The following is a 144,179-nucleotide window of genomic DNA, read 5'->3' on the forward strand; positions in this document are numbered from 1 at the left end:
TAATCTCGCGTAGCCAGACCTACGTACCATGAACCTTGACAAACGTCTGGCTATGCGCGATTATACTCGTAGCAAACATCTGTGCTGTTCAAGTATTTTGTGAAATACCACTATTATACTATTTTCTATCAAAAGGTTTGACATCTGCTGGAAAGTACGTCAGTATTTTCAAAAACACAGAAATAAGAGCCAGACAACACACACACAAAATAGAAATGACAAAATACTACATAATCCAATGCATCCAACCGGAGTGCAACTGTAGCAGTAAAGTGCAACAGCAATATACAATGTACAGGTGATTAAACTGGGTACAAAATATAAAAAACTTGTATATTTTGTACCTAGTTTAACCACCTGTACATTGTATATCGCTGTTGCACTTTACTGTTACATTTGCACTCTGGTTGGATGCCAAACTTCTTTTCGTTGTACTGTACTTGTGCTGTATAATGACAATACATTTGAATCTAAAAATGAATTACAGCAACATGTAGCTGAAATATTGTCCATCTGTGCGAACACAAAGGAGTCAGGTCTTGCTGCTGAACGCGTCTGTTGAACCTGTTGAATTCCTAAGTGTCTTGATCGAATAGAACAATTTGAACAAAATAGTTTTGGGCCACATTTAAAATGTTTCCTCCCATACAACACGTTTTGGTTCTGAGAAAGGTTGTTATGAAATCTAATTAAATTAAATGTGTCTAATGTTTCATGAAACAGAAAATATATGAGACCAGGAAACAATGTCAACTGTCCAGTGTCTTTGCATGTTGCCATTTGTTAAATTATAATTGCTTATTTTATTTTTAGCTCAATCAAAAAGGGGCTGTGCTGTAAATAAACTCAACGAGAAGACAGTATACCTGATGAGATATCCCCGAATTTCAACTTTCATATTCACTTTATTTTGTAGTTACATTATGTATACATTTTATACTATACTATGCTGTACACTCTGATTCACAAAGCCTTATTCCTAAAAATCCAATTTGTCCTTGTTTTTATCCAGCATTAAATAAACCATTATTTTGAGCATCTCTCCTTCACTGAACATCCATTTTGATGGTATAATATTGGGACAGGATTTCAATTGCCTTCGAAAAACTGGTTATTTTCGCTCTTCAGGGTAAGCCTGTTGTGAATCAAGTTATAGAGTTTTTCATAATTGACTAATGGACGTTTTATATATAAGATAAATTGTAGGGATATTTTTAATTGTTTTTAAGGTTATTTTTTTTGTCTCTGATCAACAGTCATTGTGTCGGGACAGTGGGCTAGTGTTGGTCTTTTTTCTTTAGCTTGTTATTAATCTAACATGGTACAACATGGAGGCCCATAAAGACCTCAAGCCAAAACTGACAGTTTGTTCCTCCTTTCATTCATTATTGATGTGAAATCCATATTGCACTGTAGTCAACAGAAGAAAAAAACACTAACTTTAGCATTTGTGACTGTGTGTATTTAAACAAAGTGCATAATGTTAGGTTTGTATGACAATTTAAAGGCCAGAAATGGGTTATGTTTGAAAAATCCTTTCTCATTTAGACCGCGGGACACTTTCTCTCGATCTCTTTGAGAAGGATACTTCATTTTTGTATTACTTAATCTTAATTTTATTTTTTAATCAAATTTGAATAAAAAGGGTTGATGTTGATGGACTTGTCGTTTCTGAAAACAAGGTAGAAACTGCTGCATGTTGAAAGACAAACTGCAGCCTTGACATTTAATAAGAAACCTACGAAGATGTAAGTAAAGAGGGAAGAAGGGAGGTTGCTAACTAGGCTACATGCACAAAGTACACAGTAACTCTGGGATATGTAATTTTGAGCTGTACTATCCACCCAAGAATAACTCACAGCTATTTTTAAAAGAACTGCCCAGATGTCAGGTTTGTAACGTCTTCTCTCTTGAGGCATGTATTGTATACTCAAAGGATAAAAGCTTCTACGGTATATAGCACCAAGGGTCAGCTCTTGTAATCATGGTAATGGCATGATTTCTGATTCATTTATTTTTGGATTTTTGTGTGAGGTGCAATCTTTTTTGGTAGCACTCAGTCACAGCTTATATATATGTTGAGTTTTTCTATATACTGTAATGCTATCAAATGTACCTTTATGTTTATAGCCAAGTTACCCTAAATTGTTCTTTATATTGTAATGCTATCAAATGTGCATTTATGTTTATAGTCAAGTTACCCTAAGTTGTTCTACTATGCTATCAAATGTGCCTTTATGTTTATAGCCAAGTTACCCTAAGTTGTTCTAGTATAATGCTATCAAATGTGCGTCTATTTTTATAATAACCTCTCAAAGGCCATGTTGTTTTTATGTACTGCTTTATTTCTAATTATTTCCATTTATAATACGACCCCACACACACACGCGCGCGTCCCGTGTCCATTGTTATGATTGGTAGTTGGCAGCGCCATATAAAGTCGTACCCAAACACAAAGACGGCAAAAGGCACCAGAGCCTGGAGATGAGAGGCCCTGGCTAGTCTGCTGGCAGATGTACACGACTCTATTAATATTTCAACAACCACACCACTCAATGCAACCCCCACCCCGCGGCATTCAACCATAACCTGTTGACATGGAACACTTTCCTCCAAAACTCGACATGATCCGTTTCTCATGAAAATCTTCCAAACACTGATTTGCTTTTGTCATTTCACTTAAAAAATGTTTTTACGACGGCTGTCTGTGTCTGAAATGTAAAATCACTAAATGATTCCAGTTTGCTGCTGCCCTCGTGTGGACATTTCAAGTAATGCCAGGGGACACACAGGAGAGGTGACAGTCACTGGTGATTATTATGACTTTGATTTAATATGATCTCCTCATAAAGCCAAGGTATTTGACCATAATATAATGTTGACTAATAAATCAATACATAAACTACTGTAAAATGTATTTACTATTGAAGATATTAGCATGGAGTATAGAAAGAAAATCACCGGATATTAAGATATTCACCAGAGTAAAAAAGCAAACATCAAAGATGTTGGCAGAACAGCCCAAAAGCAGGTGTAACCCTGTAGTGGCTGAAATGTGAGCCTCAACTAAGCTATTGGCACCAGGGTCAGTTTCCCTGCGCCTTTGTCAACAAGGTGCTAAATAATTCTGGAAAATACTACCCCTTCACTCTCACTCTTCCGACCACAGGGAGGTACGGAGGCATACGTCCAACAACCCTGAGGCCCGCGCGCCAGCTTCATCAAACATCTAACGAAGAGCTAACATCAAAGGATGTCATTCGACCTTCAGTAACCTCAAGCGGGAGGCCTGACGTGGACAACTCTTTCTTAAAGTGTTGCTATAGAGTATAGACTATGTACGTCAATCTGGCTCTTGCGTTTGTCGCCGACAAAGAAAAGGGAGCCCTCGATCAATTTGAATGAAGAGAAATGCAGGATAGGTAACAGAACACCTTAAGGGTGTCGTTAAACTTTTATGAGCATCTGCTTGGAATTCTCAAAGAAGACGGTTACCTTAAGAGAGTGACGGACACAGTGGAACATGTAAGGACTGACGATGTCTTGGGAGAAGCAGAGCATACAACCATAGAATAATGGTAAGTGGTTTAGGTGATCCAGCCTAAATACCTCATTCTAAATGCTATGGATGTCTGTTGGTGAAAGTGAGACTTAATAAATCATCTTCATTGTAATGTTACAAGACCGTGCACTGGGCTTTCGAATTTTACACAATTCAAACAATATAGTTCCTACAGTATATATGAGGGGCGACAGTGGATCAGGAGGTAGAGTGGTCATCTCATCCGGTAGTTGGAAGGTTCCCGGTTCGATTCCCACTCCTCCCGTGCAGTGTGTTGAAGTGTCCTTTGAGCAAGACACTTAACCCCTAATTGCTCCCGATGTGCTGGTTGGCACCTTGCATGGTCGCCTCCGCCATCGGTGTGTGAATGTGAGTGAAAATGTGAGGAACAAAAGAAAAATTAAAGTGCTTTGGATAAAAGCGATATATAAATGCAGCCATTTTACCTACCGATATCTCTGGTGTTTTTTGTCTCCTCCACCAAGATACAGTGAGCCATGCCTTGGTGCCTCTTCGGGGTCCTCCTGGCTCTCTACGTCTGTCCTACAGCCTGCCTGGTAACAACCTCTTGTCCTCCAGGCTGCTGCTGTCCAGGCGTGGGAATGCTGGTCCTCTGCGAGTCCCTGGGCCTCCGATCGCTCCCCCGCGCCGTCCCCCTCGGCACCTCCGCTCTGTCCGTGGCCAGGAACCAGCTTTGCAACATAGATCACCTGCTTCGGCCGTTCTCTGGCCTGCAGGAGCTGAGCCTCAGCCATAACCAGCTGGTCCGTTTCCCCCGCGGTCTGCCCCCCAGCCTGGAGACGCTGCAACTGCAAGAGAACCGCATCGCCTACATCACCTACGGCGCCCTGCGGCATTTAGGGAACCTCACGCGCCTGGATCTGGAGGACAACCGTATCCGCGTGATCCCGCCTGGAGCCCTGCTGGGACTTGGGAGGCTGGAGGTCTTGACGTTGAAGGGCAACAGGCTGACAAGCCTGCCTCTGAATCTGCCGTCCTCCCTGACTCACTTGGACGTTTCAGCCAACTGCATCTCCGCCCTCGACCTGCCCTCCCTGACCGCACTGGTCAACCTGCAGGTTCTGAAGGTCAACAGTAACTGTCTGCGCTCGGTCCCGGAGAGGGCCTTCGACGGCCTGACGCGACTCCGCTCCGTGGAGCTGGCGAACAACCTGTGGGCGTGCGAGTGCGACATCCTGTACCTGTACCGCTGGCTACTGAGCGGCAGGCTCAAGATGGCCACCGATCTGGTGTGCGCCGAGCCGGTTCACCTCGCTCACCGCCTGCTGCTCAATCTATCCGTCGCAGCCATCTGTCCCCGGGGCCTGAAGCCAAACGAGAGAGTCCACCGACTCGGCTACACCTCGGCCCCGGAGAGACGGTCGGACGCCGCCGCCGCAGAGACCACGGCACCTGGTTTCTATCACCCGTTTGGAAATACAAGGGATTCGGGAAGTCTGGCTGAGATTTCCTCACAGTCTAAGAAAGCGGTCACCACCGTCGAACCCCCATTTCCTGCTCACGGCGATGTTCCCCGAGACCCTGCCCCTATGACTCGTATACTGCCTGAACACTATTCCTTGGAGGATTTCAGCTATGAGGAATGTTTGTCCCTGAGTGAAACGCCATCACCGAGTCCACCCCAGGTCACGACCACCGTGTCCATCCCCAAGGAGGAGCCAACGGGCCTAGACAACACCACGGGACTGTACCCTCAGAGTAATTTAACCTCTATTGGAGGAACGGAGGTAAATAAGGCCGGCACGCTGCAGACACCGGAACCGGGCCTGTTCCACCAACAGGGCTCCTCAGCAGTCATCGCCCTGTTGGCTGTGCTGTGTGTGATGGTAGTCTTCCTCATGCTGGCTGTGCTCCTAGTACTGAAGATGATCCTTGGTCAACAGAGGGTGGCACCACTTGAATGATCCTCAAGATAACAGAATACGATAAAAGAAAAAGAAAAAAACACTTCTGGATTTATTTTTGAGGTAATGCATTTATTTCTCAATAAGTAACGAGACACGCACATGTTTCTTATATTCTCAGTTTTGTGTTCTTGTCATTTGTTGTAATAGAATTGTATTTGTTCCGAGTAAATATTCCCACAGGGACCACGAGTTCCCAACTGTAATGCCAAAATAAAATAAAACATAACAAATAAACCTCTAATTACATTTTCCTGATTGAAAACCTCAGTGGTTTTCAGTGTAGATAAGCACTAGTACAATAAGATAAATGTTCAAATCCATTATCTGGAACGGTCTTGAACTATCAAATTATAACGGACATCATTTTTTAAACTGACATCGGTAATTAAATATAACAACATTTATTGATCCTTAACACGAAAGGGAAATGTTCCATTTAGTAACACTTAGCAGTTACTTTTCTGTGAAATTGGGATACCTAGGCTTCAAATGAATGCCCCCCACAACCACTGTACAAGAATCTTATCAACTGTCTATGCACTATGATACTATGGGTTCTTGTACTTTGTCCACCCGAGATCCAAACTGAGTGAATATAATCTTGCCTCTGGGCCAGGAACCAATCACACGAGGACCCAAAAGAAAGAAGCCTGTGACCCGTTTTGGGTCCAGGCCATTCGTTTAAGAAAAACTCTGGGTGTTGTTTATGAGCGGCAGGGGTGGGACTGAGAGACCCGATATTCCTGTAATGGCAACCCAATTTCCCACCTAAAAGGTATCCTTAGAACGCTAGTGTTAAGATGAACAATAAATAAGCCTGATGCTAGTTGCTGGATTTAACACTCTCCTCCTTCTTGTCCGCCTGTTTGAGTCTGTAGTCAGACAGCGCTGCTTTTATGGCATCTTCTGCGAGCACTAAAAGAAAGAGAGAGAGAGGGTTAAGTTGGATAAAACAACAAGTTGAAAACGGGTTTGGGATTTGAATTCGTTTATTTTGAGCTAACAATACATCAGTCAAGCCCCTTTCACACACGCACTGGACTCCTTAAGGACTTAACTACACATTAAACGGAGGGGCGGTATGTGCAAATGTTCAAATTATTAATTGCAGAGTTTACCCTCCCAGCACCCAAGTCCTGAACACTTGGTCATCGTTCACAGAATTCAGTAGTAGGCTAGTGAGTGGACATGTTGAACCATGTTCTGTGTGTAAACGATGTTGCGTACAGCTGGCCTTTTCACACTGATCGTTTTACGTTTGAGTTGTGGATAAAATATATATCCGTGTTATCTTCACTCTCTCCAATTTCATTCCCGATCAAGGACAAGACACACAATGAATGAAATTCATTCAATGAAATGATGAATTGAAAATGGGGGACCCTGATGTAAACAAGACGAAAGTCTTTCTCTGGTCTGCATCCCCTTAACAATTGTATGTATTGAGATGTACAGTACTGTACCCATTCTGCAATCTGTTAATAAACTTTTCAATCAATCAATCAATCAGGCATTTGTCTCATCAAGATGTGAGCGAGTTTGCGCTCCAAAAAGTGACAGTGTAGAGGTGGAGAGAGCGAGACTGCATTAAAGTCGTACATTTATATTAAATGTGCTTCAGTGTTTTAGCCAGTATGAAATTATTATTAAGTGGTGATAATTTGTTAAATACGTCAGCTTTTGCTCAATAATGCTTTGAAATGGGAGACGTTTTAAATATCAAGTCCAAGATTATGCTGGTCAGTATAAGAAACGTTGTTCGTCATCCAAAAACATTTACATTAACAGTTTGAGTAATACAAACCTTTTGGATTGATTTTAAACAACTTATGTACAGTTTCAGGGTGTAAAATCCTGTTTTTTTGCAATGTATGGAACACTGCTTATTTCACTCTGTACGGAATACCATTGACCCTTATTTAATTTAACTTCAAACCTTTATTTTAACTAGAAAAAAAGTTGAGGTTGCAACAATGTCAAGTTTACATGCCAGTTAAACTAATGTTTACAATGACGATCTTGGTATGGTATGGTTTATTTCTTAATCCCAGAGGGGAAACATGGTTTGCCACCAGAGCGAATACACATAAACATGAAAGAAACAGTTACATGATACACAACTACAGGATACACAAAACAATAGGAGAGCCTCTCAACACAGTGCTATCGTTGTTCGTTAAAAAATGTAACCGCAGCAGGAACAAAGGACCTTCTCAATGGCTCAGTAGAGCATTGAGGCATCAACAATCTATCACTAAATGAGCTTCACAGAGCATCGAAAATACTGAATAGTCGGTGGCCTTCAAAAGAGAAAATGGTGTTCAGTTTAGTCCTGGTTTGCTTGGCTATGATGATCTCCAGGGAATCAGGAGGAAGGCCAATCTCTGAGCCAGCCTTTTTAATGATTTTATTTATACGTTTTGTCAGAAACCGTGATGCTGCCCCCCCAGCAGAGAACAGCATTAAACAGGACACTAGCCAGGATACCTTGATAGAATTACATAGAGAAGTGACCTGCTGATGTCAAAGGATCGAAGTTTCCTCAAATGAAAGAGCCGAGACTGGGCGTTTTTGAACACAGAATCTGTGTTCTGCTTCCAGTCCAGCTTACCGTCCACTGGTGAACGCCAAGATATCTATTGGACTAGACTATTTCAACTACTATTTCAACTATCTTCCGTACACAGGCGGAGTAGGTACTTTTCCCACTTAGCCCATCACCTAAACCAAGCAGAGTAAATTAATATGTGTGAACGCGTCTGCCACGGAGAATCTGCTGCCGTGTGATACGTGTGGTAACTCCAGGCGATTATGCACCCGATTCTCCGGCCATCGTCCAGAGTTCATGTCTACATAGTACATACAATATAAATATAGAGTGATTTGGGGCTTCAGTCTACATAAAATATAGAGTGATTTGGGGCTTCAGTCTCTCTCTATACAATAGAGTGATGTGTTGCATTGTAAACCTACTGGAGCAATGAAGCTTAACTGGAGGAAGGCAGAGTTCTTTGGCAATGTCTGTGTTCTTGATCTTTAGAGCTTCATCGACCTGCATGATAAAACAGAATAAATACAAACCCAACACTCCCTCCCAAGAAATAGCACCACATGTCAAATAATGGGCTCCATCGGCTTGTAAAATGTCGAATCTGCGACGCAGTCTAACGGACAAATCTAAACAAATCATCATCAGACTGAAACAAAACATTTATACTATGTACAATACCAAGCATTGGCTCTTTTGCCAAGAGGCCGCTGTTTGACAGCATTACAGATTAAACGTTTAAACTGGGATTTCCAACTTACTGATTTCCCCTTCACCCACTCGGTCACTAGAGAACTAGAGGCAATAGCTGAGCCACAACCAAATGTCTTGAATCTTGCATCCACAATCTTTCCATTTTCATCCACTTGGATCTGTAATAGACAGGAACACAGTTGTATTTGCAAAATGCTAGACTTTAAAATGATGACGTGAAAAGGAGCTACCATAGTTGTTGTGGACTGGTATACCTGAAGTTTCATAACATCACCACAGGCTGGCGCACCCACTAATCCTGTCCCCACATTCTTGTTATTCCTGTCTAGGGATCCCACATTTCTTGGGTTCTCATAGTGGTCCACCACCTTAAAAAGGATACGAAAACACAGTGGGTGTCAGGTTAAGTAGGCTAACATGATGTCATATGTTGTGTATGTCATAAATGTCACTATGAATTAATTGAAAATGGGGGACCCTGATGTAAACAAGACAAACGTCTTTCTCTGGTCTGCATCCCCTTAACAATTGTGTGTATTGAGCCGTACTGCATTGTACCCATTCTGCAATCTGTTAAATAAAGTTTTCATTCATTCAACAATGGAGGAAAATGGAGGACCCTTATGTAAACAAGACGAAAGTAAAAAAAATGTATTCTGGTCTGCATCCTCTTAGCAGTTGTTTGTATTGAGCCGTACTGTATTGTACCCATTCTGCAATCTGTTCATAAAGTTTTCAATCAATCAAACATTTCACATGGCTAATATAAACAAAACAAGGCGGAGCGCAGTCACCCATGTGCAACTCAGAATCTAAACTAACGTTAGCTCGTCAGGTTCACATCGTGTGAAAAACATCGTGATAACGACACAAAATTACCTTTTTGTGATATGGACAAATGGTTTTCAGCTCCGGGGTAAATAACCTTCTACCAAACAACAGGATCAGAGGAGACGCACACTTCTGCATGGAGAACGTCGCCATGTTCAGACCTCAGACAGACGATATTTGACGGGAAGTGAAACCACTGACTTAAAACGAGTGACATCTGTAGTTCTCGCAGAACTACAACTGTCGCAAAACCTGTTGTCCTAGTTCCTCGAAAACGCGTTTCTAATTTATTTTTCTCATATAATAAGTATTCTCATAAGTATTTTCCAAATACAAAAATACTGACATCAGAAGTATATTGTTACAAATTACAAGATGATTTTGCAAAATACAAATACACATGAATGAATGAATGAATGAATGAATGAATGAATGAATGAATGAATGAATGAATGAATGAATGAAAACTTTATTTAACAGATTGCAGAATGGGTACAATACAGTACAGCTCAATACAATAAGGGGATGCAGACCAGAGAAAGACTTTCGTCTTGTTTACATCAGGGTCCCCCATTTTCAATTCATAGTGAACATAAAAGTAATTGTCCAGCCACGTTGGAACTTTAAATCGGTAGGGGGTGCTGGGGGGTCGCCAGATGATAATTTTTTATTTTATTTTTTATTTTATTTTTTCGGTCAGGCCACTGAACTTAGAAGCAGGCCAGGCCAGTGTTTCTAGTTGCACCAGCGCAATAGTTAGATAACCTAGGTGGGGAACAACCAGGAGATCACTGCAACTCACACAAGTTGGAGAACTATCTCTCTCTCTCTCTCTCTTGCTCTCACACACACACAAAGGGAGCCGCATGTGATTGGTGGAGGCAGGATCCTTACAAAAAACTGTTAATCATTAGGCTTGTTCGAGATGGGATAGGCGGACGCAGATCTGCGCAGGTTTTACTACGGCCTCGCCAAGCGTGTTGCATGACGGTTAGAATGTTGTCCGATTTGCTCTGAAAATCTGACGAGGCGAGGCGCGGAACTCCCGCGGGAGCGAGCCGCGCGCAGCATTCAGAGCGAGGCTCCACAGTACCTCTCAGCCGGCTGCTCCCGGCTGGGAAGCGACTTGCTACGGTCGCGCAAAGCGCCTATTGGCTCAGAAAAGTTGTCAGTCACCAGCCATGTGACAGCCAGGGAGTTATGAGACGTTTGATTGATTGAAAACTTTATTATGTTATGCGTTATCAACTTATCATCATCATGATAAACTTCAAGCTGTCAGACACACACACACACACACACACACACACACATGTGTTGTGTGTGCGTGCGGCCAGGAGCGCGCAACAAGATGGTATACATTATGGTATATGAATAGTATATTCCACTGTAGCAGTATATGGTGTGCTGTACATTTGAATCTGATCTAATTTTGCACACGGCCATCGCATTATAATGAGCTGGACAGGTGTGTAATGTGTGTGTGGTGACGTGAAAGCGTATCTGCCGCGCGAGACTAGGCGAGAGGCTCTCGTGAAATCGGCAGTGTCCGCCCTCTTAACTCCTCCCCCGGCTTCACTCGGCTACTCTCGTCTACTAGTCGAGGCAAACCGAAATCCATCTTGAACAAGCCTATTGACACATGCTAGCCTGTAATAATCCCCCCCAGAAAAATGTACTTTGCATTTGATATATTGCAAATATATGCCATCACACACACTGGCATTTAAAGGGTTAGAATTATAAAATGAATATGTGGTGTTATGATCAGGGCTGAAGTTGAATAAAATATTGTATTTATCAATTACAAAAAACTGAAAATCCATAAAAATCTGTGTTGTTGCTAATCATACATATGCTAGCCTGTTTTTTAACAATAATTTGTGATGCCATCACAAACACTGGCATTTAAAGGGTACAAATAAAAAAAAATGCTGCACCAGAATGCAGGAAATTAAGTCTTTGTAACAACCCCCTGCTTAAAAAGTGGCCTGACTGGGGCTATATTTCCTGGCCTGAATGATTTCCCCAGTCCGGCCCTGGTTAAAAGCCTCCAATGCTTATTAGTGTGTGTGCGTTTGAACGTTTGCATGTTTCAACCATACATTTCCGTTTAAATTTTTTATTTTTTTTACCTCCTATAATAGTGGGGGTCGCGGCTCTCTGACACCGTTTTTTTTGGGTCGCGGCCTGAAAAGTTTGGGAACCCCTGGTCTAGCCTGTACCCCCCAGACATGTTGCTGTCCCCGTCAAAACAGTATCCTATCAGCCTCTCATGGGCAGGTCGAGGCGTAAAAGTATTTTATACACAAAAACAGCGTCTCGGCTGTTGTGTCTGGGCCGGGCATTGTAAAAACCCCAAAAGAAGTTCTGAGCTTCCAAGTTGTCATCAGCGAACTGTATATTACACGAGAATTGTTCTTTTCCATTGAGTGACATCAGTGGTTCCGTCAGCGCTCAAGCCAAAGAATGGGCTTTTGGATGTTTTGCCTCTAATTTGTCACTGAATATCATGGGCAAACAGCTGTAAGATTTCGTTTTGGATGTTGTTGGACATCCAGTTGTCTCTCTTTTGGAGCCAATTCTTCAACTCGGGATCAGACTCGTGCGCACTATATCCATCATGAGCTGCCATAACACCCCATCCCTATTTGCATCACCCCTCAGTGGAAGCTCCTGGCGCCCGGGGGGGGGGTATAGGGGAACAGACTCAGTTAACTCTTCAATACCTGATGCTGAGGCTGAACCTGTCGTCTCTGTCTCTCTCTGACGTTTATCAGATTTAGTGGGACTGTCACTGGGACCGGCGGGACGTTTAGAAAATAAATCTGATATTTTTCTTTTCTGCAAGTGAGACATTCTGTGCTAGCAAAGTCTGACTACTAGCTAAAATCGACTGACTGCGCAAGCACTGTATCACAGTAGCTTAGTGGTTCGTGGCGCGTGGGAAGGGCGGGAGACGGGAGGTGAATACAATTAGTTGTTTCACCTGTCATTCAATCAGTATTTTACAGTCTGTCATCACTTGAAAATCTACTCGGTTTTACACGTATGATTAATGAATGAATGAAAACTTTATTTAACAGATTGGAGAATGGCTACAATACAGTACGGCTTAATACACACAATATTAAAATGGTGAAGTGCTTTGAGCAGGATAAACTTATAATATACAGTGTTACAGTTATACAGTTACAGTATATACAAATATATAAATACTGTCGTAAAAAAAAAACATAAAAAAATATATATATATATTATTATTTTTTGCAATAACTGAGGGGGGGGGGGGGCTGCAGCACCCCCGCACCCCCCCTTCCAACGTGCCTGTAATTGTCCATTGAAATCAATATTGAGGATAAACGTTGCACATTTTAACACACAAGCACACAAGAGCGATAATAGAAAATTACTTAAACATGAATTCATTCCAAAAAATACACTATAAATCATTTTAAAAATGACAACAAGCAACATATTCCTCACTTGGGGAATCCAAGCTATAGATCTAATCGTCACACATTTCGTGTGTGTGTGTGTGTGTGTGTGTGTGTGTGTGTGTGTGTGTGTGTGTGTGTGTGTGTGTGTGTGTGTGTGTGTGTGTGTGTGTGTGTGTGTGTGTGTGTGTGTGTGTGTGTGTGTGTGTAGGTGTTATGAAAACATAATGTGTGTCCGAATTGATTATGACATTGCAGTGACCCTTGACCTCCAGGCCATTGACGGCATCATCCAGTGAGTTCATCAAGTCTCTCCATGTTCTTCATCCCATCCAGAGTCACAATCTCCTTCTAGAAGGTGTCCACCTCCTTATTCACATTCTGGAGCATTTGAGCAGCTAACTCTGACACCCTGAGGCTGGAGGAGGGACATTTAGCGAGCAGCCACTATCCCAGCAGTTGACCCAGCAGTCCGTTTCTTTCGTTTATTGAGAAATCAGGTGGGCTAAGAGGGAGATCGATTAGGGAACAGCACAATATTGATGTAACTAAGAGATTTGCTTCATTTTATTTCTAATGCATAGATATATCAACTACATTACAAGGTTCACTCTAGCGTCTCCATGTTGTAAACTGGTGACAGAGAGCCAATTACCGGAGTTTCCCGGCCAACTATGCAGGGTTGGCTGAGGCAGGGCAGCAAACTTGTGTTGTATCCCCTTGTGCGTTCTGACGTTTATCCTCAATATTGATTTCAATTGACAAATGGTGGAAATGAATTCAAATGAAATACTTGTCATTGACCGATTTGAGAATTCAGGTGTGAAGTTTCATGCAAATCGGATCAGAACGGTAGGAGTTATGGTGGATACAGCCACACACACACACACACACACACACACACACACACACACACACACACACACACACACACACACACACACACACACACACACACACACACACACACACACACACACACACACACACACACACACACACACACACACACACACACACACACACACACACACACACACGGACAGGAGCAATTGCAATACCTTCATCGCAGCGGCTCTGTACATGCGGGTGTAACCATTTCTGCCAGGAGGCCCTCTTGAAATTCCAGAATGGAAGTCGGCATCACTGTGACTGAAAGATAAGAGCAATTTCTATAGGCTGGTGGTGGGTGAAAACCTACCAGTGTGCCTGTCTATGTCCTGGACTACACTACTGCTCCTGTACCTCTTCAGCTAACCCTAACCCAGTGTGCCTGGTGTAGATGATGGGTTGTATAGTGTCATTGTCGTTGAGCATCCTGATGGCCTGGGGATAGAAGCTCCTTCTGAGTCTCTCTGTACTGTCCATGAGACTCCGGTATCACTTGCCTGACCGCAGCAGTTCAAAGAGGCAGTTGTTTGGGTGACTAGAGTCTTTGATTATTCTCTTAGCCTTGCCCCCGCAACGCTTGTTGTAAATGTCCTGGAGAGTGGGAAGCCCACCAACAATTGTGCGTTCGGCTGAACGGGCCACTCTCTGTAGTCTGCTACGGTCTTGTGCGGTGCTATTCCCAAACCAGGAGGTGATGTTACGAGTCAGGATGCTCTCTATTGTGCATGAGTAGAAGTTCTTGAGGATCTTCTGACTCACTTTGAACTTCCGTAGGCGCCTAAGGAAGTAGAGGCGTTGTCGTGCCTTCTTCATCACTACACTGTCAATGTGTGTGGTCCATGTCAAGTCCTCGGATATGTGGGCTCCGAGGTACTTAAAATTGTACACTCCAATTGTCCAGAAAATATTATGGAAATATCATCAATGATACATTTTTGAAAATACCAAGCAACTTTTTTGCAAGGGTTGGAATAGAGGTGGTGGGGCGACAGTGGCTCAAGGAGGTAGAGCCGTCATCTGGTAATCAGAAGGTTCCCGGTTCTGTTCCGGCTCCTGCCGGCAGCGCGTCGAAGTGTCCTTGAGCAAGACAAAACCCCTAACTGCCCCCAATGGTTGCCTCTGCCGTCGGTGTGTGAATGTGTGAGTGAATGTGAGGCACAAGTTGCTACATGAATGCAGTCCATTTACCATTTAGAGGCCTTATACAGAATGCTAGTGTAGTTCTCTTTCTTCCAGTATGGCTGCCTGTAGCCATTGGTAACGACTTTCAAAAGAAAATGTCTAATTTCTGTGTAGGTAAAACATTGGAAAAGCACAATATTACTGTTCTACTGTGACCTGTTTACAAGATCCAGTAAGACACCAAATTATTATGTTTTTATCGATTTAGTATACAGTATTTCTCAATGAACAAATGTTTTTTATTTTCCCTTTTTTTAACATAAAACTAGACAAACAATACAGTAACAGTAAAAATCTATGATAAATCACAGGACAATGACAGAAATAATAATAACAATAATGACAGTCCAGTAATTAAATCAAAATAAATGTAGATTAAAAGACATAAAAATAATAAATACAATACAATACATGTGCTCTTGCTCGCTCTTCCTCACTCTTTCCTTCCCCTTCCCTCCCCCTCCACCCCCCCCCCAGGACCCCCTCTTGGACTATACATCCACTATTCCATTTAACATCAGAAATTACAAGTTCATATGCTTTATTATTATGCTTTGTGTCCTTTATCTTCTCCACCACAGCTAACCAGATTGCTATGCTGGCTTCATTAACACCAAAAATTTGTGCGGTAGATATCTCTAGATAAATCACATCGAGATAGGTAAGAACCCATACCTTCCGGCACATTTTATCCGGTTGAATCCAGCGTGACGCTATCAACTTTTTGGCAGCCGTAAGACCGGACAAAATTAGTCTCTTTACCTGTACAGAGGTTGATAACTGAGAAACATCATTCAACAACAATACAGAAGGCAGTATAGGTATGGTCAGAGATAAAAATTCTGATAATTGAGTGGTTACTTTTTCCCAGAATATCTTAACAGGAGGGCATTCCCAATACATATACATAAATGTACCAAGAGAACCGTTTAAACACAAGGAGCATCGAGGGTCTTGTCTGAGCCCCATTAGGTGCAAACGTCTAGGAGTCAGGTAAATCATATGAACAAAATTAAGATTAATCTGTTGGTGATCCGGGTTGCGTGATGATAGCCGAACGTTTGCCCAGACTTCATCCCAATCAAAATCTACTTCCAAGTTTGGGATATCCTTCCTCCAAACCATATACAGTATTTCTCATATATATTATCAACATATAGCAACTGCTGTTTTGAACATAGCAACCGTTGTCTCCTCCATCATTGTCATGTACAAAACAATGTTTGCTATGTGTCGTGTATGTTGTCTATTTACACAACTACATAATACAAGAATCACGGAGATGTTGCGTTGAACCCATGGCTTTATTGACATCTCCCAACCCGGCAGTACATTTATATGACCTGTGCGTAACGTAAGCATGCATGACCAGAGGGGCGTATGTAGACTAACGTTAAGTAGTTCCTGTACTAACTCCATACATTACACATCCTCCCCCTTTAGCTTAACGGTAGGCCTATATATAATAACAAAAAATAAACAAAATAACTATGATATTATGTTTTCAAACATGTCTGAATACACAACAACATGGCCTTTAGGCTACAGATCAAGTCTCTGAGGCGGTTTACGCTGCCTCTCTGGGTAGCGCCTCACTGGCTCGCTTGAGAGCGGGGAACCAGGCTGTGGAGACATCGCAGGTGGTGAGGTATCAGCAGTGTTCGAATTATGAGGGGGCCAATGGGGGCTCAGCCCCCATAGCTATAGTCTGAGCCCCCATAGTCAAGACCCCCTGTGGGGGTCTCTCAAAAGATTTATATAATTTTTTTTTTTTTTACGAATTAGTATTATTTATGTTACCTAAATAAATTGTTAATAGATTATATTTTTCTTTTCAGTTTTTAAAACTTTGACCAGTCAGCTGGTTCTTTTAGCGTTTATCGCTTTTTCTGGTCAAGCACGACCGACAGAAACAGGTTGAATAGGATATAGATTGGGGGGAAAGACACTCTGAGAAAATACGGCGAGTCCGGGAGTCTAACTCGTGTACCCCAGATCCGTGACGCGCACGGTTGTCCCCGACGCCGCAATAGCGTCGAGATACGCGGTGAGCTACTGGAGCTCCCCTCTTTTCAGTTTTTAAAAGAACCGAGTAATTAATGTTGTGGAATAGGCTGCATTTCACCTCCAAGCCGCTATGCGTCACCCATAAGTTTAACGCTATTGCAACCTAGTGAAGAAGAAGCAGCAAGCAGCTGATGTAAACAGAAGGCTGCAGGTCCGTGTCCTGCAACTGAAAACATAAACACTAAACAGTACGCCACATGCCGCCAAAAAAAGAAAAAAAAAAGGCTCAACCCGCCGCACGGCTGTACAAAGCTGGACAGCTTTGGTTTTATAAAAAGGCCAAAGACTGACGCTGTTAGTGTAGCAGCTAGCAGCGCTACTGTCACTGAAGTTGACACTGCTAGTGCTAGTACTAGTGTTAGCTGGGCCCCGTTCCCCGTACCTGGATAACTGAGTTAGCCGGATAACTTTCGGTCAAGTCTGACTTAAGCCGGACCTTCCCATTCCCCGAAGCTCGATTGTCTAAATCACCATGACAACAGATCAAAAAGTTTGAGCCTGGTCGAGAGCAGGGTTAAGTTCAAGTTAGCCGGATGAACCATGGCCACGCCCCCGCAAAGAAGTGACAGCTCGTTTCCTGAAATTATTCTCACAGTCTAGGATCTGCATTATACCATTCTGAATTACGTTTCCGTGCTTCGTTTTCCTAGAGGGGGCTTTTGAAATGTATAATAATAGAACTAAATGCTGATAATAAATCATATTGAGCCTATATATTTACTTTGTCCTAAATAAAATAATGCACGTCATATACGGCGCTCGGAGTCGCGATACACGCTGCATGTGGTTATTTTAATAACGGCTCATTGCAAATGTGAATCCCGCGGGGATATTTTTAATGAATGAAACCTATCGGCCGTTTGGCTCTGATTAGTTTCATATATTAATCTCCGCTGTAGATTTGCTTAACGGAGCGCCGGATTGTGTTTCATTCAAGCATAAAATTGAAGTGTCTATGCGGGGATTGTGGTTTTTGTGTGATATTGTAACTGGGATTAAAATGTCTGATGAGATGCGCTGTTTGACGGATTTGAGAAATTGAATGAGCCGTTGACGTCACATTAATGCATTTGAGAATAAAGAGATAAAACTTCATTTTTTTGGTAAGAAAAATATTCTAAACACGGGTCTCTCGTCCATTAATGCATAAACAATGAGTATATCACGTCTGGCACAGTGGTGCAGCAGCTAGTGCTGAATCCTGGCAACCGGGCGACCGGTGTTCGAAACCCCGTGTTTCCAATATAATTTTTTTGGAATATAATATTAATGATTATACGCAAAAGTAGCCTAGTTTTAAGTTAAAATATTATAAATCTACATGCATTGAGGATGTCATTCTTTATATAGCTCTCAACGTGCACCAAATTGAATTATTCCTACATTGCAAAAAGAAGGAAAAGACTAGGAGAAGTGGGATTCGAACCCAGGCCGCCTGTGTGAAAGTCAAAAGCAGAAACCATTAGACCACAGTGTAGATAAGTAAAAGATCCACCATACATCAATCAATGGGTAAGAGAGCCGTATCCTTATTCTGCATAACAGTTTAACTAATTATTTTCGCTAGCAAGATCTCATTTGATTATCCATTCCATAAACCTACTGCCAGCAGGCAAGTTTAAAGAAATATAATCTGATTGATTGGGGTAATGAGGGACTTAAAATTAGCCTATAGATAACGCATTTAACTTGTCGGCGAGGCGATTGAGCCGTACTGCAACCTGTTAATAAAGTTTTAAATCAATTAATCAATCAATGCCGTTAGAAAATCAGGATCTCTGCTATCGATACCTGATGGCTTTTCAACTGAAGCGGCCGCGCGCACTTATCCTGGGTCTCAAGTCTGGTTTGAGTTAACGAGACTGAATCCACCTTCGAGGAACAGGAAAATCCCGGCTTCAAACATCGGGTTAACTGAATCTGGATAATGGGACTCTTGATCGACTTAGTTGAACCAGGTACGGGGAATAGGGCCCTGCTGCTCCTGTGCGCAGTGCACCTGTTATTGTTACCACGCCGGTTGCCACTGCCAGACCCGAGTCTCCACCACTAGACCTGGACTGCGCTGCTACTCAACCACCACAATTCTGGGGTCCGAGTCAGTGGAACTTTTGGAAAAATAAATATGGCTGGTTATTTGCCAAGGAGGGATGCATTGGCTGCCTTCCATGTAAAAACGCCAAAATATTGTTAAATAAATCATTTGGAGCCCATTTGGCAGAGCAGTGGATGAATGGGACTGTGACTAGCTCTCAGAGCAAGAAGTTGAGGAAGACAATATAGTCGTCACTCGCTTTGGATAAAAGAGGTCAGTGGTTTGAATCCCGGCTCTTCCAGTCTGCATGTCGGTGACATGCTGCAGTAGTTACTTTTCTTGTTGTTCTAAGAAGATGCTGCTACTATTTTTCATACAGTTCTTGATTACCTGTGCACATTTGTTTATAACATTATTTATTTTGATTTATACAAGTGTTTATTTTATGTTCATTTTATTATCAGATGATAATGTTACTTACTGTATCCTGATAAATGCTGCTGTTGTGCCATACAACTATTTATTTTCCATTAGATTATTTTGTTAGTTTTTGATTTATAAGTGCAGAGACAAATAAATGTTAATTCAAGTTCATAAATTTGGTCTCATTTTTCAAATTAAATTGTTGTATTTTTTCAGATGCAAAATGCAAATAAGTAAATATGGCATTATATATCAGAGGTGAGTAAGAAAATGAACAAATATTGATGGTTAAGAATGAGCCTGAATAATGACATCACACAATAGTCTAATGATTAGAAATGTTGTGTGATGTCATTATTACTTAGTATTAGACTAATCCTAATGAGATATTCCTCTAAATATGACTTCGAAAACAGCCACAATTCCAGGAAAAAAAATAGTAAAAAAAAAAATTCAGGGGGCCCCCATAGCTCTCAGGTGATCATTCGAACCCTGGGTATCAGCACTAGAGCTCTCAGTTTCGGACGGAGCTGCGGTGGGTGGTGCTGAGTAAACTGGATTGTCTGAGCAAACTGGATTGTCTATTTCCTCCTCAGGTGAGTCCAGGCCAGGTGACACACTGTTCTGTACCTGAGTGTCCAGGATTTGGTCAACATGACGTCTCCATAAATCATCTCCCATGTCCACAGTATACATCAGTGGTCCATCACGTGAAGTGATTGTTCCGGTGTTCCACTTGTCCTTCCGATAATCACGAGCGAGAACCGTCTGTCCTACTTTGAAGCTCCTTAATAATAATAATAATAATGGATTGGATTTATATAGCGCTCTTCTCTGACTCAGAGCGCTTCACAGAGTCCATTATTCGTTCATACACAGTCATACCGGTGGTGGTAAGCTACAATTGCAGCCAGAGCTGCCCTGAGGCAGACTCACGGAAGCGTGGTGAATAATCAACGCCTACGGCCCCTCCGACCACCACCAACCTTCATTCACATGCATACGAGGCATGTCTTGCCCAAGGACACAAGGGCAATGGGATGGACATGGGCTTGAGCGGGATTCGAACCACCAACCCTTCGATCATTGGACACCCCGCTCTACCCCTGAGCCACTCCCCCCCTCCTTGTTGGTTTGTCGTTAAGATGTTTGAACTGTTTGTCCTCCACATCACGTCGCACATCTGGTTTGAGAAGGTCCATGTGAGATCTTAGGTTTCTTTTGAGAAACAGCATAGCTGGCGTCTGGTTGGTAGTGATTGTGTGTGGCATTGCGATATGCAAAGAGGAATTTGTCGATTTTGTGCTGGATCGGTAGATCTTCATTATCCATCGCTTTGATTGCTTTCTTGAATGTCTGCACAAATCTTTCTGCTAAGCCATTTGTGGCTGGATGGTATGGTGCAGATGTGAAGTGCTTGATTCCATTTTTCTTTACAAACATCTGAAATTCATCCGAAACGAACTGGCGTCCATTATCTGTGCATATCTGTTGTGCTAAACCATTCCTGGCGAACACAGTCCTCAGCACAGAAATGGTCTTCTCAGATGTAGTTGACTTAATTTTTATCACTTCCGGCCATTTTGAATGCGCATCTACAGCGATCAAGAACATTGAGTCTTTGAATGGTCCTGCGAAATCAAGGTGTACTCCAGGGGCGTTTTTAGGGTTAGAAAACATTGGGGGCTTCAGTTAATTCAAAGTTAACAGGACCAAATCATCAGTTTCTTATTTATTTATTTAACCTTTATTTAGCCAGATAAAACATTGATCTGGTCCAAGAAGCCCCAACAGGAGTACAAATATACATATATACACACATACATATATATATAATATATATACATATACTGTACATACATACACACATATACACCAATAACTAAATAAAAACACAGTTAAGAATCATACACATAAGCAAATAAACAAACAAACAAACAAACATATGCACAGCCTATGTACAAAAGAAATAAACAGTTCATCTCTAGTCTTTACAGTTTTCTTAAATTGCATAAACACTCAAATCAAAAGTATTACACAATTATCAAAACCTTACACTCAAGGAGCAAAATATAGGCCCAGATTTACACCCCTACAATGTCAGCCTCACACTTTTTGCAAAACAATACACACAGTGATTTGCAAAACACTAAACACACTTGCATTACATTAGACACAGAATGTCAAATTACCACACATATGAGCCAATTGGTTAAACCAGTGCTTCTCAAACTTTTTCTGTCAGGCCCCCCTTTGGCGGGCCAAAATATTTTGGGCCCCCCCCCCCCCCCTCGCCCCAACAAAATAGTCATGAAATGGGCCATGTTTAAATTTATTGAAATAACACCAATATCGTGACCTTTCAAATTGTGCAACCACTTTACAACTGCGCAATTGTGCAACAACATAACAATACAGTCCAATACACACTCAAAGACTGTGCTTTTTAAAAAATAGAGACATCTTGTAACATTGCAATACAATTCAAGGACACTGCTTTAAAAGAAAAGAGATAGAAAACTTTGTGAAAAACGTGTGAAAGAACTTTGCAATTTGTGCAAAAAAGAGAAAATGTAAGTAAATTATGTGAGTCATCACAGCATTAGTGGCTGCAATGAGCCTGTTTTGCACTGCACATATTTTCAAAACGAGGTTGCAGGCTTGATACTGCCACTCTCAAGTCATGCTCAATGTTGAGCTTAGACCTGTGCTTTGTCTTCAGTGAAGCAACAGCTGAAAATCCAATCTCACAGAGATAGGATGTGGCGAAGGGAAGAAGGATGCCCACAGCCCTCTGCCCTATGAGTGGATGCTCCCTCTCCACACCAAGCCAGAATTCACTCAGTGTCTGAGCGTCCATTGCGCGTTTGGCGAGACCCCCTTGATGTGCGCCTGTAGCCCCCTCCTTTTCCCTGCCATGGCCTGCGCACCGTCAGAGCAAAAGCCCACACAGTTCTCCCATTTCAGTCCATGTTCTGTCAGGTAACTGTCAATAATTTTGAAGAGCTCATCAGCTGTCGCTCTGTTTTTGACATATTTGCAAAACAGCAGATCTTCACTCAGGGGGCTTTCACACTCAGCCTTTTGTATCGAATCACCGTCCCGGAGCACGGGGGCAGTGTTCTCACTCACCCCTTTTGGGGTGCGAGACGGCGCTGAATCGTTTCACCCCCCGCTGAACGGGATCAGCTGGCAGAGGTGGTCTCAGGGTCGGTCCCGGGAGAACGGGGGGTGTGGCTTTGCGAGCTTGTACCTTTTCACGGGCGTGGCGCCTGGTGCTGACATAACGTCATAAATTTTGTTTGCCATTGCTATGTCTATACATTGTTCGAATGCATTTATTTCTATTAGACCAGTGGTGCCCAACCAGTCGGCCGTGGTCGACCAGTAGATCGCTCAAAACGCTCAAAAGCGGACTCTACAACACCATCCATTCGTGATAAAATGGGGTGGGTTATATTGACAAGGCTTGACAACAGAGGTTCAAATATAACTTCATATTTATTGGCAATTTGTTCATTTTATATCAACATCCAGAGTCCGCAGTCGTGTTAAGACATTCCCGTTTACATTTTCGGTCGACCAGTAGATCAATGACATTCAATATAATCGATGCGAGCAATGTTACTAGTATGTTGCATGTAGTAACGTTAGCGTTAGCCGTTAGCTTAGCGTTATTGTTAACCCTGCAAAACGATCAAAAGCGGACTCTACAACAGAGTTCCATTCGTGAGAAAAGGGGGGTGGGTTATATTGACAAGGCTTGACAACAGAGGTTCAAATATAACTTCATATTTATTAGTTATTTGTTTCTTTATATCAACATCCATTCTCCAGTCTCCGTGTTAACACACTTCCTGTGTTTACATTTCGAGCGTGACATCATCGACTACGGCAAGCTTACAAGCTCAAAACGCAAACCGTAAACAAAACACAGAGCGCACCCAGACTGAAGTGTGTACACAAACTAGAGGGGGGAGAGGGGGGGGGGGGGAGTTCGAATCAGATCTCGGAACGGGCAGAACGGAACGAAATAGAAACGAATAGGGTGAGTGAGAAAAGGCCCTCAGTGACTGGGAATTTACAAAGCGAACATAGGAAATAAGCAAACAGTCTTTATTGCTGTTAAGGCAACACGCATGTCATCCTCAAGGCTCAACTTGGCCCTATATTTTGTTTTCAGAGCTGTCATGGATGAAAAGCCAGCTTCACACAGATACTGTATGTGGTGCTGAATGATATCAACACCTTAAAGGGGAGATGAAGCAGTGAACAATGTGATCCTAGTTTGTTTGTTGTGTACCTTATGTAAGACAGGGTTCTATAATCAAATGTGAAATATATATCTTATTTGTCTGAAATATCAAATATAATATCCCTGTTTTCAACATGGGCGCCGCCATTTTGTTGCTGACGTCATGGCTGACGTCATGGGGCTGGTTTGGTGTATACACTGCTGGTTTGCTGCCTATAGTGAATGGGTCAGTCAGTAAATAAAATGTTGCCTACAAAACAACGGGACCGCGGTGGTTCTGTTTGTATTGCTCCTGGCTGTTCAAACTAATTTTACCATGTGAAAGAGAGGAAAGTTGGTTAATTTCCACAAACTGTGTAGCCAGCTACCGTTAGCTTGCCGAGGCTATTAGCACACCGACAAGCTGTGTAGCCAGCTACTGTTAGCTTGCCGAGGCTATTAGCACACCGACAAGCTGTGTAGCCAGCTACCGTTAGCTTGCCGAGGCTATTAGCACACCGACAAGCTGTGTAGCCAGCTACCGTTAGCTTGCCGAGGCTATTAGCACACCGACAAGCTGTGTAGCCAGCTACCGTTAGCTTGCCGAGGCTATTAGCACACCGACAAGCTGTGTAGCCAGCAGGCTGAATGCTCCGCGATGCTGATTGAAGTGGATCTAGGTAGCCAGCAGGCTGAATGCTCCGCGACGCTGAACTGCCTGGGCCGGTCTGTCTGTCGAAGACCGAGGGAACCGCGTCCGGCTTCAGCTGATTAGTGGTCTTCTGGACAAACATCCCACCCCAACAACATAATCCGAGGCAATGAAGTGTTCGCTGCAGATCCTCCTTCCCTGTCCAACAGGCTGGTCGCGCCGCCTGAGTGCAGCCAGCCTGAGCCAACGTGCCAACAACACTGTTTTTTTCACTGGTAGTTTGTGGAAATTAACCAACTTTCCTCTCTCTCACATGGTAAAATTAGTTTGAACAGCCAGGAGCAATACAAACAGAACCACCGCGGTCCCGTTGTTTTGTAGGCAACATTTTATTTACTGACTGACCCATTCACTATAGGCAGCTAACCAGCAGTGTATACACCAAACCAGCCCCATGACGTCAGCAACAAAATGGCCGCGCCCATAATGATAAATGCTTCAAAAATGTACATAACAAATAGTTTTTTCTTAGAAACTGCTTATTTTCATAACGTGATTTTTTCTGTGGCTTATCTAAATACTAATGTGATGCTATGAATATGTATTTATCGCTATGCTTCATCTCCACTTTAACTGCTGCATCATGAGATACTTGGTACTCAGCACCACACTCTGAAACTAGCTCTCCAGGTGGTATCAGATGAGATTTCAAAGAGTTCTTCCAAGAGTTTGGATGGAGATGTGTCAGGAAGCTTTGTCTCAATGTTGTCTGTAAAGTTTTTTTTTATCCAGAGTAACTTGGTGATCCTTTTCTGTGTTTTATTAAATAATGATTTTCAGATTTTGAGAAATGGTATTGTCATGGAGAACAGTGCAGCTGCAACAGATAGCACTTTAGTGACAATTTTCTGTAATCCAAAAAAAAAATAAATAAAAAAAGTTTTAGCAGGGTTCGATCAGAACTAAATCGACAGAGAAAAAACCCATTTTAAAGCACATATTCCCCATGCACATGCGCAGATTGCCCACGGAGTCTGCTCGACGCGAGATGACGCACAAATGAATGTGGACTGTTCCATCAGAGGGGCGAGCTTGATGCGCATAAAAGTCTATTCGATCTTGTCTCTAGCACCCCCATAGCCATATCTGCAACCACTTACATCACGGCTCTCATCCACATTCATTCATATGCTCCCCCCGCTATCTCCTTCCTGATTTCAGAATCCCGGAAGTGTTGCGGTGGTCTATAAAGAACATACGGTTATCCTATAACCATAGTTATATGAGTATAGCGAGCGCTCTGCTCTCTTGAAACTATCCCTTTATCCAATCTAATAATGAATAATTTTTCTCCACATGTACACACCCATCCGCCTGGCCACACCCACATCTGCTCCTCTACATAAGCGGGGTCGTGGCCACACTAACAGCTCCTTCCCAAGTCTTTCACCACCGAAGGCGAAGACCACGGGGTCCTCAGTGAGTCAGAGCAGAGCGCTCGCTATACTCATATAACTATGGTTATAGGATAACCGTATGGTATATTATCGTATAGCTTACGCTCTTCTCTCTTGGAACACAGGAGCTGAGCAGAGCGGAAGCTTGACAGATGTACCCGCTGAGGCCCCCCACAACCATCAGAACCGGGGAGGACCCGAGCCCCCGGACCCCCCTAGAGGGGGACGGGAGGGAATCGGATCAGACTGTGCGAAGAGGGTTTAGCACCTCAAACGCACAGGGTGAGCAGATCGTGGGACTTACCTTCACACAGAAGGACTCGCAACCACTCAGGCACGCATCCCACATGCCACTAGGGAACGAACGGGAAGAAAATCACCCCCGTCACAGCCCCCAACATCATGGGGTCAAAGGCCAAGAACCCAACCCCGTGGCAAGGCCGTAGCAGCGGAGTGCGGAGGAGGACCCAGCCCCAGGAACAGCCTGAGGGCCAGGACCCCCCCCCCCCCCCCCAAAAGAAATTAAAATAAAAAGGGGGCCCGGTGAGGCCAACGATGCCGTAGCATCGAGACCCCACCAGACGGTCACTGGTGACACCACCCCCCACATCGCCAGCGTATCGGACAGGGCCCAATCCAAGAGCAGGCCCTTCCCCCCTACGGCAGGGTTAGAAATTAACGGGGGCTTGGGGCTAAATGCACTCGAAAATTCACCAAATGCCCTCGAAAATCAGTTAAGGGGGGTAAGAAAAGCCCCAGACAGTTTACTAATTATATATATAATTATATGCTCTACAGTGCAAGCATTTCACTCGTATTTGCCCCTAATAATATGTGTGTGTGCGAACTGGAAAAATCATTTACTCGCAGTGTGCGAGTGAAGATTACAAGCTCCGCTGTTAATAGTTCAGAAACTACAAGTCCCACATTCCACAAGGCGCATAAACGTCCAATCACAGTAGAGTTTCCTGCGGTGACGCGGCTGGTTTCACGAGAGAAATGAAACGATAAACACAGTACGCGCTGGAACCGGCATAGGCAAGTTATACATTCAGAATCAGACAATGCTAAAGATTCAGCCAGCCATGAAGCCCATTCATTTTTATTTTGAGCAAAAGAGAGACGAGGAGAAAGAGGAATCCGGCGAGGCAGCTAATGTTACTGAGGCGGATAATGTTAGCGAAGTTAGCACACGCACATACACGCACACTGTGGGCCAGCCAGTGACTTTGGTGGTGTGACGGGTGTGTGCTATTGCACAGATGTGTGTCCCGTTCCCGTTTGCACACGCACATGCACACACACGCTGCGCACATAGTAAGCCATCACTGGGAACGCTCAATCTGTGTCTATCTGTGTGTGTGTGTCTCGCTCTCTCTCCATCTCTCTCTCCTGAACCTATTTCATTCAAAAGGAAGACATTGATGGACAGTAGCTATATGTATAAATTATAGCTCAGTTGTAGCTGTAACAGAATAATTGTATTAACTATTAATTAACTATTATTCAATAGCGTTTAAATTATAATGAATTAAATAATTGTATAAAGAATTTTCCATGTTCTGTCATCTAATAATATATTCCATTGCCTTTCCTATCTGTATCAAAGTCAAAATGTTGGTATCGTGACAAGACTTACAACATACAAAAGCAGCTTGACAACCGATATCCTTTGCGTCTAGTAGGCATGGGCCAATTTGTGATTTTGGTGGTATGTGCTATTTGCACAGATGTTTAGCCCTTAGTATGCACACGCACAGTATAATATGCATGTATAGTTTGTTAATAAACTCTGTGTTACTTGAAAAATGTTTACTGTGCTCCTAAATGTCTTTGTGTGCTCCTAAATTTTTATTTAGATTTTATTTATTTAAATTTTATTTAGGAGCACATGTGCTCCTTGGGAAAAAGGTTAGCGTAGAGCCCTATATATGGAGACATTAACATTACGTTATCAAACATAGGGACGAAGACTGTAAAAAAAAGTGTCAACAATGTTTTATAATCTTTATGTTAATTTTCATCGTAAAAATTCGGTGCCCCCGAAATACAAAAAAAAGCCCCCGAAAATCAATTAAAGAGGGCAAAGCCCTGAATAATTTTTTTTAAATTTCTAACCCTGCCCTACGGCACGCCACCCTGAAGCACTCCACAGAGGCTACACCCCCACAGTACTGTGGGGCCAGTCGGCGCACCGGGGAGACAACCCCCAAGAGGTTGATCCCTCAATCCAGGCAACAGGCCCAAAGAGCATAACTCGACCTGTGCCCGGAGCACTGCGGACTAGACAGGCGCCTAAGGGGTCTACTGTGAAACAGCACCCCGGCGGAAGGGGCGTTCGGTATGCTGTGCACCATGTCTCAACCTCCACAAACCCGACCCCTTAGGGCCCGCGTCCACTTGGCGCATATTTCTGACCGCACGCATCTGTTTTCAATGTATTCCAATGGGGAGGGAGCGCATGCGGCCGCATGCGGCCGCCTCTAGGAAGTGCGCTGCCGTCGGCTTCTTTTCTCAGCTTTTTTGTTGAAACTTTCTGAACTTTCAGAGCGATGCGCTGGGCTCATTTTCAGACAACCAATCACAGCCATTCATCTACCACTCTGTTTGTAACCTGACACCGGAGCTGCCTGCCTGTCTGGCTGTCTCCCACAGACCATTGAGATTCGCGACAAAACTAATAATAATAACTACACGAATACACTACTAAAAAGCTAATAAAAAGCAAAGGGCGAACTGTGGTGTCAGGCAATAACTATATATATAATTAATATACAATAAAGTTATTCAAATATGCTATAATATGTGCAAAACCGCGGCATGGCTGTAGATTTCTTTCTGTCATCTACAAGATGCGCTGCAAGCCAGCGCTGCCGGCGCACTCCCAGCATGTTTCACGGAGAAATATGCGCTAGGTGGACGCGGGCCCTTAGAGAGGTCGAGGTCCAAGAGAAGGCTGACATGATTGGCAGACGTCATGAAAGGTGCGGGGGCACACTCGCGGGCAGACGGGGTCAAGCCCGGCCTCAACCCGAGAGTCGACTCTGCTACCAACACACCGGGGAATCAACCACCCCCCTATGTTAACCCCCCAAGAAAAAACTCAGAAACACAACTGCGAGGGGCGGCTAGGTGGCGCAGTGGGAAAGGCGCTCGCCACCAACGCAGGAGATGCTGGGTTCGAGCCCAGCTCTCGGCGTTGCTACCAGCTTGGCTGGTCGTTCATACTAATACAATTGGCAGTATTAGGGGGTGGGAAGCTGGTGGGTGGGGATTGGACGTTGTGGACAGCGACTCCTACAGGTCGGTTGGTGAATGAATGAATGAATGAATGAATGAATGAATGAATGAATTTATTCACACACACACACACGATACATTACATGTAAATATCCTCATGTGATACAACAACGTCGCAATTGTGTGCATGTGCCAGGTCTCCCAAGAAGCTATTTAAAGCTTTTGGAGGGAGCCTGAACACAAATATAGACAGAATATAAACAACAAAACAATAAACAAAAACAAAACAAAACATACAACGTGGGTAGGTTTACACACCTACCTACTAACTGACATATAACATAGATACATAATACAGACAATTTATATACCTAAGTTATCATTTTAATTAGAGATATGATTTAAGCAGTGATTTCAGTGATTTTTTAAATGTTTTAAAGGATTTAGACATTTTCAGATTCTCGTCAAGCTTGTTCCAGATCTATGCTTAGGCTAGCACATTTGAGCCTTCTCCTCTTGCCAAATATAAGATGCCTATTTCTTGTGTTATGGATGTGCAGTGGTTGGCAGACTGGGACAAGCTCAGACAGTCTGTGATTCATGTTGTTAACAACTTGATACATAATTGATGCATTTTGATGAATGTTAAATTCAGCGAGCCTCAGGAGACCAAAGCGATGGAACAGAGGTTGTGAGGGCGCTTTATACCCGGACCATGACACTACTCGTAGTATTTTCTTTTGTAAGCTTTCAAGTTTCTTGAGATGGCCGGGGTAAGTGTTGCACCATAAGACATTACAGTAATTAATGAGGGGTTCATACAAGGTTTTATATAGAGTGAGAAGGGCAGGCAAGGGAAGAAATTGAGTGACTCATCGATGACGAGCCCAAGGAATTTTGTGGACACCACTCTTGACAGCTCCTTTCGATTTATTTCGACTGCCTGCGCAGTAGAATCAGAAAGCGACAAGGGCGGCGTGTCCCTCCCACGCAGACCCTCGCCGCTGAGAGATCACGCTGTGCAGGTGAAAAGATGCGACGGCTGCCTCCTCGAGTACCGGAGGGGACACGTGATGCAAGGCTTCGTCCACATTGCAGCCGGCTTGTGGGAGGCATGGCCTAACAACGTTCGAGACAGGGGAGGGTAGAATTGGACAATACGAAATTGGGGACGGGAGAAAAATATAAAAATGGGGAGAAAAAGCAGATAAAAGAAAAAAAACACAACACAACTGCGCGTATACAGGCAGTACAAGTGTTTCAGTTTTCAAAAGGGGTTAACCCAGGCCAACAGGTCAACGAGAACGAGTTCGGACCTGGGCCCGGCGGACCGGGACGTACACAGGGATGCCAGAGGGGTTCAATAGAAACCTCCTCGACAGCCCCCTCCCAGCCCTGCCCAGCAGGGGAAGGGAGGGGTGAAAACGAATGGAGAAGGACCAGTCCCCTTAGCACAGCGCAAGGTACAACACAATATGGACCAAGCACACACTGTGAAGGACAACTCGTAGTGACATCACATACCTATGACACACACATCCATAACATCAATCCCTGCAACACCCACGCCGACCCGGCATTTTCCCCCCGGAAAAGCAGAAAGTCCTTCAGGGTACCAGAACAGCAGATTTGCGCGCCGGCGGACAACGGGTTAACTGACCTGGTCCGGCGCAACCAGAACCAGTCCTGTGTCCTAGTCACGCCGCCATCCCCAGTCCTAAGAGGGGGGTAGGTACACGTGTCGATCCAAAACATCACAGAGAGCGCCACCAAGACGGTCAGAACATGAATGCACCGTACCCGGTGGCCCACCCCATGAGCGTGAGGCCCCTCCGCCAATGCTTTGATCTACTCCGTCATCTCCCCCCAGAGAGTCGTCGAGACTAACCTAGTACACTGGTGCTCGGAAGAGATAAAATCTCCATCCCAGTTGCTCGTATAAAAAACGCTGTTTCTATAAATGAGCAACCAAGGCGCGCCAGCCCATGGCGTGGTTCCACACCGAAAGCACCCAGGGCCAGCGCTATGTACATGTCGAGACCCAAAAAACACATCAATGGTAATTCTAATAAGAAACCAGACAACGTTCCCTCCATGCCGCCTGGGTCGAGCGGTAGGAAGCCGGCGAAAAAGACACAGATATGGGTCCCATATGACGCGTCCGAGGGAAAAAACCCTGTCAACACCGCTCTGTATAAAAGAGGGAATTACAGGGAACCCCCAGAGAGACCTCCCACGTGAGTAATAATTGAAAAGATATATGTAAATGTCACCAGAACCCCAATGGAAAGTACCCCAGTCTACAGCTAGGAGGTGCAAGTGCACGGGTGTACTTTCCCAAAGAGCTCAGCTGATCATCCCATACCAGATTTCCCCAAGACCACAAGACAAGGAGAGAATGTTTGAGATACAATAGGTAACACTTTATTACAAAATATGATAGCACATGAATTCATAAGTTTATTTAAATAGCAATTTACTAGACTAACTAAAATACCATGCCCTTAGGCCTAGGGTAGTTAAGAATGGAGACGCTCCCTGCACTATAGGTCAACCCCCCCCAGCTGTTATTCCCGCCCACCTACTTGCCCTGCCCCTAAAACACTACACACGTGAAGGAAGGTGCTGCACTGCACACAGGTCTGGACACTATCACACTATTCGTCCAAAGTATCACCACACACTTTCTCAATGTAGCATCCTGAATATTCTTCTATTATTCAGAAGTGCTAACGTAACCTTCTACTTCCCCTTTGTGCACAAAGACATCATTGATATTCTCACGAACAATGATGCAAGTTTCTCCTTCCTCTTCCGGCCGAAATATGGATTATAAACGGCAGTACTGGATTCTATTCTACAACCCTTTTCCCTGTGGAGCTAGTAGGCGGTACCAGCAGGGGGCGCGGTGGCAAGCAGAGAGCGTACGAGAGCGACGGAGAAGGAAGCAAGCCAACTGAGACGGAAGTGCGAGGAACCAGCCTCTTCGACAGTGAACTTGGACCGGAGCAGTCATGTCTGGAGAGCCCCGTATTGAACAGGAGTATATTACGGGTTATCCTATGAATGTACGCGTAGTGGAGCCTTGCATGTTTCTCCCTGAATATCCCTAGTGATATACCACGAGTTATCCTAGAATACGAACGGTATAGCCGAGTTGGGCTTAAGTTAAAGTTATTTCCTCTAGTGAGGCGTCCCGCCAGCGTGGCGCGAAGAGGAACGGTGTTTAGGAGCACCCTGCGTTATGATATATCTCGTCTAGCAGAAGGGCTGTTTGGGACCCAGAGTTTAGCTGCAGTGTGAGTGAGGCAAGCTAGATGCGTGTGTCGTCCCAGCACCAGCCCTACAACCAGTCTGCTCCGGCTGCCTGCAACCAGTCTGCTACGCCAGCCTACGACCAGACCTGCACCTGGCTGCCTGCAGTACACAGGAGTTATTCCCGACCAGCAGAGGTTGTCATCGGCCAGCACACGCTCTCCGCCAGCACTGCCTCTCTGCTCCAGCCCCGCCTGCTAGTATCCCCACCGAGAGCGTTCAACGCCATCTTGCCTTCCGGACAACAGTGACGTGGCCAGGCGGCCATTTCGGATGAGTACAAATGGGCATTGATGCTCCAGAGCTATTATACAGTATACAGTGTGGTGCAGCCTGCGGTCGAAGTTAACGTTGCTACTACCGTTCAATAGGGGAACCCCAAACAATATATGCCGGCATTAAGATAGGACTTTTGTTTGGTATTTTGTGGGCCCACTTGTTGCTTTCTTTCCTTTTCTTTGAGTGTGATAACATGTGTGCTTAATAATATTTTCCCATCCAATTAACCCTTTCCCTGTGGGGAAGTTACAGACCTGGTGTAGTATAGATAACGCCTTTTGGAGGTACTATTCCTTCCGTATAATTAAAGCCTTTTTGAAGGTATTATCCAGGGTGAAGACCCAGACGTGGGCGATGAGTCAAATACATTAAAGTATATTATCCCTGATATTAACCCCGAGGTGGGTGTATAATATACGTGTTTATGAGGTATGGAGTTACCAACGAAACTATAGTGGGACTTCAGTCCAATTGGTCACTAGGAGTAAGCCATTGTACTGACAGTATAAATAACATTAAAGTATTGGATGGGAGCTCTGTGTGTGTGTCGATACATGAGCCATTGAACAACTATTTTGGTGTGGGTAACGTTGACATATTTAACTCCTTTCTATTCCACCTTTCCCTTTTCATTGTAAGGTTTCTAGGGTCCGTAAGGGAGGGTACTGCTTGCGGGGGGACCCAGGGTATTTATTTACAATTCAGTCACCAGGTGTGGGAGGATCTCAGGAGCAATTGGGGAAGTGGGGAGCGTGTTGGGGAGTACTGCTGGCCGCCCTGCTGCAGGGAAGGAAGACCAGAGTACCAGACCAGGTTGGTAAATCCCGGGCCCCATCCACTCACACTACCAGCCTCCAGTCGACGCTCCAGGCCCAAAGACGAGGGTGCAGTCAGACGGAGCTCTACTGTGTCCAGCTACCTTGTGACTGTCAGCAGCCGTTCCCACGAAGCAGGGATAATCCACCCTGCTACATCAACTTCACGGCAAAAGCCTGGGCGTATATCACACTATTTATCCCAGGGAGGCACGGCACAGAATGATGAATAGTAATATTAAAATAATGAACACTGAATATAATATATATATAAAAGATAAGGGGGCTGTAGGGTAGTGGGGGATGTTGAACACTAAGGGTTATGCCATAGGCCAGAATGCTCCTCTCCACATCCTAGCCTATACGTTTGGGCAGTAGCAGCGTTGGGTTACAAACATACAAAAAGATAGTTAAGACCGGGGCCCGAAGGTGAGGACCGGGAGGTCTCCCTCCCCTCCCGCTCTCGCAGCCCCTCATGCCTTCGGGCTAAAAAACGGTCTGTCTGCAATGGGGATTTAGTGTACTCCAAGCGAGGGCGTATCGTAATGTCCTCCCACCTGCAAGGCAGAGCACAATCAGACAAAAGCCATGTCCCACGGGCGTGGGTTTAGAGTCACAATGCACACTTTCAATAGTATTCTCGATACACAAGAGAGAGGCAGTTTCACAGAGGGAGAAGCATCCAGGATACTGCGTTCCAATCTTCCACAGTTTACTTAGTTACTTGAATTAATGCCGTCCTTATAATCCACAGCTCGACACAGTTAATATCATTCACGATTCCAAATCACAGTTAGTTTGTTTCTCCACTGACCGCTCTGGAACCAGTTTGCTTGTCAGGCGCGCATTCTGATATGTTTGTATTCCTTTTACTCATGGCGTGCAGCGTTGCAATAATGTATCTCTTGGTTGAGGCTCCACTCGTTCAACAGCGCGGTGAACACAGCAGTAGGCAGCAGGAAAGGTTTCCACTGGGAAAAAGCACAAAGAAAGAGTTGCGCGTCCCAGTATTCCCGCAGCTCGGCGTCCTCCGGTGTCAACCTCCCGACTCTCATTCTGCTGCTGTCAAGAACGCATTTCCCCTTTGATCTCCCGGGGCTTCATGGCACCGCCCCTACACGCCCGCCAGCCAATCCGCTGCTCCCTCCAGCGGCACACACCTGCAATGTAAGAGAGGGAACTCCCATGGGTAGATCCCACGCTCAATGAATACACACACCTGCTACCGCTCTGCACTTGCCTGATATCAATTACTCCAGCGCATATCACCACATCAGTAGGATGGCTCCTCTCCTCCCACGGGAACACCATGGACTTCATCTGACAAGGGAAGAATGGACAGCATAGCACGGCACGGCTATAGGAAATTACCATAACTACATATATTGCATATGCACTTGCCTGACACACACAGACACACACACACCCCCACCCGTGACATAAACATTGAGCCACGTGACCAAAAGCTCAACACATATGCAAATAGAGAGCAGAGCAGAAAACGAACAGTTTCCAACGCACCGCATCACCCAATCTTGACAATGACAGTGGTCCACAATATGGAGCCTGAAAGAACTCACGGAAGTCTCATGACCAATAGAAACGCGCCCAGTGACGTATTCTATGGCCGGGGAAATTCCGTGACCCACCTGTCCAAATATGGCGTGGGACCAGGGAACTCCCCCCCCCCCCTTTCCCCTCCCTGTGACGCGCTGACCCCACAGCGTGACAGGAAGACCGAAAAACAGGAGGTCCAACCCCCTGGCCAATCAGTAAAAAGGGGGGAGGGGTTTATCAGTTCACCCTCCATGACCCCGGATACGATGAAAACAACAAGCAGCGCATGATACCAGTTATCTAGCATGCTACATGAAAAAGCGTATATCCTCTAGGATAAGCTTAACAGTTGCACCCCAGCCAAAGACGATAAACTCGTTTGTGTAGGCTTTAGGCTCATGTGCGAACACACCACCAGTGTTTTCATACTTTACCAAGTAAAGAAAAGAAAAAAACAGACGTTAAAGAGAGGGTCCAAAGACCTCGGTACAAGCTACATATGTGATTACTTCTGCAGGCTAACACTCTAACCTAGTTGTGGACTCGATGCCATGTTTCCTAAACGTAACAGAATACACACAACCCCCTCAGATAAAAAGGTAAAGTTCACTCTTACTACTGCAAGAAGAACACGTCTCTTCATGATGAGAGAAGACAAGTCTTCCGACCGAGTGCTAGCCACAGGCCTTGCTAAGCACACATATATAGCGACCAGAAAACAATTTTCAAAGAAAATTTTCCTACTCCCTAAGCAAACACACAACCCCACAGCTAGGTGAGGGTTATACATCGTATCCCCAATATATAGTGAATAAACACATGTTTTGTAACAAAAAACAGTCCCTCACCAGGAGGGACTTTTTTATTTAATAACAAAAATCATATGTTGGGGGGGGGGGGGGGGGGGGGGAGGTAAACAGGGGAGTCACTAGCGGCGTCTGCCGCGTGCAGAGCGCTGTTTTCCCCACGGGGAGCTGGCCCGGAGGAACGGTTCTGGGGAGCCTGGTCACGTCGATCCCTACCGTTCCCTCCGGGCGTGGAGCGACAGCGGTCGAGGCACTCCCTCCACTCCTGGCCTTCTTCGCCGAAGGCCCAGCAGCGGCGGCGGTGGTGGCGGAGGCAACGGTCGCGGTCCTCTGCCGGCGTTGCTTCTTCCGGACATCACCGGTGGCATCGGGTTGGGGGAAATGAGGTTGAAGCACGGAGCGCTCCTCCTCCATCTCCCTGCAGGCTGCCGTCATCTGCTGCATGGCCAACCCGAATAATCCAGCATCGGAGAGGAGGGCCGTGAGGAGCGGAATCCTCCTCTGTTCCAGCACCCACGCCTGCTCCAGCCAAAGGTGGCGCTGGACGAGAGTGGCCAGGGCGCGCTCCTTCCCGGCGGCTATCGCCTGCAGCTGGGAAAGGTGCAGGATGGCTCCAGCCGCCTGAGCGTGAAGGTACCGTTGCTGGTCATCCAATACCGACCGGCCCGCCATCAGCCCCGACATGTAGCGCGCCAGCTGCGCGATGTTGGAAGTCGCAGACAGGCTCTGAGGGTCCTTTCTCACTCACCAATCGGGGTCAAATCAGCACCCCCGGGGACGGGGGGGAGTGTTCTCACTCAGACGGACACACCCCTTTTGGATGCGAAGCGGCGCTGATTCGGAATACCCCCCGCTGAACCTGGGACGGTTGAAATAGGTGGTTTCGGGTGCGGGCCAGTGGGAGCGGGGGGCGTGACACACACAACGTCGTTACTGTAATATGCTTTCATGCTTGCTTGAATTTTGGGCAGATAAAACCACACAGCAACAACTGGACAATACCCACAAAAACGATATTTATGGGCAATTTGAGAGTTCAGACCTCAACCAAAAACAAGCATTGTGGAGCCTCACAGCTCAGTGGATGAAAACATGAAGCCACATTACAAATGCACAGCACTTCCCTGGCTCGCATTAGGCCTGGCAATTTTGTTTGCCATGCTGTCTATACATTGGTTTCTTGTTCGAATGCATTTATTTCTATTAGACCAGTGGTGCCCAACCAGTCAGCCGTGGTCGACCAGTAGATCAATAACATGCAATGTAATTGCCACGAGCGATGGGATAATGTGCTGAACAGGCTAAGCTAACTAGCGTTAGCCGTTAGCTTAGCGTTTAGCTGCTAGCCACAATGCTATACTGTTATACTGGCATATTCCATTCACCTTAGCATGTAAGCTAACAAAACGGCGCCGATTAGACTAAACACCGCTTTTGGTGTTCAATTGTGTTGATGTTAGTTTTGTTTCATCAACAAATGAGAGGCTGAACACACAGTGAATGTATCCGTTTTGTTTATTGCACGTTCTTTGCTGAAAAATAAGTGCTACAGTGCCAGTGGCTATACTAGACTAGTACTAGGCTAAGCTAACTAGCGTTAGCCGTTAGCTTAGCGTTAGCCCTGGGAAACGCTCAAAAGCAAACTCTACAACACCATCCATTCGTGATAAAATGGGGTGGGTTATATTGACAAGGCTTGACAACAGAGGTTCAAATATAACTTCATATTTATTGGTTATTTGTTCATTTTATATCAGCATCCAGTCTCCACTGTGTCTCTCAGTCTCTTCCTGTTTATATTTTCGAGCGTGACATCATCGCCTACGGCAAGCTTGCAAGCTCAAAACGCAAACCGTAAACAAAACCCAGAGCACACCAAGACTGAGTGTGTACACAAACTAGAGGGGGGAGAGGGAGTTCGCATCAGATCTCGGAACGGACTAGAACGGAATGGAACCGAATGGTTGAGTAAGAAAGGCCCCTGGGTCGTGGCTGTTATGGTGATGTTATTACCCCACCTGCTGGTAATATGTAGGAACTGCCATCTAGGTCTGGAGACGACCGGATGGTACGTCATCATATGGCGCGGACTGGTGTGTGTCTGAGCGCGAGCTAGAGGCAAGCAGTTGGAATGTATTACTGAGAGCATAACGATAAAATAATCTAAAGTAATCTAGCGGCTACGTGGCGTAGTGGGCAAGGCGCTCGCCACGAATGCGGAGACGCTGGGCTCGCCTGTTCGAGCCCAGCGCTCCACATTGCTTTCAGTTTAGCTGGTCGTTCATACTAATACACATTGGCCGTATTAGGGGGTGGGAAACTGATGGGTGGGGATCGGGCGTTGTGGACAGCGACTCCTACAGGTCGGTTGGTGCGCCTGCGCAGTAGAATCAGGAAGTGTCGGGGGCAGCGTGAGCCTCCCACGCGTTACTCCTCGCCACTGAGAGATCGAGCTGCGCAGGTGAAAAGATGCGACTGCTGTTACCTCAAGTACCGGAGGGGACTTGTGCTATGTATGACTTAGTCCACATTGCAGCCGGCTTGTGGGAGGCAAGAAACAGCGTTCGTGACAGGGGAGGGTTGAATTGGATGATACGAAATTGGGATGGGAGAAAATATAGAAAATGGGAGAAAAAGTGGATAAAAAAAAACAATAAAGTAATCTATTGAAACATGGTGATCAGAAGTGGTCTAGCCTAACACGCTAGAAAGTAAAGCAATTATGGCTGCTTTCGGAAATATCCCCGCTCCGGAGGGCATGCAGATGTCAGGAGATTCTTGCAAAAACTGGGAAATATTCCGAGCAGAGTTTGAGGACTTTTCTCTAGCAACAGGTCTGACGGAGAAATCCGCGGAGATACAAGCCGCCACGCTGAGAAGAATAATGGGCAGTGAGTGTCGGCATATTTACATGCACAATCTTACACTGACTGTTGACCAGAAAAAGGATCCAGCTACCATTCTGGATGCTTTGGAGGACTATTTTAAGCCCGCGAAAAACGTTATATACGAGAGGTACATTTTCGGCTGCTGCAAGCAGGAGACAGACGAGCCGATTGACGGTTTCATCACCCGGCTGCGAGAGAGAGCGGCTACGTGCGAGTACCGTGGGCTACGGGATGAGATGCTACGGGACCGGCTCATATTGGGCATTTCAAGTGAAGGAACCAGACGCAGGTTGCTCCGGGAACAGGACTTGACATTGCCAGTAGCTGTGGAAATATGTCGCCTGGCTGAGGTGACTGAGAAACGTCTGAGGACGATAGACGGAATACAAATGGACACAATAAATGCAACGGACAAGCAGCGGCGATACAGAGCTCAGGAGAGCTCCACAACGAGACATGAGGTGACAAATTTGCTCATTGACTGTAAATACTGTGGTATTAATCACAAGAGAGGCAGAGATCAGTGCCCAGCATATGGCAAAGCATGCAGGTCCTGTGGTGTTGCAAATCATTTTGCAAAAGTATGCCAGGCAGGGGGCAAAATGAGTAGAGTAAAAAAAAAGTGCATATCGTAGAGGATACACCACGAGGAGCAGAGGGCTCAGACAACGAAGAACTGATCTATACTGCTGAATGCATTAGCACAGTACAGTCCCAGGGCCTCAAATGGTTTGCAATGCTGCGACTGAATGGCATAAAACAAGCATGTCAGTTGGATTCGGGAACTACATGCAATGTCATGGGCAGGACAGTAAAGGAGAGACTATCGCCAAATACCCCTTTGCGGCCAAGCACTACAGAACTAAAGCTGTACTCAGGGCAGCTGATGCGATCGCTGGGGCGATATCACACAGACTGTGTCATCAAAGGAGTTAAGCACAGCCTTGTGTTTGAAGTGGTGGAGACTGAACAAAATCCACTGCTTTCTGGTTCTACATGTGTGCGTTTAGGGCTCATGACTGTCACTATTCCTGCAGAGCTCAACAAAGTTGATCAGTGCCTTAAGGGACCCTTAACCAAAGAGCAACTACTACGTTCATATGCTGATGTTTTCAACGACCCGGTGGAGTCAGTGCCGGGAGAAGTGCACTTTGAATTGGACCCGAGTGTGACCCCAGTTCAATGTGCACCGAGAAATGTGCCAGTGGCATTAAGGGCACGGGTGAAAACACAGCTGGAGAAATATGAGAGCGACAGACATATTGCTTGTGTCACTGAGCCGACACCCTGGATAAGCAACATGGTCGTGGTCAACAGAAAAGAAAAGATTCGACCATGCATTGACCCAAAGTTCCTCAATCAGGCACTGAAGAGATCACACTACCTCATGCCGACATTGGAGGACGTGCTCTACAAATTGCCCAAGGTGCGCATATTCACCCTGGTGGATGCCAGGGAGGCATTTCTCCAATGCAAGCTGGATGATGAGAGCAGCTGGAAAACTACGTTCTGGACACCTTGGGGTAGAATGAGGTGGCTGAAACTCCCCTTCGGGGTGTCTGTGGCTCCAGAAGTTTACCAGCGTAAGCAACACGAGCTGCTCGGAGACCTCAGCGGCGTCGAGCCAATCGCCGACGATATCCTCGTCGTCGGATGTGGGGACTCTGATATCGAGGCAGAGCGTGACCACGACAGTAAGCTGCTCGCACTGATGGAACGGTGCAGAAAGGTAAAACTCAGGCTCAGCATACCAAAGCTACAGTTCAAACTGAAGGCGGTTCAGTTTCATGGACACATACTGTCCTCACAGGGTCTGAGAATAGACCCAGAAAAGACCAGAGCAGTCCTGGACATGCCAACACCCACCGACGCCAAGGCTGTTCAGCGTTTCATCGGTTTTGTGACTTACCTGGCTAAGTTCCTGCCACGGCTGTCTGAGGTGTGTGAGCCACTTCGCTGTCTCCTAGACAAGGACAGTGTGTGGCACTGGCTGCCTAAGCACGACCAAGCTGTACAGGAAATAAATCGCTTGGTGTCCACCACACCTGTATTAAAATACTATGACATCACCAAACCAGTCACAGTGCAGAGTGACGCCAGCAAGAACGGCTTGGGGTGCTGCATAACGCAGGCGGGACAACCAGTGGCGTTTGCCTCACGTGCACTTACACCAACCGAGCAGAACTACGCTCAAATTGAGAAAGAATGTTTGAGCATTGTTTTTGCATGCCAACAATTCCACCACTACCTGTACGGTAGGGAGACAATCACAGCGGAAACAGATCATAAGCCATTGATCTCAATCTTCAAAAAGCCGCTGCTCTGTGCCCCAAAGCGGCTTCAAAGTATGTTGATGCAGCTCCAAAATTACAACCTGGAAGTCACTTAGGGGGCTTTCCCACTCACTGCTCTGTGTCGAATCAGAGCCGGCTCGCATCAGAAAAGGGTGTGTCTGTCTGAGTGAGAACGCTGTCCCCCGTCCCCGCCCCCCGCTGATTCGTCCCCGGGGGCGCTGAACCTGGACCGCTGAAATAGGTGGTCTCAGGTGCGCGCTGAGTGGGGGCGGTTAGGCCTGGCAGTTTTGTTTGCCATTGCTATGTCTATACATTGTTCAATGCATTTATTTCTATAGACCAGTGGTGCCCAACCAGTCGGCCGTGGTCGACCAGTAGATCAATGACATGCAATATAATTGCCACAAGCGATGGGATAATGTTAGCTTCTGAACAGGCTAGCTAACTAGCGTTTAGCCGTTAGCCATTGCTGTATACTATACTTTCTTGTTCGAATGCATTTATTTCTATTAGACCAGTGGTGCCCAACCAGTCGGCCGTGGTCGACCAGTAGATCGTTAAAACGCTCAAAAGCGGACTCTACAACACCATCCATTCGTGATAAAATGGGGTGGGTTATTATTGACAAGGCTTGACAACAGAGGTTCAAATATAACTTCATATTTATTGGCAATTTGTTCATTTTATATCAACATCCAGAGTCCGCAGTCGTGTTAAGACATTCCCGTTTACATTACATTTTCGGTCGACCAGTAGATCAATGACATTCAATATAATCGATGCGAGCAATGTTACTAGTATGTTGCATGTAGTAACGTTAGCGTTAGCCGTTAGCTTAGCGTTATTGTTAACCCTGCAAAACGATCAAAAGCGGACTCTACAACAGAGTTCCATTCGTGAGAAAAGGGGGAGGTTCAAATATAACTTCATATTTATTAGTTATTTGTTTCTTTATATCAAAATCCATTCTCCAGTCTCCGTGTTCTGTGTTTACATTTCGAGCGTGACATCATCGACTACGGCAAGCTTACAAGCTCAAAACGCAAACCGTAAACAAAACCCAGAGCGCACCCAGACTGAAGTGTGTACACAAACTAGAGGGGGGAGAGGGGGGGGGGGGAGTTCGGCATGGAACTCGGAATGAGGACGGCACGGAGCTGATTTCGACCCCGATGTTGAGTGAGAAAGCCCCCTTACAAGCCGGGGCCAGAGATGTATATCAGTGACACTCTAAGCAGAGCAACAACACAGGACAGGGGGTCAGATATGACACACACACAGCACACAGTGTGCGCCATAGAGGGAGAGCAGGCCGCGTTTATGCACGTTGACCAGGCACAACACCTCAGCGTTACTGACCACAGGTTCCGCCAGATCCTGCAGTACACAGAGGTTGATGAGAACCTATGGGACTTGAAGTCGATCGTGCTGCGGGGGTGGCCGGATACGAAGGAGGACGCATTTCTGAGTGTGAGGGACTATTGGTCCTTCCGTGATGAGATCAACATGCAGAATGGAGTGCTCTACAGGGGGCAATGTGTTATCATACCTAGGGCACTGAGGTTGGAAATGCTGGGCAGAATTCATGCAAGCCACATTGGTGGGGAGGCGTGCTACAGGCAGGCTAGGGACACGCTATTCTGGCCAAATATGAGAGGGGAAATCAAGGACCACGTGTCCAACTGCCCAGCCTGCAATGAATATGCACGAGCACAGCAAAAGGAGTCAATGATGTCTCACATGGCAGACAGTGAGCATGGACCTCTTTTCCTATGCAGGGAAAGACTTTTTGATTATGGTCGATCATTATTCTGATTTCTGGGAGGTTGAGCCACTCCCAGACGTGTCAGCTGACACAATCGTCACTCGTTGCAAAGTCCAGTTTGCTCGTCATGGCCAACCAGACTGTGTGATTTCAGACAATGGGGGGTGCTTTGACTCTGCTAGGTTCGAGATGTTCGCAAACAAATGGGGGTTCACCCATATCACTTCCTCCCCCCACCACCCGCAGGCGAACGGGAAAGTGGAATCGGCAGTCAAGATAGCGAAAGCCTTATGCAAGAGGGCCAAGCTAGATGGCACAGATGTATGGATGGCTATACTGCAGTGGCGCAACACGGCCACTGAGGGGATGGGCAGCAGCCCGGCGCAACGCCTCATGTCACGCAGGCTGAAGTCTTCGCTTCCGGTAGCGCCTAGTCTGCTGCAGCCCTGTGTGACAGTTGGTGTCACTGAGAGACTCAGGCTGAAAAAAGGTGTGGCTAAATTACACTATGACAGGGCAGCCAGGGACCTCCCTGACTTGAACATTGGGGACCAAGTCAGAATGCGTCTGTTGCCTGGCGATCGTACAGGGCGGTGGCGGCTCGGCTCTTGTCTGAAGAGAGTCGCACCACGATCATTCCTCGTTGACGTTGAAGGGACTCTCTACAGGCGTAACAGAGTGGACCTCCGGATGGCAGAACGGGCAGCACAGAGGCGGGAGGGAGTTTCAACTCCTCAGGATGAGACACTTGAGCAGAATCTGCCCATGACTGTGCAGAAGGCATCACTGAGGCTGGGGAGGAGAGACTGATAGACTGTGGGGGGGGGGCAGACAGGTGAGCCTCACAGCCCACAAACTCACCACTCACCTGCAGCACCGTCAAGCACCGAGAGGCCCGCTGCCCGACTGCGTAGCGGCCGTTGGTCGCAACCACCTGTGAGACTCAATCTGTAGGCCGCAGGCTTCACCGACCCAAGGCTGAAGGCCTATGGACTTTTGGGACTTACTGTTATGTTAAAAAAAATCATTGTCATTATGTTGATGTTAAGGAGAAGGAAGGAAAGGAGGAGTCGTTACGATACTGTTACTCTATCTGTTATATTACCAGCTGTTACATTACTGGCTGTTGAGGTGTAATAATTAAGTTCTTTCATTCGATTAAGGTCGTTCAGGTTATTGTGTTTGTTAACTTAACCATTTATAAGAAGGGAGATGTTATGGTGATGTTATTACCCCTCCTGCTGGTAATATGTAGGAACTGTCATCTCGGTCTGGAGACCATAGATATCTATCTATGCTGGAGACGACCGGATGGCTACGTCATCACATACGGCCCGGACTGGGGTGTCTGAGCGCAAGCTAGAGGCTGGCAGTTGTATGTATATCTGAGAGCATAATAATAAAGTAATCTATTGAAACAGCTACAACAACACACAGTGACTGCATGTAGTCACTGTGTGTTGATGTTGTAGCCACCTCCTCAGAGGCAGGAATACTACGCTCCCCCTTAAGCTCCAGGAGAGGGGAGAGGCTGAAAACCCGCAGTTCTTGCCCGACTGATGGGAGCCGAATCCCCGGATCCGATTTGTCTGATGAATACCCCCAGTACATGACAACACGGAGGTCCCGAATGCATGGAAGTATTGATTGCGCCGTAACAAATCATTAAAAAAAGATACCGTTAACGTTAGGTTATGACTATAACCAAGTTCTGTTAGTATAGCGACGCTCGGCATCGCTCTCTGCACTATCTCGCATATGTGCACGCGCACTGAATAAAGACCACAATGTACCTTTAATCCCAATATTCGTCTGACCACACCCCTATCAGCTTACCCATATAAGCAGGGGTGGGGCCACCCACTCGCCTCCTTCCCAAGCTTTCGCCACAAGGCGAGGTCAAAGGCTGCAGCGGCGTCGGATGCCGAGCGTCGCTATACTAACAGAACTTGGTTATAGTCATAACCTAACGTTCTGTATCGTATCGCTCTCGCTCGGCATCGCTCTCTGCACAAGGGAGGCCGAGCGAGAGCCAACGGCCGACAAATACACCCCGCTGACAGCCCCCCACAAACCATCAGAACAGGGAGGGCCGAGCCCCCCCGACCCACCCTAATGGCGGGCACCCCCCCTATTAGGGGCTTCACGGGAGGGCGACGGACCCGACCGTGCGAAGAGGCACTCAAGCAACTCAACGCACAGGGTGAGCAGACCGTGGCTTGACCCCACGACTACACACACGCACAACCCGCATGCCACCCGGGAACGAACGGAGGAACAACCTCGTTACTGCCCCCAGAATCACGGGGTCAAGGGCAAACCCAACCCCGTGGCAAGGCCGTAGCAGCGGAGCACGAAGGAAGACCCAGACCCACCAAAAGGACTGGACTCCCTAGAATGGGGGCCCGGAGAAGTCCATGATGCCAGCATCAAGACCCCACCAGGTGGGCACGTAGTGCCCCGCCCCCCACATCGCCAGCGTATTCGGACAAAGGCCCCTCAGTTACTGCACCTGGTATTCCCAGGCGGAATCCCATCCAAGTACTAACCAGGCCAGAACCTGCTTAGCTCCGAGATCGGACGAGATCGGGCGTGTTCAGGTTGGTATGGCCGTAAGCCGAGCGGGCCCTGTCCCCCCAATAGTACACCGCCTGGCACACTGACCCTGCAGAACAGGCAGTCAGCATGGCCGTAAGCACACAAAAAAGGTTAACCAACGGAAGCAGGCAGCGCACCGGGGAAAAACCAGGCAACAGGCTGTTAACCCTAGCCTGGAGACTGCGGACGAGACAGGCGCCAGAGGGGACAGCTGAACACAGCCGCCCCGGCGGAAGGAGCGTAAGCTGGCGGTGTTGCATGACCAAGCCTCCATTTAAAAAAACCCACCCAGAGGGGTCGAGGCAGAGAAGGCTGACATGATTGGCAGACGTCATGAACGTGCAGGGGCACCCTCAAACGGTGAACCCGGGAGTTGACACTGCTCCAACACACCAGGGAATCAACCACCTCGGTGTTACCCAATGCGGTGGTTGTTCCTATAACCCCTCAAGAAAAAAACTCCAAAACACACCTGCGGGTATACACCGGCTATACCGCAGTACAAGTGTTTCAGTTTTCAAAAAAGGGTTAACCCAGGCCTACGGGTCGACGAAACATTACTTCGGACCGGGCCTGGCGGTACGGGAAGCACAGGGTCACCAGAGGAGGTCAAAAACCACCCCCACAGGCCCCTCTTCGCCATGCGTGAGAGAGGAGCGAAAAAGAATGGAGAACCAGCCCCTAAGCACACCGTACTTGGTATTCCCAGGCGGTCTCCCAACCAAGTACTAACCAGGACCAACCTGTGTAGCGGCCGAGATCCGACGAGATCGAGCGTGTACAGAATGGCATGGCTGTAAGCCATTACGACAGTGCTGAGTAAAAACATACCCAACCAGGGTCTCCATAGCGCTTAACCCTGTGACACCCAGACCGACCTGGCATTTTTCCCCCTGAAAAAAGCCCAAGTCCCTCAGGGTACCAGAACAGCAGATCTGCATCCCCGGCGGACAACGGGTTCAACTGATCTGGACCAGCGTGACCAGAACCAGTCCCGTGCCCTAACCACGCCGACATGCCTACTCCAGGAGAAGGGCAGATATGCGTGTTGATCTTAACATGAAAAGAAGGCGCCACCCAAGGGCGTGAGACCCCACCACATATGTTCAGATCCATCCCGTCATCATCCCCCAGACATGAACGAGAATCCGTCGACAACCCACCCAGGTCATGGGATGTGGTCGTCAGAAGAGGAAAAACCCCCATCTCAGTTGCTTTATAAAAACGCTGTTTCAACCACAAGCAACCAAGGCGTGCCAGTCAATCGCCTGTTTACAGCGAGCTAGCACTATACGTGCGTCGGGACACACCCCCATCAATGAACAGGCTATTTAGACCTGTCATTGAATCCCCAAGGCGCCCAGGGGAACGACAAGAGGGGTGTGACACTCCCTAACTCCAACACTTCTGGAATAGAAAGAAGGAAGCATCAACAGTATGTATCCCAGTCTACACAGCCGGGGTAAAAAATGTTCACATTTTTACATCCCACCACCCTCCCATAGGAAAGAGACGGGGATCCCCAGAGACTTCCCACGCGAGCTGTACAGATTGAAAAGAATATATTGCACCTTGAGCCATGTAAAAAACTGGTTTTAGGGCCTCCGGGGAAGAGGCACTGAACCCATACACACTCAATAAACGAATTGAATCGAATATACATACAATAGAAAAGGACCCTTCTAGAGGGTCCACTCACTTTGACAATCTGAGGAGGAAGGCTCTGTACTCTGATGGAGGCTTCCTCACATGGAAGAAGGAGTCCGAACTCACAGAAGGCCTGAATAGGCGCTTGGTGAGGAGGAGCCCTGACCACCCCCCCTGAAAACAGATCCATCACATGGACCTGAACAGCACACGGAAGTCCTACCAACAGAGACGCGCACGGTGACGTACTCTATGGCGGGGGAATTCCTGCGGTGCACACGCCCAATATACCAGGCCGTGGGACCAGGAACTCCCTCCCCCCCCCCCCCCCCCACCCCGTAACGTGCCGAACCGCCACGTGACGAGAACCTTGAAGGACAGGGGGTGTACCCCTGACCGACAGAACAATGGGGAGAGGAAAGGTTACCAGTTCACCCCTTTACGACCCCACACCCATGATACGATGTAACGACAAAAAGAGAATATGACACAGTCATAGTCAGCTCTATGAAGCGTTTCACAGCTCCACACAGCGCATGAGCTAACCTGCTATCTGATTTTTACTAAGGAAAAACACAGAATAGAGAGGGCTCTAAGAACCCCGGTCCAACATACACATGTGCTTCTGTGGCCAGTACAACCCAGTTGTAGGTCACATGACACACACAACCCATCATCACCTACAAAAAATGGCAAAAACACTCAACAGAGGAACGCCGTTTTTTTCACAATGAGAGAATACATCATTCCTGATTAGTATCGACCACAGGCCTTGCTAAGCACACATGACAGCAACCAAACCAATTTCCCTTTAGGAAATAAGTTTCTCCAGCAGATTTAGCACAACCTCAGCAATCAAGCTAAGAATTACATCGTATCCCTACCACACAAAAGACACAATTAATGCACAACATGTCTGATAGGAGGATGAAAAAGTCCCCAGGGAACCGGGGGGGAAACACAATCCTCCTATTTTACCCTCAATACGGCCAGTTAAAACAGGAAAACCTGTTAATGTGTGAACACACTGTTCATTGACATTACAGTCTGAGAAAGAACATTCTTTTACTCACCTGTCACCAAGCATAGCTTCATAGGTTAGTTACCTTAGTTGTGAGTACACGGTACATATAAACACCATGATGTTTCTCACACAACAACCAGATCATTACATCCCGATTTGCACGGAGAAGCTAACTGCCAGTGACAAAAAACAGCTCACACATAACCCGCAACGTATCCTAAATGCATTGCAACAACACACGTTTTGGGAAAAAACACCGTTATTCACAATACATTTAGCAAAGTAAAACCAGAAGACGTGTTATGAGGTCTGGTCAACCCCGTTCCTACCCGGAACGCAGATCAGCGAAGTGCAGTCACAGACACCGTAGGAACACAGCCGCTCCTGTGTTGTCCGAACTGGGTAGCGTCACCGCCCCAACCCGTACTACAGTCCCCCGTTGATGCAACCTTGCCGTCCAGGCTCAGGGCAGGGTCGACGAAACATCCCCTGTCAAGGATGACGTCGCGGTCAAGAGTGTAAAACATGTTAAAATCAAAGCACGTTCAACAGAATAGCATCAAGCTAACGGCCGCTCCAACCGTTCGGGTGCTACTGCTTCTGCTTGCGAGACGCCGAGCTAACGACGCACGCGATCAGAAGCGAGCTCACGGCGGCGCGCGAGAAGCTAAGCTACCCCGCGCCAGCCATGGCCCATAGCAGCAAGCTAACGTTACCTAGCGACCACGACATGCTAGCCCCGCAGCTAACAGCTGACTGGCTAATAGTAGGCCCTAAGCAGGCCATGCAGCGATCCAGCAGGCTAACGCAGCAGTTAACAGCTGACTGGCTAACCGTAAGCTATGAACATGTAAACAATGACATAACACTCACCCAGACAGGCCGCCGTTCTGAACCTCTCCTCACTTTTTAAGAGAAGAGAGAAAACAAGATGTCAACACCGCTTCACAACGGTGACTTTACCACACCCGACGGAATCAGCACAGTACCAACTGGCCTGTGTAGCTGACTTTGAACATGAATCTGCCGCTATCGCACATTACATGCACATATCCCCTCGTGAAGGAATACTCTCATTTGGATATGAAAGATGGGGCCTTAACACGGTGACAGAGAGAATCCACTCGTCCAGAACACACAGGGATCACCAGTGTCAATGGTCGCGGCCCACTAGTTAAAACTATAATGGTCTTCAGACCAAGGCCTTCTGTCGCCTAGGTGGCTGAACAAAGGACCCTAGCCTGGGGCCGGTTTCCATAAACTTTGTCAAGTAGCCCCCATAGCACTAACAGACAAGTGGAGCCCGCCAGCAAACACTACTCACCCAACCTGGAACGCACCGCTTCTCACAACAGCGGCATGTCCGACAGTTCAGCTGTGGCCTGACAGGTTTCACCCCAACAAACACAGCAAGGAACTGCAGTTGAGAAGCATGCAGCGGCGTGCTCCCAATACGAAAACCGGTGGAGGGTTTTTAGAATGATCATCATCTTCTAGACACTCCAGTATGAAGACAATATCGCCGTATTTTCTCGAAAAATAGTGAGAGAGAAAATAAAGATATGATGTCAACGTATCCTTGTTTCCCAAAGCTGTTCCTAATCCAATTTCTTCCATCATGGTGTCAAGTGTGGGGATCTACCGAGGCACTTCTTCCTTGTGGTGAAAGCGAGAAGGAGGCGAGTGGGTGGCCCCACCCCTGCTTATATGGGTAAGCTGATAGGGGTGTGGTCAGACGAATATTGGGATTAAAGGTACATTGTGGTCTTTATTCAGTGCGCGTGCACATATGCGAGATAGTGCAGAGAGCGATGCCGAGCGAGAGCGATACGATACAGAACTGGAATATGTTGTGCCTTTACACATATGTTGGATTATGTAATTGGTTTGTCATGACAAACAAATAAAATATCGCATCGCCGGCTGTCTCTGGCTTGCTCCAGTGGACACCAGAGCTCAGCCCGCGGCGAGAATGTGCTGCCGCGAGCGGCATCGCTGAGCTCTGGCTCTGACTACATGCAGTCACTGAGTGTTGTTGTAGCCAGCGGGTAAATCGCGATTTTTTTTTATTTGTTTGTCATGATAAACCAATTACATAATCCAACATATGTGTAAAGGCACAACATATTCCAGTTAACGGTATATTTTTGATATATACCGTATGATTTGTTACGGCGTAGTCGTTCTATATGAATTGAAAATGGGGGACCCTGATGTAAACAAGACAAACGTCTTTCTCAGGTCTGCATCCCCTTAGCAATTGTGTGTATTGAGCTGTACTGTATTGTACCCATTCTGCAATCTGTTAAATAAAGTTTTCATTCATTCAGTCAATACTTCCATGCGTATAAATTGAGGAAGCGAGCGATTCGCAAATAAACAGTCCCATTGTGACTTTTACTTGCTGAAAGGCTCGGAGCAAAAACACCCAGCGATTGGAATAGCAGCTGTTCACAGAGTCTTAACAGCGAACCCGGACCGAAAGAAACTACCCCCGACAGGCCAGTTTAATAGAAAATCTATGTTTCTATTATACTTGCTCCTGTCGGGTGACATTCACCAAAACCCGGGACCGGTTTTAACACGCCGACAGGCGAAGAATCAACGGCTCCTCCTCACATCACAACAGCCAGCGGATGCACCAACCGGCCAGCAGGCGGCGACATGCCCTCACCGAAGCCCCTGCAGATGAGGCGAGATGCGAGAGGCAACCAGGGGACACAGATCGACGCAGGACGTCGAGATCACCAGGGACCCGCCGGCTGGCTTGGCTAGCCCCGCCATGCTAGCTAGGCTACCCGGGCCAGGACAAAAGGCAGACCCACCCCCCCTCCCCCACAATGGAGGACTTCCAGACACATCTGTGGACAGCGACCAGCCCCCCCCACGTCGCGGGCTTTCACACCGAGCAATACAGACACCAGCAGAAGACAAAGGATCATCCCCACCCCCCCTCCTAACATCAATGAACACAGGACCCCATCCCCCCCTCCCCACCGACCGCCACAAGATCAACCACACACCACAGTGGAAAAACAATTTGAACTTGACGACATTAATGAAATAACAAACTCAAATGGACTTCACATATTTCACTTAAACATTAACAGCTTGAAACCGAAATTGGCTGAAATCAGACATTTGTTTTTAAACGGTAAGGCTAATATATTATGTTTCACAGAAACAAAACTTGACTCATCTGTTCAGGATCCAGAGATAGAAATCGAGGACTATTCAATCATCAGGAGGGATAGGAACCAGTATGGAGGTGGTGTCTGTGTGTATATACACAAAGATACCAAATTCAGCAACCGTACTGACCTTAACCATGATGAGATTGAAACTGTATGGATTGAAATCTTATTTGAAAGGGCAAAATCAGTACTAATAGGCACAATCTATAGACCACCAGAACAGAGTGGCTTTTATGACACACTTGATGGGTGCTTAACTGGGGTGGAGGGCGTAGAAAAAATCCTTATTGGGGACTGGAACACGGATATGCTACGTAAAGCAGCACCCGTCTTCAAGGCCTTCAGTAGATTTTCTGATCTGCACGGTTTCAGCCAGCTAATCACCCAACCCACAAGGGTGTGTGAATCAACCCAGACTACCATTGACCTCATCCTGACCTCCGACAAGTCCATGATCTCCAATAAAGGGGTGATAGCATGCGGGTTAAGTGATCATTATATGATATTCTGTTCCCGCAAAAAGCCAAAGCAAAAGGCTGGCTGTCACAAAATGGTCACATCTAGAGACCTCAAAACGTACTCTAGCGAGGCCTTTAACCTTGAACTGAAGAGCCTGGACTGGTCAGATGAACTCAATGGTACACTGGTTGAAGAAACCTGGCTTGGCTTCAAAACCAAATTCTCAACAATACTAAACAACATGGCCCCCCTAAGAACCACCAGGGTAAAAAATCGCGCTGAACCGTGGATGCACACTGAAATACTGACCGCTATGAAAGCCAGAGACAAAAAATGCTCTGAATTTCATAAAAGTCAGTCAAAGCTTACCAAAAGCACGAGCAGTGAACTCCAAGCCCACGTGACTGAACTCAAACTAGAAAGAAACAGACTAAGAAATGACGTAAACTAAAAAAATTCATCAATGACAAAACTGAGGAAAACAAAAATAAACCACGTGAACTTTGGAAATTACTCAATAATCAACTAGGCTGCAGTAAAAAACTTAAAACCAGGTTCTCAAACATAAACAAAGACGGACAACACGCTCATCACAGACAAACTGGATGTAGCCAATTACAGTGACAGTGGCTCAGGAGGTAGAGCAGTCGTCTGGCAATCCGGAGGTTCCCGGTTCGATTCCCGCTCCTCCCGGGCAGAGTGTCGATGTGTCCTTGAGCAAGACACTTAACCCCTAATTGCTCCCGATGAGCAGGTTGGCACCTTGCATGGTTGCCTCCGCCGTCGGTGTGTGAATGTGTGAGTGAATGGGTAATATGAGAGTAACAAATTGTAAAGCGCTTTGGATAAAAGCGCTATATAAAAAAGCAGCCATTTACATAAACACTTTCTTCACAAACATAGCCACAACACTGGTAAACAAACTACCCTCCCACTCAGGGCAGTATGGGGTAGAACACATAGTAGCATACTACAAGAACCTAGGCGTCCACAAAGACGATTTCAAACTGGAAATGGTAACTACAGATGAGGTACTCAATAAACTGAGCGCCCTCCAACCGAACAAGGCCACTGGCCATGACAACATCCCCTCCAAATTCCTCAGAGACTCAGCAGCCGTCATCACACACATAATAAACCTCTCCATAAAACAGGGACACGTCCCCAAGGACTTCAAAATAGCGAGAGTAACACCCCTGCACAAAAAGGGCAGCAAATTAGACCCAGGCAACTACCGCCCTGTTTCTATCCTTACATCCATCTCGAAAGTCATGGAAAAAATAGTATACGAACAGGTCGAAAAGTACCTTACGGATAAAAATCTAATCTACGAATTCCAATCTGGCTTCAGAACATCCCACTCCACTGACACATGCCTTCTCTATTTGAACGACCACATCAAGCAAGAGGTGGACGCGGGCAAATACTGCGGCATGGTCATGCTAGACCTACAAAAGGCCTTCGACACTGTCAATCACACCATTCTGATTGACAAGCTAAAAGCAATTGGTTTTGATAGTTTATCAGTGAGCTGGATACAATCCTACCTAGAGGGGAGAGAACAGATGGTGGAGGTAAACGGTACCCTATCCCCCCCCCTCACAGTGAACTGTGGTGTTCCACAAGGAAGCATACTAGGACCACTACTGTTCCTAATTTATGCAAATGACATGTCGTCAGCTTGTGACTGCAACTTGTTCCTGTTTGCGGACGACTCAGCCCTGCTGGTCTCTGATAAGAACAAGTTACAGGTTGAAAAAACCCTCAGCTCGGAACTAGGCAAAATCTGCATATGGCTCGCCGACAACAAACTATCATTACACATGGGCAAAACAGAGTCCATTCTCTTCGGTTCAAATAACAAACTCAGCAAAACAGACGGCTTCTCAGTTACAGTGGGTGACAATATTGTCACAAGGAAAGATGAAATTACCTACCTGGGTTCCATCCTAGAGGCTAATCTTTCCTGTGACAAAATGGCATCCAATGTAATAAAAAAAGTCAATCAACGAACTCGATTCTTGTACCGGATCTCCTCCCTGGTAAACAAGAATACCCTGAAGACTCTGGCAGGAGCACTCATTCAAGGGTACTACGACTATGCTTGCACCTCATGGTACCAAAGCACCTCAAAGGCACTAAAAACCAAATTACAAACATCTCAAAACAAACTAGTCAGACTACTGCTTGACCTGACTCCTAGAACCCACCTCACCCCTGCACACTTTGCCAACCTAGGATGGCTTAGAGTAGACAACAGAGTACAGCAACTTGCAATGGGCCTGGTCTACAAGATACACTACACGACCAAGGTACAAATTGAGGTACAATTCAAAACTGGCCCCTACAAATGTCCTAACCCAGAACAATAAAGACCAAGCATGGCTTTGTCAGTATTCCAATGTACAGCCCCACCCAACCCCACCCCACCTACCCAACCTCCTCCAATGTACAGTTTCCATGTCAAATGTATGTCAGTATTCCAATGTACAGTGTCCCCCCCCCTACCCAACCCCCCCCCCCCACCTCCAATGTACAGCCCCACCCCACCTACCCAACCTCCCCCAATGCACAGTTTCTATGTCAAATGTATATACTCTTCTTCTGGATTTTTTTAGTATCACAAACGGTACTGTATTTGAAAATCTGGTATGTCATAAATGTATAGATGTAGCAGTACTGTCTATCTGTATGTCATGTGTGTCATATGATGAATTGAAAATGGGGGACCCTGATGGAAACAAGACGAAAGTCTTTCTCAGGTCTGCATCCTCTTAACAATTGTATGTATTGAGCTGTACTGTACTGTACCCATTCTGCAATCTGTTAATAAACTTTTCAATCAATCAATCAATCAATCAATCCGCGGCCGCTCGCTCTGCGGCAGAGCGGTGGATAGGGGGGCCGGGGGCCTGTTGCTTCTTCCCAATCCAACAGTGCAAAAATGCTTCCGCATTCGTCACCGCAGGCCACTACGGTAAAGCGCCTTTCTTTTCAGGCCCGCTTAGACAAATGCTATGGCATTTCCGCGTACATTGCAACGAATCACTTGAAACCTCGGCTGGCTGTCTATTGCCATTCTCTAAGTCAAACTCTAACCTTAACCAGCTTCTTAACAGCGCCTAAACTTAACCCTTCTAACCTTAAGCAACTCCGAAACAATGCCTAACCTTAACCAACTCCGAAACAATGCCTAAACTTAACCGGCGAAATGAACGCACGTTAAAAAATATTGCCATTCTCTAAGTCAAACTCTAACCTTAACCAGCTCCTTAACAGCGCCTAAACTTAACCCTTCTAACCTTAAGCAACTCCGAAACAATGCCTAACCTTAACAAACTCCGAAACAATGCCTAAACTTAACCGGCGAAATGAAACGGCGAAAGAATGCCGAATGCACGTTAAAAAAAATAAATAAAAAGAAATTGAAGGGAATTGAACTCGCCAGCAACGAGCCGTAGGATCCACAGCCATGCAGTCTTGCCAATTGAGCTATTTCTGGATACTGAATAAAGGGGCGGTTACTGGCATATAATGAGCTCCGCTCGTGTCGAACCAAGGCGGGATCTCATGCGCATGCGCGGGCACCTCGTGAGCACGCCGGCGCACGCACGCACCTGAGCGAGCACGCCGCCGCCGGTGCACGCACCTGGGCGCTGGGCGAAGGAAAATGAAAGGCGCATTACCGCACGCCACTACGGTACCTGCGGTGACGAATGCGGAAGCATTTTTGCACTGTTGGATTGGGAAGAAGCAACAGGCGGGCCGGGGCGGGTCACGTGGGGGTCGCGGCCAATCAGAGGAACCCGGAAACCGAATTCCGTTGCGGAAAGGATACACGCACACGGACCGTGCTGCTGGCCTAGCTCCACCTCTCACGAATCACGACACTACTAGCTTGTTGTTACCAGGCAGAGTGGCAGACACCGAATCCAACATGGCAGCGCCAGGCGACGCAGAAGAAACGCAGTTGCAAGAGATGGAAGAAGATGCAGGGATCGAACGGGAAATTGAGTCGGACGAGGAGGAAGAGGGCATGGGAATCGAAAATTCAGACGACGAAGAAGAGGACAATTCATCAGAGGATGAGAAAGAGAATGAAGCCGAAATCCAACGTTTAGAAGAGCAGGTAATTATGCTAACCGTTAGCCAAGTAGCTAGACACTAGAATGAAAGGGTGATGATAAACACAACGGTCAACGTACTCCTAGACAACGCTTCATTAACAACTTCAAAACTGCGAAGTGGCCTTCACGGCACTTAAAACGGTGATTATGTAATTTCAACCGAATCGTTAAATTGACGATTGGCGTCGTTTACGAACAGTCAGCTCTGTCTTAACGTAGGCTAATCTGAAAAGCTAATGGCTAACGTTAGGCAGCCCCAGTCTCACGCGCCCTTTTGCTTAAACCTGTGGCTGATAATGGTACAACATTAGGTACGGTATTAGCCACTTTATTAAACGTTGCTCACCGAATGTCTGATAACATAGTAGTAGCAATTGATCTGTCATCACAGTTGCGTGAGTTTGCCTGGCTGGACCGTGATAACTAGGCTATGTTTGTGCAGCTGTTCTCACCTTTCCCCACATTATCCTCTCTGTGTTACTTCCAGCTGTCAATCAATGCTTTTGACTACAATTGCCATGTGGACCTCATCAAACTGCTCAAACAGGAGGGAGAGCTGTTTCGGCTGAGCAGGGCAAGAGAGAAGATGAGTGAGCTTTTCCCTCTCACTGAAGGTTGGTGTCTGTCTGCTGGACTTGGCATGCAAGCCATCACAGTCAATTCACACTTCACAGCAAGCGGTAAAAGTCCAAGACGAATTTTGAAATGTGACTTTTCCCTGCAGAGATATGGCTGGATTGGCTCAAGGATGAGATCCGCCTTGGCGAGGAGGAGCCAAACCGGGAGAAAGTGTATGAACTCTTCGAGAGGGCTGTGAAAGATTATATCTGTGAGTGCTTTACAGAATCATCACTGCATTTCTTTTGATTGGATGTGAGATTATTGTGTTTTTCTCCCAATTTTACTTATGGCAATTCCCTTCATGTGTCACAGTCCTGGTCGTTGCGCTATACTCTGTTGGTCAGGTGAGGGTGTAGACCACCACATGTCTCCTATATACTCTGTTGGTCAGGTGTAGACTATCGCATGTCTACATTTGGAAGCGCCAGTCGCTTCTTTTCATCTGCCGACAAGGAGTTTCCCTGGGACAGCGCAACGTGCACAGAGGGTCCCCTCCCTGCAGAACCGGCAGTAGTGGACTGACCAGTAGGAGTTGCTAATGCAACGACCAGGACTAATACCCCATTCAGTGTTTCCCACAGGATTTTCAGAGACTATGGGGGGTGAACCTCCGACCCTCTAGGTTGGTACATTTTAAAGTTAAATGCATCAATCTGGTGCACTTGGAGAGCAAAATAAAGAGGCTAGATCTATGATGAACTTTGTGCTCAACACAAAATCGACGACTAGTGCTTCCCAATCCTCTCCTCGAAGCACCCCAGCTCCTCCTCGAAGCACCCCAGCTAAATGTATTTGTTAAATTCCACCACCAGCACACCTGATTCAACTTAACTAGCCCTTTATTAGTTGAATCAAGGTGTGCTGGTGGTGGAATTTAACAAATACATGTAACGGCTGGGGTGTCTCGAGGAGAGGTTTGGGAACCACTAGAGCATACATTTGAGGCATCAAAGAAATGAAGCAAAAGTGGTTACCTGTGTTGAACTGGTTTATTTTTTAGAAAATAAAAAAATATAGTGGATTACTATTACGACTACTACCAGTGCCAATACTACTGATACATCCCTATTGGCAAACTTTATATTTAAAAAAAATTGTAAAAAAAAAAAAAAGGGTAATTAAGGGAAACCCTGCCATTGGCTTCCCACCTGCGAACACTTGACAGTTGTGTTCGTTGGAACGTCTGACCAAGCCGGAAGAACCCTCGCTCAACAACATTTTTGTTTCTTGTGTTTACACCCAGGTCCAGAGATCTGGCTGGAGTTCTCCCAGTACTCGATTGGGGGTATGGGATTACCTGGCGGGATGGACAAAGTGAGGACCGTCTTTGAGAGAGCCCTGACCGCTGTGGGGCTTCATATGACCAAAGGAGCAACAGTCTGGGAGGCATACCGGGAGTTTGAATACGCCATACTATCCACAGTACAGGTTAGCACCGGTCTCACCAATCATAATTTATCCTAGCACAACGCATCATTCAAACAATTTTTGCCACAACAAGTTGATTGTACACATAGGCCAGAGAATATATAACCTATAAATGTGTCAACCTTGTTCACTGTAGCTACATCGTAAATAAAAAGGTAGAAAATTGGACAGACATGATTGAGCTATTCCGATGAAACACAAAACAGGCTTTTCCTGAATTTGAACACTGTTTTGTCTCTGCTCTCCTCCTAGCCTCCTCCTGGCAGCATTGCCACTCCGGAGCAGCAGGAGCTGCTGAGCGTTCAGCTCGAGCGTGTCCACACACTGTTCCGCCGCCAGCTGGCCATCCCCTTAATGGGTAAGGATCCAGAGAGGATGCTGTAAAGTGGGGGACTTTGTTTGGTAGAAAGCGCACGTCCACGGGGGAATTCACAGTCACGTGTCACCCGGGAACTGGTGAAAAGACGCGCAGGTTGTATTGAGAGCTAGCGGAGCGTTACGGGATGAGCTGAACGCTGGCTCGCTCGCGGCGAGGCATCCGATGAGCCGCTTTACAAACGGGAGCGCTCGTCTTCTGGACCAGATTCCACCGTCCCTGAGCAGCCTTTCGGCTACGCTGGGCTGGAGAATAGAGATAGCCAGTAGGGATGGGCACCGAATCCGGTACTTTTAAGGGTACCGACCGAATCACGGCGGTACTACAGTTACTAATTCACCTGAGATCCACCATTGCCACATAAAAAAAAATTTTTTTTTTTTTTTAACACTTTAAGTGCCGAAAACGTGTTTAGGCGTCTTTCCTAGCCATGTTAAAGTTGCCGAGGACGCCCTAACTCGTCTTTAATATCAATATTTCAAAAATCTGTGATCGGAATCATATTTCCCCTCTGCAGCCTTCACACACAGTTCTGAGCTCCTCTCAATCCTCTAGCGGTTCAAGAGCGCCATCTGGTGGCCGATCGGCAGAAGCGCCAAACAGGAAGTCATGTGGATGAAGTGGTGATCACCCATATTACTTCCGGGCACTCGCTATAGGTCCCGGGACTCGAGCTCGACACAATACATAGCGATCCGTTGCCAATAACTCGATAAACAACATGATTTGGACGTATATACTATTATACAACCTGGAAATGGACCGGGTATTTCGACATCCCATAATGGAAAACTGTCTACCCCACGCTGATCGCCCAACGGCCCGAGGAGACTGGGGTGAGTTTTAGCGTGTAATATTACCGTGTTCGATACTAACTGATCTGATGAACATATGACCCACATTAGATGAATGGTATAACGCTGCCCACGGAATTATAAACGCCCCCTCGCCCATCCGGTCAACATCAGATGACGTGTAGTAACTTCCAGAAGTACGTCCAGTTGGAATTTTTTATATCGCGCCGATTGCTATCAAACTGTATTTCATCATCAATATAATGCATTTGGGGCTATAAATCACGTTCTGGAGAAAGCTGCAGAAAGAGATGAAAACATACTTATACCTTAGACCATACTTTACTATGAATATGTGAATGAAAAAGTTTAACGTTGCTACACAATGAACAATACATATAGGACTTTGAATGGGCCCTAATAATGGCAATGTAGCAATAGAATTTAAAAAGTTATAGCCCTGCAAAGAAGGGGACGTTCTCCATAGACAAATAGCGCTGGCAATCTATGGTATATCATTAATTTAACCCATGGCAGCCAAAGTGTTAAAATGCTATTGATTGATTGATTTAAAACTTTATTAACATATTGCAGAATGGGTACAGTACAGCTCAATACATACAATTGTTAAGGGGATGCAGACCAGAGAAAGACTTTAGTCTTGTTTACATCAGGGTCCCCCATTTTCAATTCATCATATTTCATATCTAAATCATATAATATCTCATTGCTAAATATATGCAATATATAATCTAATAATCTAAATCTAATATATAATATAAAAATGCTAAATGCATGGGTATTTTATTTTGTCTTTAATGTTAGCTTGCAAAATCAAATACTGTCTTGGTAAGCCTCATAATGAATTGTTTGGGGTAAAAAAGAAAAACATCGTGATGTGTATCGTGTATCGCCGAAAGGTCAGAAAATATCGTGATATCATATTTAGGCCATATCGCCCAGCCCTACCGGTATCTATTCACAGTAGGGCTGGGGGATATAACGATAACGATAATTATCGCGATATATTTTAATAATCGATATTGAAAAAAATAAATATAATTTTTTTGTGACCTGCAACAGGGCAGTTTTAAAACCAGAGACAGTGGACAGACTTGTCTTTCTTGCCTGCAACTTAAAGTAATGGCTTTGCTTGTCCAAATGACAATACTGACCAAATAGAGATTTATTTTTGTCTTGTTTATTTTTCTTATGCCCACATCGCCCGAAATGAACGTTACATTAGCGTAAACTAACAAGCTAATCCTGATCAGAGGCAGAGGAGCCATAGATAACAGCAGACAGTGTGGACTGTGGAAAGGGAAATGGGTGGGGGGTGGGGCACTCTCCCTTTCTCTGTGTGTGTGCGTTAACACTTTGATCGCCATGGTTAAATTCATAATTTACCATCCCTAGCCAGCTCTATAATTTTTGCCTGGTAAAAAATCTGCCTGGCTGGTAGTTTTTAAAATCTACCAGCCAAATGGCTGGTAAGTCAAAAAGTACATTTTGTTCCCTGTCTGCACATGTCACTTGCTGGGCTGCGTTCCCTCACGAGAGTGTGGCATGAAGAGAAGAAGGAGGGATGGAAATCTCGATGCAAATTGGCCTTATTTTCTGATTATTATTTTCTTCCCCGGCCCTCTTTTGACATCATAACTAAGTGGTTTGGCGTGTGCCGACAGTGTGGCTGGAGCAACAGGGTTCATAATATGCTCTTTTGCAGACATGCAGGCGACCTACGCGGAGTATGAGGAGTGGTCCGAGCAGGGGCTGCCGGAGACCGTCCCGCATCTGTACAAACGGGCTCTGCAGCACCTGAAGAAGAGCAAGCCATTTGAAGAGACTCTGGTAACCTGTCTTCCAATGACATTTAGTGTTTGCGGTTAGTGAAATCGCCTACCGGCGCGATGATCCTAATTATTGCTACATTAACTGTGACATTAGATCGATTCGTATTCGATTAAAATGTATTGTTATTATTATTATACAGTACAACAAAAATAAGTTTGGCATCCAACCAGAATGCAAAAGTATGGTTGTAGTCATACTGGCCAGCTCCGTAACTAATAAGAGTAGGTAAGGGATATGTACAGATATAGATATAGGATCTACAGATATGTAAAAGGATTGTGTGGGTATGTACAAACAGGTGTGTATATATATATATATATATTAGGGCTGTCAGTTTATCACGTTAATTAGATTAATTAATTACAATTATTATTCTAGGGACATCTATGAATTTCAGGGAATGTATTCCCAGTGTCAGAAATACTGTGGGCTAGATCCACAAAGAATGGATTGCACGGTGCAAGTTGCACCCTTACTTACAATTCATTATGAATTGAAAATGGGGGACCCTGATGTAAACAAGACGAAAGTCTTTCTCTGGTCTGCATCCCCTTAACAATTGTGTGTATTGAGCCGTACTGTATTGTACCCATTCTGCAATCTGTTAATAACATTTTCATTCAATCAACCTGCGCGGTGATTGATTGAATGACATTTTTATTTTGAGTACCGGTAAATTGTAATGAACCAAATGACAATATCAATACATTCTTTTTATCTTTGACTGTGAATAACACCATGCTGAAATTGACCAGACCTGAAAAATCTAAGCAAATTAATAGATGGAAGATGATTAAACAGAAGGTTTTGTAGATACAGTACTGAATTCTGCCATCCGGACACATGCAATTGGCATTCAACGGTCGGCATGAACTAACAACATATAGCGTTGCTGGCAAGTGTTAAAAAAACAATCTGTTTCGACAATGTTGACTGCAAACAAGTCATTGATAAGCGACGGCCAGATTAGACACATAATTTAAGACATAGATTATGCGTTCACAACGCTATCATTGAAGAGGGTGCTGGCATTCAACCATGTTTTATCATGTTCACCAGTGGCATCCAAAGTGTTAATCTAGATTAAAAATAGCATTTTTCTACATAAAACCGAAGCTTGTAACAGATATTTACTTGAGTGAAATCATGGAATTAATGTAAAATCAACACAAAGAAAGTATATTTAGATTCAAAGACTATTTTAATAGCTTTCTTTGAATACAGTTTCTCTCCTGTGAAATACAAATGTTCAACAAAACCATCAACATTGACTCACTCAGCTAGACCTCTTTCTTATATCCGTGGCGCTAAGATTGAAGATTTTTCACTCCATAGATTCATTTATTTTAATGCTTTAATAAATTTAAATTAATCTCCACAGTTAAAGCATTAATTTTGACAGCCCTAATATATATATATATTAGTGCTGTCAATCGATTAAATATTTAACTCTATTAATCGCATGATTGTCCATAGTTAACTCGCGATTAATCACATTATATTTTTTATAAACTGATATTTTTCAAGTTTTAATACTCTTATCAACATGAGTCAACTAATTCTTGCTTTATGCAGCCATTTAACACAAAAGGATGACCCTCATGCATTGCAAATTTGCATCAAATTCAAAACGGAGTGATGCACAAAATAACTTAAAAGAAAATAATAATTTAAAACAATGAATAAAGTGCATGAAATAATAGGGGAAAGAAAACGTTAGGAACTTGTTACATTAACACTTTGGTCGCCAGGCTTATATTCAGAATAAACCATCCCACGCCAGCTCTATTTGTCTATGGAGAAGTTCCCCTTCTTTGCAGGGCTATAACTTTTTAAATTGTAATGCTAAATTGACATTATTATGGCCCATTCAACATCAAGTATCTATTGTTCAGGGTGTAGCAACGTTATACTTTTTCATTCACATATTCATACTAAAATACGGTCTAAAGTATAAGTATGTTTTTATCGTTTTCTGCAGCTTTCTCCAGAACGTGATTTATAGCCCTAAATGCATTATATTGATGATTGTATACAGTTTGATAGCAATCAAGTCAAGTCAAGAGTTTTAATTGTCACGGCATACAAGTATACAATGAAATGCGGGTGGTCTTGCCCGCAACGATGTGCAATACAGTGGTACAACATATAATAGAATCCAATAAAAAAACAACATTGTGCAATTAACAGGTAACATGGTGTGACATCTCGGTATCTGTACATAGTTATTTACAGAGCATATAGGACATGCTAGGTAGCTTTGGTAGTGCAATACACTGCGAGATAAAAAATTTCAAATGACGTGCTTCTAGAAGTTACTACTTATCATCTGATGTTGACCGGATGGGGGGGGGGGGGGGGGGGGGTCGTTTATAATTCCATGGCCAACGTTAGATGATTCATCTAGTGTGGGTGATATGATCATCAGAGCAGTTTATATCGAACACGTTAAAAAATAACGCTGAATCTTACCGTAGCTTCCTCGTAGCGTTGGGCGATGAGCGTGGAGCAGAAATATTCCTATTATGGGATGTAGAAATATGCGATCCATCTCCAGGTTGTATAATAGTATATACGTCCAAATCATGTTGTTTATCGAGTTATTGGTAACGGATTGCTATCCATTGTGTCTAGCTCGAGTCCTGGGACTATTAGCGAGTGATCGGACCGAATTGGAATGAGCACCAGCTTCCGTTTCCTGTTTCCGGTTTGAGCGATCCGCCGATCGGCCACCAGATGGCGCTCTTGAACCGTTGGAGAGTTGAGAGGGGATCAACAGTAGATCTCAAGTCTCCGGGGGAGAAATATGATTGCGATCACAGATTTTTGAAATATTGATATCAAAGACGTGGTACGGCGTCTTTGGCAGAATGAGCATGGTGGGGAATGACGTGGTAAGGCGTTTTTGGCGACCATAGTGTTAACCCACACAAGGGCTGAGAACGTAAGGTTATGTAGCCCGGCCAACGTGTAGCAGAGGGCAATGCCCTCGCACAACCAATGGGACAGGCGCTGTTTCGATAGTGCCTTACCGGCACGAGAACCACCGTGACAGATAAAAAGCTGATCGGTAACCCTGAGGTCCTGAGTACGGCTGAGGAAAATTCCCAAGCACGGACCGGACATGACAGGTGAAGGCCCGCATCTAACTCACTAGCGTGAGGGAGCGGACGAAACGCCTGAACAACAATATCCCTGGAGCGGAAGGAACTCCGGATATTCTTAGGCACGAAAGCAGGATTAGGCCGCAGAGTGGCACCGCAATCGGAACGAAAAGACAGGCACTCTGGACGTACCGAAAGAGCACAGAGCTCACCCGCGTGTTTAGCGGAGGTGACAGCCAGCAAGAACGCGGTTTTGAAGGACAACTGTCCCAACGGCGCTTGCTCAAGCGGCTCAAACGGGGCCAAGGACAACCGACCGAGGACCAATTGAAGATCCCAACTCGGAGCCAAAGAGCGTTGCACCGGCTTAACGTGTCGAGTAGGGCTGACCTTCGAAGCTTTTTTTGGCAATCGAAGCTTCGGGGCCGAGCTTCGATTTTAATTCGAAGCTTCGATTTTTTTTTTTTTTTTTTATCTTATGTTGTGGGACTTGTACAGCACTTTCGTAAACGTTGTTGTTTTTAAATGTGCTCTATAAATAAAGTGGGTTGGATTAATTAATTAAGTAGCCCCTTTCGTGACTGACGCATCCAACAAGGTTTCACTCGGCTGTGTGATTTAATTCAAGGTGGATCGCTGTTGTCGTTTGAACAACTTTAGATTTCATGGGAACTACCAATCCCCCAAATCAAGAATGTTTAAGATGAATGAAGTAAGATTTTGATTATTTGAAATATGGCCTGTGTAGACTAAACTATGCACAGAATTATGTCAGTCTACAAGGTCCGGATTCTACATGGTCCGGCAATGTAGACCTTGTAGACTCCACTACAGACCAATTATCAGTGAATGTTCATGCATTTTTAAGAAGGGCAACTTCCACAAAAAAACAAAGAACTCACCAAAACATCTCAGTAGCACCTTATCTAAATGTTATATTTCATATATGGAGATTCATATTTATTTATGTATTGCATGCATTTCTACATTTTATTTCCTATTTTGTTTATTCATCCCAGTATCTTTCTTTCTTATGTGTGGAATTCTACAAGGTGTGCGCGCGCACACACACACACACACACACCTACACACACACCTACACACACACACACACACACACACACACTTACATTTAGTCATTTAGCTGACGCTTTTATCCAAAGCGACTTACAAGTTCTGTACGACAAGACAGCAAGAAGGGTACAACTCTATCAGCTGAGTAACAATGTTCATCAAAGTGTTGCGTGTTACAGTGTAGGTTAGTTTATTAGGACAAGTGCATGACAGTAAGGTTAGTCACGGTTAGATTTTTTTTTTTTTTTTTTATCATTTCAGATAATGGTTGAAGAAGTGAGTCTTTAGTCGACGGCGAAAGATTGGACGGGATTCGGCTGTCCTAACTGGGATGGGTAGTTCACACACACACACACACACACACACCTACACACACACACAAATCGAAGTAAAAAAAAAAAAAAAAAAAAAAAAAAAAATTTATTTTTTAAACTTCGATTTTTTTTTCGAAGCTTGTGCCATCGAATCGAAAGTTCGAAGCTTCGAAGCATTTAAGACAGCCCTAGTGTCGAGCGCCAAGCAGGAAACGCTTCACAAGAGGGTGGCTGAACAAGACATCCCCCTCAAACCCCTCATGATAGGAGGATATAGCTGCTGCATATACCCTCACCGTCGAAGCCGACAGTCTACCAAGGAGAGACTGAAGATAACTAAGGACAGCATCCAGGGGGCAGGAGACTGGGTCCTGGCCCCCCGCCTTACACCACCATCTTGGAACATACGCCATCTGCCTGCGTAAAGCGCGACAGTGGAGGGAGCATGCGCATTCCGGATGGTATTAACCACAGAAGGGTCCATCCTCTCCAGACCTACCCTCTCACCAGCCACACCAACAGGCGTTGGCCAAACACCGGGCACTGGAACAGCGACCCGTGTTGCTGAGAGAGGGCCGTCGCCGACCAAGGAATAACCCAAGGCGGAGCGACGAGTAGCTGGATCAAGACCGGAAACCACACTGCCGTGCCCCGGTCCGGCGTGACCAGGATCACCGTCCTGCGCTCCCTCCGTATCCGCTCCAAATACGCATCCTTCAGGTCTATGGAGGTGAACCAGTCTCCCCTTCTGACAGCAAGCAGAAGGAGTTTGACGGTCAACATCCTGAACGGTCTCGCTACAATCAACCGATTGAACGTGGACAGATCCAGTATAGGTCTGACCCCCCCCCTTTTTCTTGGGCACCAGAAAATAACTGGAGTAGATGCCTGACATTGCGTCCTCTCTCGGGACCACGACTACGGCCTGCTTCGCCAACAGAGATCGGATCTCGTCGGCCAGGGCTGTCACTGCTTCTGACCCTGACAATAGGGTCGGCACCAAACCTGAGAACGGAGGTTGGGGTTGCGCGAACTGCAACACAAGCCCCTCTTTCAACGTTCTCTCTATCCACACCCCCAAACGGCATTCTTGTCACCATATGTGAAAATAATCCCACAGCGCACCCGCCGTCAACTGACACTGGGCCGCAAGGAACAGTAGATAGTTGGCCCGGTCCCTCCCGCTGTGCGACGCACCCAAGGGGGGACCCCGACAGAAAGGGCTGGTTCGATACGGGAGAAGCTGTCATCAAACTGGTTGACACACCCCCCCCTGAACACCCCTCTAGCGCATGCTGAGGAGTTGTTCTACAGCTAGACACGCGAGGCATGAGAGCCCCATGGGCTCCTACACGCCGAAGCCCTGCAGTGATATTGCTATCACCCAAATCACGCTCGCCTCTTCTTTGCAGACCACTGCCGCTCTCACGGGAATCAGCGTGATACCCCGCCTGGCGAAGGCGAGGCCGGGGTAACCCTTGCTGTGCATTCAACAGAAGAGGCCTCGAGTCCCCCTGCTGACCACTGTAGCTAGTGGCAGCCGTAACACCAGACTCCCCCATCACACACCGTGTGGTGCAGGAGCCACGCGACAGTACAACATTCTCACGGACAGACCCAGGCTCAGCCATTAACTGGGTGTCAGCCCCTGTCCCCATGAGAAGTGAAGCATGCGCTTCAAGGAAGGTTCCCGGCCCGCAGCCAAAGGAAAACGATCGGAGCCCCTGCTTCCGTGGGTAACAGAGAGGATTGAACGGGGAGCGGGCTGCTCGCGGCAGAATGACAACGGCTTGTTTTATCCAAGCCGCATACACCCAAAATGGCCGATCCCTCGGCCGCCAAGGCTGTCGGCCTTGTGGATCCCTGTTGACTCTCCGCCCAGGACACCACTGGCAGGGAAAACATGGCCGCCTGTCGAGGGCCTCGCCACAGTCGTTGACGAGGCCGTGCTCCCACCTCTGGCTGCACAGCGTGAGGCGGTGTGGGACCCAGATCAACAACCGCCTGTGCCTCCACAGAATGACCAAAAAGACTTTCCGTGGAACAAGGAGTCGTGAGGAGAGAGAACCTATCCTCTTCCCCAAGAGGAGAGTGCTCCAACCAAACATGCCTAACAACAAACGTTGATAGCATCCTAATCCTCCCCGCAGTTATAGCTTGCGACTGAGTCAAGATCTCTATAACACCACAAGCTGGACCCATAGCCCCACTACCCGACGCCAATGTGGATAGGAAACTAGCCAGCTGAGCCATAACACTGGCCGCCGCTACAAACCATCCTGCAGCAGTATACCACTCATCCGTCCATACTGCCACCCTCCGAGCCGATTCGCTCTCAAGCATCAGGACATCATTCATCCCCGCCGGGACACAGGATTAAAGCTACCTGGCTACGCAGCCACGGTACACTCGGCCTGCACCCTGTTGTTAGCCCTTTTACCCGTAAAAAAGGTAAATAAGACTCAGCGAAACCCCCCACATTAGCAACCGACTGACCTTCATCAATGAACCGGGCAAGAGGAGGGAAAAGCGGCAACGTCCCTCGGCGGGGAATATTAGAACAACGACCCATTTCAGCATCGACATTAGCATTAGCAGTAGCATTAGTGTAAGCAGCATGCTCCAGGATAGCCAGGAAATCGTCCACTGCAGTGGAACGTTCACCAAGCCACCCCGGCCCTGGCGCCGAAACACACTTCACAGCATTACTAACACCAACATCAATGCCTGATGACACAGGACCTACCTGTGTACAAGCTGGCCCTATAGCCAAACCTTGTACGCTGCCCCTTGGTCTGCTGCCGTCAGACGAGGAAACATCAACATAGGCTCGACGTGTCGCTGAAACATGCCCCGAAGATTCCAGGGGTAAACAAACCTCCGGTAAGCTTTCAACATTACGCAATTTCTCGAATCTTTTCATAACTAGTTACATAAGGCGCACTGCGACCGTTATGATGGAAACGAAATAGAGGAAGAGTGTTTGGTGACCATGCCTAGTGTCTTTATAGGCTACGCCTCCATAGGGGCGGGACCCGGCAGGTGTGGGCGTATTTGTTTTTCGTTAGTGGAGTACAGTAGGTACATGAGATAAGTAGGGCTGTCTTAAATACTTCGAAGCTTTGAAGCTTTGTTCGATGGCACAAGCTTCGAACATTAAAAAAAAATCAAAACTTTTTTTCAAATCTTTGATTTTAGTGTGTGTGTGTGCGTGTGTGTGTGTGTGTGTGTGTGTGATAACTACCCATCCCAGTTAGGACAGCCGAATCCTGTCCAATCTTTCGCCGTCGACTAAAGACTCACTTCTTCAACCATTATCTGAAATGATTAAAAAAAAAAAAATCTAACCGTGACTAACCTTACTGTCATGCACTTTTCCTAATAAACTAACCTACACTGTAACACGCAACACTTTGATAAACATTGTTACTCAGCTGATAGAGTTGTACCCTTCTTGCTGTCTTGTCGTACAGAACTTGTAAGTCGCTTTGGATAAAAGTGTCAGCTAAATGACTAAATGTAAGTGTGTGTGTGTGTGTGTGCGCGCGCATGGGGCCATTGGGTGGGGCCGGGGTACAAATACACTGGAGGAAAGTAACCCAGCTCAGCACTGCCCAAATTATATCATCACTATTGCCTGTTTGAAGGATATCATCCTCAAATACATATACACCTACATGCCTTCTAGAATTCCACACATAAGAAAGAAAGATACTGGGATGAATAAACAAAATGGGAAATAAAATTTAGATAAGGTGCTACTGAGATGTTTTGGTGAGTTCTTTGTTTTTTTGTGGAAGTTGCCCTTCTTAAAAATGCATGAACATTCACTGATAATTGGTCTGTAGTGGAGTCTACAAGGTCTACATTGCCGGACCATGTAGAATCCGGACCTTGTAGACTGACATAATTCTGTGCATAGTTTAGTCTACACAGGCCATATTTCAAATAATCAAAATCTTACTTCATTCATCTTAAACATTCTTGATTTGGGGGATTGGTAGTTCCCATGAAATCTGAAGTTGTTCAAACGACAACAGCGATCCACCTTGAATTAAATCACACAGCCGAGTGAAACCTTGTTGGCTCAGTCACGAAAGGGGCTACTTAATTAATTAATCCAACCCACTTTATTTATAGAGCACATTTAAAAACAACAAAGTTTATGAAAGTGCTGTACAAGTCCCACAACATAAGATAAAAAATAAAATAAATAAATATTTTTTTTTTAAATTTTTTTAAATAAAAAAAAAAAAAAAAATTCTAAGCTTCGAATTAAAATCGAAGCTCGGCCCCGAAGCTTCGATTGCCAAAAAAAGCTTCGAAGGTCAGCCCTAGAGATGAGGGATATCTCGATAGGCTTAAAGGGGAACTATCTTATAAATGGCCTTTTTGAGTGTTTAGCATTGTTTCCTAGCTATGTGAACTTATATTAATATGATCTTATGTCTCAAAATTCTCATATTGGCGCATTCTTCCAATTCTCCTCTCACAATATTCACCCTCACTGAACTGAGTCATTTGAAAATGTGCCCTATATGTGATGTCAGAGAGACACTGCTGCATGTTAATGTTGAGATAGAAGATGAGCTGCACACAGTGGCACCTGCACCTGCACCTGCACCCCATCAGCTCAAAACGGCTCGAGATCTTGAGGTAGAAAAATGCTGTTTTTGAGGACTTGATTAGAAATACAAAACAATGAATAAAAAAAATATATATATTACAGAGGTGTTCCATAGACTCACAGGAATTGTGTAAAAGTGCCCAAATAGTGAAAGAAATTGTAAAATAGTTCCCCTTTAAGAGCGGGACGCGATGGCCAAGTACGATAATATAACTCACACCCCCGCCCCCCCTCTCTCACACACACTCTCCCAGCTCTTTCTCTCTTGCCCCTTCCTCACACACACACACACACACACACTTTGAGTCAGAAGCAAACATAGTATCAATGAGAGTATCAATAATACACCTGAGTGAAGTCTTAAAAAAAAGAAAAAAGAAAAAAAAAAATGGGAAAAAGTTAATCGTGAGTAAAAAAAATTGTGGCGTCAATAGAATCGGGCGATAACGCGTTAATACCTCGTTAACTTTGACAGCCTTGATATATATATATATATATATATATATATATATATATATATATATACACACAGCATTATTGTACATGTTATCATACAGAGTTATATGGGTTATATGCAGGTGTATAAGTTGGTATATAGGAGGATTATTTGCAGGTAAATTCAGACATGTATATAATATGTGGTAAAGTATTATTATTATTGCACTGTTATCAGCACGAATCTTGTCATCACAAAACCATTAATATGCCCATGTCTGCTGCAGCTGGCGGTGGAGCCTCCCAGACTCACAGAGTACCAGGCCTACATCGACTACGAGCTGAAAGAGGGGGATCCGGCACGGATCCAGATCATCTTTGAGCGGTCGCTGGCAGAGAACTGCCTGGTGCCGGACATGTGGGCCAAATACACCAAGTACCTAGTGAGTATTCCCCTCCCCCACAGCATGCACTAGTGTGTGTGTGTGGATGTGTTACACTGTGCTCATTCTAATTACTCACAGCCAGTTATCTCTCCACCGGCTCCTCCTGAAATTTATTCATGGCCCTTTTAATTGCTTTAATGGAATGGTAATGAGATGCTGACATTGCAAACACTAAACCGAGACAACACCCAGCTAATGCATTGGGACTCTGGCCATTCTACTGGACTGATTGGGGGGGGGACAATACTTTAATGAAATGGTTGCTGCTAACCCATAATCCATTAGGCTCAGCCCCCCCCCCCATTATGTTTCAGCTCGGGAACATTGGCCCGTGTAGAGGCTGAACCACAAGGTCATACAAGCATCCACGTCTTGTATCAAATTTTGTTGTTGTTGTGAGTCTCCTCTTCAATACTTAGTGTTATTATATCGTGAGTAATTCAATGGAAACAAAATGTCCCATTGAACTAAATAATTCACTGAGGCGTTGTATTAACGTTATATATCCGGCTACAGATAGCTCCTGATATCAATGTCTTATAAGTAACACTGATTCGATGCGTATTCGAGCTGAGGGCTTGCTAACGTTATACCAATACAATAGGGACCAGGTGCAGCGCCGGAGAATCCTGGCCGTAGCTCTGCTCGAGGCTACTCGAGTATAGGTCCAGGTGCAGCTCCGGAGAATCCTGGCCGTAGCTGGAGGCTACTAGAGTACACACAGACAGTGGAGCTTGTTGCGTGGTGGCGATGTCTCGCAGATAATACAAGTACAAGTCGGAGCAATGACAAGCCGAAAACTGTCGAAATTGTAGTTATTTGAAGTTTGGATTATTTTTTTTACGACTGAGGTAGGTAAATTAAATTTCTTGAGACTAAAGTACCGAAAAAAGGTACCGTTGGGTACCGGTATCGATTCACAGGTACCGGTACCGGTATCGGTTCAAATGTGAAAGGTACCCATCCCTACTATTGGTAAGACTAGAAGTTACATGTCTCGGGAAACTCGCATATCGCAATGGTGGCGTTTCAGGAAGTAAACAAGCCAAATGAGAGCTTCCGATTGGTCATTTGCTTTCTTTCTCGTGAAACCAGTCACGTCACTCTACTGTGATTGGACCGTTGGCTTGAGTGCAATGTGGGACTTGTATTTTTTTAACGATCTCGCGGCGGAGGAAAAAAAAGACGAGAGAGGCTATAATCTGTACTCGCACTTGAGTCGCACAGCGTGCGCGTAATTGATTTTTACGGTTCGCACACACATATTTTTAGGGGCATATGCGAGCAATTTGGTCGCACTGTAGAGCCCTGGCCATTTATCTCGCCTTCCAGGAAATATCCTAGCCGAAATCCAGTATAACGCTTATATTCACGACGCTATAAAATGAGAACGTATTGATGATTTTTTTTTTCTTTAAGCCATTTTGAAGGGACGGTTTATGGTCTCAATTCACAATGAGAATGGACAGATGGCAATACTATAAAGTATAGATTTAGCTCTACAAACAGCCCCACGTCTGTTTACATTTGCCGGTCCTCTAGAGATTTATTAGACTCATCCCAATGGCCCTGAATGTGTTAAATGCCAGTGTGTGTGATGGCATATATTTGCAATATATCAAATGCAAAGTAGATTTTTCTGGGGGGGATTATTACAGGCTAGCATGTGTCAATGATTAGCAACAACACTGATTTTGATGGATTTTGTTTTTTGTAAGGGTCCCGCCTCCACCAATCACATGCGGCTCTCTTTGTGTGTGTGTATGTGTGAGCAAGAGAGAGAGAGGGATAGTTCTCCAACTTGTGCGAGTTGCAGTGATCTCCTGGTTGTTCCCCACCTAGGTCATCTAACTATTGTGCCGCTGCAACTAGAAACACTGGCCTGGCCTGCCTTTAAGTTCGGTGGCCTGACTGCATACAAAAGAAAAAATACAAATATATATATATTAGAGGTGGGCATAGATACATTTTTTAATCTAGATTAATCTATCTGCAATTAAAATGATTAAAATGTCTAAAAAAAAAAAAAAAACCTGCCGAAGGCATTAAAAATATGTGTGTTCTACCCAAATAATGACCAGAAGTAAGTCCTTACTTTTTCTTTCCTCCTTATGTTTCTCAGGCCAGGTGGCCCATTACACCATGAGTCCATCTCCTGTTTCCAAAATGCATTACAGACTGTTTGAAAAAGCTGTTTTGCTATGATAATTGGTAATGAAATATCAAAATAATGTTCAATAAGATGTACTTGTGTTTAATAAGTTGTTTTATTCAGAAGTTAACACAAATAAATAATATTACCAGTACAGTACAGTATCTAGCACACTCTCAGGAGCAAAACCGAAAGAATCATTTCAAACTTGAACTATGTGACATGGCTTGAATCAACTGCTCCAGTGGAGTTGCTCAGTGGCCAAAGGTGTCAACTGTGGTTGTACTGGCCAGGTGTGAATGGAACTGTGTGAATGTGAAGCAGGGCGTTCCTGAAAAAGAGCATCTGTGCTCAGCGAACCTACCCTGGGTAAATAAAGGTAAAAAAAAGAAATGTAAAAAAAAAAGAAATATTTTTTTTTTATTTTTTTTAGATTAATGCGTTAATTTTATTATCGCGCGATACTAGTATATCGGTAACGCAGCACGTTAACGCCGTTAACGGCCCAGCTCTAATATATATATATATTTAGTTGGAAATCTATTTATTTTACTATTTTTTTTAATCATCTGGCGACCACTTGGGAACCACTGGCCTAGGCATTGTCCAACTAACACCTCTCTCGAAGGCTAACCGGCCATGTCCACTTCCATTCAAAGACATTGATCCCTAGATTAGGGCTGCAGCTATAAATTATTTTGGTAATTGAGTATTCTACCCGTTATTCCATTGATTAATCGAGTAATCTGATAAAGTTTCAAACTTTTGCTTTAAAGTAATTTTCTTAGATATCTTAACATAATAACTAGCCACCCACCATATTGATTTGCGTTCTTAACACTTTGAGTGCCAGCGACGTGTTATGTCGTCTTTTCATGCCCCCCGTTGAGTGCCGACGACGCGAATTGTCGTTTTTTTTAATTTTTATTAGCGATCTGAATTCATATTTCATCAACCGAGTCTCCCGTTGGTACAGCAGCCCCTCTAGGAGCTCCGATGGGAAAATACCGCCCCCTATCGTCTATCCCTGTGTAACTGCAGGCCTAACTGCAGGCCATTCGATTAGACTGCTGGATTTGTGGTGGATGTGTGGAGGGGGAGCCTACTGGCTCCACTATGCTGGCGAGGGATCTGATGACGAGGGAAGTGATCGCGAGTTGGAAAGCAGCCTGGAATATATATTTACAGCTAGAGCTGCCGCGGTATTGATGTTTTCCTTACCGCACAAATTTGCGAAATATTTCCTACCGCCGCGGTTATCGCACACAAAAAAAGAAAAGAAAAAGTTTGAATGCATTTTTTTATTTTAATTTTATAGCATATAGCCTGCCTCTAGTCTAAATGTCTATCTTTAGAGGATGACTTTGCAGCATGAATATTGTTTGGGATTCGGCAAGCACGCATTCGTTATTGAAAGTGAAACACGGATTCGAAGTCTCCCCTCTGGTCGTGCGCCGTTCACTCGGTGTCGCGGGCAGCGGTGGTAGCGCCCGGCGGTTACCCCCCCCCCCCCCACTCTTTCTTCTTATTATTATTATAAAGTTACTACTTATGATTAACAAAGGCATTTCATGTGTGTTCTATTATGATACTACTATTGGTGAAGCGATGTCGAGATTCATTTGGTTTGGCAGCGGGAGCTAGATTTGCGAGAAGCATGCAACTGCAGAGCCGCAGAGCTGACAGTTGTGCGCGCACAGTGCAATACTCCAATTCAGCCATTGGCAATTCAGCTGTTGGGTGGGTGGCGCTGCTGAGCTTCCCCAGACCGGACCTGAGAGCGCCGCTGGCTCTGCGGCTCTGCAGTTGCATACTTCTCGCAAATCTAGCTCCCGCTGCCAAACCGGCGGAGATATAATAGTCATCACGCAACGTTTATATTTCACAATAATGTTGCCGTCTCACTCTGCCAAATTTCTCAGTTCTTCGCTTGATATAATTAATACAAATGTCCAATATATCAATCAATAAACGCGATCGATATTTCGAATGGCGATCAGGAATTGGAATAATCTTTTTGGAGAACATCTGATCTAAGGTAAGGAGTCTATGTTACCAGTTTTAGCATAATCAGAGCTGTCTTCACTGAGATAACAGCGTGTCCCGTATGCGTGTGTGTGATGTTGAGGAAATGAGAGAATCGATTTCTCAGCTCGCTTCTATAGCGTGAATATTCCAATAAATGTCGTTTATGACGGAATCTTTCTATTTTTCAGAAATTTTCGAGAAAACTCGCTTTTCGAAATGCTATAAAAAGGATATGAACCGATTTTATATATAAAAAAAAAAAAAATCCGTTTCGACAATGTTGACTGCAAACAAGTCATTGATAAGCGACGGGCAGATTAGACACAGCCATAATTTAAAACATAGATTATACGTTCTTAACGCCATCATTGAAGTGGATGATGGCACTCAAGGACATTAATCAACGTTATGGCTGGCACTGAAAGTGTTAAAGGCCCACTTGCAGGTTGTATTTTTGTTCAATAAACAATGTGGACTAGGCCAACGGTGACTTTCATGAAGGGGGAACAAAAATGATCTAAATTGACCCAGTTTTAGCGTTTTTATCAAACATTTTGTCCGCCCAACCACAACCACCACGCACATGCATATTTGAATCCATGTTTAGAGAGAGAGGGAGAGGGAGATAGAGAGGGAGGGAGGGAGAGGGAGGGAGAGGGAGGGAGGGAGAGGGAGAGAGAGAGAGAGCTACTTTTGCGTATACAGTCATTATATTCCAAATAAAATAAGTCCCGAGACTCCGTGCTGCTGCTGACTTTAATCAAATAGGTGTCTGTGGGCAGTCGGCCCCACATTAATAAACAGCAGTGTGTTATAATAAAATTTTTATGAGCTAACGAATTCCGTTATATTGGACATTTGTATTAATTATATCAAGCGAATAACTGAGAAATTTGGCAGAGAGAGACAGCAACATTATCGTGAAATATAAACGTTGCGTGATGACTATTATATCTCCGCCTCCCAGTCCCAACGAAGAACATACCAGTAGTATGCAACTGCAGAGCCGCAGAGCCAGCGGCGCTCTCATCCCGGTCTGGGGACCGCTCAGCAGCGCCCCCCACCCAACAGCTGAATTGCCAATGGCTGAATTGGAGTATTGCACTGTGCGTGCACAACTGTCAGCTCTGCAGTTGCATGCTTCTCTCAAATCTAGCTCCCGCTGCCTAACTCAAATGAATCTCGACATCGCTTCACCAATAGTCGTTATCAGAACACTACACACATAAGAACACATAGTTAAGAAACTGGACTGAAATTCAGTTTTTGGGTGGAATGCAAGGAGGGAGGGAGGCGGGGCCCGCTGCGTGTTACAGGGTGCTTGAGAGTAGAGTTGTTCCGATACCGATACCAGTATCGGAAATGCCGCCGATACTGCCTAAAATGCTGGTATCGGTATCGGCGAGTACACGTAAATTCTAGCCTCCGATCCCATGATGTAATTTATCTCCTGCCGAGTCCTGCGGAGAGTGAGGATTATAAAATGAACATATTTTAAAGTGTGATGCTGTGTCATTTTAACAGCAGATACACTTTCTTAAATTCCATTGTCCCCGACAGTGCGGTGTGACAGGGAGCTCGGACGGGATGTGTTTTGCTGGTGTTATGATTAGAGTTGTTCCGATACCGATACTAGTATCGGAAATGCCGCCGATACTGCCTAAAATGCTAGTATCGGTATCGGCGAGTACACGTAAATTCTAGCCTCCGATCCCATGATGTAATTTATCTCCTGCCGAGTCCTGCGGAGAGTGAGGATTATAAAATGAACATGTTTTAAAGTGTGATGCTGTGTCATTTTAACAGCAGATACACTTTCTTAAATTCCATTGTCCCCGACAGTGCGGTGTGACGGGGAGCTCGGACGGGAATCGGGATGTGTTTGGCTGGTGTTATGATAGCATTAGCTGGAAAGATAGCTAGTTGGAACAACATCCGCTTGGAACAACATCCGCTTTTAACGTTACATCAAATCAGATGATCGCCTGTCCTTTCTCCAGGACCTAACACTGTCCGTGACCGTCTATCAACAATAATGCACCCACGGTGAATTGTATTTAAGTTAAGTAGCTACGGACTAGCGTTAGCTGACTATTACTAACGTTATCTTAATGTCGATGCGGGAAGGCGAGCTAGGTCAGTTAGCTTAGCTTGATAACGTTACCGTGTCTAAAGTTGGTGCTATTCACATAATCCATCAATAATGGCTGCAGACCTGCAAGCAAAGTACAGCAAGTGCCAAAGGATAAGAGTCTGAGGCGGAGTTTCAAAAGAGAATGTTGAATATTTATTTTGCATCAAAAATCACAACATGAACGTCAACGTTCTATCTGCCACTAGCTTACAGACTGAATAGGGTATATCTGCAGAGCCACTGAGTAGCGAGTGCAACACCGTTTAATGTCCGTGTGGATCATTGGAGTAGGGTATATCTGCAGTGCTGCAGCCCATACTCATTGATTAATGATACTAATACAAATCTATACAATCACCTGTTGTTGAATAAATACCATACGTTCTAGTTATTACTAAAAAACAGTATAACAGTATCTAAAAAAAAAAAAAAAAAAAAGTATAATTTATATAAATTTTTTTTAATTTTTTTTTATGCACTGGTATCGGATAAATATCGGTATCGGCCGATACCCAAAGCTTAGGTATCGGAATCGGATCGGAAAGGGAAAAATGGTATCGGAACATCTCTATATGTAACACAATGATTTACATTATTACAAATATGGTAACGTGGTTGTGCCTTTTACAAATAGTGGTTCGCTTTAGAGATGAATGGCTATGATCACGGAGCAATAGTGTTAGGTGAAACAGACTAGCTCCTCGGCTAGTAGTAACAAGAAGGCTCTGTGCTTCGTGCCGTCTGCCTGTGAGTCTCAGAGCCCCTGCTGCCCTGTACCCAGTGTGACGTCATCATTAAGATGACACACGCACGCTATGAAACCATGGATTAAAATATGCATGTGCGTGGAGGTTGTGGTTTGGTCGACAAAATGTTTTGGTCAATTTCGATAATTTTTTTCCTTCATGAAAGTCACCGTTGCCCTAGTCACATTGTTTATTGAACAAAAATACAACCTGCAAGTTTGCCTTCAAGGTACATTCATTACTAGCCATAATAAATAATAATAAATTCAACTAGCAATCATAACATTATAGATTTACATGAAATGCTAATGACAACGTTACCTTGTGTCGCTCTGGATGCTTTCTGCTGAGATGCTGAAGCATTGACAAAGTGCTATTGTGGTGCTAGTTAGATTTTTACAACAGACACACTGTACTGAGTTTCCTTTTCTTTCAGCTTGAAATGATCCCAAACCTTTGACAATTTCTGGCATTTTCTAGGTCCTGTATCTCTGCTCAAAGCTATTTTCTCTATCTTCCATTTTGCAATCTTCCATTTTGCAATCCGCACCTAAAATCTCTTCACATTGTTTGTTCCATCCTCTTTGACATTCCACAGCGGAAGTGCGTTGTGCAACATTAATTATCGTCCGTGTGAAACACAATGTGCTGTGGGTGAAATCGGGTCTCGAGGGGCGAAATCATTTTTATAATCGAGGACTTGAGTTACTCGAGGAATCATTTCAGCTCTACCCTAGATGCCATACAGCAGGTTCTATGAGACTTGGGTGGAATAGGGAAAATATCCAGGGTGAAAATCCAATAGGATGTAGTTCATAGGCAGGGCACGAAATTAGAGCCCGCCACCCGCCATTGGCGGGCAGATTTTACGTTTGGCGAGTGAGACTGAGAGGTCTGTCCGCCATGTGGCGGGCAACGAAATAGTCATGTGAAAACCGATCGAAAAACATGATCCAATTCTTAGCGGAGTTCTCACTCGCTGTCTCAAGCACACATACATGCAGCGCACTGCACCTCCTCCTGCCCCTCCCAACCCTGTGTAAACACAGAGGCTAGAGTCGGGCAGTCTGCTGACTGCGCTAACGTTAGTCTAGTGGGACCTCCGTGAGCTAACGTTAGCTACTGTTACAAAATGACCCAGTCAACTATTCACTTTTAGTTTAACACTTTGTATGCCACTCACGGCTTTTCTCGGGTTTACTCCCTGACCGTTGAATGCCACTCACGGCTTTTCTCAGGTTTTTCTTTTATTTTTATTTTTTTTATTAGTGATCTGAAATCATATTGCATCACGCGAGCCTATCGTTGGAGATCCAGGGACCGCCGGCGCTCAGATGTGAAAAAAGCGCCCCCTATCGTCTCTCAGATGGTAAATCACCCTTTTGGAATGGACTCAATGAAAGTGAATGGGGGAACGGATTTCTGACTCCACATTTTACTTCTCAATGATGCAGCCGGGGTCTACCAGAGTTCATTCTGGAGCCTCTGAGCCACGGCGAATATGGGTTATACTGTACACACGATGGATCAATACATTTATCAATTTTTTCGAATGGCGATCGGAAATTGGAATAAACCATTTGTATACCATCTGACCTCAGGTAAGGAATCTGTTATCAGTGTTAGGATAATCGGACTCGTTTTCATGGATATATAAGCGTTTATGTGATATGTGATATGGCTGTTTTGACTGTAAAAGCCATGAGGAAATAAGAGCAGCGATTATCAGCGCACGGCACGAGCGTGCGTGCGCACACATATACTATCGATCATCTAGCGTTTATTTGAAAACGATTCATAAATAGGCCGACAAATGACAACGTTCTGGAATATTCCAGTAAAAGGCGATTATCATAGGCATGGGTTGTTTTTCCCCCGAAAACGGGTGATTTTCAAAATGCTATCAAACGGAAATGAAGCGATAAAAATACAATCTGCCTTGACAATGTTGACTGGAAAATGATTCTTTGATAAGCGACGGGCAGATTAGACACATAATTTAAAACATAGATTAGGCGATATTAACGTTAACATTGGCCGTGGATGGTGGCATTCAAGGGGGTAAAAAGGAAAACACGGCTGGCGCTCAAAGTGTTAATACTGAGGCATTGTCTAACGTTATCTAGCCGGCTAGTTACTGATAGCTCCTGATATCAACAAATGCTCCAGCAAGTCTAGTAGTGCATAATACCTCCGTTGGATAGGTAGCTCACGTTAGCTCACTACGAAATATCCCAGTAAACTAAATAGTTCACTGAGGCGTTGTCTTAACGTTATCTAGCCGGCTAGCAGTAGCTACAGATAGCTCCTGATATCAATGTCTTATAACATTGATTCGATTCGTATTCGAGCCCCTGGCTTCCATCGCATGAGGGCAATGCTGAATGTAGAGTATAGGGCCAGCTGCAGCGCCGGATAATCCTTGCTGGAGCTGGAGGCTACAGTATAGGGTCCAGCTGCAGCGCCGGAGAATCCTTGCTGGAGCTGGAGGCTACTCGAGTATACACACAGACAGTGGAGCTGTTTGCAGATAGCGAGCATTTTGACTTGTTGCGTGGTGGCGATGTCTCGCAGATAATACAACTACAAGTATGATTATATAATATATATATTTTATTGAAAAGAAAATTGGCTGGTAAGAAATATGCTTGGCGGGTAGATTTTTCCCATCTACCTGCCACTGGCCGGTGAGTCAAAAAGTAAATTTCGTGCCCTGTTCATAGGTCCTCTGGGCAAATTTGTGACTGCATGACTAATCCGTCTGAAGATACTCATTTGAATCGTTGAAGGTTTGACTTGATGAATGAATAAGCTTTGTCCTCTATGCATCATGAATGTTTACAGCTCATTTGAAAGGATTTGAATGAATACTACTCGAGGAGGTGGCAGTGGTCGGGGTGAATCCATAACCATAATATCCGAGACACTGTCCTTTCAGGGATACAATTACCCAAGATCTGCAACAAAAACGTCTCATTTTGTTAAGATTGATTTTGAAAGATAAATTTCTTTTGCTTGGTTCCATAGGACCGGCAGCTGAAATACAAAGACTTGGTTCTTTCCTCTTATGACCGTGCTGTGAGGAATTGCCCCTGGACCATGGGTTTGTGGAAGGGCTACCTGCAAGCCCTGGAGAGGCATGGGGCCGAGCACCAAACCGTCTCAGGTAACCACTGGTTCCACAACACTAGCCGAGGGTCAATGACTTCACACAGACAGACATTTCCTGACATTAAGTACCTTTTTTAAAGGCCCCATCTAGAATCAAAGCATCAATACTGTACTTGTTTCTGCAGTGTAGCCACAAAGTGGGTCTGTCTGTCTGTCCCGACAAAAGTAGACCTATCAGAGTTGAGGATTTCGCTAAGTTAGCTAGCCAGCAGAGCAAGCCACCTAGCTCTGAGAGCTGCCTATCAAGCAATAACGAGAATTAATTCCATGCATGTAAATATATAGGATAAAAAATTTGTCTGACAACACACAGGAGCTTCGAAACCAAGCGACATAGATCAGCAACACACAGGAGCTTAGGCTGCGGTTAGACTTTCGTTTCATTTTTGTTTCATTGTCAGATGAGTTTCGCCGCAAAGTAGCGGGTGGCCAGTCACACTTTCGTTTTTGTCACCTGAGCACAGTGATGTAGTACACTGCCAAAGCAGTAGGTGGCAGTAGCTGGCGAACATGAAGGCAATTTTCAACCAATCAGAACTTGAATGTGCCAATACACTTCCTGCAACGAAAATGTCAACAAGGCGGGCGCCACCATCTTTGCCTATTTACCCAATGCAGCACTTCTTTTTCAGCAAAGTGTAATAAAAGTGCAATAAACAAAACGGATACATTCACTGTGTGTTCTGCCTCTCATTTGTTGAGAAACAAAACTAACATCAACACAAGTGACCACCAAGAGCGGATAGTTTAGTCTCAAAAAAGATTGTGACGTTGTTAGCTATATTGTTAGCTGCATGCTAACGTGGATGGAATATGCCATTATAACAGTATAGTATAGCATTGTGGCTAGAAGCTAACGTTAGCTCACGCTAGTTAGCCAGCACCAAACTGATGATATCGGGAGCTATCAGTAGCTAGATAACATTAGAGACAACGCTGTGTGTATTAAACAAAGGTGAATAGATGACTGGGCCATTTTGTTTAATGCTTGTTAAGTTGAAAGAGGAGCTTTGAGCTAACAGGGTCTGATAGCTAACGCTAGCTCATGTTAGCCAGTGGCAGTGCTCATGCAATCGGTAATGCTAGCAGAATGAATGGATGTAAACTTTATTTAACATATTGCATAATGGGTACAATACAATACGGCTCAATACAAACAATTGTTAAGGGAATGCAGACTGTTGTAGCTTGGACTGGGGTCCTTATAACAATAACTTGACAACACATGGTAGCTGCAGCTATTTGGGACAGCTCTGTCCCAAACACACACACACACACACACACACACACACACACACACTCTGTTGTCACCGGAAGGGCACGCAGATGGTATCTACTGCGCATGGGCGTTTTCGCAACAACGGCTCCGTGCAAATTACACGACTGTTGTCGGCGAGTTTTGGCGCTACTCCAAAACGGAAAACACAATTTAGCGTTTTCAGTAGGGCCACAACGTATCCGCCATAAAGCGCATTTCTGTGTAAAAGGGACGGCAAACGTATTCAAAAACGTATAAAAACGAGCACAAAAACAGTCAGTGTAACAAGCGCCTTAGAAACCAAGCTACATTCACCAGCAACACACAGGAGTGATGTTGACATAATGCTACGGTCGGAAAGTACTATAGACGCATCCTAGTGACCTAGTCTAGTGTGTGACATCATCAACTGTCGACGGGGCAGCTCAGACGGGGAGGGGCTCTCTCTCTCTCTCTCTCTCTCTCTCTCTCTCTCTCTCTCTCTCTCTCTCTCTCTCTCTCTCTCAGATTCAGATTACTTTATTCACCATATTGTACAGGTACAAATGGAACGTGATTTGACATTTCAGTGCATGATTATTCACAAATAGGAACAACAAAATAATAATAATGATAAATAAATCTCGTGTGTTTTTAGCTAAAGTGGATAGAAAAGACAGTTTATGCAAAAGTCTTCTTAGGCACCCAAGAGTTTTTATATAAATTGTCTTACAGTAGATTATTTTATTTTTAATAATAATATAAGCTGCATATAAGGAATACAACCAAATCCTCTGTCATACCATAAAATTGTATTATTTATTATTATTATTATTATTATTATTTTGCATCGTGTTGAATCGCATCGTATCGCCCCGAATCGCATTATGTTGAATCAAATCGTATCGAATCGTATCGTATCTCAACAGGGGGTGAATCATATCGCATCGCATCGCCCGGTGCTTCAAATGTATCGCTAATGTATCGTATCGTTGGCACCGTATCGAGATGCACATCACATCGGCCTCAGTGAGGAGATGCACATCCCTAGTACACACACGACTGTGTGGCTCAGCGGAGTAGCAATACAATCATCAAATTTGCTGACGACACAGTGGTGGTGGGCCTGATCTCTGCCAACGACGAGAGGGCCTACCTGGAAGAGGTCAAGGTCCTGGCGGGATGGTGCCAGGAAAACAGCCTCTCCCTGAACGTCAGCAAAACAAAGGAGATGATTGTGGACTTCAGGAGGTCGGGGGTCAAGCACTACAGCCCCCTCAGCATCGACGGGGCACCGGTTGAGAGAGTCAACAGCTTTAAGTACCTCGGAGCCTACATATCCGAGGACTTGACATGGACCACACACATTGACAGTGTTGTGAAGAAGGCACGACAACGCCTCTACTTCCTCAGGCGCCTAAGGAAGTTCCAAGTCAGTCAGAAGATCCTTAAGAACTTCTACTCATGTACAATAGAGAGCATCTTGACCGGCAACATCACCTCCTGGTTTGGGAATAGCACTGCACAAGACCGAAGCAGACTACAAAGAGTGACACGTTCAGCCGAACGCACAATTGGAGGGGGGCTCCCCACCCTCCAGAACATTTACAACAAGCGTTGCAAGGGCAAGGCTAAGAGAATCATTAAAGACTCCAGTCACCCGAACAACTGCCTCTTTGAACTGCTGCGGTCAGGCAAGCGATACCGGAGTCTCAAGGCGAGCACAGAAAGACTCAGAAGAAGCTTCTATCCCCAGGCCATCAGGCTGCTAAACGAACAATGAACACTACACAACAACAACCACCAAACGCACATAGCACACACATCCACACGCACACACTCACTTTAAACAAACACACTGTAGCACCCACTCCACACACTTTATAGCACACACCCACTTTAAACAAACACACTGTAGCACCCACTCCCCACACTTTATATTTATTGATGAAGGATTGCACTACAACTCGTACACCTTACTGTAAATTGTACCTAAATTGTACCTCATCCCATTTCTGCTTTGCACTATATAGTACTGTACATTAGTACACTGCATAGTATTGTATATTATATGGTAACTCAGAACATTGTACATATGTCTATACCGAACACTGTGACCTCATTTTCTTCTTCTAAATTACATGCTATACTATGTTATTTGATACTATCTTGTCTAGCACAGTCTCTGGAGCGTAACAGTAAGAAGCATTTTGTATGAAAGTATTCTGTACTTCTGTATGACAACTATTAAAGAAACTTGAACTTGAAACTTGAAGAGTTGAACACACAGTGATGGAAACTGGATGCCCGATATAAAGAAACGATTCAAACGAATAACCAATAAATATGAAGTTATCTTTGAAACTCTGTTGTCAAGCCTTGTCAATATAACCCACCCCCTTTTCTCACGAATGGTGCTGGTCTGTGTCTATAATGAAATGAGAGGAAAGCTCTGCGCTAAAGCAAGTCTCAGCGCAAGGCTGTTAAACTTGCTAAGAGGACATATGCTGAGAAACTGGAGACACAAATGGCACAAAACGACACAAGAGGCTTGTGGAGGGGACTGAAGACAATAACTGACTACAAAGTCAGCGCCCCCGCAATGGGGAGCGACGACGCCTCTCTAGCGGACAAACTCAACTCCTTCTACGCTCGGTTCGGTGTAGACAGTGTCGCCGCTAGCCCTCTGGCTAGTGACGTCACTGGCGCACCGGCTGTTGTGGAGGGGGGGGGGCAACCGCGGGGGGGCGGGGGCGCTCTCTCGTTGTCGGTACACAGTGTGAGAAGAGCATTTATGCAGGTGAACACCAGGAAGGCTGCAGGCCCAGATGGTATAACAGGACGCATACTTAAGTCCTGTGCAAACCAGCTTGCCCCGGTGTTCACCGCCATATTTAATCAATCCCTGGCGGAGTCAGTAGTCCCTGCCTGCTTCAAGATGTCTACCATCATCCCTGTACCGAAGAAACCCTCCCCAACATGTCCAAATGATTACAGACCGGTGGCACTCACCTCTGTGGTCATGAAATGTTTCGAGAGGCTGGTCAAGGACCACATTTGTGCCTCTCTCCCCAGCGATATGGACCCTATGCAATTTGCATACAGGACAAACAGGTCCACTGATGACGCGGTCTCCCAGGTACTGCACAGCACTCTCTCCCACCTTGACCGTCAGAAGGGGGGCTATGTGAGACTGTTGTTCATTGACTACAGCTCAGCGTTCAACACCATAGTCCCCACCAGACTGGTGGACAAGCTGATCGAGCTAGGCCTGAGCTCCGCCCTGAGCGCCTGGGTACTGGACTTTCTGAGTGAAAGACCCCAGGCGGTCAGGGTGGGGGGTCAGACCTCCAACACCATCACCCTGAGCATCGGGTCCCCCCAGGGCTGTGTTCTAAGCCCCCTGCTGTACTCACTCTACACACACGACTGTGTGGCCAAGTTCAGCTCCAACTCCATTGTGAAGTTCGCCGACGACACGGTGGTGGTGGGGCTGATCTCGGACAACGACGAGAAGGCCTACCGGGAGGAGGTTGAGGTACTGGAACGTTGGTGCCAGGACAACAGCCTGCTCCTGAACATTGGTAAAACCAAGGAGCTGATCGTGGATTATAGGAGAGGACAGCGGGAGACACACACACCACTGAGGATTAACGGGGCTACCGTGGACAGGGTGAGCAGCTTCAAGTACCTGGGGGTCCACATCTCAGAGGACCTGACATGGTCAACACACATAGGCACAGTAGTAAAGAAAGCGAAGCAGCGCCTCTACCACCTGAGACAGTTAAGGAAGTTCAGAGTATCGGGGAAGATACTCCAGTCCTTCTACTCAGGAGCTGTAGAGAGCATCTTGACCGGAAACATCACTGCCTGGTATGGGAACAGCACGGCACAGGACAAGAAGGCCCTACAGAGTGTGGTGCGCTCAGCCGAGCGTACCACGGGTATTGCGCTACCTCCCCTGCAGGCTCTATACAACAAGAGGTGCAAATCCAGAGCCTGCAGGATAATGAAAGACCCCCACCACCCCAATAACAGCCTGTTCCAGCTGCTGAGGTCAGGCAGACGCCTGCGAATTCTAGAGACTAAGACGGAGAGGCTTAGGCTAAGCTTCTTCCCCCAGGCCATCAGAGCCTTGAACAATGAACATTGAGAGACACAGAAACTGAACTATCCACACACAAGTACATACACGACACGCACGCTGAGCACGCTCACACACTAGCAGCCACTTTAACACTCATGCCGCACACACGCACACTTATGGCCAGAGGAAAGGCCACTTAAAGTAGTATAACTTCAGGAACAGTGTATTGCACTACTAAAGCTAACTAGCATGTCCTATATGCTCTGTAAATACTAATGTACAGATACCGAGATGGCACACCATGTACCTGTTTATTGCACTGTTTTATTGGATTCTAGTAATATGTTGTACCACTGTATTTTTATTGGACTCTATTATATGTTGTACCACTGTATTGCACATCGTCGCGGGCAAGACCAGCCGCATTTCATTGTATACCTGTATACCGTGACAATTAAAACTCTTGAATCTTGAATCTTGAATCTTGAATCTCAGCCGCGACGTGACAACATACGGTACTCGATGTTATATAGAAATTAATGTCGCGGTCTACTTTAAAATCCGCCTGCAATCTACCGGTCGATCACGGCCGATTATTAACAGATTGCAGAATGGGTACAATACAGTACGGCTCAATACACACAATTGTTAACACTTTCTGTGCCAGCCATTGTACCCATCAAAGTACCCTCTCTGCCAGCGCTGTAAGTCTATGGAGATGTTTACCTTCTTTGCAGGGCTATAACTTTTAAAATTGTATTGCTATATTGACATTACTATGGCCCATTCAACATCGATTATCTATCGTTCAGGATGTGGGAACGTTATACTTTTTCATTCATACATTGTTGTGTTAATACCTTCTAGAATATAAGTATGTTTTTAACACTTTGGTTGCCTAAGGTTAAATTAATGATATACCATAGATTGCCAGCGCTATTTGTCTATGGAGAAAGTCCCCTTCTTTGCAGGGCTATAACTTTTTAAATTCTATTGCTACATTGCCATTATTAGGGCCCATTCAAAGTCCTATATGTATTGTTCATTGTGTAGCAACGTTAAACTTTTTCATTCACATATTCATAGTAAAGTATGGTCTAATGTATAAGTATGTTTTCATCTCTTTCTGCAGCTTTCTCCAGAACGTGATATATAGCCCCAAATGCATTATATTGATGATGAAATACAGTTTGATGGCAATCAGCGCGATATAAAAAATTCCAACTAGACGTACTTCTAGAAGTTACTACACGTCATCTGATGTTGACCGGATGGGCGAGGGGGCGTTTATAATTCCGTGGGCAGCGTTATACCAATCATCTAATGTGGGTCAAATGTTGATAATATCAGTTATTATCGAAGACGGTAACGTTACACGCTGAAACTCACCCCAGTCTCCGCGCGCCGTTGGGCGATCATCGTCGAGTAGAAATTTTATCATTATGGGATATATTATTACCCGGTCCATCTCCAGCTTGTATAATGGTATATACGTCCAAATCATGTTGTTTATCGAGTTATTGGCAATCGATCGCTATGTAGTGTGACGAGCTAGAGTGCCGGAACCTATCCCGAGTGGCCGGAAGCAATACGGACATCTAGCACAACCTCTACTGCGCTTCCTGTTAAGCGGTTGCGCGATCGGCCACCAGATGGCGCTCCTGAACCGCCAGAGAGCTCAGTGGGTCCTGCTGGTGTATCTCAGGCCAGCGGAGGGACATTATGAATCCGATCGCAGATTTTTGAAATATTGATATAAAGACGACGTACAGCGTCCCCCGGCAACTTTAGCATGGCCAGGAAAGACGTCTAAAGACGGCTCCCGGCAGTCAAAGTGTTAATCTTTTCTGCTGTAATTCCAAAAACGCTAGTTATAGGCCCAAACGCATTATATAGATTATCGAGTTGAAAAAATAACCTTATATTCCTCTTACCGTGCGCCAATGAGACTGGCGGTGAAAGATCCCAAGTACACGACGCCGATCGCCTAGGTCCATTTCCGGTTTGTATGCCGCAATAAACGCCGAAATCATATTGATTATTAAGTTTAGAAAGGGATCCATTATGTACATAGTCTGTCGGGAGTCCCGCAACGAGATGTGACTGCCGGATGAGTTTCATCGATGCACTGAATGGCACATCCTGTTGACGAGTGTAACTCGCCCGACCATCCACCAGGCGGTGGTATTGAGCCGTCGTTGCAGTCACCTATAGGGTCCAGCTGCAGCACCGCGGGTGTATATATGAATTATGAATGCCATGGCAAAAAAATTAAATATTGATCTCAATAACGCTGGACAGCGATCTTGGCAGACAACGCATGGCGGCCAATAACGCTGGAAAGCGATTTTGGCGACCAATGTGTTAAGGGGATGCAGACCAGAGAGAGACTTTCGTCTTGTTTACATCAGGGTCCCCCATTTTCAATTCATAATGAGCCCTGAGACTTGTTACGCGCGATGCTAGTCAGTCTCGGAGTTGTCTCGGAATGGATTTGGTAGCTTTTTTCTGCGTCTCCGTAGACCGTGCCACGCCACTGTTTTAATGTCTTAGTGAAGATTGATTTATATGAAAACTGATTTATGTATAATTTGTGACCCGCCGTGACCAAACCCGATTTGATCCGCAAAGGGGGAGGTGCTCTGAAATGAAGAAAATGTCTTGCTGTTCAGAAAATCCTAAAAATCGAAATCTTGATTTTTTTTACATATTTGAATTGTCATTAATGTGTTCCCTTATTTGCCCTTAGTTGCAAACTTAAATACAACTTGTAAATGAGGTAATTATTGTTATAATAGTTCCACAAATTTTCTTCCAAGTGAGGAGAAAAACTACACGCGCGGGCTGTGGGCCTGTCCACAGGGGCCAAGTACTGTACTTAATAGGTGTTAACACACAGACGTCATTAGCTCTCCTTTCTCAGAGAGAGAATAACACACTATTAATACACTATCTTAATGTTATAATATAAGTTATAAGCAACGTAACGCAGTGTCTAAAAAAAAGATTAAAAAAAAGAGGCCTTGACGGCCGTTATAAAACGCGTGTTTTAACTTAATTAAAAACCATTAAAACACAGTTCGAATTTTATGAGCGAACGAATTTCGGTAGGGTGCATTTTTTCCAACCTAATGGCTAAAAGTAAATTAATTTAATACGGAAACGGAGTGATAAAAAATGGCTTTTTCATCGGAGCGAGAGATTCTTATTATTGTGGGGGCCCTGATGTAAACTGCGCTGGGGCGCGATGAGGCGCGCGTTAACCCTTTCACTGCCACACTACAGAAGCGCTTAGTAATGCTTCGCCTCAACTCCGTTTCTGGTAGAACTAGTGAGCGAATCTTTAATATTTTTTTTGATTCATATTCAGAGGTAATTCGTCGAGATATTTCTAATTGGTATTTATCAAAAATAAATATTAGAAATATGGTAAAAAAAACTATTTATCCGTTTTTTTATCCGTCACTACCACACTACAGCATGTCTATTTTTATCTCATGTTATTTTAAATGCTAATAAAATCTTGAAACTTGATTTTGTCTCTTGTTTATTATCAGGGTCCCTTTCACTACCACACTACAGAAGGTTAACCCTTTCACTACCACACTACAGAAGGTTAACCTTTCACTACCACACTACAGAAGGTTAACCTTTCACTACCACACTACAGAAGGTTAACCTTTCACTACCACACTACAGAAGGTTAACCTTTCACTACCACACTACAGAAGGTTAACCCTTTCACTACCACACTACAGAAGGTTAACCTTTCACTACCAGACTACAGAAGGTTAACCTAGTTGTTGTGTCTTTCACTACCACACTACATGTATTTACATCTAAATGCTTCTGGAGAGGCCATCAGAACATTGAACATTGACTTTAGCATGTCTATTTTTATCTCGTGTTATTTTAAATGCTAATAAAATCTTGAAACTTGATTTTGTCTCTTGTTTATTATCAGGGTCCCTTTCACTACCACACTACAGAAGGTTAACCCTTTCACTACCACACTACAGAAGGTTAACCTTTCACTACCACACTACAGAAGGTTAACCTTTCACTACCACACTACAGAAGGTTAACCTTTCACTACCACACTACAGAAGGTTAACCTAGTTGTTGTGTCTTTCACTACCACACTACATGTATTTACATCTAAATGCTTCTGGAGAGGCCATCAGAACATCAGGGTCCCTTTCACTACCACTACCAGTCACCAGACTCATTGTAATAACAAAGAGCCTCAGACTGGAAAGCTGCCAGGTGTTAATTGCCCTAGAGAGAGGGGGGCCATGGATTACAATGACTTCTGGGTAGTGTTGTAGTTGTTTCACTATTGTCACTGAATAGCCTGCTCGTCTCTTGAAGGCTATTATCTCTGAATACGTTTTGTGATAATCACCATGAATCATAGGAAGTAGCTTGCAAAGTATCCCACCAAAATGTTCAAGTGATGGCTTATTTTGAAGGTATGAATCTGTACTTTCATAATATGTAAAAAAAAAAAAAAAAAAAAATGAAGATCCCTCAACATGACCCTGAAGTCCATACCTGGTCACATTTAGCTAGCTCGCCAACGTTACTGTGATTACAGCAAACTTTAATACAAATTTAAAAGGTTTTTTTTTTATTTTTATAAATTCTTTTTTTTATTATAATTTTTTCTGGAGGGGCGGGGCGTCCCGCCAAGCCAATGGTAGGGGAAACACTGAATGCATTCGAACAAGAAACCAATGTATAGACATAGCAATGACAAAAAAATGCCAGGCCTAATGCGAGCCAGGGAAGTCTTGGGCTTGTAACGTCGCTTCATCTCGAAGTTTTCATCCACTGAGCCATGAGGCTCAACATGCTTGTTTGGTTGAGGTCTGAACTCGCCAAATTGCCCATAAATATCGTTTTTGTGGGTATTGTCCAGTTGTTGCTGTGTTTTTATCTGCCCAAAATTCAAGCAAGCATTACAGTAAGCTTGCACACCACGCCCCGCTCCTCGTCGGGGACGCTGGTTCGCACCCGAGACCACCTATTCCAGCGGTCCAGGTTTGGAGCGAATCGGCGTCCCCGGGGACGGGGGGAGCGTTCTCAGCACGCGATATTTTGGTGCGATCGCGCTCTGATTCGACCCCGATGGCTAGTGTGAAAGCCCCCTAAGAAACCAAGCTACATTCACCAGCAACACACAGGAGCTTAGAAACCAAGCTACATTCACCAGCAACACACAGGAGCTTAGAAACCAAGCTACATTCACCAGCAACACACAGGAGCTTAGAAACCAAGCTACATTCACCAGCAACACACAGGAGCTTAGAAACCAAGCTACATTCACCAGCAACACACAGGAGCTTAGAAACCAAGCTACATTCACCAGCAACACACAGGAGCTTAGAAACCAAGCTACATTCACCAGCAATATGTAGGAGCTTAGAAACCCAGCTACATTCACCAGCAACACACAGGAGCTTAGAAACCAAGCTACACGTTAGCTCGATAAACGTTAGCATTGTACTAATTGGAGATAAATATAATGTCATCATTACAATGATTTTCTTTTCATGTTCTTGACAGATGTTTTTGAAAAGGCGCTGAATGCAGGTTTCATACAGGCTACAGATTACGTAGACATCTGGCAAGCATATCTAGACTACCTGAGAAGACGTGTGGATTTCAGCAAAGGTGAGGGCAACCTTTATGAACATACAACATAGCGCTGGGCGATGTAGAAATATCCTGATAATAACAGATATATTTATGATGATGTATGCTTAGGAATGGGAAATCACATGCCATCAGACAATTGATGATAATCACAGTGGACTGCATGGTAATTGGAAATGTGATCCCACATTTAAACTTCTAACTTTCAATCAACATCCTCAAACATTTCAGAAATAATCTTATGAGAAATCTGACTTTGCTTTTGAATGAACCATTTAGACAACCAAATTGTGTTTGACAATATCAAAGACGAACAACTATTCGCTTACATCAGCAGACGATAAACAAGATGTATATAGATATCGAATATATTGTCCAGGCCTGGTATAAAAACTGTTACCAGTATTGTTTTGGAAATAATGCAATACAAATATCAGGCCCCCCACTTACTGACGCTGTTTTCACTGATTTTGCAGAATCGAGCAAAGAGTTGGAGGAGCTGCGGGCAGCCTTCTCTCGGTCTCTGGACTACATGAAACAGGACGTGGAAGAGAGTAAGTGGACTTAAAGGAAAACTCCAACATTTTGGGAAATTTGCTTATTTTCCATCTACCCTGGAGTTAGACAAGAAGATACATACTTTTTTCTTCTCTGTGCATGCAGTAGGAGTAGGAAGACGCGCACCGTTAGCCTAGCTTAGCGTCAGTCACTAGAAGTAGGTTCCTCCATTAGCCTAGTTCCCAACGTCTTCCTATTCCTACTGCATGCACAGAGAAGAAAAAGGTATGCATCTTCTTGTCTAACTCCAGGGTAGATGGCAAATAAGCTAATTTCCCAAAATGTTGGAGTGTTCCTTTAAGTCCTGTTGAGTTTTGTCTTTGCCCTGTTGTACTTGTTGTTGTTGTTGGTGTTGGTGTTTGACTTTCCATTGTGCACTTCTGTAGGGTTCAGTGAAAGTGGAGATCCATCCTGTACTATAATGCAGGTCTGGGCAAGGATAGAGGTAAGGTTGATGAAGTGGAAATAAATGTGCTATATTTATATTATATTTGATATAATACACATTTTAAATAATTTCCTATTTGATTATTGTTTCACATGGTATTGTGGCAGAGGAAAGATCGGCATGTGTGTCTTGATGATGATGATTATAATAAAAGAAAGCTAATGTTAATGAACATTGCTAAAACATGCTAATTCCACTTAGGATGCAATGCAAAGATTTCACTTTTTATTTTATTTTTTATTAATCTTCAAAAATGGTCTCGCTTGTAATCCTCAATGTATTTAATGGTCAAATATACTAGTTAAAAGTAAGAGGGGAAACAAACAACAGCAGGTGGGGCAGAAGTTCCACGTACTTTTCACTGTGTTCATGGCGTTTCACCTTTCACTGTCCTCTCTCTAACCAGGCACTTCATTGCAAGAACATGCAAAAGGCCAGAGAACTGTGGGACAGCATCATGACTAAAGGGAACGCCAAGTATGCCAATATGTGGCTGGAGTACTATAATCTCGAACGGTCAGTCACTATAAATATGTATACGATTTCTTTGTATACCAATGTATATGAAATCTTTGTACCGTACTTTGTGCATTTACATTTTAATCTAATCTAGTGTGGTCACTAGGGCTGCAACTAATGACTAATCGACTAATCTGTCGATTATTTTTTCGATTAGTCGACTAATCGAAAACCAATTACCTATCTTTGTGAAAGTGGCTTCTCAGCTCTGGTCCAGCTGAAGACAGAGCAGAGGAACAGATTGGACATTGAGCATGACCTCAGAGTTGCTTGTCTACCATCACCCCAGACTTTGAGACTCTTGTCAGGACCAAACAACAACATCATAACATGATGATCCCATAGCAAATTAAAATAATGACTCATGAAACATTTGAATTTGGATCTTAAGATCTTGTGTACTGTGTAATTTGTGTGTGTGTCTTACTCTGATCGCTGTGTGAGTGAGAGGTGTGTACTGTGTAATTTGTGTATGTGTGTGTGTCTTACTCTGATCGCTGTGTGTGAGTGAGAGGAGTGTGAATGTGTGTCTTACTCTGATCGCTGTGTGTGAGAGAGAGGAGTGTGAATGTGTGTGTGTCTTACTCTGATCGCTGTGTGTGAGTGAGAGGAGTGTGTATGTGTGTGTGTCTTACTCTGATCGCTGTGTGTGAGTGAGAGGAGTGTGTATGTGTGTGTCTTACTCTGATCGCTGTGTGTGAGTGAGAGGAGTGCGTGTGTAATGTATTGTGTGTCTAGTCTGATCATCATCTCCTGCAGGGGAACAATGTTTTCAATGTCCAAAATGTGCTATGGGATCATCATGTTATGATGTTGTCTGGAACCCTGAGAAGCCACTCTCACAAAGATAGGTAGTGCAAAAAAAAAATTAAATAAAGTTTTTTTTTTCTTTTTTTTTATGACTAATCGACGCAACAATTTCTCGTCGACGATTTTTTATAATCGACGTCGTCGATTATGTCGACTAATCTCTGCAGCCCTAGTGGTCACATGTTAAAGTAGCTTGTTGAATGTGGAGTAGTTAAATTCCTTAGTGCCAAATATTGACCGGGGGGGCTCTTGTGTTTCCTTTGCCCTCCCTCAGGTCGTATGGAGATCCCGTCCACTGCAGGAAGGCCCTCCACAGGGCCGTGCAGTGCACCTCGGACTACCCGGAGCACGTGTGTGAGGTCCTGCTCACCTTTGAGAGGGTGGAGGGTGAGTCCCAGTTAGACCAGAAGAGGGAAAAGGAATGTGTATAACCTCACATTAATTTCCTCTGTGTAGATCTGACCCTTTAAAGAAACCGTTGTCACATCTCGGGGGTGGGGGAGTGGGTACTGAACACCCAGGATCAAGAGCACTTGCACCAGTGTTTTGGTTTTTGAGATATTGGAAGCATAAATTGACCTCTATCTCAAGCCCCTCCCTCTTTTTTTGATCCTCCAATCACAACTGTTGCGTTTGTCTGAGGGAAGCGACATTTGCGATTGGAGGATCCAGGAAATGAGGGCAGGGTTTGAGATGGGTCAATTATTCTTTCTTTATTGAAAGAGTTTTCAAAATTATGCAGACAGTTATACATGTTATGCATCTTCCATTTCCCCCCCCCCCCCATTTCCCTTTCCTATCCCCTAACCCCACCCCACCCCACAAAGAGCGACAACAAACATACATATAATACACAAATACAAAATAAAAATATGTGACAGAAAAATAAAAGTCAAAAATAAAAAAAACCTATAGTACTAATATAACTGAGATGAAAAGACAAAACATTTTAAGAAATAAATAAAAATACACACCCAGGCAGGGATGTCAAGGATTCTATATGCTTTAAAAGGGGTCTCCAAGTCTTCTCAAAGGTATTCAGGGAGCCAGTAGGGCCTTTGAGGGAGAATCTGAGCTTTTCAAGATTAATAGATAATAGTAGTTCGCCTGGCCAATAAAGTGGGGAAGGCAAGAACAGGATGTGACATTTTGGAGGGTAGAGGCTGCAGAGGAACACCGAACAAGGCCACAAGAGGATCAGGGGTGATAGTAAGGTTGTAGGCTGTGCCGATGGTTTAAAAAATTTCAGTCCAGAATGTGGCAAGGCTGGGGCAGGACCAGAACATGTGGGTGTGATCGGCAGGGGATTGTTTGCATCTATTACATGCGTCAGAGATGTTGGGGTACATTCGAGAGAGTCGAGTTTGTGTAGTGGACTTTGTGTATAATCTTGCACTGTGTGAGGCCGTGTCTCGCACAGATGGAAGATGAGTGGACAGAGTCCAATGCCCAACTCCAATACTCATCAGACAGTTCAATTCCCAGCTCCCGCTCCCACGAGTTCTTAGGGCCGGTTCCTGGGGTATCCGTAGCGTAGCTAATCAGGTTGTAGATGTTGGAGATTAGCCGTTTTTTTTCCGGGTTGAGAACCATTAGTGAATCTATAAGGGTTTCAGGGGGCCGACTAGGGAATTTGGGGTTCTGGTTCTGTGTGAAGTGCCTAATTTGGAAGAAACGAAACGGGTGGGATTTGGGAAGGTCGAATTTCTTTACGAGGTCTGGAAAAGACATGAAAGTCCCTTGGTCATAGAGATCATTAAAAGTGGTTATCCCTTTGTCAAACCAGACTTGAAAGGAAGAATCAGTGCAAGAGGGCAGGAATAAATTATTGTTAAAAGTGGGGGAGAGGTCAGAGGCCCTATGGAGGCCGAGGCTTTTCCTGATTTGAATCCAAATTTTTGTGGAGTTGACCACCATTGGGTTTGCAGAGAGTCCAGTAACCGACATAGGGAGTTGGGAGCACAGCAGAGAGCGAAGAGAGTATCTAGAGGAAGAGAGTTCCATATCGACCCACACCGGGCCTAAGTTGTGTGTCGTGCCCCTCATCCAATATAAAAGTTTGTGTATGTTACACGCCCAGTAGTAGTGCTGGAAGTTAGGCAGTGCCAATCCCCCTAGCTCTTTGGGGAGTTGTAGTATTGATCTCCTCATCCGTGGGATCTTATTGCCCCAGAGGAAGGAGCTTATTAATCGGTCGAATGTCTTAAAGAACGACTTCTTAATGAGGACTGGGATATGGGTGAAGAGATATAAAAACTTTGGTAGCACTACCATTTTAATTAAATTGACTCTGCCCACTAGAGACAGTGGAAGACATGTCCACCTGTTGAAGTCTAGTTTGCACTTTTCAAGAAGAGGTGAGAAGTTTTTTGAGAACATTGTTTGGATTGAGTTGGTGATGTTAACCCCTAGATATCTGAATCCATCTGTTGTATACTTAAAGGGGAAGAAAGTCCGGGGTATTTTTTTGGCTGAGGGGTTGATTGGGAAGAGTTCGCTTTTATGAAGGTTTAACTTATAGCCCGAATAGGACCCGAACTTGTCCAGTATATTAAGAATTATAGGGAGAGAGGCGGTCGGGTTAGATATATACAGCAGGAGGTCGTCTGCATATAGGGACAGTTTATGAACTTTTCCGACCCGTGTGATGCCTTCAAACCTCTCTTCCTGTCTTAACCAGATGGCCAGTGGTTCGATGGCTAGGGCGAACAGAAGGGGGGAAAGGGGGCAGCCCTGTCTGGTGCCTCGATGAAGGGGAAATGAGGCTGACTGAAGTCCGTTTGTATGGACTGAGGCGACTGAGTGTGTGTAGAGTAACTTAATCCAGGCAATAAAGTCAGGGCTAAAACCGAATTTCAGCAGTATAAAGAAGAGGTAGCCCCACTCCACTCTGTCAAAGGCCTTCTCTGCATCCAGGGAGACAATTACTTCTGGTGACATAGTTAGGGGAATTGAGGATATTAAGAAGCCTTCTAGTGTTATGAAAGGAGTGCCTACCCAGCATGAATCCTGTTTGGTCAATTGAGATTAAACTTGGTAATACCTGTTGTAAACGTTTGGCTAGGATTTTGGATAGAATTTTTAAGTCTACATTTAAAAGTGAAATGGGTCTATAGCTGCCACATAGAAGAGGGTCCTTGTCTTTCTTAAGCAGGAGAGAGATCGAGGCCTCAGACATAGTTGGGGGCATGCGACCCTTCGAAAAGGACTCGTTATACATTTCCTGGAGAATTGGAGCGATGGATGTAGAAAATGACTTAAAAAATTCCACAGTGGGGGAGCTCCAGTAGCTCACCACGTACCGCGAGTGCTATTTCAGCGCCGTGGACAATCGTGCTCGTCACGGATCTGGGGCTGAGCGAGTTCGAATCCCGGACTGCAGCCGTGCCTTTCCCAGAGTGTCTTCCCCCCCATCTGAACCCTTTCAGCCTGCTTCTGTCGGTCGAACTTGACCAAGTATAAATGCGATAAACGTATAAAAGAGCCAGGGAAATGGCCAAAGTTTAAAAAAATAAATAATTCCACAGTGAACCCATCTGGGCCCGGTGTTTTACCATTCTGTAGAGACGTAATTGCTTCCAGTACTTCCGTAATCTTAATCGGACCGCCCAATGCCTTAGCTAGGTCTTGATCGATATTGGGGAAGGCAATCTCCTCTAGAGGGTTGTCCCCTTCCCATATGTCTGAAGAGCACTGTGAGGTGTACAGTTCTGAATAAAAGGCAAGGAACGTCTTATTAATCTCTACAGGGTCTAAAATAACATCACCAGTCGTGGATCGGATCTTGGGGATCAGTCTGGATAGGGATGTGGCACGTGCTTGTTGAGCAAGCAGTCTCCCCGCCTTGTCACCAAATTCAAAGAACCGCTGTCTGGTCAAGAATAGCTGCTTCTGCGTTTTATTTGTAGTCAGTAAATTGAATTTAGATTGGAGTTGAAGACGTTCTTTATAAAGGGCCGGGGTAGGGGCTGAGGCGTAAAGGCTATCAACCCTAGCTATATGGTCTGCGGTTGCAGTCAGATCAGCTCTTTCTGTTTTATTTAAGATGGAGATAAAAGAAATTGCCTGACCCCGCATATATGCCTTAAAGGTTTCCCATAGAGTGCACCTAGAGATTTTGGGAAGGTCATTGGTGTCTATAAATAAGGAAATCTGTACCTCAAGAAATTCCTTGAAAGGAGTTTGGGCCAACATTGATGAGTTGAGCCTCCATTGTCGGAAAGGGGGAACATATCTAGAAAAGGTAATATCGACTGAGGTGGGGGCGTGGTCTGAGATCACAATACTGTGGTACTCACAGGAGTGTACGTCTGACAGGTAGCGGTTGTCCAAAAGGAAAAAGTCAATACGCGAATAAGAGTGGTGTACATGTGAGAAAAAAGAAAAAGCTTTATCAATGACTTGTTTTGTTTACATCAGGGTGAACGCTGTTGTAGAAAGCATACACGTGTAGCACGCGGAAACAGCTGTTCGTGCATTTTTTTCTGGAAATGTTGACTGCAAACAAGTCATTGATAAGCGACGCCCATATTAGACACATAGCCATAATTTAAGATATAGTTTATGCATTCGCAAATATGAGAGCTCTGTCATTGAAGTGGGTGGTGGCACGCAACAGCGTTCACCCTGATGTAAACAAAACAAGTCATTGATAAGCGACGGCCATATTAGACACATAGCCATAATTTAAGATATAGTTTATGCATTCACAAATATGAGAGCTCTGTCATTGAAGTGGGTGGTGGCACGCAACAGCGTTCACCCTGATGTAAAGTAGTGATTTTTTATTGGTTTGTCATGACAAACCAATTACATAATCCAACATATGTGTAAAGAAACAACATATTCCAGTTAACGGTATATTTTTTTAATGATTAATTACGGTATAAAGTAGGTTAACTGGAGCTTAGTATTGCTGGCTGGCTGAGGGGCTTTTTGCGGCTCATGCCCATGCGCGGGTGTAAGCGATAACTGGCGGCGATAAGGGGGGCGTAATAGCGTAGGGTCACGTGGGCTTAGTGGCCAATGAGAGGAATCCGGAAACCCAACTGCGTTGTAGAAAGCATACACGCCTCCCGGTTTGAGACTAATCTTCTTTAGAAAAGTGGACTTTCTCTTTAATAATATTGTGCCGTCTCTGCTACAGGTTCTTTGGAGGACTGGGACGTAGCAGTGCAGAAGACTGAGACAAAGTTGAACCGGGTCAATGACCAGAGGGCCAAAGTAAGAACTCTTAACACATTGGGCGCCGGGCATTGTGCCCATCATTATACCCTGCCATCACTGTAACCCTATGGAGATGTTTACCTTCTTTGCAGGGCTATAACTTTTTAAATATTATAGCTATATCTGCATTACTATGGCCCATTCAACATCGATTATCTATCGTTCAGGATGTGGGAACGTTATATTTTTTCATTCATACATTGTTGTGTTCAGTGATGCCACAGATTACTTGTAAAAGTAATCTGATTACTGATTACTGATTACTCCTTTAAAAAGTAATCTTAGTTACTTTACTGATTACTTGATTATCAGAGTAACTTAGTTACTTTGAAAGTAACTAGGTTACGAAGTCGTCGTCCCTGCTGCTGCCACAACATAAGAATGACAAAAGAAAATTGTAAAATGTACTCAGTTTGAGTAAAATGTACTAATAGGGCAGGTAGGCCTATCTATATATCTATAGATTTCACAAAAGATAAATGGTCAATAACACCACATGTAGGCTGATATGTAGCCTACCTTTGAGGCCTGCCCTATTCAGATATGGTTCTAATGTTCCTAGTGAAACAGGGGAGAGGGGTGAGTAAACCAGTGATTATATCTCAGTAACAGAATCTTCTCAAACCTCTTGTCAGAAAGTCTGTTCCTTCTAGGCGTGAGCACCAACCCTCCCAGACTAAAAAGCCGTTCCACAGGAGCACTTGATGGGTTGGAGTGTTATACTTCAAGAAAATCCAGTATCTGAAGCTCATGCTCTTAAAAAACAGTCTATTAAACGGTACTGCTCCTCCTATGCTATTATTATTATTATTATTATTATTATTATTATTATTATTATTATTATTATTATTATTATTATTATTATTATTATGTGCTACTGACAACCTACATACTGCAGTATTGATTGATTGATTGATTGAAAAGTTTATTAACAGATTGCAGAATGGGTACAGTACAGTACGGCTCAATACATACAATTGTTAAGAGGATGCAGACCTGAGAGACTTTCGTCTTGTTTCCATCAGGGTCCCCCATTTTCAATTCACACGACATACAGATAGACAGTACTGCTACATCTATACATTTATGACATACCAGATTTTCAAATGCAGTACTGTTTGTGATACTAAAAAAATCCAGAAAAAGAGTGTACATACATTTGACATAGAAACTGTGCATTGGGGGAGGTTGGGTAGGTGGGGTGGGGCTGTACATTGGAGGTGTGTGTGAGTATGGTGTTCCATGTTCATGAATAGTGCAATGCAAAAGATGTTTAACTCAAAGGTGGAACATACCTGCACTATGGTTTAAATCCAGTAAAGAAATCCAGAAGTCGATGCTTCGGGTTTGGTTTTTTCTATCCGTTTGGTTGTGCTGTGCTGTATATTCCAGATGCGGTAGACAGTATTTTGTTTCCTCCGCATAGTGTTTGTTTGTTTGTTGTTTGCAAGAAAGCGTTACCAGCGTGAACGTCTCCCTGCTAGCTCGCTAGTTTTGGTGAGCCTGATAATAACAATAACAGCCGCGCCCACCAGCATGGAACAACGTGAGGTTGCGTGCTGTGACGTCACTCCCCCAATACAAGGAAATACAGCTCCAAACGTATATTTTTGACTGTCTAAAACTAAATAAAATACTGCATTCCGCCTGCATTATGACTTTATGATGAGATAGTAACGAAATAGTAACGCACAGCCACTTGGACAAGTAACTGCAATCAGATTACTGGCTTTTAAAGATTAACGCGTTAGATTACTATTTTCGGGGAAAAGTAATCAGATTACTGTAAGGCGTTACTTAGTAACGCGTTAGTGGCATCACTGGTTGTGTTAATACCGTCTAGAATATAAGTATGTTTTTAAGCTTTTCTGCTGTAATTCCAAAAATGCTAGTTATAGGCCCTGACGCATATGATAGATTATCGATTGGCGTTTCTTTCCTATACACGCTATATTAAAGAATTCAAATGTATATGATCGGTATACATTATGCTTCATCATGTGTGACGGAAAGGGGGGGGGGTCGTTTATAATTCCTTGATCGTCAGTAACGGCTTTATTTAGTATGGGTTGATATGTTGAGCAGATGGTGTGCAGTGAAATGAATAAACAATTGGGCTGAAAATAACGTTACTGTCCTCTTACCGTTCGCCAATGAGACTGGAGGGAAAATATCCCAATTATTTGACGTCGATCTCCTACATCCATTTCCGGTTTGTATGGCGCAATAAACGCCGAAATCGTATCGATTATTGCGTTTCGAAAGCGATCCAAATGCACTAGAGTGTTTGTCTGGATCCACGTAACAAGATATGACTGCTGGCGGGATTTCCTCGACGCACCGATCGCCCCTTCCGGTTTTGGCGAGAGTGTAACTCGCCCGACCATCCACCAGGCGGCGGTATTGAGGCGTTGCAATCTCAGACAGGGTGCCGGTGCAGTCCGGAGGGAGGCTGGATGAATTATGAATGCCATGGCGAAAAAATGAAATATTGATCCCAAAAACGATTTACGCTGTTGTTGGCGCACAATGTGTTAACATCAATATTTCTCACTACTGTACAACTCTACTATCTAGCCGCTGTCGGCTCATATTACTGTCCTCAACCCTCCTGTAGGTCAGCTCATATTACTGTCCTCAACCCTCCTGTAGGTCAGCTCATAGTACTGTCCTCAACCCTCTTCTAGGTCAGCTCATAGTACTCTCCTCAAACTCCTCTAGGTCAGCTCATATTACTGTCCTCAAACCTCCTCTAGGTCAGCTCATATTACTGTCCTCAACCCTCCTCTAGGTCAGCTCATAGTACTCTCCTCAACCCTCCTCTAGGTCAGCTCATATTACTGTCCTCAACCCTCCTCTAGGTCAGCTCATAGTACTGTCCTCAACCCTCCTCTAGGTCAGCTCATAGTACTGTCCTCAACCCTCCTCTAGGTCAAGTTTCAAGTTTCTTTAATAGTTGTCATACAGAAGTACAGAATACTTTTATACAAAATGCTTCTTACTGTTACGCTCCAGAGACTGTGCAAGACAAGATAAGTATGAAATAAAATAACATAGTATAGCATGTAAATTAGAAGTAAAAAAAAAAATGAGGTCAGTGTTCAGTATAGACATTATGTACAATGTTCGATGCAGAATAGACGTAACTGAGTTACCATATAATATACAATACTGTGCAGTGTACTAATATACAATACTATATAGTGCAAGGCAGAAATGGGATGAGGTGCAATTTAGGTACAATTTACAGTAGGTGTACGAGTTGTAGTGCAAATCCTTTATCAATAAATATAAAGTGTGTTTGTGTGATCTAAAGTGTGGAGAGTGGGTGCTGCAGTCAGCTCATAGTACTGTCCACCCTCCTCTAGGTCAGCTCATATTACTGTCCTCAAGCCTTCTGTAGGTCAGCTCATAGTACTGTCCTCAACCCTCCTGTAGGTCAGCTCATAGTACTGTCCTCAACCCTCCTGTAGGTCGCAGTGAAAGAAGCCAATCTGGCCCACCAGGAGGTGGACAGGGCTGAGCAGCGGCGGAAATTCAAAGCTGAGAAGAAGTCTCTGAAGAAGACCCAGAACCCGAAGGGGGGTCGAGCTGGGGAGAAGAGGAAGGCAGAGCAGGGCGATTATCAGGATGAGTGGGATGACGGTGCAGGTAAAATAGCATTTATGTTTCTTCTGGAAAGAATACGCTTATAATAATATTTGTATTTTCTTGATTATAAATACATCTTTGTATTTATGGAAACATTGCAATCGAGGCCTTTATGTATTTTAATCTATGTTGATGGCCTTGTTTCTTTTGTTATTGTATTTTTTTTATGTGTAATATGGACCTAATATGGACCCCCCCCCCCCCGAACTTGTAAGTTCCTGCCTATACAAAAATCATTAACGTGTACCTAATGTCATCCTGTGGGCTTTGCCTCAACTCGCCGCGTGACAGACCAAGCTCCCAAGAGGCACAGAGGAGGCGGCAAAGACGAGTACATGGAGACGGAGGCGGGCCTGTTTGGTCGTAAAGCCCCCCCCGGAAGCCGCAGGCCCGGGCCGCCGGGGGATAAAAAGGCGTCGTCGTCGACACCGAATCCACAGGAAGACCAGCCTGAACTCCGTAACGACGGCAACAGCGTGTTCATCAGCAACCTGGCCTACACCCTGGAGGAGCCCGAGGAGAAGCTCAGGGTCCTGTTCGAGCCCTGTGGTCCCGTCTCGCAGGTGCGTCCGGTCTTCGGCACCAAGGGCGTCTTCAAAGGCTACGGCTACATACAGTTCGAGGGACAGGCGTCCGTCCCGGAGGCCCTGAAGCTTGACCGGCGAGAAGTGGAGGGCAGGCCCATGTTCGTGTCGCCGTGTGTGGACAAAAACACCAACCCCGACTTCAAGGTAGATATGTCATTGTCCAACCGTGTTCAAGGTAGATATCTCTAACGTGGTGCCCCGGAACCCCGTTGCGTGCCACCACCCACTTCAATGACAGAGCTCTCATATTTGCAAACGCATAAACTATATCTTAAATTATGGCTATGTGTCTAATATGGCCGTCGCTTATCAATGACTTGTTTGCAGTCAACATTGTCGAAATGGATTGTTTTTTTAATCGGTTCATTTCCGTTTTATACCATTTTGAAAAACGCTAGTTTCTTGAAAGTTTCAGAACATTTCAGAATATTCTGTGATAATCACCCTTTACTGGAATACACAAAACACGTCATTTTTCGGCCTATTTATGAATCGTTTTCAAATAAACGCTAGATTATCTATAGTATATGTATGTGTACTTATGCACGCTATAGAAGCGGGCTGAAAAATCTATTATCTTATTTCCTGATCGCACACACACAGACACACACATACACACATATGGCACACGCTGATATATAGGTGAAAATAGCTCTGATTATCCCAAGACTGGTAAAATAGATTCCTTACCTCAGATCAGATGTTCTCTAAAAAGATTATTCCAATTCCTGATCGCCATTCCAAATATCGATCGCGTTTATTGATCCAACGCTGGGTACTGGAAACACAAATTTTCCGCTGTTCTGGTGGTGGGTGATTACTTGGATCGTCTCCGGTTACTTGTCTGACAAGTAAAATGTGGAAGCAGGACTTTTTTTTCCTCCATGCGTTTCATTCAATCCAATCCAAAGGGGTGCAGTACCATCCGGAGACACGATAGGGGGCGGTATTTTCCCTGTTCGATTTCAGACAGATCCCCACTGTTAACGTGAGGCTAGATTGATGAAAAATGAATGGAAATCGATAATAAAAACTAACGATCAAAAACGAGATCTCTCGTCTCTCTGGCACTCAACGGTTGGCATGAACTAACGAGAAATCTCGTCGTTGGCACTCAAAGTGTTAAGGTAGATATGTCCAACCGTGTTCAAGGTAGATTTGGACACAAGTGGACCATGTGCCTTTGTAAAAATGTGGAGTGTCTGTAACTAGGGTTGGATACCGTTCACATTTGAGCCAGTACCAGTTCCTGGAATTTGGTATCGGTACCTAACGGTACCTTTTTCGGTACTTAACTCTCTCTGTAATAACAAAATGTATTATTTATTTCCATTGTAAAAAAACAAATGATCAATTTCAACATTGCTATTCATTTAGAACATTTTGTTATTTATTGTTGTGTAACACACCACACAAAATGAATAGCATGATCATGTATTATGTTTTTAAATGTTTAAATTTCAACATTATCTGGCCATCCTCAGTAAATATTATCAAACTCCTCTGACCTCGTCTGGTCTTTCCAAAGACCCAAGAGACGGGACAGTAATATATATATATTTGTGGAAAAGGCTCCCTCATGTCTAGTACATTACACTCTTATATTAAACATGTAAAGGTACCGTAATCTGCTACCGGTACTTCGGTAGTACCGAGTTCTGTACCCAACCCTATCTGTAACCTCTTTTTAATTTTCCCTTTTTAGGTATTCAAGTACAACTCTACTATAGAGAAACACAAGATCTTCATCTCGGGGCTTCCCTTCTCCTGCACCAAGGAGCAGCTGGAGGAGCGGTGTAAGGAGTACGGGACCGTTAAAGAAGTCCGTCTGGTCACCTTTCGCTCGGGCAAACCCAAGGTGAGGCGCACGTAGGATGGACCACATCTGCCAAAAGTTAGACTCAACTAATAGAATCCGTGGAGTAGAAAATGACCTTGGGGCTCTGGGCATTTGCGACTTAAGATAGATGGGTAAAATAATTTATGAACACAGGCGTGCGAGTAAAGATTACAACCTACTATCATCTTTTACCCAGCGGCTACCAATCCTTCAAAACCCCAATAATTGTATGTTTATGCTTTATGTTGTTCATGCATGTGTTTCCCCACACTTCTACACAGTAACTAAAATATGGCAAAATAATTGAACAATACAGAATTCACATTGCCTTGTAATCTAACACATACTTTGCTTTGTTCAAAACAGAAATATTATTAGACACCTTTTTGTTTTTACATGTCAAATTGTCTATTGTCTATCAAATCTATTATTACACCCATACATTTAATATCCCATCTTTCTATATCAATAGATAGTAAAACCTTTTCATCCTTTTTTTTTTTTAGATTACCTGAAAATAGTAACAGTAGTAGGCTATTAGCTGAATAAACATTCCTTCACCAGCTGTGAAGTTGATTGAATAGTATATCATTTTGAAGAAGGCTTGTCGGCGTCAACCTACTAATACAATTGATGCGAAGCCATAGTGGCAGTAAACCTCTGAATCAATGTCCTCATCCACTTTATATCTCTTAACCATTAAGTGAACATTAAACTAACCTTAACTCTAAAGTGCTCCGCACATGGCGGGCGATTTTTGCCAGGCGACAGTTTTTTGCGAGGCGACCGACAGAATTGTATCGCGTCCATTGTTATGAATGAGGAGATTTTGAAGCGACGGTCACGCAGCTATTTCTGTCGCCTCGCAAAAAATCGCATCGATCCTATTTTTTGAGGCAACGGCAGGCGACACAGCAAGGACAATGAGGAAATTACATGACCTCTACAGTAGAAGTAGTACAGAAGTTCTACTGGTGTATCATTTGTACACCATTAATTTATCAATACATTCATTGATCAATAACCTACGTATTATTACCATGCTACTTATGTTCATTATTATTAACAGGAACAATTTAAATAAATAACGTTAGTTGGAGAAGCTATAGTGGCCGTCATTAACTAATAAATTGACAATGTGCCACAATGCACCTACTAGATGTTTTTATACTCGGGTAACAAAAGAAGTTGTGGATGTTGACAGAGTTTAATGTCCAGGCTGCAGCTGATGTGGTTTATAAGGTTTATTGTCCAAAGAAAATGATGGTTGAGAACAGAACAGCGTCTTCAGTGAAAAAAACATTCTCTCTCAGCATGTGCATAACATTACTTGTCCAATCGGTGGTAATGAACGTATTGTAGCGATCAGTCATGCAGTAATGTCAGGAAGAATGAGCAGAGGTTGTATTCGTATAGGTGGTTTAATTCCAGCTCGATATGGGTTTTTACAGGTTAATACTTCCCTCGTAATGCACAACACAGCTACCTGCTAATACGCTTGCTTCACAACAACCTAACATCCGGTCCGTCCTCCTATATCTCCCACCTGGGGGGAACAAGTAACCACACCCCCAGCTAGACAGAGTGACACATAATAGCTTATTATACCTGTGAACGGTCGTCTCTGGTGTGGGGGGCTAAGCGATTGTTGTTGAGCGACAGACGATCGCATCGCCAGGCGACGTCGGTCGCCCGTCGTGTGCGGACCACTTAACCGTAATCATAGTATTAGTGTTTGTGTACAGTAGAGTAGTGGTGAGAGCACTTCCCTGCGACTGCAATGATTGTTGGTTCAACTCGCGGTGTTCATTTATTTTTTGTTTCAGACTTTTGCAGATACGCAAATACGCTAAATAAATTATGCCATTACTTATTTATGTTTTCTGATGAGATCGTGTTGCAATACATAGATAAGCAGAAAAGTGTTATGATCTCAATTCCACATCCTCATCAAAGTAGGCATACTGTCTCCAACAGTCATTACGCACAGATAAAACTGTGCTTTAATAAATTCAGTTTAATGTAGTAATTCAGTAACTACATTAAATATTTATTCTATAAACAACCATTATGGCTTTTAGTTTTTACCAAATAGTAGCCTAGGCTAATTGACTATTAACCTCTTAAGCCCTAGCCATATTTTCAGAAAATTCGCCTAAAAGTACATACCCAAGTAAATGGCTCCACTTCTACAAGTCTAATTAGCATGTTCTTGGTATTTAGGGACATCTATGGGCCTCAGGGAATGTATTCACAGTGTCAGAAATATTGTGTCTGTTACTATGCTTGAGTTAATTGTAATGAACAAAAGGAGAATATCAATTATTATTATTATTCGAACCAACAGATACAAACTCAATTTCTGCATGTCTCTTAGCAATAAACTAATGGATGACTTCAGAAAATTAAATGAGGACAAAACTGACTGTACTCACTGTACTAGTTCTTTAATAATATTTCCATCTTGCATTTTTAATATCTCCCATCTGGGTTAATTAATGATTTTTGAATCGCAGAAGCTCTACAGACACTTAAAATATGCAGGACAAATGTGACGCATGGCAGCGTTGCTGCATTATTAATGCCCCCCCTGTTGTGCGGCTGTACAGGGTCTGGCTTACGTGGAGTTTCTAGACGAGGCGCAGGCGTCCCATGCTGTGCTGAAGATGGACGGCATCAATATAGAAGACAACAAGATAGCTGTTGCCATCAGCAACCCGCCCCGCAGAGGCATGAAGGATAATCCCGGCTCCAGCGGGTCTGTGGCGGCCATGATGTCTCGCCAGGTTTACGGATCGTAAGTTCTCTGAATTGAAACGGTTCACTCGAAACATGCCTCATTTCCACAGGAACGTGTTTACAGACACAAGGGGTATATGATATTTCTTTCACGGGCGATCGTCATTTATAGGAACTTGCCAATGAATGAGGACGTGATGGACCAACTATGTTTGTTTATGGTAAATGAAGAAAAGCATTTAGGACCTCCTCAAAACAGTTGTCAAGCTCTGCTCTGCCGTCTGCCGGCCCACTGCCAGCCAATGCAGTTGTGAACTTAAGAAGGCTGTGTGAGGGCATTCATATTGAACGTTTCATCTCAATTGTCCAAGGGAGGCAACAGGTTGTGATTCGAGGATAAAGAAAAGAGGGTGGGATTTGAGATGGGTAAATTGGAGCACTATTGAGCGAGTTGCGTTTTCCCCCCCTGCATGCTCAATCTGGAACCTAATATGTAGCACATCACGGCTCTTTTCCAGAGTGTGGCTAAAACTCTTCAGGCCAGGCTTTTGCGCAAAATATCCTCAATAGCCATCATTTGAATTGGGGCCTATCCCATTTACAGTAACATGGGATAAGCACCGAGGCATGTGCTATGTTGGTTTATGCCGTCTTTTCAATATTCAATCAATATTCTATTTATTGATGGTACAGAACATTTACATTTAGTCATTAAGCTGACGCTTTTATCCAAAGCGACTTACAAATTGTGAACAACAGGTCAGTAAGAGTGGTACCTCTCTGGCATATAAGGGTCAGTGGCGTTGTTCATCAAATAGTCGAGCTTGAGTTTTACACTCTTGAGTGCATAGTAGTATAGACATATTAGCAAGATAGGTAGTAGTATAGGTATAGTAGTAGGGTACATAATAGTAAAAAGACAGTAAGAGGTTTTATTTCAGATATTGTTTGAAGAGGTGGGTTTTTAGTCTACGGTGGAAAATTGGCTGTGTTGTTGCAACAATATTAGCAATATTAGTGCTATAAAGATGCATGTAAACAACTTAGCTTGAATAAGACTTAAAAGAACACGCCAACATTTTGGGAAATTAGCGTTCCGTCTTCTCCAGAGAGTCAAGAAGATAGATACCAGTTTCCTCTCTGTGTTTTCAGTAGAAAGCTATCTGGCTTTCATTGTGCTAAGCTAGGCTATCATGCAGCCAGATAGCTTTCTACTGAACGCACCGAGAGGAAACTGGTATCCATCTTCTTAGTTTCTCTCTGGAGAAGACTGTAAGCTAATTTCCCAAAATGTTAGCGTGTTCCTTTTAACCGGTATGTGAATTGTTTGCCAGAACATAGGTCTCATTCTCCAACGGACTTACGACAAAAAGGGCTTTCTCTTAGCGCCATTTGAGACCTTTTCGGGCATAGACAATATTATAATATAATATTAATTATATGTTTTATTGGGACGGTTGGTGAATCCCAAAATCTGCCCGAAAAGGTCTCAAATGGCCCTAAGAGAAAGCCCTTTTTGTCGTAAGTCCTTGGTGAATGAGACCCAATGTAGGTAGATGTGCTAATTATCATCTCAATTGTGATCTTTCCTTCTGTTCCTCAGGCGAGGGAGAGGACGCACCCAGCTCTCTCTGGTTCCCCGCTCCTTGCATCGGTCAGTTGTCTCTTCGAGCAAAGCGGAGAACGGGACGGCAGCTAAACCGACGGGGGCAGCGAACGCAGCCGGAGACGCCGGCTTTCAGGCACCAGCAAAACCTTTGTCTAATTCGGACTTTGCCAAAATGCTTCTCAAGAAGTGAAAAGACGGACGCAAGAGTTATGACAAAAGCCTTCATATGGAAAGCCATCTTGTGTCCTTACAGATTGGTGATGGTTGTGATTTTTTCTGTAAGTGGTCGATTGACATCCCTTTAATACAGTCCTCTCCCCATCATGAGGCCTTAATCACCCAAGCCTCCTGCCATTTCTATCACAAACCCCTTTCAACAAAGATCTGTGTTCCTTTTGTCCCGTATGATCGAATGACCCATTTTTGTCGATAGTTTTCTTTCTTTTTCGCGTTAGCAAATATATTTTATAAAAAAAATAAAGTGTATTATATTTGTGTAAATATATAAAATTGTACATCTCGGGTTGCTAGGTGTGTTCTTATGTTGATGTTCTGATTTGGAGAAAGGGATTTGAGAATCTTGGGGAGAGAGTATTTTTCTAAACATTCTAACAGCCAAACTTGTGAATTTCATTTCTTGTTGTTTTAAAAAAGGTATATGCAAAAGTTTGACATTTCAGATGTAATGTATCAGTTGGTGTGTGTATATAAACTGTACGACGTGTTACAGGAATGAAGAGACATGGTCTCCAGGACGTCAGGAAACTTTAGATGTTACCTCCCAGCTTACGTTGACCCTGAAAGACTCTGCTAACATGCAATGATCTCTGCAAAAACATACCCAAGTAGCTATTGCTTTGTTTCACACATGACCATCTGTAAGTTCTAATTGTATAAGATGGCAGAATGACCCGGAGAAAGTCTGTACAAAATTAGAGAATAGTCTCTTCAGCTAATTTCGTTGCGTCGTTTTGGGATTGTCTTTTTTTTTTCTTTTCTTTTAATGTACATGTCCCATTACTATAACATTAGCTATAAAAATAGGGAAACCATGTCCAGGCACGCACTCCAGGTTTTTCCAAATTTATTGGCAGCCTGTAATCATGACATTTCGGTGTGTTCACACCGAAACATCATGATTACAGGCTGCCAATAAATTTGGAAAAACCTGGAGTGCGTGCCTGGACATTGTTTCCCTATTTTTATATATGTATCAGAGGTTATAGCACCCAGTGTCAAGTCTAGTGAGGTGAGTGCGTTCTACTACTTTTTTCACTTATAACATTAGCTAGAAATGTGTCAAGAATTTATTTGCAGAACCACCTAAAATGATGTATTTGCTTTTGTAGTACAGTAGTGTGCAGTCTCTAATAGTATTTCGTCCTTTGAGGAGGGAACAGATGAGGTTTATCATCAGGTAGCTTACTGTATATGTTGAGAATCCCCGTTCCCTGAGGCCATACTTGAGCAGCAGGGAGCTTGGTGATGGAGGGGGTATGTTTCTAAGGAGATAATGAGGGGAGACCTTTCCCTATAGGCACCCATGTTATAACTGAACGAATTGTGCACTGCATACCAGAATGTTACTTCCTTTACAAGTATGTGACATAACAGATTTCACATCTCATAGGCTACCTAGATAGGTGTATGACCAACATTGTATTGTACAGGAACGTGGATTCATACAAATGTCATCTAACAAAATTCTGACCTTAACCCTTTCACTACCACACTTGATTGAAAATGTTATTAACAGATTGCAGAATGGGTACAATAGACTACGGCTCAATACACAATTGTTAAGGGGATGCAGACCAGAGAAAGACTTTAGTCTTGTTTACATCAGGGTCCCCCATTTTCAATTCATAATGAAAATTCATGAGTGAAAGGTTTCACTACCACACTAGATGGTTAACACTTTGTGTGGCTGTGAAAGGGTTAACCTGTATTGTCGCAGTGAAAGGGTTAACCCTTTGGTAGTGTGGTAGTGAAAGGGTTGAACGTGACAAAGTACCCAGCTTTACACTCCCAACTTGTATCAGAACATGCTAGATTGTGTTTGTTTGTTGGAGAACTATTAGTTAAGATGTTTATATAGTGAGTAATTGAAACTCGTTCAAGAATAGTCAAATTCTTGCTACCGAAGGTGCGTGTTTAGCTTTATTCGGTTGCGTGCAATTTCATACAAATAACAATATTTTGACGAGCAGTCGCGAGATTACATGGAAGATAAAATCCAAGTTGATATTTTATAAATGAGGGCACAGGTCTGGTGTTCCAGATGTCTTTTTGACTAGCGTTGAACAAGTCTGATGCAGGTTTCAGGTGGGAATACCTGTTTTTTTATTTAACAGAATATAGTTATATGGGAATACCTGACTGATCTGAAATATTCCCAATTAACGTTGAGTTAATAAGCTACTTATTTAGGAATATCCACAAGTAATGTTATTCAAATCTATGCATTATGCTTGATAGCTAGGTTACATAAGTGTAAATTACCATACCTTCCCTTTTGTGAAAACAATGTATACCCCTCTCCCAGTCTTTTTGCTACAGTGGAGTTCGATGGTCTTGTCTTTGGATTGGGAAGGACATTTTCTTCAATTTATGTACTCGATGTTCAGTGTTCAACTGCTGAATAGTTCGCCATAGTTTTGTAATGAATTTGAAACGTTTTCAAAACAGATGGAATACTAGCTATATCTTGATGTTACCTATAACACCACAGTGGCCTAATCTAGAAAATATAAATACGTTCTCTAGAAGTTACCATCTGTTTTATGTCTAATAGAAAATGGTAGCATGTGCACATTGATGTTATTTTAGAATAATGTCTCAAATGACTTTCAATTTGGTATGGAAGTCAATTGCAAATGGCAGTTATTTTGGTCATGGTGAACTCAGATTGGCTGATCTGTTTTGTGTTTTCAATTACATTTTCATTTCCTGCTTATTTGATGGTCAGACTGTTGGCTGTTGTACAAAAAAATTCACTTTGTTGTGTTACTTAGCTGTTTCTGGTCCGAAGCTGTTTTAATAATAAAGAACTGGAGATCAACTTTCTTGATGCCAACAGAATTATGAGAGCTTCACTCTGTTAAAAATATTTATAGTAGTACAATTCACACCTATACCAATGGCAAGGTAATAAAATAGTTTATTTTATAGTAAAATAAATAGTGGATTAAATACACATGAAAGTGCATTACAGTGTAATAGGATACGCTGACCCAAATGTAGGTAATAATAACTAATCCCAACACCCATACTGTACACATTTTCAATACCACTGGTCGTTAGAATGTGACAACTTAGAAATGTCTTTACTTTTCTATGGCACTCATCTAAAAAAATATTAGACGTCACTTTGCATTGCACACAAAAGATGAGTCTGAGACGGCGGGCTCGAGCGCAACACAATCAGAATTCAATTCAATGCAGTGTGTGAAGCGTAACAACATGCTGCAGCAGCAGTACCCATGTTTCTCTAATGGAGCATCAGATGCATCGCAACCAAAAACAGGATCATGACGGCTAAGAAACTAGATTTATGACCAGGTTGGTACATGTTCTTTAGGTACGGTGAGTACCAAACGGAGCTCCTGGCTCCTGTTCCCTTCTACTACCCTCCCTCTCTGGGGTTGTGCGCTGCGATGGTTTGCTTGCAGTCGGGGCAGGCCTGGTGCTGGCTGGCTCCCGGCAGCCCCACCGCGTGCTCCGTAGTGGCGATCAGCAGCGTGTCCAGCGTGATCTCCGTGCACCTGGCTATGAAACGGATGAAGGGTCGGACGTCCCCCTCGTTGGCGGTGTCCAGGGCCGTGTAATACTCTGCCCTTTGTTCTTTGCGAATCGTAATGGGCGGGTAGTGTGCCTGCATGAGCACGAGGTTCATCAGCAGCCGCGCCGTGCGCCCGTTGCCGTCCACAAAAGGGTGCACGTACACCAGCTTGTAGTGGGCGAGCGCCGCGTACTCCACGGGGTGCATCTGCAGGGCCTCCTCGGCGTTGAGCCACTGCATCAGCTCCTGCATGTGGCGCTCCAGGTCCTGCGGGTGGGGCGGGATGTGGTGGCCCACAAACACCTGGCCGGTGCGCAGGCGGCCGCCCTCCACGGGGTCCGCGTAGCCCAGCACGCGCCGGTGGATCTCCAGGATGTCGACGACCGCCATGGTCCCCGCTCTAGAGAGCAGGGTGGTGTTGATGTACTTCATGGCCGCGTCCACGCCGATGGCCTCGTTCTGCTCCTGCAGGCTCTTGCCGGGGACGGCGTAGCGCGTCTCGATGATGTGACGGATCTCGGACAAGGTGAGCGTGTTGCCTTCGATGGCCACCGTGTGGTAGATGTGGTGGTAGTACGTTTCCTCCATCACCCGTCTAAGAGCGGAGTTACCCTTGGGGATGGACATGAGCCTGCGCACTTTACCGTCGATGACCCCGAAGTGCCGTTGGTCGATCTCCTCCACCAGCGGTGAGGTGCGGTCCCGGCTGACCAGCGCCCTCTCGTTGCATGGTGAGATGGCCAGCGCCTTGGTGTAGAGGTGGTCTGCCTGGACCACGTCCTTCTCTTCCAGAATGGTCCCCAGTTCTGTCAGAGCATCCACAAAGTCTGGGTTCATGTTGAGTGCATGTACCAGCAGCTTGTGGGCCTTCTCCCTCTTCCCCTGCTTCTTCATCTCAAGAGCCTGCTGCAGCGCTGCCTTGGCCTCCAGTTCAATCTCTGCAATAAGCATATACAGTAACATGTGTCATCTGCGATCATCTCCCCAGATTAGGTCTGAACAACATATTGGATTTATATTGCTATTGTAAAAATGCAGTGAAATAAATGTATGAAAAGTAATCAGGTAAACATGCTTCCAGGAATACCAGAATTGACTGATACACTGTACAGCTTAAGTTACTGACAGTGTTTTTTTTCCCCCAAAGGTGATGTACATTGCAACTGCAATATCTGTTAGCAAGCAACACATTTTGTCCATATTGTGCAGCCCTACAAATATTTAAACATCGAACAGTGGACTTTTACAACTGGACAAGGCAGTAACTGCTCTCTTACCTATGCTTGGTTTGGACCGTAACGGCAGGAGATCAAGGGCCGTGAAGGGGACAGCGAGGCTGGTGGACTGGACTGTGGGCCGTTGCGAGCTCCCCCACAGCTGGCAGCGGATCTGAGCAAGGCCCTTCATTGTGGCACAGCACCGGTATTCTACCCCTACCATGGGCAACAAGAGGGCCACCAGGGAGCCGAGGAGAACACACAGCAGCGGCCCCCATCCTCCAAGGACTCGCCCGCCGGTGTAACCCCACACCGTTAAAGAAGCAGTCATCATCATAACTGATTATATACTCCATTGTCAAGTGACACGTCCCCCATCTATTCTACTTCCAGCTGAGATAGCCGAAGGGTAGCTGGGAAAAGTAAAAACGTAAATTGTGTCAACATGACTGTTACCAAAACGGACAAGAAACCCCCCCACTTTCTCCTACCTTAACTTTTCCACTGGCTAGCTTGTCGTACTATGTTCGTGTAGCGATTTACTAACGTTGATTTCAAACGCGACGACAAAATATGAATAATCGTTTGTGCCTGTAAAATTGCTGTACCGCCACGTAACAAATGTCAGCTGCAATATAAGCTTCGTTATCTAATTGTCACCGAAAATACACATCATCCACTTCCTGGATGGAAGGCGGGGCGTGTGAACATTTCGAATTGTGATTGGTCAGAAGCGTATTGATAGATGTCGCCGATTGGCTGGACAGTGGAAACGCAGCGCATCGTAGCCTTCTTTGATTGGTTACCTCTGGTTGTTTGGCTTCATTCTCCTACTAGAGTTTTCAATCAATCAATGTATGTATGTACAGTATGTATGTATGTACACTACAGTATGTATGTATGTATGCATGTATGTATGTATGTATGTATGTATGTATGTATGTATGTACAGTATGTATGTATGTATGTACAGTGTATGTATATGTACAGTATGTACAGTGTGTGTATGTATGCAACAGTATATATGTATGTACAGTATGTATGTGTGTATGTATGTACAGTATGTACAGTATGCAATGTATGTACAGTATGCACATATATATGTACAGTATGTATGCATGTATGTATGTACAGTATGTATGCATGTATGTATATATTGTGACAAACCTGGTGGTGATCAGGCTCGCCACGGTTCAAATACAAACAAATTTGAATGTCCACACAAGAGCAATATCAATCAATACAAGTATTTATTGAATTCAGGGCAGAATCCAGAGGGGAAAAGCAAAAGAATGGTCGTGATTCAGTCCGAGGGTCAAAAACACAAAACAGGCTTGCCGACAGAAAAAGGGATTGTTCACAATTCGGGGTAGTCGTCCAGTCTAGGGTCAGACCACAAGGGGGTATCTCAGCCAGTCCAGGGTCCAGTACACAAAGAACACCTACTCGCCTTTACCTCTCACCTTCACAACTCCGAATACACAATCTCTCTCTCTCTCTCTCTCAATACAACAACTCCAACCTCACCTCCGCTCAACTTACACCTCTCTAACCTAGTGGTATGTAGTGTGTGGGACTGGGTGTGTGCACGTGAGATGTGGGTGGACTAATGATGCGCAGGTGTGTTCTATCAGTACTAATCAGATACCTAATTAACTACTCCTTCCGTGGCAGAAGTATCTCCTATCCTTCACATATCCATGGGAGGGGGGGAGATCTGTCACAGTATGTATGAAACGGTATGTATGTACAGTATGTATGTATGTATGTATGTATGTATGTATGTATGTATGTATGTATGTATGTATGTATGTATGTATGTATGTATGTATGTATGTATGTATGTATGTATGTATGTATGTGTATGTACAGTATGTATGTATGTATGTATGTATGTATGTATGTATGTATGTATGTATGTATGTATATGTATGTATGTATGTATGTACAGTATGTATGTGTATGTATGTACAGTATACATATATATATGTACAGTATGTGTATGTATGTATGTATGTATGTATGTATGTATGTATGTATGTATGTATGTATGTATGTATGTATGTATGTATGTATGTATGTATGTATGTATGTATGTATGTATGTATGTATGTATGTATGTATGTATGTATGTATGCATGCATGCATGCATGCATGCATGCATGCATGCATGCATGCATGTATGTATGTATGTATGTATGTATGTATGTATGTATGTATGTATGTATGTATGTATGTATGTATGTATGTATGTATGTATGTATGTATGTTATTTGTATTTCATACAGCAGACACTGTATGTGTCCAAGACAAATGTCCTAATCTTATCTTATCTTTATTTTTGTATACGATATGTGTATTTTGATTGCACACTATGTGCTACATTTGCATGAAAAGCAGTTTATACAATACTATTAATATAATCACAATAACAAATATATGTATTTATTTTTTTCAATAAAAAAAATAAGAGTGCTTACAGTACCTACTCTTACTAGTTACACTGCTGGCCAGTTTGACTACTACCATATTGTCTACCTGTATCACTGTACATTTTAATATTACAACTCTACATGATTAGCACTACACTCAATAGTACACATTTATGTTATACCCAGTTTAATCACCTGTACATTGTATATTACTATTGCACTTTATTTTTTTCTTCGTTGTACTGTGCTTGTGCTATATAATGACAATACATTTGAATCTAATATAATCAAATCTAATATGATATTAATATTATATTCATTATTTTCATCAATAGCGGAAAACGAGATACAATTGAGTTATTTTACCACCAGAGGGCAGTATTGCTCTGTGTTTTGCATTTAGCCTACCTCAGGGAGAAGTACAGGCATTGACAATGCAACACCAGTCAAATTCATACACTCTCAACACTCATACAGTACGTTCTACTCATTAGATAAATGTATTTATGTTGTTTTCTCCACGTCCTATATTGTCCTATATTTGACTGTGTGAATCAAGACTATTGTGGTCTTTTTTTACTGTAGTTTTTAACGAAGCTGTTTTTTTGTTTTTTTGTTTATAGTGGTGAGTGTCTATGTATTGTGAGTGACTGTATGTTTGTCTTTTAACCACTGCACAAAGGAAGTTCCGAAAGGAAAATAAAGTAATTTGAAGTTGAAGTAGGACTTTTTGAATTGGTAGGAATTCTTAAGCCTATTTTATTATGCTATTTCTGTGTGTATTTATAGTACGAGATAGTATACTTATTTTGTCTGCCCATGATGTTTTATATTAAAAAAAAAAAAGACCAGAGCACGGCGTATCAGCTATAAATAATAATGTTGATCCAATCAACACATCGCCTCAGGCTTTTCAATAGGTTTCACTGTAAAGCAGGAAGCCAAGTAGTTATTCACACATGGCTGATTTTAGTCTGGAAAGAGCCACGTCAATCTGAGTCTGAGAGGCTGCGGTTACACTAGGGCCATTTCATTTAGTTTTATTTAGCTTTTCAGAACGCTGCGTATTGGCAGGCAAGTAAGAGTTAAGTTAGACGTTGTTTTGTCTCGTCTACTATATACATGTAGTACAATGCCAAAGCAGTAGGTGGCGATGTAGTTCAAACATGAAGGCCATTTTCAACCAATCAGAAAGGGTGAACGAGACACTCCACATCCTGCTCAAAATCTCAAAAGCCACCATCTTTATACCTCGCATTAGCCATTTAGCCACATAGCATTTATTTTTCAGCAAGAAATAAAGTGCAATAAACAAAAACGGATACATTCACTGTGTGTTCTGCCTCATTTGTTGATGATTTATTGATGAAACAAAACTAACATCAACACAATTGACCACCAAGAGCGGAGTTTAGTCTCACAAAAATATTGCAGATTTTATTAGCTTACGTGCTAACGTGATTGGGATATGCCAGTATAACAGTATAGCATTGTGGCTAGCAGCGAAGTAATGTTAATGCTAGCAGAATGCATGGATGTAAACGTTATTTAACAGATTGCAGAATGGGTACAATACAATACGGCTCAATACAAATAATTGTTAAGGGAATGCAGACTGTTGTAGCTTGTTATATTAATCAGCGTCCCCAGAGCGATAGTTCAACTTGACTAACAGGGTCTGAAAGTAACGTTAGCTAGGTAGCTAACGTTAGCTCACGAGCGACGCAAGCCAGCCAGCACCTGCAAAAACGAATACCAAACTGATGATATCAGACGTTGATATCAGGAGCTATCAGTAGCTAGATAACATTAGACAACGCCTCATGTATTAAACAAAAGTGAATAGATGACTGGGCCATTTTGTTTAAACAGTAACGTTAGCTAGGTAGCTAACGTTAGCTCACGAGCGACGCTAGCCAGCCAGCACCTGCAAAAACGAATGCTAAACTGATGATATCAGACGTTGATATCAGGAGCTATCAGTAGCTAGATCACATTAGACAATGCCTCATGTATTAAACAAAAGTGAATAGATGACTGGGCCATTTTGTTTAAACAGTAACGTTAGCTAGGTAGCTAACGTTAGCTCACGAGCGACGCTAGCCAGCACCTGCGAAAACTAATGCCAAACTGATGATATCAGACGTTGATATCAGGAGCTATCAGTAGCTAGATAACATTAGACAACGCCTCATGTATTAAACAAAAGTGAATAGATGACTGGGCCATTTTGAACTCTTCAGAGTTGTGGGATATTTTCAATGTTTTAGCTAATTTTGATTTAAATTGTATAATTCCCATTTTTAAATGTTTTACCATGTTTTACTATGTTTGGTATCCTTTTTTTCAGCACAGCCTCACATATATGACCTGACAGTTAGTTTTCATACTGTATAATACTGTATACTGCATAATGTACAACACAAAACACAAAATCGGATTGAGAAAATGTGTTCTTTTTAATATGAAGTTCTGAACCAATGCAAACATATTCAACCAAGCATATAAAACAGTGGAAATGCACCCTCAGGTAGCATATTTACATAAACAAAAGAGAACAGGACAGAATTCAATTAAAAAACTATAATTTTCTCCATACACAGGTAATAAACCCAGACAAAATTTAGATTCTCAACTGGAAAATCTCACCATCATGCTTTTTTAGAAAGAGTCAGTAAAAAAGTAAGTAAAAGTAAAAAAATATAAAAAATAGTGCATCATTATGGAATGTAACTAAAGTAATGTACAATACAAATACTTGTAATAAAAAAAAAAGGTAAAAGTAAAGAGGAATATTCAATATACTGTTAGGGATTAGTCTATCCCTCGTGAATTCTTAATTGATTTGCCAGTGGACCAGTCGGCCGAAAGACGAAGCGGAGACAGAGTATTTCTCAAACGGAGCTTTTATTCATCAGAGAAGAAGACAGTTACCCCGCGCGGGCACATCACCAGAGAAAAAGGAGGAAGGGGAGAATATCCACATTACATGACATATTTATACCTTCTTGGACAGAGCGAGAAAGGGAGGGGTGTATGTGTGTATATGTTTGTGTGTGTATGTATGGGTGTGTGTGTGGTGTGTGTGTGCTAGGCTGTGTGTGTGCTTGGTCAGAAGAAGGGGGGCTAATTGGTTCCAGATGTAGAAGACCCCTTCTCGGAATAACATCTCCATAACTCAAAGGCGTGACAGCTTGTGCGCGTGTGTACGTGAGTGTGTGTGCGTGTGCACGTGAGTGTGTGCGTGTGCGCATGCATGTGTGTGTGTGCACGTGAGATGTACAGGGGGCCCTGTGTAGAAGGAGCCTTCAGCCAGAGGTCATCAGGTCACGCCACATGCACACAGGGAGACACAGAGAGCAGCCTACAGCCTAAGCACAGATATAAGATATTACCAGGCATCAATGAACTAAATCTATCAATACATATATACACTATATAGACTACACATATGTGTGTGTGTGTGCGACATTGTACTGTGCTGTACTGTGCTGTCCTGTATGTGCTCAACTGTGCCATGCTTCGAAACAGTTTCTGCCAATGACGACACAGAGGGCTACATCACAGTGCTTGCATTTCCAGGGAGTCAGGGTCCTTTTCCCCCCTTTGTGACACTGCTGGCAGATCCTGCGGCCATGTGTGTGGCTTTCTGTCTGACGTCCTCTGTAGGTGCGGCGATGGGAACAGGGACATGCTCTGACTTCCTGTCAAGAGGAGCTAGTGTGATGTCCACGCCACACAACTCACGCACCATCTCGCACAAGAAGTCCTTGTGAGTCATGTGTGCCTCCTGTTTTGCCTTACTGATTTCACAGTGGAGGATGTAGGCGTTGGTGCTCGCGATGTCCGTAAAGTGGAAGAACATGGTCCGGTACCAGCGGGAAGTTCTGCGGTGTGTGGAGTAGTACTGGATCAGCTGGTCTGAAAGGTCAACTCCGCCCATGTGCTTGTTGTAGTGAATGATGGGGTTGGGACGAAACGAAACGTCTTGACCATCCAGTGCCCATCCTCCTTCAAGATTCAAGAGATTCAAGAGATTCAAGAGTTTTATTCATCACATACATACCAGGCATACAGTGAAATGCGGGTGGCCATGCCCGCTTCGATAATAATACAATAATACAAAATAATAAAATAGACATTATAAACAGGTATAAAAATACATAAAGCATATACCTTTACTCTCCTCTGGACCGTGTCTGTAGGTTGAAGGACCGCTGGGTGGATGGTGGAGCACACAGACACCTAGATAGAATAGAATATAATAGAAAAGAAATGAATCATCCACAGGGAAATTTTACACTACAAATCGCTCACAGTAGAGGAGTATAGGAGTACATACCTCCTTTGTGTCCATCCACTTGGTGAAGACCATGGGGACCCCTCTCTGATCCATCTAATGGAGCCTCTCTCCGACTTCTTGGTGAGGGCATTTGGTCTGCCCCTGGGCTGGGACACCCTGTCCGGCTCTGCCTGTACGTACCACAGGCTCCAAACTTCATGGCATGCAAGTCCATGAACAGCCAGGGACTGGTGTAGAAGTTGTCTACATAGATGTGGTATCCAGTCCCAAGGTACGCTGGCTGAATAATAATAATAATAATAATAATAATAATAATAATAATAATAATAATAATAATACATCAATTAGGTATAGCACTTTTCCAAATGCTCAAAGACACTTTACAGAGCAAAATAAACAAAACAGTTTTAGTAGAAAAAATATTATACCTGAATGAGATCGACAACGGCATCATAGGTCAGCCCGTGTTCAGTTGTCGGCGTTTGTTTTTTGCCGACGTAGACGTTGAAGTTCAGAGTGTAGCCGTTATCGGAGTCCGCCAGCACAAACAGCTTGATCCCCCGTTTTGTTGGCTTGTCCTTCATGTACTGGGTAGATAGATAGATAGATAGAATAGTTTATTGATTTAGAATGGAATAACATATATACATTATTTGAACACAAGATGAACATACATATCACCATTTACCAATAGGATTAAAATAAACACAATAAAGCCATAGGCTTGTTTCCATTGCGGTCCTTCATCATTGGTGTCCGTGGATTTATGAACTGGTGTGTGGACGTGGTGTTTGTAGTGTCAGGATGTGTGGTATAAAAAGAAAAAAATACCTGGGTCATGCCAGTATGCGCATTTGTCGCCACCATTCGCTCATCCACCGCCAGGTCCTTCTTTGGGTGGTAATGGGCCTTGCAGGAATCAAGAATTTCGTACATCAGAGGCATGATCCTGGACAGAACAAAGTCACGAATAAGAATAACAAAACAAATTGCCTAAGAATAAAATAGGCCTAAGAATAAGATAATAATAGAGTACGTACTGGGACAGCTTGTCATGCTGCGGTGTTCCCTTTATGGCATCATTGGTGTCATCATCCTCTGGATCGCTCATGTGGAGGTTCCATAGGATCGACCTGAAGTCAAAGTCAGCTTTATTGTCGCTTCTCATAACATAGGACATAGGACACTATAAACATAAGTAACATATGGGACACGATGTACATACACTATACAAGACTATATATTATACCTGAATCGGTCCCGGAACATGACCAGCCTTGGAAATGCCACAGATAGTACGTGCTGTACTTTCCAGTAGTCCGGGATGGCAGGCAGATGGAGGAGCGCTGTGTACAACAGCAGGCCGATGAATTTGGACATCTCATCCGCGTTGACATCCACCCACTTGTGCTTCTGGCCCAGAGCTTTCCGTCTCGCAGCATACTTGTTCGTGTTGTCAGCCACGGTCTTCATTGAACCTAGGGAGAAAAACAACATAAACAGATCTTTAGGCGAGTATGCTGCGTGGGCATCAAGCTGGGGTCCTGGAGCCTGCGAGGCATGAAACGGCTGACTGGCGGGGCTTGGTCAGGATCCTTTTCAGTGTTCCAGGGTGTCAGATCTGCCTGGGCTGGGGGTCTTCGCCTGGCCTTGGTTGTAGGCTGCGCACGTCTGCAAATAAATGGCACACACATTGTACATATAAAACATTGCTCATTTATCACACTACAACACTCTGCAATACGCTCTCAACATTCCATTCTGTATATATTGCAAAGTCTGCAAACTGAGTAAAAAAACTATAAATAGCGATAATAAGTCTGTCTCACCTGTCTGAGCGTGACCTGGACCTGGCTTGGGTCCTTCCGGTCGATGTTCCAGGTAAATCGCTGTAGACATGTAAACACATTATTTTCAACTTTTATGAACAGTTTTATAAACAAAAGCACTAACTTCCATAATAAGTCTGTCTCACCTGAGAGAGAGAATAGGGATACGGTATGTGTCAACTTATGCAAAACACGCCCCTTTTAGTTTGATTGATTGTAGCCACGCCCTTTTTGGAATTTGGAGCTTTCTGATTGGTCGAGAGGTTTAAGGGGGCGGGACTTATGTGTATGTCATACCTTATAAGGGCATATATCAAAGTTTGATGGATTGTAGCCACGCCCCCTTTTGGAGATGATTTATGACCCCCTAGGGCTTCTCTGATTGGTCTAGGATGTAAGGAGGCGGGACATCCGGTTTTGAGGGAGGGACATCCGGTTTTCAAAATAAAAGTTTTTTATTTATTTTTTTCAAAATAAAATAATCTTTCAAAATAAAAGATTAAATTTTTTTTTAGATTCAAACGTTTTTTTTATTTTCAGATTGTATGTATTCCATGGTTTTCACAATATGTATTTCTGTATTTCCAAACGTTTTCAGAATATATCTTCACAATTAAGTTTTACAAGGTTGAATACATTATGTGTATTCCAAAGTCTTAAGAATATATCTTCAGAATAAAATACATTTAGTGTGTTTTCTTCAGAAAGTGCATTTATTTCAAATGGTGAGTGTATCTTCAGAAAGTGCATTTATTTCAAATGGTGAGTGTATCTTCAGAAAGTGCATTTATTTCAAATGGTGAGTGTATCTTCAGAAAGTGCATTTATTTCAAATGGTGAGTGTATCTTAAGAAATACCCTCTCTCAAATGTCTCTCAGTAGACTGAATATTTCTCCCTCTGTCTAACTGCAGCTTCTCTGAAAATTCTGATAGTGACATCCCCCGTAGATGTCATAGGAGGCTGGAGAATGACTACGGCCAATGAGATGACTCAAAACCATCTGCCAAAAGCAGATTTATGACTCTGCGACTTCCCGTTTCTGTAGAAAAACGGCCCCCAAGGTGTCTGTGTGTGTTTTCTTAAGGCCAGATGCCAAATGTCACAATCTTTAGATAATTGTATTCCAAATTACAAATGTAATGTGTCTAATGTGTTTAAGCAAAAGTCTAAATAAATGTAAAATAAATTGTTTGTATTCCAAATTACAAATGTATGTATGTATATTAGTTTCATGGATAAAGACATAATCTTTATACACTTGTGTTTAAGCAAAAAGAAAATTACAAATGTAATTTGTAAAATTAAAAGTGCACCATTACATTAGCATGCAAGGGTCTAGGGTTTGAATATTTCGTTAATACAGGTGTTTTATATTATACACATTAATTATTTTAGAGTTATTATTAAAAGAGTTGGGCTGAAAATATAAAGTACAGAAAAGATCTATGTGTGTCTGTGAGGTGTGTGTCTCTGATCGGGGGTGTGAACAGGGCTCTCTTAGGTGCTAAAACACAGCATGAGGCGTGAAGATTAGGGCACATGCATACTTGGTTTATATCTTTTGTAACATGTACAAGTAATGTACAACATTATACTCATAGCATATTTTTAGTTCACACAATGTTTTCACACATATTTTAAAAGATTTTCCCCATAAACAGGCTATTGTCCTATAAACTAACCTACACGTTGATGAATATTGTTACACCGCTAACAGAGATGTATTATAATTATAATTTGGATAAAAACGTCAACTAATTGACTAAATGTAAAAGTAATACCAACTATTTGACAGTTTGGGTGGTGATTCTTATTTTCTTATTTCGTAAAACTAAAATTAAAAGGCTACAGATCATAGAAAAACTTATGTCTTGTTTACATCAGAGTCCCCCTTTTTTCAATACATCCAGACATTTAGGACATAGCAGATTTACAAATACAACACTGTTTGTGAAAACAGTCCAGAAAATATCTGTCCAAGCTGTTTTAACTGTTTCAACCATCTTTAATTAAGACTTATTTTGGATATAGATCACTTCAAGGCCTGAATGTCCATACACTGTAGCAATGGTAAGCCTGCATTTTCAGGTCAACTTCCCTTACCAACATGCACATCTAACCCCTCTTTTAATGTCACAGTAACCTGAAATAGCACAGAGTGTGGGGAAAAGGCCTTAAAACTTTGAAACTGTACCCATTCTGCAATCTGTTAATAAACTTTTCAATCAATCAATCAATATATGATTAGGTATAAAAGTTGGGGCGAAAATATAAAGTGCTGTAAATATCTATCTTTTTGAGGATCTGGGTGTGAACATGGGGCCCTGTTATAGGTGTCAAAATGCTGCAAGGAGGTGTGAAAGATTAGGGACCAAACAACCTCTGTATATTTGCTTGTAATACTCTGCATTTACTCTAAACAAAACTAATAAAGTCTGTATTACAGCTAACTCTTTAAGTTTCAATAGTTTGGATTTAATACATAATTCATTGGTATGTTCTCTTGAATCTACATTGTGAACTATTCTTACTGCTCTCTTCTGTAATATAAATAAGGGCTTTATGTTGCTTTCATACGTGTTACCCCACACTTCCACACAGTAACTCAAATATGGTAGGATGAGTGAACAATATAATATTCGCATAGAATTATAATCAAGCACATTCTTTGCCTTGTTCAAAACAAAACACTCTTGGCTACCTTATTTTTTTATGTACATTATATGTGGCTTCCATGTCATTTTCTCATCCAACATAATCCTTGGATTCCTTTGTCAATACATAATGCCACATTGTCCTTCTTTCGATTAGTAAATATCATACATTTCGTTTTTCCAAATTTAGGGATAGCTTATTGTTATTAAACCATATCTTAAGTTTACACATTTCATTTGTAATTTGGAATACAGAAATTTGTATCGACAGCAAATAAAACAAATTGCAATATGTTTGACACTTCACATATATCATTAATATATAAAATAAAAAGTATGGGCCCCAGGACCGAACCTTGAGGGACAACACATTCAATATAGTTGGCTCCACCTCAAATGTAATGTTCAGAAAATGTGTATTTTTAGGTCTTTGCTGTTGCTGTCATTTTGACCATCTAGCTAAAAGAGGGGTCAATGATCGCAAATGAATACATGGTAAAAAGGTCTACCAATTGTCAGGCAAGAATGCACTTCTAATATGTTACACACTAGTAATACAGCCATAATATTTCCAAATAGTATTGTTCTAAACAGTGTATTACAAATACAGTGTATTTGTAGCTAATGTAGACAATAGGCAATTATATAATTGTCACCTGAAAACATATTGTTGTCTATTTTCAAGATAGCTACTTAACCAGTTCATCGCCACCCCTCTCACACAGCATGTTTGTAATTTAGAAATTAAAATGTGATGATCAATCGTATCAAATGCTTTTTTAAGTGTATTTCCTATTCCTATTGTGTAATTCCTTTCATATACGGTTGTGGTTATTTCTTCATATATATTCATTAAGGCTAAGGCTGTTGATCGATTTGCCCTGAATCCATACTGACTCTCACTCAGAATCTAAGAATCTAAGAATCATGAATCAAGAATCTTGAAAAATTGTGAAAGCAAAGACACTGGTCTGTAGTTGGTAAAACTGTGTTTGTCCCCAGATTTAAATAGAGGAATAATAATTATTTGAAAAAATGTATAGAAATTTCCCACAGGGATAAGGTTTATCTTATCTAAGTGTGCTAGTGTTTAATAGTGTATAGGGACATAGTGTGTAATAGTGTAATATTGTCATAGGGTAGTCCTAGTATGTAATAGTGTTATATAGTGTAATATTGTGCAAATGTGTAATCATGCAATAGTGTAATAGTGTGTAATACTGCAATAGTTTAATACATTATTTTGTTTCCTCAAACAGACATGTTCATGTAACTTGCATCAATCCAGTTTTCAGTCACCTTTTCAGTCACCTTTCAGCCAACTGTGTTGAAGATTTGTAGCATGGTCCTAGGATAAACATAAATTATAGACATCTAAAATCATGAAACAGGTCAATTTTTAGTAGATTTAATCAATAGTCAGAAGGATAATGCTATTTTAGTCAAGGGTTGAGATATATCGCCCCCATGACACATCCCTATTTTGTAAGACAAACAGTTTGATGTTGTAATTTCAGTGATTAGGCTCGCTTGCCTGTATAAATTTTTATCAATCTGCTTTTGGTGTATTTTTTAGGTGTTTGGTTATGTTTTTATCTGTCATTTTGATCAGGTCTAGCTAAAAGAGGGGATTTATGATCTCAAATGACTAAGGTTTACCAATTGTCATGCATGAATTTCAACTCTAACGTGTTACATAAGTAAAACAGACTATTTGCAAACACCATTGTTCTAAAACAGTGTATCTACTATAGACAGGTTGTATTTATATTTTAACTAAATGTAAAAAAACATGAGAACACAATCCTAGTGAATTCTGAATTTGATGTTTATTGGTTGAATGTCAAGGATAAACATAAATTATAAAACATCTAAAACCATGAAACTGACTGATGCACTTAAAACAGACATGTCAACATAGTTTTTTTTACCTGTTTGCATAATGATAAGGTATAAAAACAAAGTGCTTCAATACAAATGTATTTTTTTTGAAGTTTAGTAATATCAACCCCCAAAATGTATTTTCTTTTAACCTGATCTAAGGTACATTATACAACTCATGTATGAATTACTTTGCAACGTCTCGTTTTTTTTTTTTATCCCCCCAGAGTTTTATGCTCTCAATATTATGGATATGCATTAAATCCTACACACGATAGGAAATATTCAATCAACTCAAAGATGATGGTTCTAAGGTAAATAAAATGTAATTCAGTCAACATAGTTAGTGTATAGTATGGCTAAACATGTATGAAAGTTGTTGATACAATATTATAATTCATAATTCATTTCAAAATAATTACAGGCGAGGTTGTTTGATTTTTGTCCCGATGATTGAAGGAAATTCATTTTTAAGAACTATTTAACATGAAATATCTTAAAGATGTATTTTTATTCATTATAACCATGAAAATAATGCAATGTTAGGTTTTACCGTGATTTTAGTGTTCACAGATAGGAATGTATCATTCACATTCAATTGTCCAAATGTACTCTGAACAGACTTGTGAAGTTAGAGGTAATGTATTATTCACATTCAATTATCCAAATGTACTCTGATTGAGTCAAATTTACTCTGTGAAATGTACTCTGCAAAATGTACTCTGCGAAAGTTCCCTGCAATATGCAGGGTTTTACATAGACTACTAGCAAAAACAATTCATATTGTTTCAGTGATGGCCTGGTTGATAGCTACATTGTCGACATGTCTTATTTTTTATTCTTATTTCATTGTATAGTGAATCCAGGGGTATAGTGGAGCGATTATATTTTGTTTTTATAATATTTTATAATATCAAAACATGTCTTATGTTCTTATATATCTACAAGTCTTATATAGAATGCTGTAAAAAGAGTCCTACTAATATATTTCACTTAAAAAACTTGTACAGAAAGATAAATATCTGACCCCCGGAGCCCTGTCAGAGTGTATACAGGTTCTGTACAGTATACCATATGCAAATCCCATATGGTCTAGCGGTAATGATGCCCTGCTTTCATCAGGGAGACGCGGGTTCGACTCTTGCTATGGGAATAACACGTTTTTCTATACATAACAAATGTGTTGGTATGTTTTATTGTAACTGTTTGACTGTTTGACTGTTTTTAGTGCAACACTACTGTCACCAACATCCAAGAAGGGTCTAGGGTTATCTCCTCAACACTAGGTTGGAGATGCATTTAAGTCCTATAGTTTTTTCCATACTTTTGCAAGGATATGACTGTGTTGCATTAATTTATTTTTAAATTTTGGTGGACTTTATGGTATTTATAGCTTATTTATGATTGTGATACTTCTTATTGAATTGTTTAAAGAATATGTGTTTAACCAGAGTATAGTAGGACCTTACAAATATGATTTGATCCCAACAACTGGTGACATTTCGAAGTCTTTAAGGGATCACATTCACATAGCTGAATATAGTTGCACAACTGGATAATATTTGTATTATTACTAGGATGAACTTAAAATCATTCAAAACAATTATTACATAACAATTATTACAATGAAGCGTAGTTGTGTATATTATAAATGTTTTTTATTAAAGAATATTACAAATCATGCTGCAACCTTTTTTATCAATAATATAAGCGTGCATAACATCAATAATGTGATTAATATCTAAAGTTTCTAAACACTTATGATTTTTCAGCTTAAAAGCCGTAACATCCACTATTACGGTGTATAAACACAACAGGTGTGCTCTGTTAAAATGACCAATCATATGATCTAAAATAGTAACTAAGTCGTTTTCAGATAGAAGACTTTCATCCTCTGAGAGTGTCTCTATCATATATTGCCAATTATTTAACAAGCCTTTATCTCTCACCAGCTTCAACATATTTTCAAAAAGCCTTAAGCGCAGGCTATTGACATTCCCGGTTACCCATCGATGTACAAGTGGGCATCGTTGACTTTATTAGCTATAGCATGCTTTAAAAGCAGTGCGATATCATAGTTTATAGAGGTCGTAATACAGCTGGTAGTCCTACTGAAGAAATTCCCCATTTCCTATGCTACGATCCGGGTACTTTAAACAACAGCTGATATAGGGTGTGTATTTCTGTATGGGGGTGGGGACGTAGCTGCGGACGGGTGTATATGACTCTATAGATGTGTAGGATAGAAACCTATATATTTAGAGAGTTACCTCTTAGAGAGACCCTAAAAAGAAAAATGGCGAGCAGTCTAGCTACATCTACTGTACGCACGTCAGCCCCAGTAGCGCATTTTAAGGCAGAGTTACTTGCACCATCCAAATTTGGTAGCGTGTTTTATAAAGAGATATGGCCCCTCAGGGATGGGGTACTCGGATTCTGTTATGATGTTAAATTTGAGAGAGTTGTCTTCTACAAGACCTCCTTGGAGAATTTCCAGGGTGTTGGAAGAAGATCTGAGATAGACCTATCGGAGACGGAATTTTGGAAAATGAAAAAAGATTCGTATGAGGCTATGGATGGATTAGTGGGTAGAACGCTTAAGGATGGGGAGATATTCACCCTGGTAATAAGCTCGATAGACTACGGGTATGTGTATTACGGGCGGATATCTATAAAAAGTACTCTGGCTTTTGGTGTAGAGACTAATCTAACCATCTTCTCAAGGTTCCTTAATACAAGTCATGAGTATATCCTTTTCTCAGTACCGGTACCGGCCTGGTTAGAATGTCTACGGACTTGCGGATTGGTTACTAACAAAGGGGTTAAGGTGAGGACAGACCTGGTTCATTTTCCAAAATTCCGTCTCCGATAGGTCTATCTCAGATCTTCTTCCAACACCCTGGAAATTCTCCAAGGAGGTCTTGTAGAAGACAACTCTCTCAAATTTAACATCATAACAGAATCCGAGTACCCCATCCCTGAGGGGCCATATCTCTTTATAAAACACGCTACCAAATTTGGATGGTGCAAGTAACTCTGCCTTAAAATGCGCTACTGGGGCTGACGTGCGTACAGTAGATGTAGCTAGACTGCTCGCCATTTTTCTTTTTAGGGTCTCTCTAAGAGGTAACTCTCTAAATATATAGGTTTCTATCCTACACATCTATAGAGTCATATACACCCGTCCGCAGCTACGTCCCCACCCCCATACAGAAATACACACCCTATATCAGCTGTTGTTTAAAGTACCCGGATCGTAGCATAGGAAATGGGGAATTTCTTCAGTAGGACTACCAGCTGTATTACGACCTCTATAAACTATGATATCGCACTGCTTTTAAAGCATGCTATAGCTAATAAAGTCAACGATGCCCACTTGTACATCGATGGGTAACCGGGAATGTCAATAGCCTGCGCTTAAGGCTTTTTGAAAATATGTTGAAGCTGGTGAGAGATAAAGGCTTGTTAAATAATTGGCAATATATGATAGAGACACTCTCAGAGGATGAAAGTCTTCTATCTGAAAACGACTTAGTTACTATTTTAGATCATATGATTGGTCATTTTAACAGAGCACACCTGTTGTGTTTATACACCGTAATAGTGGATGTTACGGCTTTTAAGCTGAAAAATCATAAGTGTTTAGAAACTTTAGATATTAATCACATTATTGATGTTATGCACGCTTATATTATTGATAAAAAAGGTTGCAGCATGATTTGTAATATTCTTTAATAAAAAACATTTATAATATACACAACTACGCTTCATTGTAATAATTGTTATGTAATAATTGTTTTGAATGATTTTAAGTTCATCCTAGTAATAATACAAATATTATCCAGTTGTGCAACTATATTCAGCTATGTGAATGTGATCCCTTAAAGACTTCGAAATGTCACCAGTTGTTGGGATCAAATCATATTTGTAAGGTCCTACTATACTCTGGTTAAACACATATTCTTTAAACAATTCAATAAGAAGTATCACAATCATAAATAAGCTATAAATACCATAAAGTCCACCAAAATTTAAAAATAAATTAATGCAACACAGTCATATCCTTGCAAAAGTATGGAAAAAACTATAGGACTTAAATGCATCTCCAACCTAGTGTTGAGGAGATAACCCTAGACCCTTCTTGGATGTTGGTGACAGTAGTGTTGCACTAAAAACAGTCAAACAGTCAAACAGTTACAATAAAACATACCAACACATTTGTTATGTATAGAAAAAAGTGTTATTCCCATAGCAGGAGTCGAACCCGCGTCTCCCTGATGAAAGCAGGGCATCATTACCGCTAGACCATATGGGATTTGCATATGGTATACTGTACAGAACCTGTATACACTCTGACAGGGCTCCGGGGGTCAGATATTTATCTTTCTGTACAAGTTTTTTAAGTGAAATATATTAGTAGGACTCTTTTTACAGCATTCTATATAAGACTTGTAGATATATAAGAACATAAGACATGTTTTGATATTATAAAATATTATAAAAACAAAATATAATCGCTCCACTATACCCCTGGATTCACTATACAATGAAATAAGAATAAAAAATAAGACATGTCGACAATGTAGCTATCAACCAGGCCATCACTGAAACAATATGAATTGTTTTTGCTAGTAGTCTATGTAAAACCCTGCATATTGCAGGGAACTTTCGCAGAGTACATTTTGCAGAGTACATTTCACAGAGTAAATTTGACTCAATCAGAGTACATTTGGATAATTGAATGTGAATAATACATTACCTCTAACTTCACAAGTCTGTTCAGAGTACATTTGGACAATTGAATGTGAATGATACATTCCTATCTGTGAACACTAAAATCACGGTAAAACCTAACATTGCATTATTTTCATGGTTATAATGAATAAAAATACATCTTTAAGATATTTCATGTTAAATAGTTCTTAAAAATGAATTTCCTTCAATCATCGGGACAAAAATCAAACAACCTCGCCTGTAATTATTTTGAAATGAATTATGAATTATAATATTGTATCAACAACTTTCATACATGTTTAGCCATACTATACACTAACTATGTTGACTGAATTACATTTTATTTACCTTAGAACCATCATCTTTGAGTTGATTGAATATTTCCTATCGTGTGTAGGATTTAATGCATATCCATAATATTGAGAGCATAAAACTCTGGGGGGATAAAAAAAAAAAACGAGACGTTGCAAAGTAATTCATACATGAGTTGTATAATGTACCTTAGATCAGGTTAAAAGAAAATACATTTTGGGGGTTGATATTACTAAACTTCAAAAAAAATACATTTGTATTGAAGCACTTTGTTTTTATACCTTATCATTATGCAAACAGGTAAAAAAAAACTATGTTGACATGTCTGTTTTAAGTGCATCAGTCAGTTTCATGGTTTTAGATGTTTTATAATTTATGTTTATCCTTGACATTCAACCAATAAACATCAAATTCAGAATTCACTAGGATTGTGTTCTCATGTTTTTTTACATTTAGTTAAAATATAAATACAACCTGTCTATAGTAGATACACTGTTTTAGAACAATGGTGTTTGCAAATAGTCTGTTTTACTTATGTAACACGTTAGAGTTGAAATTCATGCATGACAATTGGTAAACCTTAGTCATTTGAGATCATAAATCCCCTCTTTTAGCTAGACCTGATCAAAATGACAGATAAAAACATAACCAAACACCTAAAAAATACACCAAAAGCAGATTGATAAAAATTTATACAGGCAAGCGAGCCTAATCACTGAAATTACAACATCAAACTGTTTGTCTTACAAAATAGGGATGTGTCATGGGGGCGATATATCTCAACCCTTGACTAAAATAGCATTATCCTTCTGACTATTGATTAAATCTACTAAAAATCGACCTGTTTCATGATTTTAGATGTCTATAATTTATGTTTATCCTAGGACCATGCTACAAATCTTCAACACAGTTGGCTGAAAGGTGACTGAAAAGGTGACTGAAAACTGGATTGATGCAAGTTACATGAACATGTCTGTTTGAGGAAACAAAATAATGTATTAAACTATTGCAGTATTACACACTATTACACTATTGCATGATTACACATTTGCACAATATTACACTATATAACACTATTACATACTAGGACTACCCTATGACAATATTACACTATTACACACTATGTCCCTATACACTATTAAACACTAGCACACTTAGATAAGATAAACCTTATCCCTGTGGGAAATTTCTATACATTTTTTCAAATAATTATTATTCCTCTATTTAAATCTGGGGACAAACACAGTTTTACCAACTACAGACCAGTGTCTTTGCTTTCACAATTTTTCAAGATTCTTGATTCATGATTCTTAGATTCTTAGATTCTGAGTGAGAGTCAGTATGGATTCAGGGCAAATCGATCAACAGCCTTAGCCTTAATGAATATATATGAAGAAATAACCACAACCGTATATGAAAGGAATTACACAATAGGAATAGGAAATACACTTAAAAAAGCATTTGATACGATTGATCATCACATTTTAATTTCTAAATTACAAACATGCTGTGTGAGAGGGGTGGCGATGAACTGGTTAAGTAGCTATCTTGAAAATAGACAACAATATGTTTTCAGGTGACAATTATATAATTGCCTATTGTCTACATTAGCTACAAATACACTGTATTTGTAATACACTGTTTAGAACAATACTATTTGGAAATATTATGGCTGTATTACTAGTGTGTAACATATTAGAAGTGCATTCTTGCCTGACAATTGGTAGACCTTTTTACCATGTATTCATTTGCGATCATTGACCCCTCTTTTAGCTAGATGGTCAAAATGACAGCAACAGCAAAGACCTAAAAATACACATTTTCTGAACATTACATTTGAGGTGGAGCCAACTATATTGAATGTGTTGTCCCTCAAGGTTCGGTCCTGGGGCCCATACTTTTTATTTTATATATTAATGATATATGTGAAGTGTCAAACATATTGCAATTTGTTTTATTTGCTGTCGATACAAATTTCTGTATTCCAAATTACAAATGAAATGTGTAAACTTAAGATATGGTTTAATAACAATAAGCTATCCCTAAATTTGGAAAAACGAAATGTATGATATTTACTAATCGAAAGAAGGACAATGTGGCATTATGTATTGACAAAGGAATCCAAGGATTATGTTGGATGAGAAAATGACATGGAAGCCACATATAATGTACATAAAAAAATAAGGTAGCCAAGAGTGTTTTGTTTTGAACAAGGCAAAGAATGTGCTTGATTATAATTCTATGCGAATATTATATTGTTCACTCATCCTACCATATTTGAGTTACTGTGTGGAAGTGTGGGGTAACACGTATGAAAGCAACATAAAGCCCTTATTTATATTACAGAAGAGAGCAGTAAGAATAGTTCACAATGTAGATTCAAGAGAACATACCAATGAATTATGTATTAAATCCAAACTATTGAAACTTAAAGAGTTAGCTGTAATACAGACTTTATTAGTTTTGTTTAGAGTAAATGCAGAGTATTACAAGCAAATATACAGAGGTTGTTTGGTCCCTAATCTTTCACACCTCCTTGCAGCATTTTGACACCTATAACAGGGCCCCATGTTCACACCCAGATCCTCAAAAAGATAGATATTTACAGCACTTTATATTTTCGCCCCAACTCTAATCTATCATGTCTTTAACTTTTATACCTAATCATATATTGATTGATTGATTGAAAAGTTTATTAACAGATTGCAGAATGGGTACAGTTTCAAAGTTTTAAGGCCTTTTCCCCACACTCTGTGCTATTTCAGGTTACTGTGACATTAAAAGAGGGGTTAGATGTGCATGTTGGTAAGGGAAGTTGACCTGAAAATGCAGGCTTACCATTGCTACAGTGTATGGACATTCAGGCCTTGAAGTGATCTATATCCAAAATAAGTCTTAATTAAAGATGGTTGAAACAGTTAAAACAGCTTGGACAGATATTTTCTGGACTGTTTTCACAAACAGTGTTGTATTTGTAAATCTGCTATGTCCTAAATGTCTGGATGTATTGAAAAAAGGGGGACTCTGATGTAAACAAGACATAAGTTTTTCTATGATCTGTAGCCTTTTAATTTTAGTTTTACGAAATAAGAAAATAAGAATCACCACCCAAACTGTCAAATAGTTGGTATTACTTTTACATTTAGTCAATTAGTTGACGTTTTTATCCAAATTATAATTATAATACATCTCTGTTAGCGGTGTAACAATATTCATCAACGTGTAGGTTAGTTTATAGGACAATAGCCTGTTTATGGGGAAAATCTTTTAAAATATGTGTGAAAACATTGTGTGAACTAAAAATATGCTATGAGTATAATGTTGTACATTACTTGTACATGTTACAAAAGATATAAACCATTTGAATGATGACTGTAAATGTGTGTTGAGTTTACATTTTTTACTCCAAGTATGCATGTGCCCTAATCTTCACGCCTCATGCTGTGTTTTAGCACCTAAGAGAGCCCTGTTCACACCCCCGATCAGAGACACACACCTCACAGACACACATAGATCTTTTCTGTACTTTATATTTTCAGCCCAACTCTTTTAATAATAACTCTAAAATAATTAATGTGTATAATATAAAACACCTGTATTAACGAAATATTCAAACCCTAGACCCTTGCATGCTAATGTAATGGTGCACTTTTAATTTTACAAATTACATTTGTAATTTTCTTTTTGCTTAAACACAAGTGTATAAAGATTATGTCTTTATCCATGAAACTAATATACATACATACATTTGTAATTTGGAATACAAACAATTTATTTTACATTTATTTAGACTTTTGCTTAAACACATTAGACACATTACATTTGTAATTTGGAATACAATTATCTAAAGATTGTGACATTTGGCATCTGGCCTTAAGAAAACACACACAGACACCTTGGGGGCCGTTTTTCTACAGAAACGGGAAGTCGCAGAGTCATAAATCTGCTTTTGGCAGATGGTTTTGAGTCATCTCATTGGCCGTAGTCATTCTCCAGCCTCCTATGACATCTACGGGGGATGTCACTATCAGAATTTTCAGAGAAGCTGCAGTTAGACAGAGGGAGAAATATTCAGTCTACTGAGAGACATTTGAGAGAGGGTATTTCTTAAGATACACTCACCATTTGAAATAAATGCACTTTCTGAAGATACACTCACCATTTGAAATAAATGCACTTTCTGAAGATACACTCACCATTTGAAATAAATGCACTTTCTGAAGATACACTCACCATTTGAAATAAATGCACTTTCTGAAGAAAACACACTAAATGTATTTTATTCTGAAGATATATTCTTAAGACTTTGGAATACACATAATGTATTCAACCTTGTAAAACTTAATTGTGAAGATATATTCTGAAAACGTTTGGAAATACAGAAATACATATTGTGAAAACCATGGAATACATACAATCTGAAAATAAAAAAAACGTTTGAATCTAAAAAAAAATTGAATCTTTTATTTTGAAAGATTATTTTTTTTGAAAAAAAATAAATAAAAAACTTTTATTTTGAAAACCGGATGTCCCTCCCTCAAAACCGGATGTCCCGCCTCCTTACATCCTAGACCAATCAGAGAAGCCATAGGGGGTCATAAATCATCTCAAAAAGGGGGCGTGGCTACAATCCATCAAACTTTGATATATGCCCTTATAAGGTATGACATACACCTAAGTCCCGCCCCCTTAAACATCTCGACCAATCAGAACGCTACAATCAATCAAACTAAACGGGGCGTGTTTTGCATAAGTTGACACATACCGTATCCCTATTCTCTCTCTCACCTGTCTGAATCATTTGACCTGGCTGGGCCCTGCCTCGCTGGGCCTTTGCCCCTTGTCCTTCCGGTCGTTGGTCCAAGTTGTTCTGGTATCTCGTCATCGCTGTAGACAATGACATGTAAACACATTATACTTTCATGAACAGTTGAACAGTACATCATACAGCAAGCAACCCTTTATTTAGTTTCTTACCTCATTAATCATTAAAGACTCCAGTCACCCGAACAACTGCCTCTTTGAACTGCTGCGGTCAGGCAAGCGATACCGGAGTCTCAAGGCGAGCACAGAAAGACTCAGAAGAAGCTTCTATCCCCAGGCCATCAGGCTGCTAAACGAACAATGAACACTACACAACAACAACCACCAAACGCACATAGCACACACATCCACACGCACACACTCACTTTAAACAAACACACTGTAGCACCCACTCCACACACTTTATAGCACACACCCACTTTAAACAAACACACTGTAGCACCCACTCCCCACACTTTATATTTATTGATGAAGGATTGCACTACAACTCGTACACCTTACTGTAAATTGTACCTAAATTGTACCTCATCCCATTTCTGCTTTGCACTATATAGTACTGTACATTAGTACACTGCATAGTATTGTATATTATTATATGGTAACTCAGAACATTGTACATATGTCTATACCGAACACTGTGACCTCATTTTCTTCTTCTAAATTACATGCACTATGTTATTTGATACTATCTTGTCTAGCACAGTCTCTGGAGCGTAACAGTAAGAAGCATTTTGTATGAAAGTATTCTGTACTTCTGTATGACAACTATTAAAGAAACTTGAAACTTGGTCCTGATCAACACAAATAAGTTACCACCCCACCCCAGTTGTGGCCATCCACACAAAAGAAGTGACCACCCCACCCCCCATCAACACACAGAGACACACAGACACACACACTGTCCCCCCATTGCTCACACACAACGCTCTCTCAACATTCCATTCTGTATATTGTGTAAGATGTGACCACCCCACCCCCAGTTGTAGCCATCCACACACACACACACACACACACACACACACACACACACACACACACACACACACACACACACACACACACACACACACACACACACACACACACACACACACACACACACACACACACACACACACACACACACACACACACACACACACACACACACACACACACACTGCAAGCAATAAAATAAAAAATAAAAAGCAATAACAGTCTGTCTCACCTGTCTGGATCATGCATGGCTTCCCCAGCCCTGTTTCCTCTGCTACACCCAGGCTCATTGTCTCTGTGTACAATGACATGTAGAAATACATTATTTTCAACTAAGACTAAGTGTTTTATTCAAACGTTGTACATGTGTGAGGTGTTTCCCAGACAGAACAGTAATGAGTGAGACAATAAAGCATCTGTACCTGTCGAGGACAAAGGATGGATCAGCGCAGTGGCGTCGCGTGGGTAAAATAATAGGGGATGCCAAAAAAAAAAGTTATTAAAAAAAAAAAGGTTATTAATATATATATATATATATTTTTTTTTACTTAAGCCAAGCAGTCACCATGTACAGTATGGCTCGGCGGCCACTGCCAGTCAAACCAAGCAGTCACCATGTACAGCAGGGGTGTCAAACTCATTTTCACAGAGGGCCACATCAGCATTATGGTTGCCCTCCAAGGGCCAAATACCGTATAAATGTTAATGTAATGTAAAATAAATGTAGCTACTCATTTACATATTGTTAAACATGTTGTTTCTGTATTTATTACTTATTCAAGTTATACATATTGCATATGCATTTGCATAAATGTAAAAATATATGTTAGCTTATGTTATTTTAACAAATAATTTTAGTTTATCAGAACCCCATATTACTCCATCAATCAATGATCAAACCATTTAAGTAAATAACAAAGAAGAATATCATCAAATACAAGCTATGACATTAAGTTTGTTCAAAACCTTTTTGTCACAGTCAAGAGGGGCAGAACTAACAACTGTGAGCTGCAAAGAACGCGTGGGACAGATGTAGCAGATGTTACAAAAACAAATGGCTGCACACAACCTTGCAGAGGCCATACATCCAACTAATAGAAGATAGTTTAATTAACTTTAATTAACAGATTGCAGAATGGGTACAGTACAGTACAGCTCAATACACACAATTGTTAAGGGGATGCAGACCAGAGAAAGACTTTCGACTTGTTTACATCAGGGTCCCCCATTTTCAATTCGTAATGAAATTGCTATTATGTGTCTGCATGAACACACAACTGTAACTGTACTCAAAAATAACAAAATAAGGGTTCTCAGTTCACAACTATATTGGTCAAGTTTTGGGTGGGACTTGTTTGCGTCCCTACAGCTTCTTATTCAATTGAGCGAGATGCTCGGTTATGTCACACAGCCAGTTTGCATCTGACAGTTCAGACAATATTTCTTCAACCCTTTGTTACCTATTCCGCCTGGATCTTTTTTGTATTTTGGGCTGTAAAATTGTCAAAGAATGTCTGAGGAGTAAGTGCTTTTGGCTTTTTTCCTTTGTTACTTCATCAATACCTCAGATGTTCAACATACATGTATGTGTAAGAATGTGTAATAACTAAGGCTGTCAAAGTCAAAGCTTTATTAACGCATTAACCCACAATTATTTTAACACTGCTATTTTTTAACCCAATATTAATGTTAAAAAAAATATATATATATATTTTTTTAGCTGAGCTCTTGGGGGGCCACATCAAATGACGTGGCGGGCCGCATTTGGCCCGCGGGCCGTGAGTTTGACACCTATGATGTACAGTATGGCTCGGCGGCCACTGCCAGTCAAACCAAGCAGTCACCATGTACAGTATGGCTCGGCGGCCACTGCCAGTCAAACCAAGCAGTCACCATGTACAGTATGGCTCGGCGGCGTTACTACTATGAACAAAACAAAGCCAAGAGAACAGTTTTGACTCTTCAAATAAAGTGACTATATTTATTTTTCCAAATAGTTAGCATACTGTAGTATTTAACCCTAGGACGCACCAATATACTAGTTACTGTACTACTAGCATCATGCAACATGACACTCCTCTACTGTAAGGACAGGGATGTGACTAATAAACATGACACTTCACTCCTCTACTGTAAGGACAGGGATGTGACTAATAAACATGACACTTCACTCCTCTACTGTAAGGACAGGGATGTGTCTAATAAACATGACACTTCACTCCTCTACTGTAAGGACAGGGATGTGTCTAATAAACATGACACTTCACTCCTCTACTGTACAGGACAGGGATGTGTCTAATAAACATGACACTTCACTCCTCTACTGTAAGGACAGGGATGTGTCTAATAAACATGACACTTCACTCCTCTACTGTAAGGACAGGGATGTGACTAATAAACATGACACGTCACTCCTCTACTGTAAGGACAGGGATGTGACTAATAAACATGACACTTCACTCCTCTACTGTAAGGACAACTCAGTCATGCAACTCAGTTAGCATCCAAGCCAGGCCACGTGAGCGGATCGGCGCGGCCGAGAAATCCGCTCTTCGCTCTTTAAAGCTTGGTCCGCTCCGCTAATCGATCATGTTGACCCCGCCCCCAAGTCGCTCTCCGCTCGCTCCCCGCTCACCTTGAATCGAGCCCCGCGCCAGATCGCTCGGCAGATTTTTTTTTTTTTTTTGGAGCATGGTGTAAATTAGCTCAAACTACAACAGTCTACACCCCCTGGGCCCCTTAACAATTGTTTGTATTGAGCCGCATTGTAATTGTACCCATTCTGCAATGTTAAATAACGTTGTTTATCCATTCACTAGCTATATTAAGCGATGATAGGCTAGCCGAGCCACAATGCTATGGTCGCTGCCATTAACGTTAGCATGTAAGCTAACGTCAACAACAATGGCGTCGATACGTTTTCTAACAGGAGTGAGTGTGGGCGTCTCTACAGTGACAAAGCCTGAACCGGATATCACAGGTTCACCCTTCTCATTGGTTGAAAATGGCCTTCATGTTTGTACATCGCCATCTGTTGCTTTGGCATTGTACTGCATGTATATTACATCAACAGTGTTAAACCACTGTGAGCGACCTGGAGTGGATTGGAGCGGAGGAGAACTCTCGCTCCGGACGTCGCGCCGACCCATTTTAAAACCCACTCCTCGCTCACGTCAAAACCGCCCGCTCCGCGCCCCGCGCCGCTCACGCTCCGATCCGCTCACATGGCCTGATCCAAGCTAGCCATAATGTTACGTTAGTAGCTTAGCATCCAAGCTACTGTAGAAACTGCATCTTACCTGGTCAATAAACTGCCAAACTGGTCCTCCTTGCTCCTCCTGGACAGATAGATAATATTATCCACAGTGGTTTGCTGTGCTGGTCCTCAATAAATGTCCCGCCGGCGAAAAATAAGTGGCTAATAAAGTGCTAAATGTTTGATAATAGAATAGAGGCTTCTAACGTGCCTGCTCTGTTAATAAAATGTTCAATCAATCAATCAATCAATCCCGCGAGGGGATGACGTTCAGACCTATGGTTGGTTCAGACGTTGTCACGTGACTCACGTTAGCAAATGTGCAGAGGGGAGGCCAGACTACTTAGTCTGCTGACAGCCCCGTTTTAAGGTGTGGGCAGGGCTTTAGTCAGCTCGAATCTGATTGGCTAGTATTGGTTTTGGACTCCACATACATGAATCACATGGTGGGAGGCTGGAGAAAGACACCTCCCCCCTCTGCCTCTCCTCTCCTCTGCTGCAGTGACTGGATCAGTGACTGCACTGTGTCTCATCAGTGTGTTAGAGAGTGAGAAGGAGAAGAGGGAGAAATGTCAAAAAAAGAAATTATAACACAGAGATGAAAAATAATGATTTTTGATTATGATTGTAAACTATATAAATTTTTTTCTTCATATTTCATATTTAATTTCATATTTCATATTCATATTTATGGGGAAGCGTGGCTTTCCTTGGCTTCCAGGAGGATTCGCCACTGGATCAGCATCAGATTCTTCAGATTCTTCTTCCATTTCACTTCCAGAAATCACACCAATAAGTGCATCCAATTCCTCGTCATCATCGAAATAATCTAATCATCCCACAGGGAGACGGCTCTCGGACGCGGTTCAGCTCGCCTTGTCATGATGCCAAAAATTGCTCCAACAAAGTCAAAAGATACTCAAAATTGCTCCGACAAACTCTGAACTGTTGTTATCCAAAGCAGGCCGGTACAATGAATGAATGTTCTAGATGTTTCTACCAGGGGGTAGGGCTTAGTCAGCAGCTTCCGTTTCCGTTTACCGTGTGACGATACAATCTTCCTAGCCAAAGTTATTCAACAAATAAAAAATAAATGTGGCACATTTTACGCATGCGTAAAAGTTTATTTAGAAATTTGAAATGATCCTGGTTCAGTTATTTATTTATTTTATCAACACCAAATAAAAAGTAGCGTGTAACTTCCGGTCTAACCATTGGAACTACATCGAAAAAAACCTGGAAAATGACTACAATTCCCAGGCAGACCACGCCAAACAATTGACGTCATTCTATCGCGCCCGCGATATCAGCGTCGCCGGAGAGTTAATGCTTGTTATGTTGAAAGAGGAGCTCTGAGCTGCTCATGCAGTCGACTCTTGCGTGGTAAAGATGTGTTGACATGACATAGGTCTGGGAGGGGGAGAATTTGGCGTCGGTCTCTACTGCGAATGGGCATTGGGCAGAACGGCTCCGTATCCGGCTCGCGCAAATTACATGGCACCATTGTCAGCGAGTTTCCAAAACGAAAACACCCTTTCAGCGTTCCCGCTAGGGAAACGCGTTTTCCTGCCAAAACTGCATTTCTTTTTAACTTGGACATGCAAACGCAATCATTCAGCAACAAAAGGTTGCTGTTTTAGTCCAGTGTAACCATGGCCTGACTCTCTCTCTCTCTGAGCATTTTGAGCATCTATGTTAAAACCACCCTCTTTTCTTCCACACCCTTCCTCTCCTTCC

The 144,179-nt window shown here is 43.2% G+C and overlaps 4 protein-coding genes across 5 annotated transcripts in view; 2 read left to right on the forward strand and 2 right to left on the reverse strand.

The window, feature by feature from the left end:
- The window catches only part of tmem119a (transmembrane protein 119a), a 5,727-nt gene extending 4,070 nt beyond the window's left edge, over nt 1-1,657 (forward strand). For both annotated transcript variants that reach the window (XM_084322899.1, XM_084322900.1), the window contains exon 2: nt 1-1,657. This exon is cut by the window's left edge and continues 1,440 nt beyond it. The gene's annotated coding sequence lies outside the window, so the exon portion shown is untranslated.
- Nucleotides 1,658-5,544: 3,887 nt separating this feature from the next.
- Nucleotides 5,545-9,763, reverse strand: iscua (iron-sulfur cluster assembly enzyme a). Its single transcript, XM_084322750.1, has 5 exons — nt 9,632-9,763; nt 9,007-9,120; nt 8,800-8,910; nt 8,464-8,542; nt 5,545-6,405 (listed from the first exon to the last, which is right to left on the reverse strand). Exons 1-5 carry the CDS (start codon nt 9,734-9,736, stop codon nt 6,314-6,316), a joined length of 501 nt encoding a protein of 166 aa, XP_084178876.1. The 5' UTR covers nt 9,737-9,763; the 3' UTR covers nt 5,545-6,313.
- A 46,016-nt stretch (nt 9,764-55,779) lies between these two features.
- Nucleotides 55,780-111,306, forward strand: sart3 (spliceosome associated factor 3, U4/U6 recycling protein; the record flags this gene model as incomplete). The annotated part of the gene is made up of 19 exons (XM_084323369.1): nt 55,780-55,971; nt 56,457-56,583; nt 56,694-56,798; nt 57,834-58,018; nt 58,271-58,376; nt 60,915-61,039; nt 70,884-71,039; nt 81,130-81,268; nt 92,166-92,273; nt 92,732-92,809; nt 93,200-93,258; nt 93,668-93,777; nt 94,865-94,977; nt 99,737-99,813; nt 103,290-103,467; nt 103,759-104,198; nt 105,760-105,912; nt 108,504-108,691; nt 110,237-111,306. 19 exons carry the CDS (start codon nt 55,780-55,782, stop codon nt 110,430-110,432), a joined length of 2,835 nt encoding a protein of 944 aa, XP_084179495.1. The 3' UTR covers nt 110,433-111,306.
- A 63-nt stretch (nt 111,307-111,369) lies between these two features.
- Nucleotides 111,370-115,897, reverse strand: ficd (FIC domain protein adenylyltransferase). Its single transcript, XM_084323805.1, has 2 exons — nt 115,301-115,897; nt 111,370-114,961 (listed from the first exon to the last, which is right to left on the reverse strand). Exons 1-2 carry the CDS (start codon nt 115,575-115,577, stop codon nt 113,868-113,870), a joined length of 1,371 nt encoding a protein of 456 aa, XP_084179931.1. The 5' UTR covers nt 115,578-115,897; the 3' UTR covers nt 111,370-113,867.
- Nucleotides 115,898-144,179: the final 28,282 nt, after the last annotated feature.

This window comes from Notolepis coatsorum, assembly GCF_963971535.1.
Source record: "Notolepis coatsorum genome assembly, chromosome: 10".
Taxonomy (NCBI): Eukaryota; Metazoa; Chordata; class Actinopteri; order Aulopiformes; family Paralepididae; genus Notolepis; species Notolepis coatsorum.

Coding starts and splice junctions, on each gene's coding strand:
- iscua (XM_084322750.1), bottom strand. CDS start 9,736: ATGGCGACGTTCTCCATGCAGAAGTGTGCGTCTCCTCTGATCCTGTTG. Junction 8,911..9,006: donor GTGATGTTATGAAACTTCAG/GTATACCAGTCC, acceptor TGTCTATTACAG/ATCCAAGTGGATGAAAATGG. Junction 6,406..8,463: donor AGTTAAGCTTCATTGCTCCA/GTAGGTTTACAA, acceptor TCTTTCTTTTAG/TGCTCGCAGAAGATGCCATA.
- ficd (XM_084323805.1), bottom strand. CDS start 115,577: ATGATGATGACTGCTTCTTTAACGGTGTGGGGTTACACCGGCGGGCGA. Junction 114,962..115,300: donor ACGGTCCAAACCAAGCATAG/GTAAGAGAGCAG, acceptor TGCTTATTGCAG/AGATTGAACTGGAGGCCAAG.